At 34.0% G+C, this 123,688-nt stretch overlaps 21 protein-coding genes and 1 pseudogene across 33 annotated transcripts; 15 read left to right on the top strand and 7 right to left on the bottom strand.

Annotated features, from left to right (window-relative positions):
• The first annotated feature begins 4,279 nt into the window (after positions 1 to 4,279).
• On the top strand, positions 4,280 to 5,327 carry LOC107411012 (small polypeptide DEVIL 13). Its single transcript, XM_016018516.4, has one exon. It carries the CDS (start codon positions 4,648 to 4,650, stop codon positions 4,981 to 4,983), a length of 336 nt encoding a protein of 111 aa, XP_015874002.2. The 5' UTR covers positions 4,280 to 4,647; the 3' UTR covers positions 4,984 to 5,327.
• Positions 5,328 to 10,927: 5,600 nt separating this feature from the next.
• On the bottom strand, positions 10,928 to 13,865 carry LOC107410995 (laccase-2-like). The gene is made up of 6 exons (XM_016018501.4): positions 13,603 to 13,865; positions 13,310 to 13,461; positions 12,974 to 13,218; positions 12,703 to 12,834; positions 11,508 to 12,476; positions 10,928 to 11,294 (listed from the first exon to the last, which is right to left on the bottom strand). Exons 1-6 carry the CDS (start codon positions 13,741 to 13,743, stop codon positions 11,164 to 11,166), a joined length of 1,770 nt encoding a protein of 589 aa, XP_015873987.3. The 5' UTR covers positions 13,744 to 13,865; the 3' UTR covers positions 10,928 to 11,163.
• Positions 13,866 to 16,409: 2,544 nt separating this feature from the next.
• Positions 16,410 to 20,281, bottom strand: LOC107410994 (zinc transporter 2). Its single transcript, XM_016018500.4, has 2 exons — positions 18,897 to 20,281; positions 16,410 to 17,049 (listed from the first exon to the last, which is right to left on the bottom strand). The coding sequence occupies exons 1-2, from the start codon at positions 19,504 to 19,506 to the stop codon at positions 16,658 to 16,660; spliced, it is 1,002 nt and encodes a 333-aa protein (XP_015873986.3). The 5' UTR covers positions 19,507 to 20,281; the 3' UTR covers positions 16,410 to 16,657.
• Positions 20,282 to 20,420: 139 nt separating this feature from the next.
• Positions 20,421 to 26,500, bottom strand: LOC107410987 (E3 ubiquitin-protein ligase SDIR1). 7 transcript variants are annotated; one of them, XM_025070756.3, is made up of 9 exons: positions 26,239 to 26,488; positions 23,560 to 23,742; positions 23,339 to 23,393; positions 23,194 to 23,249; positions 22,854 to 23,082; positions 22,570 to 22,684; positions 22,114 to 22,162; positions 21,083 to 21,227; positions 20,421 to 20,735 (listed from the first exon to the last, which is right to left on the bottom strand). In XM_025070756.3, exons 2-9 carry the CDS (start codon positions 23,635 to 23,637, stop codon positions 20,725 to 20,727), a joined length of 738 nt encoding a protein of 245 aa, XP_024926524.1. In that variant the 5' UTR covers positions 23,638 to 23,742; positions 26,239 to 26,488; the 3' UTR covers positions 20,421 to 20,724. The 7 variants fall into 7 exon arrangements, with proteins under 7 accessions (XP_024926524.1, XP_015873976.1, XP_015873977.1 ...); XM_016018490.4 differs by having other exon boundaries at positions 21,111 to 21,227; positions 26,239 to 26,463; XM_016018491.4 differs by having other exon boundaries at positions 21,111 to 21,227; positions 23,194 to 23,246; positions 26,239 to 26,454.
• A 3,217-nt stretch (positions 26,501 to 29,717) lies between these two features.
• Positions 29,718 to 31,182, bottom strand: LOC107411035 (E3 ubiquitin-protein ligase RDUF2). Its single transcript, XM_016018542.4, has one exon. The coding sequence runs from the start codon at positions 31,075 to 31,077 to the stop codon at positions 29,938 to 29,940; it is 1,140 nt and encodes a 379-aa protein (XP_015874028.3). The 5' UTR covers positions 31,078 to 31,182; the 3' UTR covers positions 29,718 to 29,937.
• Positions 31,183 to 42,034: 10,852 nt separating this feature from the next.
• Positions 42,035 to 49,892, top strand: LOC107411014 (pumilio homolog 2). Its single transcript, XM_016018518.4, has 9 exons — positions 42,035 to 43,316; positions 44,440 to 46,013; positions 46,101 to 46,242; positions 46,331 to 46,438; positions 46,953 to 47,165; positions 47,255 to 47,365; positions 47,962 to 48,156; positions 48,595 to 48,769; positions 49,366 to 49,892. The coding sequence occupies exons 1-9, from the start codon at positions 42,660 to 42,662 to the stop codon at positions 49,401 to 49,403; spliced, it is 3,213 nt and encodes a 1,070-aa protein (XP_015874004.3). The 5' UTR covers positions 42,035 to 42,659; the 3' UTR covers positions 49,404 to 49,892.
• A 2,098-nt stretch (positions 49,893 to 51,990) lies between these two features.
• On the bottom strand, positions 51,991 to 52,860 carry LOC107411001 (uncharacterized). Its single transcript, XM_016018507.4, has 2 exons — positions 52,419 to 52,860; positions 51,991 to 52,323 (listed from the first exon to the last, which is right to left on the bottom strand). The coding sequence occupies exons 1-2, from the start codon at positions 52,767 to 52,769 to the stop codon at positions 52,153 to 52,155; spliced, it is 522 nt and encodes a 173-aa protein (XP_015873993.3). The 5' UTR covers positions 52,770 to 52,860; the 3' UTR covers positions 51,991 to 52,152.
• Positions 52,861 to 55,473: 2,613 nt separating this feature from the next.
• LOC107411020 (transcription factor PCL1) lies at positions 55,474 to 59,559 on the top strand. 5 transcript variants are annotated; one of them, XR_009634460.1, is made up of 4 exons: positions 55,475 to 56,785; positions 57,557 to 57,662; positions 57,923 to 58,023; positions 59,085 to 59,559. XR_009634460.1 is itself a non-coding variant. In XM_016018524.4 (2 exons), the coding sequence occupies exon 1, from the start codon at positions 55,760 to 55,762 to the stop codon at positions 56,744 to 56,746; it is 987 nt and encodes a 328-aa protein (XP_015874010.1). In that variant the 5' UTR covers positions 55,475 to 55,759; the 3' UTR covers positions 56,747 to 56,785; positions 59,085 to 59,559. The 5 variants fall into 5 exon arrangements, 2 of the variants coding, with proteins under 2 accessions (XP_015874010.1, XP_048324286.1); XR_001580845.4 differs by having other exon boundaries at positions 57,557 to 57,844; XR_001580846.4 differs by lacking the exon at positions 57,557 to 57,662 and having other exon boundaries at positions 55,474 to 56,785.
• Positions 59,082 to 62,502, bottom strand: LOC107411019 (pentatricopeptide repeat-containing protein At5g59600). The gene has a single exon (XM_016018523.4). It carries the CDS (start codon positions 62,333 to 62,335, stop codon positions 60,704 to 60,706), a length of 1,632 nt encoding a protein of 543 aa, XP_015874009.1. The 5' UTR covers positions 62,336 to 62,502; the 3' UTR covers positions 59,082 to 60,703.
• Positions 62,503 to 63,655: 1,153 nt separating this feature from the next.
• Positions 63,656 to 66,455, top strand: LOC107410983 (uncharacterized). 2 transcript variants are annotated; one of them, XM_016018484.4, is made up of 5 exons: positions 63,656 to 64,260; positions 64,988 to 65,156; positions 65,565 to 65,597; positions 65,702 to 65,796; positions 65,883 to 66,455. In XM_016018484.4, exons 1-5 carry the CDS (start codon positions 63,853 to 63,855, stop codon positions 66,114 to 66,116), a joined length of 939 nt encoding a protein of 312 aa, XP_015873970.3. In that variant the 5' UTR covers positions 63,656 to 63,852; the 3' UTR covers positions 66,117 to 66,455. The 2 variants fall into 2 exon arrangements, with proteins under 2 accessions (XP_015873970.3, XP_015873971.3); XM_016018485.4 differs by lacking the exon at positions 65,565 to 65,597 and having other exon boundaries at positions 63,657 to 64,260.
• A 368-nt stretch (positions 66,456 to 66,823) lies between these two features.
• Positions 66,824 to 68,296, bottom strand: LOC107411029 (protein TOC75, chloroplastic). Its single transcript, XM_060812085.1, has 3 exons — positions 68,210 to 68,296; positions 67,421 to 67,675; positions 66,824 to 67,235 (listed from the first exon to the last, which is right to left on the bottom strand). The coding sequence occupies exons 1-3, from the start codon at positions 68,291 to 68,293 to the stop codon at positions 66,996 to 66,998; spliced, it is 579 nt and encodes a 192-aa protein (XP_060668068.1). The 5' UTR covers positions 68,294 to 68,296; the 3' UTR covers positions 66,824 to 66,995.
• A 1,999-nt stretch (positions 68,297 to 70,295) lies between these two features.
• On the top strand, positions 70,296 to 72,502 carry LOC107411005 (pentatricopeptide repeat-containing protein At1g11290, chloroplastic-like). The gene has a single exon (XM_016018509.4). It carries the CDS (start codon positions 70,486 to 70,488, stop codon positions 72,352 to 72,354), a length of 1,869 nt encoding a protein of 622 aa, XP_015873995.3. The 5' UTR covers positions 70,296 to 70,485; the 3' UTR covers positions 72,355 to 72,502.
• Positions 72,503 to 73,225: 723 nt separating this feature from the next.
• On the top strand, positions 73,226 to 75,136 carry LOC107411013 (low-temperature-induced 65 kDa protein). Its single transcript, XM_016018517.4, has 4 exons — positions 73,226 to 73,436; positions 73,519 to 73,794; positions 73,916 to 74,668; positions 74,779 to 75,136. Exons 1-4 carry the CDS (start codon positions 73,364 to 73,366, stop codon positions 74,820 to 74,822), a joined length of 1,146 nt encoding a protein of 381 aa, XP_015874003.3. The 5' UTR covers positions 73,226 to 73,363; the 3' UTR covers positions 74,823 to 75,136.
• Positions 75,137 to 76,983: 1,847 nt separating this feature from the next.
• On the top strand, positions 76,984 to 79,238 carry LOC107411036 (L-type lectin-domain containing receptor kinase SIT2-like). Its single transcript, XM_016018543.4, has one exon. The coding sequence runs from the start codon at positions 76,984 to 76,986 to the stop codon at positions 79,015 to 79,017; it is 2,034 nt and encodes a 677-aa protein (XP_015874029.3). The 3' UTR covers positions 79,018 to 79,238.
• A 2,192-nt stretch (positions 79,239 to 81,430) lies between these two features.
• LOC125421166 (L-type lectin-domain containing receptor kinase IV.2-like) lies at positions 81,431 to 88,282 on the top strand (annotated as a pseudogene).
• A 1,603-nt stretch (positions 88,283 to 89,885) lies between these two features.
• Positions 89,886 to 92,178, top strand: LOC107410986 (L-type lectin-domain containing receptor kinase IV.2-like). The gene has a single exon (XM_048468666.2). The coding sequence runs from the start codon at positions 89,979 to 89,981 to the stop codon at positions 91,962 to 91,964; it is 1,986 nt and encodes a 661-aa protein (XP_048324623.2). The 5' UTR covers positions 89,886 to 89,978; the 3' UTR covers positions 91,965 to 92,178.
• Positions 92,179 to 93,410: 1,232 nt separating this feature from the next.
• Positions 93,411 to 96,105, top strand: LOC132799561 (L-type lectin-domain containing receptor kinase IV.1-like). Of its 2 annotated transcripts, XM_060811723.1 has the most exons (2): positions 93,966 to 94,103; positions 94,192 to 96,105. In XM_060811723.1, exon 2 carries the CDS (start codon positions 94,233 to 94,235, stop codon positions 95,919 to 95,921), a length of 1,689 nt encoding a protein of 562 aa, XP_060667706.1. In that variant the 5' UTR covers positions 93,966 to 94,103; positions 94,192 to 94,232; the 3' UTR covers positions 95,922 to 96,105. The 2 variants fall into 2 exon arrangements, with proteins under 2 accessions (XP_060667705.1, XP_060667706.1); XM_060811722.1 differs by having other exon boundaries at positions 93,411 to 96,105.
• Positions 96,106 to 97,541: 1,436 nt separating this feature from the next.
• On the top strand, positions 97,542 to 100,011 carry LOC107410985 (L-type lectin-domain containing receptor kinase IV.2-like). Its single transcript, XM_060811700.1, has one exon. The coding sequence runs from the start codon at positions 97,825 to 97,827 to the stop codon at positions 99,838 to 99,840; it is 2,016 nt and encodes a 671-aa protein (XP_060667683.1). The 5' UTR covers positions 97,542 to 97,824; the 3' UTR covers positions 99,841 to 100,011.
• A 4,535-nt stretch (positions 100,012 to 104,546) lies between these two features.
• Positions 104,547 to 107,738, top strand: LOC107411031 (L-type lectin-domain containing receptor kinase SIT1-like). Its single transcript, XM_048469108.2, has 2 exons — positions 104,547 to 104,749; positions 105,372 to 107,738. The coding sequence occupies exon 2, from the start codon at positions 105,514 to 105,516 to the stop codon at positions 107,542 to 107,544; it is 2,031 nt and encodes a 676-aa protein (XP_048325065.2). The 5' UTR covers positions 104,547 to 104,749; positions 105,372 to 105,513; the 3' UTR covers positions 107,545 to 107,738.
• Positions 107,739 to 109,318: 1,580 nt separating this feature from the next.
• On the top strand, positions 109,319 to 111,723 carry LOC107411040 (L-type lectin-domain containing receptor kinase SIT1-like). The gene has a single exon (XM_016018551.4). It carries the CDS (start codon positions 109,513 to 109,515, stop codon positions 111,526 to 111,528), a length of 2,016 nt encoding a protein of 671 aa, XP_015874037.2. The 5' UTR covers positions 109,319 to 109,512; the 3' UTR covers positions 111,529 to 111,723.
• Positions 111,724 to 116,945: 5,222 nt separating this feature from the next.
• On the top strand, positions 116,946 to 119,335 carry LOC125421160 (L-type lectin-domain containing receptor kinase SIT1-like). The gene has a single exon (XM_048469114.2). The coding sequence runs from the start codon at positions 117,126 to 117,128 to the stop codon at positions 119,148 to 119,150; it is 2,025 nt and encodes a 674-aa protein (XP_048325071.2). The 5' UTR covers positions 116,946 to 117,125; the 3' UTR covers positions 119,151 to 119,335.
• Positions 119,336 to 120,584: 1,249 nt separating this feature from the next.
• Positions 120,585 to 122,937, top strand: LOC107410996 (L-type lectin-domain containing receptor kinase IV.2-like). The gene has a single exon (XM_016018503.4). The coding sequence runs from the start codon at positions 120,655 to 120,657 to the stop codon at positions 122,698 to 122,700; it is 2,046 nt and encodes a 681-aa protein (XP_015873989.3). The 5' UTR covers positions 120,585 to 120,654; the 3' UTR covers positions 122,701 to 122,937.
• The last annotated feature ends 751 nt before the right edge of the window (positions 122,938 to 123,688 follow it).

Genomic DNA, 123,688 nt, shown 5'->3' with positions numbered 1-123,688 from the left:
GTTTTCCTTTACAATAATGCTCACCTATAATGACAATATATACAATCAAAAAATGTTTTTATCAATCAATTTATGAAATTGATTTTAATTAACAGCATTTTGATAACATAGTTGGATGAGAGTTAATGAAAAACACAGTGATCAGTTTTCCTTTACAATAATGCTCACCTATAATGACAATATATACAATCAAAATATGTTTTTATCAATCAATTATGAAATTAATTTTAACCTTATATAAAACCACATTATTCATCCACCATACAAGTGACAAATAAATTTCTTTCTTTGATCACATCACATCATCTGTGGTTGCATATACACTGGCATATGAATGCATGTGTGTACGGCCAGACCTTCCTGTTGAGTGTCTTAATTGGGTTGGGCCGAAACAGATTTCACGATAAAAGAAATTAAACCTCGTTCTATTAAAAGAGATAAAAGGGACTTCCAATCCTTATATCGATTTGTTTAAAGAGATTTTTCTTTTAAATAATAATAATTATTATTATAATAATGAAAAAGAAAAAAGAAATTTGGATTCTGTAAACATGAAATACATATATATATATATATATATATTTGGCTTCTCATGTATGTACGTTTATATGTATGTCTCTGCACATAATATACATATGATGTATACATGTATACATATATAACATATAGATGTGTGTATTATGGATGCGATAACCATGTATATAATATTTGGTGTGTTGATTAATAGTAGGTATAGTAGTCGGTGACATTTTTCTTTTTTATCCTTATTTGCAGTATGGTGACGTTTAATATGGGCAAGTGTGTACGTACACATTGAAACAGTAGACAAATCCATTTATTACTGGCTCACTGGTGCTTTTTTTTTTTTTTTTTAAATATATATATATATATATATATATTTTTTTTTTTTTTGCGTGCTCGTAGAATGTAAAAAAACCACCCCAGAATATTTTAGATCACATTAAAAATTTTATACTATAAGGTTCGATTTGGAACGTCACTCTGACAGTTCTGTCTGGAAAAACCAATATAAACTTTTGGGGTATATATGGCTCTAAAAATGTGAAACGCCCTCTGTGTCGCTCTCTCTCACTCTCTGAGTTTTATAGGTGGTTAAATTTTTTTTCAGAAAATTAATTAATTAATATTTGGAACAAAATTAAGACACAAAGATTATAAACGAAGGGTTTGACCTCTTTTGGTCTGAGTAGAGTATAAATCAGGGTCCACGATTTTATCAAGGGCCACACACCCCACAACCCCACCCTCTTCTCCTGCCCAACCCTTGTGCACCTCACATGTTTGCATGTGGGTCTTCCAATTGATCATATTCTCAACCCCACATGACTCACCCCCAATATATATAAATTTATCGAACTTTTGAAAAAACCCAAAATAAATAAATAAAATTTTAAGTGTCTGAAAAAAAGTTAAAAAGGTGCATTGTATACCTTTCCCTCAACATAACATACCATGTGACATTATTTTGACCCATCACCAATATCTCTTTGACCAATTAAATTTGTCTTCTTGACTTGGTGACCTTGAAATTTGATAAGGAATTAATGATAATTAATTAACATCAAACATATATATGTGATTGATTAGATGGGAAATTTTCAGAATCCCAAAATTGAGAAAATGCAAGAAAAAAAAAAGTGAGGTATATATAAGTTGGTCAAAAGAAAAAACAAAATTATCAAATATTGATTTTACTACATTAGACTTTAGCGCATATGTAGACCGTTTGATGCACATGTACTCTCTTTATTAATTTAGTTTATTATGAATTTGAAAGAATTTGGTAGGGTGAATCATTATGTAATTTAGTTACTATGTTTAATTATTTAACAATATTGATTCAAATATTCTTCTAGGTCAAATATTCTTTTAACAATGATTCCAATGTTTTCAATCGGGGTCACATGGAAATCGTAATTTCCCAAAGATGCTAATTAATTAGGAATTTGTTCACATTATATGAACTAGATTATATATGTTATTCGTATTATATATTTATGTGTATTTCTCATGAAGGTGGTATCTTTCTACATATATGTATATAGTGACCGGTTATTTTGACTAGTCAAATCGTTAACAAAAACAAAAAAAAAATTTCTTTGTTTTTTTTTGGCTTATATATATATATATATATATATATAGATGGAGTTTTTTCCTATACATCAGAAAAGGATATATTTTTTTATTAATGATTTTTGACAAATTATGTCGGCCATTAAAATGACATTGTTTAGTAATGTGTATAGAAAATGTTATTGATTTGAGATTTTCAACTTCTCATCTATCATACGTTGTTAGATTAAAATCATTTTAATGATGATAATGATTTATTAAATTTTTTTATTAAACACATTAATACATGAAACAACCTTCGTGTGAAATTATTCATTTAGTAGTTTTCTTCTTCATCTTTTAACTTAAACAATAAATATGATAGAAATTAAAATTTATTTCTTGAGGATATTAAAAAAAATAGTTAATATTAATTGAAAACAAATCATTAATGAGATGAGCAGCAATAATAATAAAATGTCCTGGTTATGAAGATTTTGGTCCTCAAGCATACCAGTCTTGAAGCTGGTTGTCCAACACCAGCCACAAGAAGCATATGAAAATTTGATCACATGCATTGCAGGGGTTCAGCATTGCACTCAAATTTTTTAACATAAAACTGTACCTTAATTCCAATAATATATTCCATTACATTTCAAACTCTAGCTGCTCATCCAAAAGCGTTGCATGTGCCTCAGAATCCAAACCTCCTGCAATTATATTAGCTCACACTTCAACTGGTTTTTAATTAATTATTTACCACATTGTGCATATATACATTTTTTTTAATGAAACATATACACATAGTTAAATGGTAATTACTGATGCTTATAACTATATATAAAATTTTCTCCATGAATTCAACTTCATCGTTATTTGTTTATTGTTTACAAAAGTGGCATTCCATGTCTCCTCCGTTATTACATGACGTAGATGATTTGATCTTTATGGATTAAAATAAATTATCAAATATACTGTTCTCGATTACATACATACATAGATAGTAACATTAGAGTTATAAATTTTGTTTTTCAAATTTTAAATACTAGCTAGGGTCCCATATATATAGATATATTAAATAGTAAGTAATGCATTATCATTTCAAGGATTTAGTATACTTTTGAGCCCTTTATATCTGCCTTCAATTTCATATTAGACTAAGCAATTTTAATATTTTATCACCTTAAAGGCTCTCTCAAGTTATAAGAAATTCATTTTAGTACAGAGCTAAGAAAAGTACAGAGGTGGGAATGTATTCACCACAATAGACATGTTTTGAGTTACCCCAGTAATCCAGATTAAAAAAATAAATAAATAAAAGTTACCCCAATAAGTACAATTCTACCATGATGGGCAATGTCACGCACATTATATTGATGAGTTGTCTGAATGTCTGTTATTATTAAAAGTTAGTTGTGCACCATAATGTGGATGAAATCGTTCATTATAGAAAAATTAACTTGAATGATCTAAAGTATTTAGTATGAAATACAAACATTAAAAAAAAAAAAAAACCTCATAATCATGAACTTGTGAGTCTTTTACATAATTTAAATCTTCTCTCAATTTAGTCCTAAATTATGTATAAAATAAGAAAACTCATATTATGATATATTTCCCATCAATTCCATTTTTATTTTTATTTTTTTGGTATACATTTCAGGTAAAAAATTATAAATTCAAATGTGACTATGATCTGGTTTCACCAAAAACGAAAAACAACAATTGAATTGAATTGAATTATTGTCCAATATTTCACTATATATTAAAGTAATTTGCAGCATGAGGGTACAACCATCCACATCACAACCAGCTAACCACTGTCTCTTCACTGCTGAGGCCCCCCCTACCCCCCATTCTTCTCCCACCTCTTTTATTTTTCCATTGCCCCCTCAGTCTCTGTGTTTTTTTGTGGATCCTAAAATTTTATGTCTATATTATTAATGCACATATATACCACCACCTCATTAATATGCTTTTTAATTCCAAAATCTAAAATGATGGGAAAATAAAAAAATAAAAAATAAAAAAAATTCAAAAAAATGGATCTGAGAAAGAGAGGTTGGAGAATCACGAATCACGATGGGAAAGACCATGATGTCCTCCTGGATAACATTGAGCAGCCAATCACATGGTGCCACGATGGCAATGAATAATAGACATTTGTATTATAGAGAAAAGAGACATATATATTTAGTGTAGTGTAAGCTCTCTGCCCAGTACACTGTCCATCATCACTAGACAAAATGCTCACTATCATCCACTTACAATTCTCACTGGATCCCCTTCTTCATTAACATGATCAATCTAAAAAAAAACCAAACCGACATCTCCTTCTACTCTATATATTAGCCAAATTAATACTCCACCTCTTACTTCCCACCCATTCTCAATCACATCTCTTTCTCTTTCTCTTTTCTTTCTTTTTCTTCTTTTGTTTTTTCAATCAAACAGAAAAGACAACATTGATCACATACAGATAACCAAACCAAGAATATATACCATACCTTACCATACCATAACTTCACTACATTGAGATCAATATTATTGATCTGTTTTGGTTTGAAAAAAAAAATGGATGAGAAATGGAAGATTTCAAAGAAGGAAGCAGCAGGAGGTTCTTCTTCTTCTTCATCCAAGAATGTGTTTGGAAGAAGTAGCTCAACAAGAAGCTGCTCATCATCTTGTTCAAAATCTCCATTGCTGAGGAGCTTCTCAACAAAGAGTAGTTCAGCATCTAATAATAATAATAATTCGAATAAGTGCCCTCTTCCAAGGAGTTTCTCACAGAAAGGATCTTCCATTAGCAGAAAGTGTAGTAGCTTAGCTAAGGAGCAAAAGGCCAGGTTTTACATCATGAGGCGCTGCGTTGCTATGCTTGTATGCTGGCACAAACATGGTGATTCTTGATTAAAAAAAAAAAAAAATGTTTCTTTCTTTCCCTTCCCCTCTTCTCTTTTGTTTCTTTTCTTCTTCCTGCAAGATGGGCCTTTTTGGGTTTGTTTCAAAAACTCATATAAATTTTCTTCCATCCCATCAAGAAGATCTTATTCATACCATAAACCTTTTTTTTTTTTTCTCCTTAGAATCATTTGTAATTAGGATTGAGATATGAGCTACAAGTTCTACACATTGTAAGAAGAATCGAAATATAAAACTAGATCCCCAATCAGATCTCAGAAATTTTTCTCTTTAAATTTTTTATATCTAGATCATTGAGAAGACATATTCTGACATCTGTTGTATACATCTTTCTTTTTTTTTTTTTTTTACCCCTTTAAAATTTCTATTTCAGAAGTGTTTGTTTGAAAAGTAGTATGTAGTACTCTGACTGTGTTTAATTGGTTTTTGTTGAGAACCTGTCTTTCTTGCTTTTTCTGTTTCGATGAAAGTAAGATTCCCTTCAGCTGTTAAAGAAGAGTCAGCATAAAATAAGAAATTGGATAGTAATTTGGATCTGCATTGGAAATGGAAGCCCACATTTTTCCCCTTTGAGAAAAAGAGTCGGAGAAGTAAAAATTCCCTTAAAAGTGACATCAGGAATTAATGTGGCTCTTCACTCCCATGTATCTATCTCCACTAATCTCTATGCATCCTTAAATTATGCCATGTCCACCGCTCGGAATTAATTAATTAACTAGAGAGATGAAGAAAAACAAATAAAGAACACAATTACATATGAAAATATACATACATGTGTATGACATTTTTTTGGTGAATTACATGAGTAAGATGCATGGTTAGTACTTAGCAGAGTTCTAAGTGTTAATATATATATATATATATATACATATATATAATTCTGCTATAGTACTTATCAGTCCTACATCATAAAGGATCCAGCAATTTATTGTCAACTATAGACTAAACATTCTAATCTATTATTGACAATAAACTGGTGACACACATTTTACAATATCGAATTTGAAGTGTTTATATGTATACACACACATATATATATTGTTATGCTACAATACTTATTAGTTCCACACCATAAAGGGTCCATGGATTTATTGTCAACAATAAATTATATATTCTAATCTATTGTTGACAATAAACTAGTGACGCATTTTTTACAATACAAAATTGATGCGTTATTTAGCAAAATTATATATATATATATATATATATATTATAAAATATTTGAATATGCTAAGAATCTAATCTCTACCTTATAATGAAAACATATTTCCACTAGGTCAAAACAATTTTACTTATAAACTGGGACAAACCAAATAACAATTACCATTGGTGTAAACCCCTACACTCTAGATTTGGTCAAGGATTCTATTGATTATTAGGATTTTGAGATTGAATGGAAGCTAGAGATTTCAACACAAATTACAAAACATACAGCACACATAGAACAAAAATTAAAAAAGATTAAGTTTGACGTGCTTCAACTATCAACATGATCCCTGTATTCACAGAACGCATGAAACATTCAATTTCCACTAACCAATATATTTGAAAGTTACATAATGGTAAAGTCTCTTCTCAATTCCGTTTGCTCTATTTAGTAAAGTCTCCTCTCAATTCCGTTTGCTCTATTTTTTTTTTCCTCTACAAAAGCACAAAAATATGAAGGGCTTAACTCGACACCTATACATCCTTTGTACAGAGCAGCAAAAGTAATTGAGGCTTCACAATCCAACAACATGGAGCCAAAAAATATATCTTTCCAATTTAATTTGTTTAAAAAAAAATTTAATTAAGTGCATTTGATATCTTGTAGTTTGGAAATGTCGCAAATCACATTGAGTCCTTAATTTTTTTTATTTATCGTAAATTGAACCGTGGTTGACTTTTAATTAATGGAAACTTAGGACCTTGAGTAGAATTGGATTGGATTGGATGGGTGGGACAATTTCATGAATACTCTAGACAATAATTAAAATAGTATCATCTAATCCAGTCCAATCCCATTCAACAAATGGACAAAATTAGACCAAAAAATAGGGATCATTTTATAATTTTTTCATTCACAATTATATAAAAAAAAAATTATTGAGTTCTGAATATAATTTTAAAAATATGTAATTTAGTACCCTCTATTTTTTTTTAAATTACATTTTTTATATTTCATGTGAAATTCATATGGATAAGGGTCAAAAATGAAAATATGCAATAAATCGAAAGTTTAGGACTCAATATGGTGAGTTTTAAACCGAATGTTAAAATCGCAATATTTTCAAACTAAAAGATACCAAAGTACTAAACATAAAAAAAAAAAATAATAATAATAATAATAAATACACTAAATTAATATGTTAAGAGTCTAAAAATATGTGCAGAGCAGGTAATAATATTGGAGCAAATATTAAAGCTTATAAAATGTTTATTTAATTTATGAAAAATATAATATCAAAAAAACAAAGCATAAGGGTTGTAATATCAAACCTGAACTATTGACGTAATAGTGGAAACCAAGGCTTAAATATTGAGAATTTCAATAATTTTTTGAAATTTTTATTTTCTTTAATAAGTCGATAGAAGATTTGGATTCCAAAAACAAAATGGATAAAATTTTCATACTTTCTTTTAAAATTTCTGCTATCTGCATAAATTTTTTTTTCCATATATTTCCATATCAATTTCTTCACAATTTGATCAAAATTTTCATAATATCTATTGTTATTTCCAAAATTTTTATTATAATTTTCATAAAACTTTAACAACATGCATTAAATTTTTAAAATATTATTAAAAACATATAAATATCTAAAATAAGTCTAAAGAAGCTAGATCTACATGTAAAAAGCAGTATCATGATGATTTTATGGTAATATCCATTAAATATATCATAATGCACCATTCTATGGTAGTGTTATGGTAAAATCCATCAAAAAAATTTCAATTTTTATAATTAAACCGATAACGTGTCAATTAAATAAGAATATCTTGAAATTTCAATAACAAATTTTATTTTTTTCTATAACTATCCATAATTTTTATAAGATTTTATTCATATTCAATAATTTCTAATATTTCTTCAATATTTTCATGTTTTAAAATGTTTGATATTTCAGTCCATACTAATAATTTGAACTTGATATATGTAAATGAAGTGGCGTTCTTGGCCCCCACTTCGACCCATCCCCGAGCAGGAAAATAAAAAATTGCCTCACCCTTCTATAAATTGGAGGATTCAAGGGGTTGGGATACCTATATGCCTCAAGAGCCACATGGGTAGTTCCGGTAAGGGTGATGAGACTAGTGGTGATGATGTTGGCATTGATGATGATGATGAGGAGAATAAGGAAGCAATTTACAAACCCAAAAAAAAAAAAAAAAAAAATGTGATGAGTAACAAAAAAAAAAAAAAAAAAGCACAAGGAAGAGAAAAGAAAATAAATAGACCATGCTGTAGTTTTAATAGGTTATGAAGTGGCACTGGACAAAAAATATAGGAAAATTAAGAATTCCTAGAGAAAAAAAATGGGGGTATAGAAGGCTATGATAGGATCATAAGGGATTCACATATTTTGCCCACATCAAGATGTCGATTCATTTTCCATCCCCAGGAGATATGGGGAATTTGTGACCTTTTTTTTTTTTTTTTTTTAACTTTTTGGTGAGATACCTCCCAGCTCGTGTTGTGCCAACAATCGGCGGGGAGTAACCATTGGTTAGGTAAAAAAAATTCTATTTTAGTTTTTATTTTGATTTTAGTTTGTAAATGATTTTATTTTAATAATCTTTATTATTAACAAGACAAAAAAGACAAGTTTAACCGTGTTTGAAGCCACAAAGTACATGTAGCAAAGAAGAAAAGAGATGAAATGGCCCTAGAAAGTTTTTGGTTATAGACGACAATTTGATTCAACATGGTTATATAAAGTTTTTTGTACACCATACTTTAGATGTTAAATTTTAAAAATATTATTGAACACATATAAACATCTAATTTAAGTCTAAAAATGTTCAATCTACATGTGAGCGAGAGTATTATGGTAGTTTTGTTGTAATATCCATTAAATTTATAATAATATTAATACTCCATTTTATGGTAATGTTATGGTATTTTTGTTAATATTTTTTTTTCAATTTTTATACTTAAATTGATAAAGTATTGATTAAATATAAATATATTAGAATTTTCTGAATAAAAATTTTTTATTTTTTCTATAAATTTTCATAATTTTTTATAACAATTTTATCGATATTTAATAATTTTTTAATATTTTCACGAATATTTATTTTTATATTTTAAAATATTCTATATTTTCATTAATATCAATATTTTAAATTATGATGAAAACAATATAGTTGTTGCCACTTGACTATATTTATGGTTATATAGTCTTACGGTTATATAGTCTTAGATCAATACACATATATTATTTTGTTAACTTTAATTTTTTATTTTTTATTTTAGTCATTTTACCAAACTATTCTATAAAACTCTCAACTTAATTAAAATATTATTATTATTATTGTTGTTGTTATTATTATTATTATAATAGTATGGCAGTTGCACCATTTATTAAAGTAAATAATAATACAACTTTCAACAGAAGAATTAAAATAAAAAAATTTTGAATTATTGAATTAATAAATGCCCCTCCTTGAATTAATCTCATATATATCAATTGAACGAGGAATTTGTAGCTTAGAAAGAATTAGCATTATAGTTCTCAATATTTTCGAAATTCAGTGAGGAATTACAAATTAGCTAGGAACTAGCAAGAACCAAAAAGTTGATGCACCTCAAAGCCTAATTGCTGTATATGATGAGCTTACTTAATCTCCTTTATTAACAAGACACAAACACTGGCTAAAGCGTTTCCCATACTGCATCTGAAAAGACTGAGATATAAACGAATGCTGCTGATTAATTAATCAATTAATAGTACCCCACGGAAACTACAGGAAAAATCAATTTGGCATCTGAAAGTCCACCACCTACAAGCTTTAGCTAACCTCACCGGCAAAAAGCTTGTCCTATGCATATTTGTAAATAATCCATAAAGAAAGTATAAAGATTCCACATAAGCCTTCTAGATGTACATCCTACCACAAATTTATTATCTTAACATATGAAAGCAGTTGCTATGGATGGAATTGAACTGAATTATTTTATATTATATTTATAAAATAGTTTAATCCAATTCAATACAATCTTAAAGCACGTTGAACAAATTTCATACTAAAGTTTTCCAATAAAGAAATAGTAATCTTCTATTAAAATATCTTAAATGGGAGTGGGGACAGGGTTTTACCCATATTTAATCTATTTTGTACATTTGAGTCCAAAATAACTTTCTTCATCAAAAATCCTAATTTTACTTAATCTCCATCTTTAAAATAAAAATAAACAATTGATGTTATGACTGCATAAAGATGGATAAAATACATGATTTTTAATTTTACAAAAGAAAATTGCTGCTGTATCTCTTCCCACTTTTTACTTATCAACTCCAAATTAGCTTTAAGTGTAGATGCAGCTATTTATTTCGGTAAGCATGGAGAGTTAGATAAGATGTTTGGGATTCAAGTCATTAATTTGTCAATTAAGATAAGATGTTTGGGATTCAAGTCATTAATTTGTCTATTAGACAAATTTAAAACCTTACCAAAACTAGACTTCATTTACCTAAGCTTCCTCCACTTAGAGTGGAATTAATTGACTTGTTATTAAAGCACCAGCTCCTTAAAAAATGACTCCTCAAGAAAAATACAAAGCTAATTAAATAATTATTTTTGGTCATACATAGTTTAGTAAAGATTAATCAATCTTGTTTGGTTCTTATGATTAATCAAATATTAACATGACTTTTTCCATATATGGGGCCCCAAAAAAAAAAAGAAAAAAAAGAAAAGAGAGAGGAGAGAAAGAAAAGGGAAAATGAAATTGTTTAATTTCTTGAATTTGTTATTATTTTATTATCCAACAAAGGACATTGATTTCCCGTCTAGTGCAAAATCTTCTCCGCAAACTTTCACCCAATGTTGGTATACAAAGGAACCCCCAAAAAAACAAAAAAAAAAAGGCAGGACAAAAACAATATAATTATAAGTTAAATTGTAAAAAGAGTAATGAAAATAAGACAATTAAGGCATGACGAGTGCTTCAGTCTCCATCCACGGTCAACATTTGGGAAGATCGGATGGTGGAGGAGGCAACTTCTGATTGGGAAGACTTCCATCTTGGACGATCCATGACATCCTCAATCCCCAACTCAAATGCACGTCAAAATGGCAGTGCATCAACCAAACACCTATTCATCATCACCCTCACTTTTAATTTCTATAAATATTTTCACATAATAAAAGTATATATAAGATAATTCTCTTATGCACGAAAATTTTTGTCCATGACAATGTCACAAATATGGTCTAACGAGATAGAACAATATATATATACATGCGTATATCTATATATATATATATATTTAGAGAAGAGAATTTTTATACGATCATTTATTGCTCACCTGGGTTATCGGCGAGGAATCGGATTGCAACCCAACTGCCGGTAGGTACACCGATGGTGTTCCTTTCTGGGGGGTCGACAAGATTGTAGTTTGCAGGGTCTTTCTTAGGATCGAAGTTACCGAAACCTTGGCCAACAACATAGAAATTATATCCATGCAAATGCAGAGGATGGCTCTCAGCTCCAAGAATGCTGGTGCCTTGGAGGACAATCTCCACACTGGTGTTAAATGGAAGAACCTCCACCTTGGTCGTCCCATTGATGACATTGGTATTGTTCGGTGGAGTTCCAGTGTAGTTGAATGGATGAAGAGGGAATTTAGGGAAATCAGTGGCATAAACCCCATTCGATTTTCTGAAAAAATAGGATTGGAGAAGAGCGGTGGATGGTAGAGCAAAAGAGATGTTGTTGATACTAGCTGCGAATTTGGTTCGGTTATTAGGGCCCTGGCAGGTTTGGTTCTTAGGACAAGGATTGCTTCCTAGACCTATGGTGAAGAAGAAGTTCTTTTGAACGGTCTGTGGGACTTTAGCAGGGAATTTTGCACTGTTCAAGGATCGGATTTTGGTGGTGAAATTTGTAACCGCTGAAGTGGCATTGATGGCTGGGAGAGTTGGTGTTATTGGTGTAGAGTTGGTGTTATTGGTGGAAGGGTTTGAAGGGTTTTGGTATTCGAGAATTCCGGCAATGGTGGTGTTGTCGAATGTTCCTTGTCCTGTGAAATATGGTCTGGCTAACATGTAGAATGAAGCGTTTGGAAAATGATCCTTGGTCTTGAGGAGAATATTTGTGGTTTGTCCTGGGGCTATGACTAGAAGATCAGTTTCAAATGGCTTAACGTAAATTGCATCGGCTTCGACCACGGTAAAGGTATGATTTGCAATCCTGAAGAATAGTTCGTCATTGAGTGCAGCATTGATCAAACGTAGTAGATAGGTCTTTCCAGGCTTCACCTTTAGCCTAAAAGTCTCTGCAGAAAACCCAAAAAAAAAAACAAAAAAAAGAAGAAAAAAACTATGAAAATTGTAATTTTGATGGGTCTCCACGCCCAATTACATATAATTTTTATATAACTGGGGATAATATATAAAATAAATCATATATAATCAGGTATTCAAACCACTCCTAAACTATACTAGGAGTGATGAAAATTGTTGGATCATATTTACTATGTGATGCAAAATATAAAATGTTACCATTTTTTTGTGTGCAATTGTATAATGGGCCAGGAAGTCCATTAAGGGTGTAGGCATCAGAGACATTTGGGCCAGCCCCAGTCTGAAGAGCTTGACTAATAACAGCCTCTGTGTTCGCGTTCCACCACTCTCCTGCAATTTAATCATGGTTAATTTGGCTGATTAGCATACAAAAAAAGTAACCAAAAACCACATAATTAAAATTGGGTTTCAAAAATTAATAATTGAGGTAAATAATAACAATAATAATAATGGTGCTTATGTATTTTACCAAACAGAATTGGAACTTCCTTGTAGGGTTTGACAAAAGGGTAAGATTCATTGCGCCTAGGGAGGATAATAAGAGGCCCATAGACACTGGCTCTTAGCCAGGAGAAGTGAGCATGCCAAAAGAGAGTTCCTCTCTGCCCAACAATGGTGAAGTTGTAAACGTAAGTTTGGCCTGTTTGAATTGGGCATTGGGTGATATAAGCAGGTCCATCTGCCCACCCACTTCGAAGTTGTCGAATACCATGCCTGTGTACCAAAACATATGATCATACAAACATTAAATTAACTAAGGAAAAACAGTAATGTAATGTAACAAAATTAAGAAACATAATCTTACCAATGAATGGTTATGTTGTACGGAACAAGGTTAACAACCTTAACCACAAGCCTGTCTCCTTCTCTGGCAACAACTCTTGGCCCTGGGAATTTCCCATTCACTGCCACGACGCTCTTAGTGTGACACAAACGTGTCACATTTTTCAACTTTATCTGCATTAAGATTCAACAAAATTTTCAGACCTGCTTGTAATATTTATATCTAGATATATATATATATATATATCAAAGTTACAAAAATTCTACAACTAAGCTCTCATATATATATGTATATATATATTATCAATGGCGTACTTCGAACTTGTAGTGCCTCGTAACGCCTGTATGCTTTGGAGTTGCATTTGCACCAGCAGCCTGAGGAAATGCACAAAGAGAGCTCACAACAATGAGACAAGCCGCGAGAACTGTTAGTGAAGAAGGAAGACGAGCACCCATTTTGTTTATCTCTTTCTTTTTCTTTTTTCTTTTTTTCTTTTCAGTGTCTGATTGTGTTTGGTTGGAGAGGAAAAAAAAAAAAAAAAAAGGAAGATAATTCCTTAACTTTTCCTTGATGATACTACTCTTGCTTTCAACTCTGTGTAGTGGACCAAAAAAATGTATGTTGAGTTTATATAGAAATTTCAAGGACGTGTTTGGTTGATTAGGTAATAAGATGATTCCGGTTTGAGAAAGAAGATAATCACCTAATATATACTTTGTTGGACCCCATTTATCTTTACTGTAGAGTGTCACCAAAGTTATTTTCTATATATGCATATTCTTTTTGCTTCATTTTCGACTCTTAAATCCTAATTCACAGATTTAACTGTTATAAAATATTATTTCCCTAACCCGAAGCCAATACTAATTCTTAATTTCAAATCTCTAGTCCTTTTCCAAAGTAGTTTTGGTGGGAAAAAAAAAAAAGTATATGTTACTAATTTTCAAACCTATGAACTATTGACCGATTGAGACAAATCAAAGTTAAGGCCACCACCTTCCTTTAATCACTATTAATCACTCAGAAATCTCTTTTTAATCAAGTCATTTTTACGTTCTTGGCAAATTAATGAAGATTATATCGTTTTCAAGTGAAAAAAATCTCTGGGGTATGCCTGGTTGGTGATGCTATTCGAATCTCTCTCTCTCTCCCAACCAAAGAGAGCCTTGAGAATATGAAAGTTCCCCTTGAAGAGGACTTTTGACCCAACAACAAACCTTTCAAGCAAGAAAAGAAATCATGATAACTACGTATAAATTAGGCCATTTCGTTTGGTATTTTTCTGTTTGTCTTTTTACTAATATTATATGTATGCTAAGCAGACTAATCACAGAAAAAAGCTTAGAGGAGAAGATTAAAAAATATATAAAAATAATACAAAATAATAATAAAAAAAGCAACTAAAGTGTATAAATATTATCAAGTAATTAAATGGGCTCCTCAATAATTAAGTTTTACTTCAAAGAAAAAGAAAAATACGTATACATATATTAATATAGTTTTATATCAATTCAATTACCTGTACTTAGCTAAAAAATAAAGTTGCTACACCAACTACAGCACTTGTAGGCTACTCTTAACACTTCTACATACATAGTCATTTACTATTTTTAACAACAATAACAACAACAATTACTGGATCATTTTAACCTGTTGAATGGGTATAAGATTAACACACACACACATATATATAGATAATATTATATTTTATAATATTTATGTGTATTTCTCTAAATGTGTACAGATATGTGCGTATCTGTTAGAGCTAGATGTGAAACAGGGAAATGATTGACCGACCAAGAAATCCCAATGTTAACCAAAATTAGTACAGATAACACTGAAGGTGTATGAAGTTGGAGCTTTCCTGACAAGGTTTTTATGGTTTACCAAAGGATACGAGCACGAAATGATCAAAAGGTCCACGGTACACCTGTTTGTATACTAGTTACTAAAATATGAAAATATTTTGTCTCAAATTTCACTTTACTTTAGAGGAGCCTTATCCATTATCCAATATCCTCCAAAATATAAATGCCACGTTAATTCCATAGATGAAAGATGGCAAAATTAATCGCTTTAGCTTGGCCTCATCCCATTAAATGTTCTATTCCAATGTTTTTTCATTTCACTTATAATTTTATTATGGGAGTGACAGCTCGTAGATCATGAATAAAAGGATATATTATATAAGATAATGCGTGTATATCCAAATTAATTGTCTTGTGACAAGGACACTTTTCTCTGATACTGAGTTCTAATCTCCATATTCCCACATTAATAAATAAATAAATAAAATTGTTCTAGCTAGATAATTCCAAAAAAAAAAAAAAAAAAGAATTATGTATTTTCTTTGATACAAATAACCAATTTATTTGACCATCTAAAATTACGCATAGAACTTTAAGGTACTACAATTAATTAGATTGACTAAATTCTACCTAATGGGGTTGGCAGTACTATTATTTCAGAAAACTAGAGAAAAAGCAAGATTGGTGGGTAGGAACTATGACTTGTGAGATTAATTAGAGTCCAATAACCCTAGTGTTTAGGGTTGTTTGCAAGTATTTGGTAGATCCTACCGGCAGCTTCGATCTTAATCATAACTGATATAATTAACAATCAAGAATTGCAAGGAGGCTTACCAAACTAGGATTAATATGCATGCATGTGGAAGTCCTTGTTTACATGGAGTGGAACAAAGATCTTCAATAATAACAACCTTCTTATAATGGGTTTTGAACATCCAATTTCAACTAAAACTTGCTTTTTTGGTAGTCAAATAATTCGTGGGACTGCTTAATCTAAAGTTATTGTTATAACCAGAGGTTGATTACCTATCGCAAATCAAAACCCTTCCATGTGACTCTTACATGGTACGTGCACCAATTTATAATGAATGCACCAGCTCTACTGAAAAAGCTCAATGTTGGTCTGTTGGGGTTAATTACTTAATTTAATTAAGACAAATTTGAGATATGGATAGATTTCATTAATAAAAACACAAGTCTAATATATACTTATGATTTGAGGAACAAGCAAAACAAAGTTCAATGATTGTGCACATAAAAAAAGAAATTAGATACATTAATAGTTAAGGAGATTTAAAACATCAAAACCAAGCTGATTGTCAAACCGGCTGGTCATATTTTATAATCCTCTTGGAAACAGTATAATAGCAATGTCATCAATTTTTCTGATTACAAAATTCAAATCCTCCTGGACAACATAAAAAAATAAAATTAAAATTAAAATTAAAAAAAAAGGCTGATTTAATCCGAAATTTCGAATACATCAACACATAATCTACTCTAACATAGTACATAATTAAACAAGGTAACTGAAATTTTGGAAATGTAGTTTTTTTATAAATTAATCCCAGATCATAACAACTGCTATAACTCCTACACCAAGAAGCACAGCAAGAAACTTGAAGAAGGGGGTATCAAAGTAAGAATTGGCTTGAGGTTTGAAGCCTTTGGCAATGAGATGGTTAATGGCAACGTAGATAAAAACCCCACAAGCAAGTCCCATTGAGATTGCATAGATCCAATCGGCTACACGACCCTGCGTTGTGGCATCGATAGCAATGCCTATGCCTACGCCAATTGGACTTGAAATTGCAAATGCAAAAGAATAAGCTGCTGTTATCAGAAATGGCCTCTTTGGTAGCATCCTCAGCAGTGCAATCCCCATTGCAATTGCTGCGAATATTTTGTGCAGTGATATTGTCCATAGATTCCTCCATGCATCTGACTTCTTGTCTACAAAAATTATACGACAAATTTAAAAAAATATATAATAATAATAATACTACGATAATGCATTTGGTTCTTGTATGCAATTAATGCCTGTAGTTTGAGATGGAAGTAGCATTTAGGTACTCATTTTTAAAACAATAATCTCCTCGTTTGATATCATTTATATTTTTCGTTTTCTTTTTTCCTTTCTTCTTTGCTTGAAAGATGGAACATGCATGAATGATAAATGATTACTATGAAAGTCATTAATTATAATAACATCCAAAAAAAAATAACATTATCAAAATTAATTAACTTTCTTTTATAAACAATTTGAAATGATTTTCAAGTTGATGCTTTTGTTTTTGTTTTTGCTTGTGCTTTTTTATTTAACCTTGTAGTTAGTTTCTTTAAGCTTTGTAGGTAGGTAAAAAAACTATCTTTTAAAGCACAAACCAATCACACACAAATAAAGTTAAACATTTAAAAAGAAAACTGAAAACCAACGACATAAATAATAACCAGCTCTCAATTTACAAATTATTACACATTAATCCAATTCTCAAACATCGTAAAAGCGACTAGTTAATCTCTATTAGCTCCTTCCTACCATATATTATTTAATTATTTCTAAGAACTTATGTAGCAAACCCAGGAAATTTTTCGAGAAGGGGCACCACTGTATAATACCATTTGGTTATTCTTTAATTCATAGTGAATAGAAATATAATTTATTATTACTTTAATTAATTATAATACATATTAAAATATTGTTAATTGAGAACCTAAATATAAACAAATGAACACTTAAATAAATAAATAATTAAAAAAATCAATTAAATATTATTGCATATTTTATTATATTATTTGGTAATTTTAGCATTATTAAAAAGAAAATTCCAGGCACAACTATGAACAAGGTAATCTTTGGATTTTGTTTCAAAAAATAAATAAATAAATAAATATTTATATTTATATATATATATATATATTTTTTTTTGTTTTTATTTTGTTTTTTTACAGAAAAAAGGACGAAGAAGAAGAATGGGCTTTTCTGAACAAGGCCTGAATTGGACTCATATCAATGAAGACTAGGCCCAAACATTTATGTGGATTGTGAATTTTGGATGTTTTGTTGACTTTTTATTATTATTATTATTATATTATTATATTATTATATTATTATATTATTATTTTGGAAGTGTAGGAAAATTCAGAGTAAGAATTAGTGGTGGCTTTTTCACTGGCTTATTTCGACAGGAACAATACTTCTTGGACCCTTAGAAATTAAGTTTGAAATACAAGGAGCTGCAATCACAACCATTAATGTAAGCGTGTGAGTGGGTGTGTTGGAGAGACTTGGAGGAGAACTAGTCAAGCATCAATAAATAAGCATACAATTTTATTAATTTTACAACCGAACGTGGAGAAAAATCAAGAAAACAACAAATTGGAAACGATATTCGTATTTTGATTGGTTGGAAGTGAAGACTTTATGGATCATGATCTCCAACATGCAACACTATTGCAATTGCAATTTGCAAATCAAAGCATTGGATTTGAAAGAATCAAAAGAACAGAAAAAGCAAACCAATAAATTAAAAAGAGTTTAGTGAGAGAATTTGCTAATAAATGTTACTCGTATTAATTTAACTAATATTAAGACTTTCATCAATACATGTGTGTGTATATATATATATATATATATAAAGCAAAGTGATAAGATCGTGCATGCAAAAGTTGTTGGACATTATGAAATTAAGAAAACTTCCTAATTAATTATATTTGCAAAATTAAACTTCCAGATTAGATATTTAAAAAATAATTTTAAAAAAAAGCATAATCTTGTTTAGAATTAATTAAATAATTACCTGCAACACCAACGGCGATGCCTTCAAAAACCGAATGAAAACAAAGAGCGAGAATAAGAAGTATGGTGTCGCCAAACGACGACGTTTTCAAGAAAACAGGGTTCGAATCTTCCCCACCACCATTTACATCTTTGCCACCACCAGCTGCTCTTCCATCTTCCTCCACCACCACACGAGCTTCTCTTTCACCTGAATTTGTAATATAGATGATTACGCAATCTCCAATCATCGTCAGAAGATATCCCGCGGATGCCAGCATGAAAGCGAAAGGGTACGATTTGTCAGTGAGATCGCCGAACGTCTCGTTGGAATCGCTCAAGAAATGCATCAAAGAAGTGCCCAGGAATACTCCCCCTGCAAACTGAGTACCGAGCAGAAGAAAGCTCTCGTTCCATCTGAAGAAGTACGGCGAAACTCCGCCCGCAAAAGTGCTCACTAGCAGGATTATCAAACACCATACCTTCACCAGAGTCAACCCTTTCGAGTGCAAATCTACGTGCTCTTCGTCTTCGTCGTCGCCATGACCTCCATGGCCGTTGACTAGGACGAAAACTTGGAGGATTAGCACAGTTAGATAGGTTAGAGAAGAGGAAATTGACTTAGAAGCCATAGTTTGTTAATTGGTTTTTTCGGTGAAGTTGCTTTTGGCTAGCTTCCAACCGTTTGGGGATTAGTTATGTCTATATGTATTATGATCATTATGTATTAAGTAGTTTGATAATAGTCAATTAATTTTGAGTATTTAACTGGAATATTATTTTCAAAATTAAAAAAATAAAATAAAAGAAAATCCCGTTTCTTTTATATAAATACGTATACATATATATGTAGTACAAGTTTGACTTTACAACATTGTAGTATAAATTTGTACTACACAACTTAAAAACAGAAGCATTAGTTTTTACTACAAGGATAACGACCCTGGAATTAGATTGGGGAAGGCTTTAGCTTCCAAACTTTTTATACTTAAATATAAATCAGTATTTTTTAAAAGGAAAAAAATATATATATCTGGATGGATATATAGACATAGATATAATATAATTTTGCTTTAGAAAAAAAAAATGATTAAATGAATTCCCAAAGTTCAAACCATTCATAAATCTATTTTGAAAATGAGAGAGAATAAATATATGGAAGTCAATCCAAAAGCTAAATCCGATGACAAAAGCAAACTTTAGTTGCCAGCTAAAGGATGAAGGCTCCAATGCACATAGTTGGTGGACACTACGAAATTGGATAATGATGGTTATATTAAATTATATAAAACAAAATAAAGAAATACTAAGCAATTACTTATAAAGTGCAAATAACGCACTGCAAATCGTTAAAATAATTTACTCTTCTAATTAGGGATTACTTTATCAATCGAAACAATAAAAACCAAGAAGATCTAGAGGTGCTTATCGGCCATGTGTCTCTCTCTCCAAAGAGAACAACAACAACAATAATAATTATAATAATATAATCAATCAGGAATAGCCATAAAATTTGTCAAAGTTGTATATCACATAAGCCCCGAGCTCATACAATGACATATTGATTTCCAATATCAGAAATATGAAGTGATAAAACAGGGTTTATACATTCTCACATCAAATCCAATTAGGCAGGGTAACACACAAATCTTGTAGTTATATATATATACATATACATATGTAGAATACTATATGTAACATATACATATTATACCATCACCTGAAAAAGTTAATATCAAACCATGTCCGAACCATCCGACTCGCTCTCCCTGCTTTCGTGCCATCCTGACCCCATCCTAAGTTTACATACTGGACAGGTGCCTTGTTGGCGAAGCCATGGATCAATGCAGCTAGCATGGAACTGAAAAAAAGAAAGATCATTCCCAATTACAACCTGAAGTAATGAGAATAAAACAGGCCACCTCTACAAAGGTCAGCTTGTCATTTATGTACAAGCAAAGATGTCTGACAAAGTTGGGAACCACAGAATCCAGAAGCTCGAGTAAGCCAAAGAAATTTGGCAAGATTTCGATATTCCTTTCCTAAATAATCTTCAGGAAGAATGATAGGGGAAGAGAGAGGTATGTTAGTCACCATTGGCCATTTACTGTACCGTACATAATATTTAAGGTTTCAGTTAAAATGAAGCACAAATAATACTGGCATATGCAATTTTCTAGACTGTTATAAGACACAATTGTGACACACCATCCATGAGAGTACACAGAGGAAGAACCTGATGCAAACATGGCAGGCTCCGAACAAGCTCTCCCCTGGTGACTTGCTCTAAGCAAATGCTGCATGTCAGTTCATCCTCTGAAGCCTTCATGTTACCATCTACCTTTTTCAAACCCTGCTTTATCAGTTATAACGACGAAGGTGAGAAATTACAACCCATCAACATAGAATGCATTTACACTCTCCAACCCCCAACAACAGGGAAGGGGGAAGAAAGAAAGAAATTAAAAAACACACACAGAACAGACACATGTTTCAACTCCATTTCTTAGATGAATGTAGAGGCACAGATTCTCAAAGAAAACAGGATTAGACTGAAGTACCATCTGAGAAGGCCTAGAAGATTTCGGATTACAGTATTAATCATGATGCAAAAGTGTTTTTCTTGGCGGAAGACATTTAGCAAATGGTATATCTGAAATACAGTTTCTGGCATGATCTGAGTTGTCCAGGGGAAAGGAAGAACATGAAAATTGTTTATGAGGTCTTGAAGACAAATCAATTCTCATCTCCAACTTATTATTAGTAGGAATAGTGGATTCTAACTGATGAGGTTAACTCAGTTTATTGTCACAGCATGCCTCAGATTAGAACCAGATATTTGTCTCCATAATGCCCCTAGAAAAGACACTGAATAAAGACAAGAAGGTTTCACAAATTATGGACCCATGATATGGATCCACAGGAATCCACTTGTCTATTTTTCAATCAAATCCTCAGGTTTAGACCAAATGCCGTCCACTGAAAGGTTGAACAAAATTGTACAAAGAGGAGTCTCAAATTAATGTGTGATATAAAGTTCTCAAAGATTGAAAAATAACATTGCTTCTGGTTTAATTGGCAAGAGACCACAACTTAGGTTTTGGATCCATCTAATTACAACTGAAATACCAGGAATGCACAAACTGACCAACTAAATGTCAAAAAGGTACTTGAAAGAAATTCATCGCTACTACATAATATATTATTAAAAAATCAAACTTCAGATTAGAAAACAGTACCTCAGATGCAGCCGAAGAAGATGGTGTCTGTTGAAACGATGAGCCATCTCTGTTAAAAGGGAAGTATACTCATAAGTTTCCTATTTCATTATCAGTTTATAGCAATTTTTTATATACATATGCAACATTAGAAAGTTAAATAACTTTTCATGTCGGTGGAGGAAGTTCAAGGAACTGAAGGGCACACAATAAAATGAAGACAATATGACAATTCATAAAATAATTTGAATAGCAGTGTGAAAATATGGTATTATTTATCCACAGTTTTCAAAAATATATAAAAGGGAATTTTGCGAATTTTGCGATTCAACCCAAAAATTCCAACACCGTCAAAGCAAAAAACCATTCATGAAAATGTGGGTTTGGATAAACATATAGGCTTCAAAAGTAGTTCATAAGAACAACAAGGAAAGCAAACCATTAAGTATAGATGTCAAAAAAGGCTTTCCAACTTACTTCACTGAACCAGCAACTTTATACTTATGAACAGGTAAGGCATTAATCTCTTCCTCACTCATTGATGGAGTTGTAGAGGCACTGTCAGAGTCCAGTGCTCTCAAAGTATCATAATCTGTTATATGAATGCAGAAGTATTATCCTCCCAAAAGTTCAGCAACTAAATTCCAACTAAAGAGGACTTATTGACTTGCTTAGCATGGAATATTTATGAAAGCACCTCAAATATAAGAGGTGACTAGTTCACACATTCCAACAGGTATAATCTAGCAAAAGGATACTACCTAGATCATCAAATTCACGATCAAGAAGAGCAAGCTGGAGTCTAAGTCCTTGTAACCGCCCTCTTGTTGCAAAAGCGATTGATGGTGGCATATGCAGCCGTAATTCTGTATGACCAAGCAAGCCACTGGCTGCTGCAGCATGGGCTCGGGCCTGTGCTTGAAGTTGCTGACAAGTTGCATACATCCTCAGGCTTGTTGCCATCAGAAAGACACCCACAACTAGCCAGAGCTGCATGCATTATACTGATGGTTAACTTTCTAGATGCTATATAAGTTTTGAGCTTGAAAACCACAATCAAAATAATTATCATGCATACAGTAAATGTACAGGACAACATACCAGAAAGTTTGGTGACATTTGGTGAGAGTTCAAAATCATGAATAGCAACAGAACTGCTGAACAAATAGATTAGTAGTGAATTAATAATGTGCTATACTAAAGCAGCATGAAGTGGAACAGAAAGTAACGGAATTGAAAACATTACCCGTGACAAGAAATGCCAGTGAATTAGTATTTACTGGCCGAGCTGTATGGATACGCTAAACAGAGAAAAACAAAAAGAATCGCATGATAACAGATTAAATTTTAAAACTGCATTAAGACACACAATAGTACGAAACAAATAAATGAAGATAACTAGAAGGTACAAAATATATACAGGGTAAGGATGTGCAGATGCATGCACCAAAAGGCATAAAGACATACCACTGCAGGTTGTTCAGGAATAAATCCTGGAAATCCACTTTCAATATCTCCTCTAGTACCTCGAAAAACAAAACTCATGGTTACAACAGGTTTGAAAAGTTTCCCTCACGTAGAACAGCTTAGGTGTTCTAAATTCACTCAGGAGTCAAGTATGAAAGTCCTTCCTTTTCAAAACTTTAATACCTGCAAGAGTTCCAAGAATACATATTTGATTACATATTTAATATACAATCCAACCAGGCACAGTTAAAACTTAGAAAATTAGTTATGGAGTAATACTCCAAAAGCCATCCACCATAGACCAAAGTTGCACAAAGTAAGGTGTTAGAAATTCCACTGGCGCAGGACTTTCACACTGTTTTACACGTCAAGAAGTTTCCAAAACTTGCAAGATCATAAATATCGTCTACTACAGACAGATAGAGATGCAGTAAAGTACTTGACCCTAATTCAATTGCAAGATAAAAAATAAAAAATAAAAAAAAAAATCAGTAAACTTTTTAGTTGTTTACAAATATTGTTCCAATCACCTGTACAGCTACCTCAAAGATGTAGATGAAAGCAGTGATATGTAAGTTTCCATCCAAATTATCAGCAAAAGGTAAGTAGCAAAAAAACTGCTGACAATTAGGATGTTGAAGCATCATATCCCAAGTCAAATAGTAATTAGTTGTCACATAATCCTTTTCCACTGGATCAAAATTCAGAAATCATAAAGCAGCAAAAATTTCTACAAAGCTAATTGCAATAATTTCTTCCTAACAGTGGAACTATTATCTAGGGATCAGAACAATCATCAAACATACGGATAACTCACCAGGTTTAGCTCCCAAGTATCAAAAACATTTCTAGGATTGTCAAAGATGAAAAAGAAAATCATTTCCAATCAACATGAAATTACAATGATCCCAGAAGATTCTTGTCAACATCATCAATGACCACCAGATTTCTTAATGAGAAAACTTTAATGAAACCAACAAAGTACTTTTAGGACTTGAAGCATTCATAAGAACATAAATGAAGTAAGAACTTGTATATGAGCTTAAAATAATCAAATTCAAGCATGATTTCAAACTCTGTAAACATAATATCATAAAATTGAACATTCAAGAAATTGTTGTTGCCACAAATTATCAAAGTACAATGATCCATCACATGATTAACAATTAAAAAGCTACAAGGAAAGCTGCTTATATTCATGAAAAAATCGCCTGGTCAAAATGCATTCAATATCTTGTAATTTATTATTTTACAAAATTCTACAGTGAGAACCATTTAGTTGTCAGTTCCAATAACAACGTGTACATGAGCTTAAAACAATCAAACACAAGCATGATTTCAAACTCTAAAAATAATAACATAAAATTGATCATTTGGGAAATTGTTGTTGCCAAACCCTAACTTTTAAAGTATAATGATCCATTACAAGATTAACAATTACATAGCTACAAGGGAATCTACTTTTATTCATGAAAAAATTTTGCCGGGTCAAAATGCATTCAATATTTTCCAATTTATTATTTTACAAAATTCTACAGTCAGAACCATTTAGTAGTCAGTTTCAATCTAGGTAACCCAGATCATGTCTAAAAAAATTGATGAAAAGGTTAAAGTGTTACATTTGAAAATATTCCTTTGAACCAATATTAAAATAATTTACAGTTTTACACCATCCCATGGTTTAAAATACAAAAACAAGAAGGGAAATAAATACGATAACAATAGGCAGATCTTCCAATTGGCATGAACAAATCCAATCTAGCAACAAATATTTACTCGACACAAACTTCGTCAAACCACACAGCTTGAATTCAACCATTAGAACGAGAAAACATTTCTAGACAGCTAAAAGGAACCTCACTAGGAAGTAGGAATATTATTACTAAATTGTAAACAAAAGATGACAGAGGACATAAATCCACTTTCTTTGTTTATTTAAAATAAATTGACCAATCATTTTTGGCATTCAATTGTTGTAAAGTAGCCATGGGCTTATAGACTACGATTAAAAACTGCCAGCAGAGTGCCACCCCACCTCTTACACTGACATATCTATTTTTTAATCCACATTTTTATATAATCAAAAACCAAGGTGACCACTAGTGTTTATCAGCATTGTTTATAGTATGGAACCTCCATTTTCCACTGAAGAAATCATCAAACCTATTCGGCTCTTTAGTTAAAATACTTGGCTGACCATTCCACATTGGAATTTTGGTCAGCATAAACACAGATCTAATACATAAATGATACTAATCATCCACCCAAATTCCCCAAAAAAAATAAATAAATAACAACAAATACAAAATTCATGCCAATAAAAAATTGAAAATAAAATAAATAAAGCAAAGCCCTTATATCTTGACCTCAGAGTTTCATCACTTAGAAACCAAATTAATCACGAGAAAAAGAAACAAATAATTCGACTTCGACAACAATAATAATAATAATTAAAAAATGAAAACACAAAAAGTCGGCCAAAAAAAAAAAAAAAAAAAACCAGCATTAGTCAACTAAGCAAACTAATCCTCAGCTCGGCTGCTAATAAGATGCATAGTACATTGAAGACAGACTGTAAATGGTAACAAAGTAACTGCGCCGTGAAAAAACCACAGAGTGCAAATTTTCTCGGCAGCCAAACAGAAACAAAGACAAAAAAAAAAAAAAAAGGGGACTTACATATGCCAATTGAATTGGAGCATAGACATGGATCTCCGAATGTGCAACTACTCGACTGAAGACGAAGACGAAAAGCCTTAGGATCGACAACCAACGATAGGCCTGTCCAAACAGTTTTCAAAAATTTTTTAAAATTAAATGGTAATATAAATTAAAAAAAGAAAATAAATAAATAAATATTTAGTTGAAGAAGCTCAAGAAGAGTCTAGAGGACGACACGTGGGCAAACTTGGATTTGAAAAGCTGCCACGATTTCTCATAGCATGCAATCGCAGAAGCTTCGCACCGACGCCGTTTCGTAATAATATGATTGGTTGCTGTGCTGACCTACATACTTCAGATCTGGCCACATCCCCTTACCAACAAAATCGCATTTTTCCAAAGTATACGATAATAATAATAATAACATGTACATTTTTTGTTTTTTTTTTGATAAAATAGTTTTTTTTTTAAATATTATATAAGGATAATTATATTTTTTTACTTCTGACATTAAAATATGGTTAGATTTTTTCCATACTAGTTCAATTATGCATTTTTAACTAAAACATTTAATAAAATTAGATATACACGCATTTCAAAATAATAAAATAGAATATAATAGTTTTTTAATGAAGAATTGCATAATTTATGTATGATTAATTTCATAAAATTTATTTGTTGAAATAAATTTGGTTTAATGATAAAACTATGAAAAATATGAATCCAAATTTCGAACTGTTGAAATTCTCACTTCTCCCAATTGTAAAAAAGTTAAAAAGGTGTAGATGAAATTCTTCCTCCACTAGTTCAGGAAGTGTTAAGTGTATTTGACTTATATAGTATTTATATCTAGCAATTTTTGGTAGAAATATTTATATTTAGAATGCTAATGTAATTTGATTAGAAAATTAATGCCAAATAATAAATATTCAAGCAATGATCATTCGTAAATTTAATTTTTCCGATTTATAAAGAAAAATTAATTTAAAAAAAAAGTGATACAAATAGCTTACAAAAAGTATTGTTGAAAATACTCAAAAATTTAAAAATAAAAATAAAGCTTTTATATGATGAACATTCTCATTCCATGTGGTGGTTTGTTTTAATCATACAGGGAAAAGAATCCATGATAATTAACATAGACAGCATACACAAATATTTCTCATTTTTCTTTAGAAAAAAAAAAAATATATATATATATATATATATAATTTAGGGCATCACTATTATTAGTCCCTCCTTTTGTTTGATTGTAGCAACCATTTTCAAACGTCATAAAAAAATTATATATAATTTTGGTTTTAGGTTCACTGGATTTGGAAAGGCAGATAGCTAATTGGGAAGTTTAACATTAACAATCCCACCTAATCCAATATATTAATCTCTCTTCATTCAAAAGGAAAAGAAAACTAATCATATCCATGGTTGTAATGTCCTTATGTGAAGAATTGTGATGTTATATACCATTTAGAAGCTGTTTTCTCTTCAATAATATAAATAAATTGCAGCATTAACAGCATAATTTTTGGATTTTGTTTTATTATAAGGAATAAATATAGCAACCATCCATATAGACATGGAGCTTGGGATTGCTATTTGGATGCCAACATTTTATGTGAAAACTATATAAATATAAATGGAAGTTTTTTTATTTAAAAAAGAAAAGAAAAGAAAAGAAATTGAGTTGCAACCAACTTAGGAAAAAGTGTGAGGCACTAAGGCAGCCAAGTATGAGTTGGCCACTTGGCCATGGACAAGCTAATTGCGTGACACAAACCCCACAATTCCCCATTCAATTTTTTCCTATATATTTATTTTTTTCCATGGCGATTTTTTTTTTTTTTTTTATGGAGAAAAATTTATTCCATAATCGAATCTCCGGACACGTAGGCACAAACAGAAATTGGAATAGTCCATTCATTTCTCTCAAGTAAATAAAAACAAAAGCACAAAAAAAAAAAAAAAAAAAAGAAGGAAAAGCACTTTACCCAAAATCATGGGCAAGTCCTCTTGCCACCTAATACGAACAACAACGAAATCAAAATTTATGCATTAAAGACCATGATAAAAGGAACCACTTCCCAAGAAGATATGAATTCAGTTCCTCATCATGCACAACCCAATACATTTTATAGCAATGCCACATGCACAAAATTATTTACATCGAGGTGATGTATTATAATTTTATAAGTTGAAAAATTAATAAAATTTAAGTGAATTTTTTATTTTTAAATAATGAATAAGTGAAATTTTTAAAAAATAAATTATGTTAATTATAAACCAATAAAATTATAATATTTTTATTTTGCTATATGATGTGATAAACTAAACAATTTAGTATCTTAACATTATTGATATACCAAAAAAATACAAAAACAAAAAGCTAATACCAGTTCTGTAAAAATCAAGTTGTTTGCCAACTTAGTTACATGTAATGTAATAGGATAAGATGATTTGTTTTTATTTTACTAATTGATATTAATATAAACTAAATATGAATAAATGAACCTAAAATTTGGATTACAAGCCAATAAAAAATCACATGTTATTGATGTCACTAAAATCAAACCTCCCTAATTATATAAACCAACAGCTATGTGCCATTAGCAGATTCAGATGAAGCTAAATCTTAAAGATAAAAATCCGTTTAGAAAAATCATAGACAAAGTTAGCTGAGCTACCTACATTTTTAGATTGTATTGTGTGTGTGTGTATATATATATATATATATATATTTGGCTATTTAGCTTGTAAGCTGGAGTAAAAGACATAAAGAATGCCTTCTAGTTCTAGAGACAAGCAGGAAGCCAAGAACATTTGCTATTTTCTACCTGTCTCTGCTTGAGCTCTAAAATATAGCCCACAAAAGAAAAAAGGCAGAAAATTTTCCCAACCATTTTGAGGACCAGGCACTTAGGCACATGCTTTAAAGCTGTGGCTTTCGAGTCAACGAGGCAACAAATACGGATCAGTCATCATTTTGCCGGCAAAATGGACATAAAATTCAAGGCAATGAAGCAACCCAAAATTATTTCACCCATAAGCTACAATTGTCACTGTTCTCATCCCCATAAGTTTTGTAAATAGACATACGCACAATGAAAAGAATCATTTTTTAATAAAGACCAAAGAGAATAAGCTAAAGCACTTTTTTTCCAGTCATTCAGCCCAGGCTCCTAACACTATTCAATGACAGAAACATAAGAGCTTTTTGCTCAGGCTCCCAACACTATTGAACCACAGTTATAAATTGGCAGCATTGCAAATTCCATGACAGAAAGTAAAGAGCTTTTTGCAAAAATAGATGGGGGAGAGCATATGATTCTAATTACAAGCAAAAGCTCCAAAGCAGATAGTACCATTCTAGGATTGATAGCACTTTGGCAGAGCTAATACTTGTCTAATCTTTTCAGGGCCAGAAAAATTATTAACTTTGTTCTTCAATTTTGAAAGGCAAAGAAAATAAATAAATAAATAAAAAAGAGTAAGGTTTCAGATTCATGTAATTCTAAGCTAGAACTCAGTTATGGAGAAATCGAAGTAAACGTACAAAATTCAATGCTTATATACAGTGATGAACTTGGCACTGCCTTAACAAATATTAATTTTTTTTGGCTTTTTCATTTTCCTCTTCTTTTTTTTTTGGCATATAACCATATTGGGTAAGGAAAAAAAAATTAAAGAAAAAATAAAATCGTCTGTGTTTTTTCCCAAAATTCACCATCTATCATTCCCCTCATGATCGTCCAAGACCCAAGTCCTGCTATGTCTACGTGCGTGTCTACTAAACACCGAACTCGAATGACTATGGCTTCGACTAAGAGACCCAGATTCAGAACCAGAACGCGATGATAGCGATGATGAAGACGATGAAGAATTTGACCTCATCCTCCCCAAGAACGAAAATAAATTACGGAAAACCCTGCCAATTCCACGGCTTTCTCTTCCTCCTCTGCTTCTTCTCGATGCCCACGAAACCCTTCTCGGAGTTCCACCACCATTGAACCCACCATCCATTTCCGTATACACGACGGGCAGTTCCCTCTCACCGCCTCTTCTTCCCTGAGAGAACCTACCCACGGCGAACCCGCCTCCGGGTAGCCTCCAGATGGTCAACCCCACTGTCTCTTCGTCAACACCGTTAGGCGATTGATCGGGATTCGAAGAATTTCTGTCCGTTGGAAGTTCGTGCCGGCACACAGGGCATGAATTTCTCAGAGAAAGCCAAGGAAGAATACAATCCGAATGGTATATGTGTTTGCAGGGCATTTCGCGAGCCTCAGAGCCCAGCTCGAACGCTTCCTTGCAAACCGCACAGTGCGATTCCAAACCCACATGGCTTTCAACAATCTCAATCGTCGGCATTGACTCTATTGCCGCTTTCGAAGCGGGCGGGTTTTCGGACCGCCCGAACCCGGTTATTTCGATCTGGGCCAGCTGCTCTAGCAACCGATCGAAACCCGAACCCATCAAAAACTCCGACATACTCGCGGGAAGTGGCCGGAGACCAGAACCAGCGCCGTCGTCGTAGTACAACTCGAAGCTATTCCTCTCGCCGCCGTCGATCCCACCTTCTTCCCCCGTGCCACGCAAGACGATGACCGGGTTGAAAGGGGACCGATCTCCGGATCCCCGTCGGATCCGGCGAGAACCGAGAGCCGTAGTTTGACCGGACTCTTGGCCGTACATGTAAGAGGACGGGAAAGGACGGCGTGTGCTCTCCGATGGCGGAGACGCATCGATCTCTTCGACGAAGCCGGTGTGACAGTACGGGCATGTAATGTTGTCCTGGACCCAAACACGGACGAAACGGGTGCATCTGTAGCACCAATACGACGCCGTAGTGGTCGTCGACATCTCTTTACGCAGATCTGAACCTAAAAGCTGTAGAGAGAGAAAGAGAATAAGAGAGCGAGAGAGAGAGAGAGAGAAATTGTGAGAGGAATGAGAAATGAAGAAGTGAGTAAAGAAGATTGGGGGGTTTTTAAGGCACGCGTGGAGTTACTGCAAAAGAGAGAAAGAGAGAGAGAGAGGTCGGGGGGGAGAGAGTGACTTCACGCGTTTAGACGTACTAAAACGGTGGGAATGGAAATATGGAATGGGGATTATTTCGGCACGTGATGAACAAACGGAGGGGTTAAAAACCTAAAAATAGAAGATGGAAAATGCCGTGAAATTAGGGATGGCGCGTGTACCACATAGATGTTGACTTGGACGCGGAGTTGTAAAATAGTTATACGAAGCGTTCACAATGTGGACGCCGAGTTTGAATTTCAAACTAGACGCCGAAGATTCTCAACCGAGGCAAACGCAAAGCGTGTATGTATTGTTTTCATGTTTTGTCTTTTTTGGCGTATCACTCCTCTTTGATCTACGGCTTGAAGACCCCCTCAAGATGTTGGGTCCCACTCCTCTAGATCATGGCTGGCCTTTTCCTTTTAACGCTTGAGATTGGATTTCTCGATGGGTTTCACCGTGGTTTTGGTATCACTGGATCGTTGAGTTTGGTTGAAGTGGGTGATCGACTTGGACTGGGCATCACATATAATTCGCTGCGATTGTTAGGAATGTTGGACCATCGGGTTCACTTTATTTGACCATTTTATTTTAAATATAAACTAGTGGTTTACTTCTTTTTTGTTTTCTTTGCTATGACTAACAAAATAATTCTTTTAGAATTTAGATTAAATCTCTGTTTCAATGTATACTTTCTATTTTGAGATTCTCCAAATTATAAAATATTATTGTGCTCATTTTTCTTGTTGAATTTTTCCTACTAATCAATGAAGAGAGTTTTACTTTTTCAAAAAGGTAAATTTAAACTCTCATTTATAACTTTGAACTGCATATAAGTAGAAAAATATATAATACTCACAAATGGACTCTCATTTACTTATTAGTCACCACACATTGGTATAAATTGGGTTAAAATGATGAGCCACTACATTGGTTTTTTTTTTTTTTTTTATGTGCAAAAAAGAACAGAATCATCATTAGAGATTCCAATTGCTAGCAGTATTTTTGCTTCTTCCATCAAAATCCCATAATTTGGATTAACGGAATATTTTCAGGATCACAATTTTTTGAGAATTCTAACTTTTAACCCAAAAATCAACCTCAAGACTCATGTGTCAGAAGAATTTGGATATCCACTATTTATTTTTAGTTTTCTACTATAACATAGTATTAATTGCACCAAGTTATTGACCACTTTTTTTTTCTTTTTTCTTTTTTAAATCAAGTTTTGCAGTAAAACAAAATGGTATTATTATATGCATTTAAAAATCAGTATAAATAATTATAATTTAATGAAATTCAATAAGAACCAAAAAAATAATGTCTTTTTATCATATCACATGGTAAATAATTTGTTAAACACTTTCGCGCTCATTGCACTGGTAACAATGACCGCTATTACTATTGTTACGATATCACTGTAAACACCAGCTTTTTCTATTTTTCTCTTTTAGTTGTTCTAACAACAGTAACTTTAATTATCAAATTTTGTACATAAAATTCCATCGCAAAATTTTATTGAATAAGAATAAAACTAGACGGCATATTTGATAATAAATTATTGAGTTCACACGCAAAGGTATGTGAAATCCAATGCAAGATAATGAAATGGTGTAATAGAAATGAGTATCCAAAATTTAGTAAACATATTTTGACTTTGGTATTATTGATATTTATGTATTTTCTTTTGAAAAAATCATTTTACAAACTTGATTAATTTAGATGAATAGTGATGACCCCTTTATTTCAACACCAGATCATACAATAACTAAATGTCTTTACAATTAAAATACATCATGAAACAATTTTTCTAATAAAATATTGAATTCAACAATGGCAAAATAAAAGAGTACACTGAATAAAAGATGGTATGCTTAATAATAGTTTAGAGCGATCTAATTGGGTTAACTTATTTTTCATATAATTAATTTTGACATGGAACTAAAAAAATATACAAAAATAAATTTCCAACAATTTTTTTTAAATATATACATATAAAAAAAAGTATATATATATATGCATTAACATTTTGAACTACATGTGGTGTACATTATGCAATTTATCGAATAAAATATAGATACCACCATATGTTATCAAGCTTCAGATTGTCGGTGGATGAACTATTAGCATGCTATATCATAAACAAATTTTTACTGATAGACAAATATTATCATAATTTGGTGTGGCTAATGGCTATGATCTAACACAGTACCTAACTTTTCCTCCAATTCAAGTAAATTAGCTTCTAAGAATATCTAGCTATACTTTGTTATTAGAAAATAACAAATGTCTAGCTATATATTTTATGATGTGACTGCAAAGTAAATAAATAAAATGTAGACAAAAATAAGAAGTGAAGCCGAGTGTTTTCTTTTTTTTTTTTTTTTTTGGTTTTGCATATATTTTTTGATTATAAAGTTGCCTAATTGTTTTAGGCTCCATAAGTTATGCTAAAATTTTGTTCCCATTGAAAAACCAAGCGTCCCTACTACCACGCGAGGTATTATAAATAAAACAAAGCTGAAAAATATAGAAACAAAGACAACAAGAGCAATTTTTTTCTTTTCTTTGTTATTTTGATAAATAAAAAAGTTTAAAAGGGTAGAGATCGATAAATTTTTGCAATCCTGAGCAATTAAACTATCACGATTTATATACATCTATATTTATAGTTTGGAAAGTGTAAACTAATCTCTAGTCAAAACATTAATAGTATTTCAGCCTCTACCTCTTAATTGTAATCTAAAGACTTTACCTATACATATATTAATCACAAATTAAAATATAAAAATTGGAAAAAAAAAAAAAGAGAAAAGGTTTTGTGACAAAATCTTTAAAAAGTAGTGATGGAATTGGTATATGGTTTGATACCATTTCTGTGTATCTCTATGCTTGCCTTTTGATCGTGCTAGCTTTGCATTCTTTTGTGGTTCAGCTGCACGCCCGAAAAGTATCAAAAATTGATTGCAATTTTCAGCTTCTTACATGTATGAGAAGGGCATTTTTTGGATGGAATAGAGCCCCTAATCATTATGCTGCTTTCTTGTCAGTCCAAGACTCCAAGGATTAGTAATAAAGTAATACTTAAAAAAAAAAAATGAAAATTCCATTCACTTACATCAAAAAAACATAAAATTTGTCTTCAACTCCATCTAACTTATATGAAGTTGTTATCAATTTTAAAAAGTTTGAAATTGAAACCTTAACCGAACTTTGATATCATCGATTTAAAAAAAAAAAACAATTTGTAAAAATTATACCAGCATAAATAAATAAGTTCCTCCATAGATGTCATATTCTTAAAATTATTGATGATTTTACTTTGATTTATTAAATTTTATTTTTTGGTCAATGGGTTTACTCTCAAACCTTGCTCATACCACGATGCTATCCCGTGGAGATACATTTATTAATTTGATAAGAAATTCTATTCAGTGATCGGATTTTTATTTTTATTTATTTTTTTAATTTTTGGACATCTATTCGGCCTTGGCATAATATATATCTGATTTGAAAGAATTCTGTAAACCACTGACAGCGTCATCAAAGGGTCACATTAAATTTTCTAAAAAGCAATTAGCTTTCCGAACAACCAAAATATTACCTTTTATATATATATGTATATATATATGCAAAGTAATTATTTCGAATCTCTGGCCTTCTTCTTAATTTGAGGGAGCGTCTTGTCGGATTTTTGACCAAGCCTGCCTAAAATGCAAAACGATAAGTAATCAAAAAAAAAAAAAAAAAAAAAAAAAAAACGTTGTGAAAGAAAAGGCAAATTATGCTTTCTATATGTATTTTTGTGGTAAATAATAATGCTTTCCATTTATATGCATAAACTCTCAAATCTCTAAAATAAAAATTTGATGCCATTGGGTGGGATATAGAATTTATACCACTTTTGAGTCCGCTCCCCCATCAATTAATTCTCCAAAGAGAAAACACAAGTTGCTTCTTAAACATGGACTTGTTTTTTTCATCTAATTTTGTGACATTGACTTTTAACACAAACAGTTATCAAGCCGACATACAGACCCAAAAGATTGTTGCGGTTTGGGGAAAAACTCTCAGCTACTCTTTCTTGTGTTTTGTTTTTGTTGTCTTTTTCTTTTTAATCTAAGTATCTAACATAAATAATTTAAATTATGATGTGATGCATTTTTTTATATGTAAAAATATTTTTTATTTAAATTTAAATATATAATAAAACTTATAATATTAAAAAATTTTAGGCTTTCATCTTATAAAGAATCTGGATGAATTAAACTTGAGTCTTCTTATGAATGTATCAATCAAATTTTAAGCAAAAAATCCAAAATATTATAAGTTTAAACAGAACTTAATCATTTAAAAATTATGCTATCTAAGTTTTAAGAATTTTAATATACGATTTAGATCGACTCGACTTATTGAAGCTTGGTTTACTTCATGTCAAACTTAGAAAATGTGGACTTTCGAGGGATTAATTTTTCAATCGCCGCCAAAATTGGATGGAAAGTGGCTCTCTGAAAATGAGGTCATTCTTATATTCAATGGGAACTGATATTCCATTGTTTTTTTCAAAGACATTTTATATTTAATTTTAATAAATTATTTAATTTTAATTACATTGAAGTTGATATTTTCATTATTAACCAAAAGCAAAGAAATGTTTCTTGAAAATTGAATCCTAGGAAAAAAAAAAAAAAAAAAAAACAGGTTCCATATAAATTTTACCACGAAACAAACGGAGTATTTTATCTGATTAGTCCCACGAAATACATGTTTCTCTAATTCTCTGCATGGTCTTCTCACGCTGGGTCCAACTTCTTGTGAATTTCAGACCTAACTCAGTTGCTGTGAAGGGCCCAGTATTTATATACTCATGTTTCGTATTGGGCTGTTCTTTGAACACACTACAAGAATGCATCTACGCTTCATCATGAAGGCAAAATAAATAAATAAATAAATGAAGAATTAAAAATTGTTTTTTGAAATTTTTTTTTTTTTTTGGAGTTTTTAGATTTACTCCATTCTTTGGATATTTCTGGATATCCATGTACATTCTTCCCAGCTTATGCTCTCACTTCATAGCTTATGGAGCTGTCCCTGGGAAAACCCAAGTATACGTTTACATATTAAGAAGGAAAATAAAGAAAAAAAGAAGATATAAATTGTTCACTGTCTTCTTTTTCCATTTTTTCTTTTTCGGATGTTAGAGTAAGAGAATTTGAATTTATAAATTGTTATCCGAGAAAATAATAAATTTAATATTGGAGTATTTAAAAAAAAAAATTTGTTCACAATTATATAAATAGGAAAATATAATTTCCACATGTCCAAACGAATAGAAATAATAAAATAATATTTTTAGCCAAAAAAAGAAAAAAGAAAAGAAGTAATAAGATAATATATGTAGCCTCATATTTGTCTTAAGTGGCCAAATGTTTCAATAACAGCCTCTACAGAAATCAAAAAACGTAACAGCTTACTTTTTGTTAAGAAAAAAACTTTCTCGAAGACAGTGCAATAATAAAATTTATTTTTTTATCATGATTTTTTTCAAAATGATATTTATATTAAATATTAACGTACTTTTTGGTTTTGATGTGGAATATCATGTCAATTAATTATAGTATCCTAGTTAAAAATAAAAATAAAAAATTCTATGGTTTTGGTTAGGCTTTTTTTGTTTTTTTGGTAAGTATGGTTTTGGTTAGGTTTACACATTATAACGTCCAACTTCTTGGGGCATTCGCTTTTATAGGCATGATGTCAACCCAAGCTCATAAGAACCGACATTCAAAAGCGTGCTAAATGTAGCATCTATGATGTTCTTTTATCTTTTTGGATATGCCACCGCTTAAACATACTGCAAATATAAAACATGTATCTTTAAAATATTTACTTAAATAAATAAAATTTGAAAAGTTAAATCACATTTTGTATCTTGAACTACTATTGCATGTTTTGCCATTTATTTCCTTAATGTAAAAGCCCATCATACTAACCTCTTAATTAACTAATGCTTTTTTTTTTCACTTCAATTTAATGTTAACATTTTGAATGATAAATGTAATTAAGTTATTCATACAAATCTCTTGTAATGAAAAAAAAAAAAAATCATTTTTATGTTGTATGTTTGGTTAGATAAAATTGCATGGTTAATGGGATTGCAGTGGCAAAAATGTGTTTGCAGACATGGATTCTGAAGTTCAGTTTGTGGCTGAAAAAAATTCCCTCTAAATAAATGAGAATAAGATACTAGGAATTTAATTTTACATCCAAGATGTGCGGGAATTTAACTTGTCTGAGACTCAATAAATTTTATTATTTTGTTGTACTTATAGGGATAATAATATGCTAAATATTTAGTTAATTTTCAACATTTTTTATATTAAACAACTTAAAAAAAAAAAAAAAAAAAGATATGGCATTCGCATAGAAAGTAAAGGCACTAAATACAACCAAATTAAGGCTGTCAATGGATTTGATATTAAAAACTGGATTTAAATAAATATAATAACTTTGATAGTTTATTTTATTAAATACAAATAATATATATTTATAAGGAAAACAAGTTCGCAAAAAAGTTTGTGTATATACCACAAACAGAGAATGCCTTAAATTTTTTAGGTACAATACGCATCTTAATTCTCATGTTTCACCCAACAGCTGCTACCTTGTATAGTGTGTGTGTGTGTGCATGTATGATCACTAAGGAATAATATCTTTTCAACACTAAGTGAAAACATCGTAAAGTGACATGTATGTTATAGATGATACATGGTCATAATTTAATATTAAAAATTTTCAATTGAGTAAATGACAATTTTTAACATTTATCACATCGAGTTATTATTTAAGAATTATGTTGGAAGCATATAAAACTAATACACAGAGAGAAAGAGTGAGAGGAGAGAGAGAGAGAGAGAGTGGCGGGGGGAGAGATAAGGGGGTTGCTTGAAGGGATTAGGCAGATCTTAGCAGAAAATAGAAAATATGTAATGAAAAGCATTGAAGGTGCTTGACCATTCACAGAAAAGCAAAGCATTAATACAATGTTGGAGGGTGCATTTCCACATGAAATCTTTCCACTTTGTCCTCAATTACATAAATAAACAATACCCATCTTGTTCTCCACAATTAAAATTTCCCCAAACCTCAATATTTCTCTTATCATTCATCAAATCTATACAAGCCTAGGTGCAGGTTGGTCAGTATTTGTGACCCCCGAATTACTCTTTGTTGCTAAAAGTAAAGCTTGAAGCTTTTTCTAATTTTTATAAGTTTAGTTTCCCCTCTACAAGATGTCGACTGTTATATACACACACAACTTTTAATTATTTTGGACCGTTTGAGATTTATTATTTAGGAATCATTTCTTCTTCAGGAAATGGTTTTTGAGAAATCACCTAATTGGTGATTCTGTAATTTATTTTAAGAAAAATCAATAAAAAAGTATTTTTAGATTCTTTTTTAATCAAACATTATAATTTATATATAGAAAGCGTTTTTATATCTTCTTTCCAGCTTTTTTAGAAGAATAACTCTTAATTGCACTTTTAATTGGGCTAAGACTAGCTGGAATGCATTCAACTTCTGCCAACTCCCAAAAGCTATATGTATAGTTTAGCATCCACTTACAGGAAATGTTGTGTGCCTGTTTCTTTCCAATAACTACAACTAAATATAATGCATATATAAACGTTGCCCTTTTTGTCAATTTATTTGTATACATACATTCATTTTCTGATTCTAAGTATCTGGAGATTCCTATAACAGAGTAATTTAAAAGAAAGAGAAATAAAGAAAAATATAAATATTGTGGTTTTCTTTTTGATGCATTAGGTTAGAGTATGATGTAAATTTGCAATTATTAATTTTGGACAAATATTGTTTTCATATATCTAACATGTTGCCATTTTAATGCTATCTATGGGGAGATGATCCTTAAATGAGAAGTGATCTTTAACACGAATTATGTTTATAAATTTTACCTTACAATATTAAGATTTACAATAGGTTTCCAAAATAGAAAATGGTACCTAGTTTAAGTAATGATGCATTTATCCTTGTTATGCATATCCTATATCTTTAAGTTTCAAAAGTTTACTCTTAAATGACACTTTTTTAATCTAAAACCTGTATTTCAAAAAAAAAAGGAAAAATTCTAAAACATGAATAAACCTTTTTTTTTTTTTTTAAAAGATGGATATTTATCTTCTTAACACCTTAATGTGTAAGTAATTTAATTAAGCTTGTTTCTTAGCTTTATGCCTACCAAAACCATATAGATTTATACTTTGCTAGAATAATTCTCTTTCAAGCAAAACTTTTTATCTTTATCACTCCCATTTTCTTTTTTGGTAAAATTTTTGTCACTACGACTTTTAGCCAACCATCACTACTACTTTGGCCAATTGATAATTTGTATCACGTCAATCGGTTACTTATTTCTTCCCTTTCTTCTGGCCGACCCCAAACAAGAATCTTTGGCGTGATGTCCTTTAAATAAAGACTTGTAGTTTTTCCTCCACATCCAAACAGATTTTCATACACGTATGGTAGCATTAATTTCCTTAAAAAAGAAAAGAAAAAAAAAGTATATAATTTTTATGTTTTTTTGAAATAAGAAAATGTAAATAATTTAGGGGGGCCCAAATTGATGAATGGAAACTTTATTCCATCGTGGTCCTCATATACTTGAATATTTGTCAACATGCATATTATTGAATAATATATATATATATTTAGTTTTCTTTTCCTTTTTCTTTTCAATATGTTTTGTTAAATTGCAAGGATCATTTAATATTATGATGTTATCAATTGGCTTCTGGGTCTTCAAGTTGTCAAGTTGTATATATGTATTATATGTTAAACATTAACAACTATTATCCAAATACATTTGTTTTAGTGATTGTACGAAGCATATATATATATATATATACACATTTGTTTTAGTGATTGTACGAAGCATAATACATATATATATATATATAGAGAGAGAGAGAGAGAGTTAGTCATTTTAGTTCTCCTAGAAAAGCAATATAATATAAGAGTGGCACAACTGATGCTGCAGTATATAAATAATTGATTTTATTAAAAAAACATAAAAAAGTGTACAAATGGTTGATAAGTTAATATAATCTAAATATGTACTTTTGTTTATCCAAAACAGTAAATATATAAATATAGTATTATCGGAAAAAATATTATAAAGGAGTACAAAAGAGAAGGAAGGCAAAGCTCATACTGCTCAACATGTATTGTTTATGGCATGACAAAACTGTTGAATTCGATTAATAAAATTATATTTAAATTACTACTACTACTTCAATTCTTAAGTTGATACTACATAGAATACTTCTTATCATCTCCCCACCTTAATGTTATGACTTAAAAAAAAATAAAGGATTTTATTTTTTTCACAACAACTTTGTCTAAATATATCCCCCCCCCCCCAAAAAAAAAAAAAAACAACAACTTTGTCTACTATAATATTAGTGACTTAAATATTGTTTAAACTATAACAAACTTTAAATTACTAAAAATATAAAATTTTAAATTAAAAAATATTATTTATCACTGTTAATGAATGATAATTAATGTAATTTATATATTAAATGATAATTTAAATAATTATCATTAAAAATTTTATTTTTAAATTTTAGAAAAAAACTAAAAAAATTATATACTCAAATTAAATTTTATTATATAAAATGGTAATTGTTATTTATAATAATAAATAATAAGATTTTTTTTCAAATTATATCCCATCCCAATTGCGTTGCTTCAAACTGTAGAGAACAAAAATAATAATAATAATAAAAGAAAGAAAAGGAAAGATAAAAATACTTCTAATTTTTGAGTGCTGATCATGGTCAAAATCTTGCAGCTAGGAAAGGAGAGTATGCAGTGGACCCAACTCATAGATTCACTAATAGTAAAATAAAGAAAAGGAAACGAAAACCCTAAATAAATATAAAAAATGCAATTATATTAAAATCAATGGAAAAAATTAATATTGAACAATACATATTTTATAATTTTGTTTGAGAAGATAAATTTTTCATTTTCAAGGAAATAAATTGTTCAAAAATACTCAAAGGTAATTATTTTTCAACAAGAAACTCAAATTTATAACTTGTTTGTCATTACCTAAAGGATTGAAAAAGGCAAACAAACTGTCCTTTATATCAGGGATAAAAAAGGAAGGAGCTTAAAAGAAGAAACAATCTAAGTTGAACTAAAACACCATGAAAAAAAAAAAATTTAAAATAGAAATTAGAAAAAAAAAAAAAGATAGAAAAAGAAAAATATCCAAAGAAGTTTTACAAGTTACAACCAACCCAAAAAGTGGCAGTTGAGAGATTTTTACTAAAAATATTTAACCTGGACTTGGCCTGCCTGTTTTACTCAGTATTTATTTTATTTTATTATTATTATTATTTTTTTTTCTTTTTGCTCCTTTTATATGAATAGCAGCGAATCTTTGGAGCTGACGTGTCACTTGGAAATTGTTTCTTTTGGAACACGAGGAAAACCGAAAACATCATTATCGTTTTTTAACTTTTATTTTTTATTTTTAAAAAAATTTATTTTTCAATTTTAATTTTAATTTTTTGTGTAAATAGAATTTAATTTCTCTAACATCAGTCGGTTATCACTTGGTCAATAAACCCTGTTTTGTAGGATAGTTAATTAAAATATATAAATTCAGATATTTTAGCAAAAGGGGAAAAAAAAAAATTTACAAAAATATATTTATGTTTAACTTTTTTGTTTTTTTAAAAAAATTATTTTACTTTCCTTCTTTCTAACTATATCACTGTATTTAATCGTCTCTCCTTAGAAATCTAACAAAACCCTAAGGGTTCTTGTAAGAAAAAAAATCGCCGCCGGATTGATCCCAGCAGTTAGTGCCGTCTCTTAAATCTCTCATTTTTTGCAACTCTTTGATCTTAGTCTGCAACTTTTCTTCAAGCTCTAAACCATATATGTTTGGGTTTTCTGGTAACAGTTTTTAACTGCTGGTATTTATTTATCTTTTTCTGGTTGTTGCTGTTACGTGACAAACATGTTGCACAAAAATTGCTGTCAATAAATTTATGATATGAATTTGGGGCAAAGATAATAACTTTATTGTGCTTTTTTTGGTGATAGTTTCTGGGGTTGATTTTTCGGTGTATGTGGGTTTTTATTTTTGGGGTGTGGTATGAAGTGGGTGTTTGAAAAGTTTGGGTTTTGATCAGGTTAAAGGAAGCAATTTTAGGTTTGTAAATATGGGGTTTAGGTTAAAGTTTCAAACTTTGGGATTGTTTTAAGGTTTCAGGGTTTGATTCTTGCATGTGGGTAGTGATAACTTATAGCTAATAGAAGAGGTTTTGATGGTAGAATAGAGTTTATCTTTCCTTTTTTTTTTTTTTCCGTTTTTGAGAATGTTGTCTGAATTGGGAAGAAGACCAATGGTTGGAGGTAACGACGGATCATTTGGGGATGAGCTGGAGAAGGAGATTGGGCTGTTGCTTCGCGAGCAGCGTCGGCAAGAGGCCGACGATCGTGAACACGAGCTCAATTTGTATAGTAGAAGTGGATCAGCACCTCCAACTGTTGAGGGTTCTCTAAGTGCCGTTGGAGGATTGTTTGGAGGTGGCAGTGTTCCCGGTGTTGGCAGTGGTGGTGGTGGTGCTGCTGCCTTTCCTGACTTCCCTGGAGCTAAGAATGGAAATGGGTTTGTGTCTGAGGAGGAGCTGAGGTCTGATCCAGCTTATCTTTCTTACTATTATTCGAATGTGAATCTGAATCCCCGGCTCCCACCTCCTTTGCTGTCAAAAGAGGATTGGAGGTTTACACAAAGGCTGAAAGGAGGGAATCCTGTGTTGGGTGGGATTGGAGACAGGAGAGGAAGTAGGGCTGATGATGGCTGTGGTATATCATTGTTTTCGATGCCACCAGGGTTTAACTCCAGGAAACAAGAGGGTGAGATTGAATCCGACAAGCTACGTGGCTCTGCAGAATGGGGTGGTGATGGATTGATTGGATTACCTGGCTTAGGACTTGGGAACAAACAAAAAAGCCTTGCTGAAATCTTTCAGGTGATTTGCATTGGCTTATACAGTTGTGCTTAATGTTACTTCTATTCCACGTGTATTGATGTTCTTGCTTTCGTGCAGTACTTGCTTTTATTTCCTGATAATAATTTGGTCGTTAATGGTTGTTGCTATTTGAATTGTTGTTTTGAGTAGTTTTATCAATTTCCATTGTCCTTTGACATTAACAATATGCATAATTGTAGAAAATACTCACTTATGAGATATTTAATGTATCCATTGACGCGTGGCATAAGGCATATGGAAATGGACACGCATTGCCGTGGTTGGCTACTAAAAAGAATTTGCATTAAATGCTATATTGCATTTTTAAATGCGGTTAGAGTATTTGGGAATATTCGATATATATATATATATACACACACACACACAGAGGATTGAAGGATTGACATTTCCGCCTTAAACAGTTTAGGTAGATGTAATTATGGGAACAAATCAATTTTCGAAGCCTTGTAATCTATTTAAACTGGATTTGTAACCTGTATGAAAGATATCTGTTCTCTGAAGTGGCATGTCTCGGATACTTTATATTATATATATATATATATAATATTTTTCTGACGCTGTTAGCCATGTGGAGGTTTATCTGTGTCAGCAAGTGCCTATGGGTTGAAATTGTTGATGAGAGAAACCCTGTGATTGAAGTTCACTGGGGAAAGTAAAACTGCCAGGGTGGTTTTTATTCTTTCAAATGCAGCAACTAGATGAGGACAATTTAAAATGGCTATGCCAAGAAGAAAAGTTGTGTGTTTTAACGTATAATGAGGTGTATTTAATGCATGACCATTATGGTATAAATATGTTAAGTTAGATATGATCATAAAAGGTTTCATCTGCCGAAGTAGAGTTCATTTTGGTGGTCTCTTATGTTATAGAGCTAGTTTTGTTTCAAATTCACTTTGGTAAACTATTTAATCTGGGAATTGCAATTTCTGCTTATCAATATGTCAAGGTACAACTTTTATTGCTGCAATATGCTATTTTGCCACATGCTTATCCTTCTTCCTCAGTTTTGGCTGATATTCATGTTGCTGAGGCATTTTTCATGTCTCCTTTGGTTTGTTTTCTCTATTTATTCTTGGATGATTAGTGGTTGGTATCTGTACAGGATGACTTGGGTCGTGCAGCTCCTGTTAGTGGGCTTCCTTCTCGTCCAGCCAGTCGAAATGCTTTTGATGAAAATGTAGACACTGTAGCTTCTGCAGAAGCTGACATGGTGCATTTGCACCGTGAACTGTTGACCTCTGATGCCTTAAGATCTGGTGCGAATGGTCAAGGTTCATCTGCAATGCAAAGTATGGGCCCACCTTCTTCATACACTTATGCTGCAGCGCTTGGTGCTTCCCTGTCAAGAAGCACAACCCCTGATCCCCAACTTGTTGCTAGAGCTCCTAGTCCTTGTATTACACCTATTGGAGGAGGGAGAGTTGGTGCATCAGAAAAGAGAGGAATTACTAGTCCAAACTCCTTCAATGGTGTCTCATCCAACATGAATGAGTCTGCAGATCTGGTTGCTGCATTGTCTGGCATGAACTTGTCAACAAATGGTATGGTAGATGATGACAACCATTTACCATCACAAATTGGACAGGATGTTGACAATCACCAGAATTTTCTCTTTGGTCTGCAAGGTGGTGAGAGTCAAAATAAGAAACATCCGTACTTAAAGAAGTCTGAATCTGGGCATGTGCATATGCCTTCTGTTCCACATCCAGCAAAAGGTTCATACTCTGATTTGGGTAAGAACAATGGGGGTGGATCAGCAGATTTGAGCAACTCATCGTCCAATAGGTCAGTTGAACTTCAAAAATCAGCTGTTCCTTCTAACAACCCATACTTGAAAGGATCGCCTACATCCACCCTCAATGGTGGAGGTGGCTTACCTGTTCAATACCAGCAATTAGATGGTACAAATTCATCCTTTTCCAACTACAATTTGGGTGGGTACTCCATGAATCCGGCATTAGCATCCATGATGGCAAACCAGCTTGGCACTGGTAATCTGCCACCCTTGTTTGAAAATATTGCTGCAGCAGCCCCTGGAATAGACTCAAGAGTTCTTGGAGGTTTGGCTTCTGGACAAAATGCAGCAGCTGCTGCATCTGAATCACATAATCTTCGTAGAATAGGAAGTCAGATGACAGGAAATGCTCTTCAGTCACCTTTTATAGATCCTATGTATCTCCAATATATGAGGACATCTGAGTATGCTGCAGCACAGCTTGCTGCTCTTAATGATCCGTCTTCTGATAGGAACTACTTAGGTAATTCATACATGAATTTACTTGAACTCCAGAAAGCTTACCTTGGAACTCTTTTGTCCCCCCAGAAGTCACAATATGGTGTCCCGTTAGGTGGCAAGTCTAGTGGTTCGAACCATCATAGTTATTATGGAAATCCTGCATTTGGTGTTGGCATGTCTTATCCTGGAAGTCCCATGGCAAGTCCTGTGATTCCAAACTCACCAGTTGGCTCTGGTAGTCCAATGAGGCACAATGATCTTAATTTACGCTTTCCTTCTGGAATGAGGAACTTAGCTGGAGGTGTCATGGGAGCGTGGCACCTTGATGCTGGATGTAACATGGATGAAAGCTTTGCGTCCTCACTGCTGGAAGAATTTAAGAGTAATAAAACCAAGTCTTTTGAACTTTTAGAAATTGCAGGACATGTTGTTGAGTTCAGGTATGTACTGATCATCGATTTTCTTTTCATTATCCTTTATGTTATCATCCTTAAGGTGATTTCATGATTTGGCTTTCTTGTGAGCAGTGCGGATCAATATGGTAGTCGGTTTATTCAACAAAAACTTGAAACAGCCACAACAGAAGAGAAGAACATGGTTTATCAGGAAATCATGCCCCAAGCTCTTGCTTTGATGACTGATGTGTTTGGTAATTATGTGATTCAGAAGGTGACTCAAGACTCTTCACTGTGCATGCGTTTATTTATGCTTTTCTAATATTTAGGTCTATTTTACAAGTGATGGTTTTTGTACACAGTTTTTTGAGCATGGACTTGCACCCCAGAGAAGGGAGTTGGGCAACAAGCTTTTTGGTCATGTTCTGACACTTAGCCTTCAAATGTATGGTTGTCGGGTGATCCAAAAGGTACCAATAGCTTTCTAGCTGACTGCATTTTTGTGTTACCATGTCATGTCTTGCTATTATTCAGATATGGCTTGTATTACCTAGTATTCTGAATTACTACTTCAGTACTCCTGACTTTTTAATTATTTTTGCCAATAGTAATGATATAAAAAATGTTTAGCTCTTGGTGAGAATTTGTATTTTATTGGTCGACGCACTTAATGCTAAACATCAAGGGCTTTACTATCAAAGTTATGTAATTCAAAGTCACATTTAGGAATGGAAGTATGGTTGTCATGAGGATTGATGCTTCAGCATTCTGAAAGTATGCTTTGCTTTTGAGTCTCTTTATTTAGTCATCATTTCCATTATCATGCTGCATTTTGTGTAAAAGACAGTCTAAATTTATAATAAATATTTGCCAATGCTTGACCCAGTTTTATCACTGTTCTATGTTGATGAACTGATATTGATGTGATTATTAAGTTTCACGTGGCATGTTCTCATAGTAGATTGCTCTATCTTTAACATTCAGGCAATAGAAGTTGTTGATCTTGACCAGAAGATCAAAATGGTGGAAGAGCTTGATGGTCATGTGATGCGCTGTGTACGTGATCAGAATGGAAACCATGTCATCCAGAAGTGTATTGAATGTGTCCCTGAAGATGCAATTCACTTTATTGTCTCAACATTTTTTGACCAAGTTGTTTCACTTTCTACCCACCCATATGGGTGTCGCGTGATACAGGTATCTAAACTTCTTTGCTCTTATTATTAGTTTCAGATGACCTTTTCCGTGTGGGCAAGGAATTGATGTTCTTTGTATTTATGTGACAGCGAGTACTGGAGCATTGCAAGGATCCAAATACACAGAGTAAGGTTATGGATGAGATTTTGGGAGCTGTTAGCATGTTGGCTCAAGATCAGTATGGCAATTATGTTGTTCAGGTTAATTATCTTTTCAGAAATGATTGTACCAAGGACCCATGTTTTGTAGTAATCACTGTGCAATAGCATAACATTATGTTTTTACTCATGTTTTAAGGTATATAAACTTTCACTGTGCAATAGTATAAATTATGTTTTTACTCATGTTTTTAGGTCTATAAACTTTCATGTTATGCATCTTATAGGATAGTGCTCCCTCTTTTTTTTTTTTTTTTCTTTTAATGTGGTTTTTATTATAGGAATGTCTTCATTGAACATCTTTTAAACAACTCAGTCTTTTAGTATTAGAATATCTGCCTACACTGCCTTCCATGTGTGTGTCTGTGCATGCATATGAAACTTTTAGATGTTTGCTTGTCCAGCTAGTCAAGAACACCAAGTGAAAATTGTCTATACCTGGTTTGACCGTCATGAACTAAATTGGCTTTCTAAGCTGTGGGGATTTTGTCATTTTCAAGAAAATATGTAGTAGTTTTACTTTATGATTTCTGTTTGGGTCCCTGCTGTGAAATATATGTTTACGTATCACCTATTTTGGACATGCTGTAGATCGTCATTTAATGCGTTACATTAATTGCTTGCACTTTTGGAAACAGCATGTGCTGGAGCATGGAAAACCTCATGAGCGCTCAGCTATCATCAAGGAATTAGCTGGGAAGATAGTTCAAATGAGTCAGCAGAAATTTGCTTCTAATGTTGTAGAGAAGTGTTTAACATTTGGTGGCCCTGCCGAGCGCGAGTTACTAGTGAATGAAATGCTTGGCTCTACCGATGAAAATGAACCTCTTCAGGTTGTTAATTTTAATTTGGCTTTCTTTTTTATACATTGAGCATAATTGTGTGGGGAAACAAAACCATGCCATCCATTTTAACTTATGTATGAAATGGGAAAAATTTCTGTAGGACCATTTAGACATTTTTTTTGACCTTGCTGTAAAGCCTTAAGTGTATGTATTTGTGTCGTCACTGTCTGGACCATCCAGATAAGTGCAACTTTTAGTGCTTTCCGTCAATTTGTTCAAAATTTCCTTTTGGTGATAACAGTTTATTTTTGTAAGCATCATTTTAAATGCTTTGACTGTAAATTGCTAAAGAACTTGCATAGATTGAGGGAATCTGGTCAGAATGGGATATCATTTTCTCAAAAGCAACTTAAATTTCCACAATTTCTTGAAAATTGTGATTTCAAATTCATGGCAAATACTTGGACTGACTTTGGTTGCAAACAGGCAATGATGAAGGATCAATTTGCTAACTACGTTGTACAAAAGGTGTTGGAGACTTGTGATGACCAACAACGTGAGCTGATCCTTTCGCGTATCAAAGTTCATTTGAACGCACTGAAGAAATATACTTATGGAAAGCATATTGTTGCACGTGTAGAGAAACTTGTTGCTGCTGGGGGTATGCATTCTTCCTTTGCAATTTTAATTTGCCTTATCTGTAATTGAGGGGTCTCCTATTATGCCCTATGGATGTCATTGGTCATCTGTTTATGGCGTGCGGTTATATTTCTTCATATATGTGATGTACTGAGGAAACAATTTCTTGCTTTCTAAATTTCGTGCTTCTGTTTCTATTTATTTTTCCTTTGCCTGAAAGGTTGTATGGTCGCAACCTTCTAACAAGCTTTTGGTAATGAATCTGTGAAGCTGGTAAACCAGCATAATAGGGATGTTTAAATGCTGTATACGACTCACGGTAGCTTCTTATATCCAGTTGATATTTGGTCATCCATTAATATATTTTGCTAAGATGTAGGATTTGAAGAGTTTGAACATGTGTGATTCATTGGGTAGTCTGACTAGTCAGCCTGTCTTCCTTTGGCCTGAAAAATGATGTTGAAAACCTTATTATAATGCTTTTTGTATTTTCACTAATTCTGTTGTCTTTTTCGATTTTCATCATTTAGTATGTTCGTGTTATTATGTTGCGTGACAATGTATAAAATAATTTTTGTTAAGAATTGCTTTCTAACCATCTGCCTAATTCATTTGCAGAAAGGAGAATTGCTGCTCAGTCTCCACACCCTGCATAGGTGGTGTAGGAAAAGCAAAGTTGTTTGTACAGCTAACTGAGGCTAGTGTGAGCTTCCTCTATTCCTCTCTCTCTCTCTCTCTTGGTATCTAGAGCAACGGCTCGGTCTATCTTTTAAGACTGGTATGAGCCAGGTTGGAATAAAGATGTTGCTTGTACTGAAAACTTGTACATTGTGTAGTTTTAAATTTTATACGTAGAATCGAGAAAGCCGAGGTTCAGATGTTGAGCACACCTGATGCCCCTGTGGAGGAGATTAAGTGACTATACAAGTGTTTTAAGGGTGTAAAAATGATTAAAAAAAAAAGAAAAAAAAGAACAAAGCAGAAAAAAAAAGGTTGAGGTAGTCTATTATGTTAACGCGACTGTACAAATGTTGCCATCTGGAGAGCTGTTCATGTTTAGGATGAGGCCATAGTTTTTTTACCTTCTTAGTGTATGGTTATCGACATCTTTCTTTCATAAGAACACAAATTTTCTTTGCTGTTAAGTTTCAAGGCTTTTTTTCTATTTGTATCATTTAAGCTTTCTATATTTGTTGTTATGTTTCTGCTTTACATGCTTTCTTTTTGGGTCCAATGAGTAAAATGAGCCTCAATTGGTATATTGGACACAACCTGAATCATCTTAATTTAACTTTAAATTATATATGTATATATATTATTTATTTATTTATTTTATTTTTAACTATGAATTGGATAGTGACAATATCATTTGATATTCAACTTTAGATAAATTAAATTTGTCATTTTATTTACCTATTAAAAATGAGATTTAAAGCATTTTCCTGACGTTTCCCTTTTGCTTTCCATCCAATGTTTTTCATGACTCGTTCTCTTTTTCCTTCACTCTTTTTATTAACTGCATTATGTACTGGTGATTCTAATTTGCTACATGAATAGGTGATTTATAAGTTTTTTAAGACCACATAAAGAAAAAGAGGAAACAAACATGCATATGAAGAAATGGTTTGTTTAAGGTAGGCTCAGTATGAAGAACCTGCTTGCTAAAAATGGCCAAGTTTGCATAGATGCAGTGTGCTGCTGAGGCTTTAATTGGACTTTTTCGGTCAAGTTAGTGATATTTTAAATGGTTTTCATTTTACAGCTCCAAAGATTTGTTCATGGTATGAAAGCAATTGGAAGAGTTTTGAAAAACTTCTTTTTCTTTTTAGTTATCCTAATGATGATGTAATGCCTAGCAGTTTTATGGACTTAGCTCGTTTTGATGCTCTAGGCAGCACGGTTTCTTTGTAATCCTCTGTTTGAGGAGGCGTGCTGTTCGTTATAATGCAAACCATTTCACCCCAAAAAAAAATAAAAACAAAAAAATAAATTTTTTTTTTTCCCTTGCAATCACAACGATTATTTTTATTATTTTTGTAAGTTGCTATTACAGGGGAAAATCGTGAACTATGCTTACCATCTATCGATTGGATGGGGAATTTTTCATGTCCATTTCCAGACAAATTGTGTATGCTAAGAAAGTAGCTATTGCCTGGTCAAGTCTATTTTTGTTGCCCTTGCAACTTGCTACTCTTTTTTCAGTTAATGATCAAGAATTTGAATCCTCTATTAATACATATGATCATGAATTTGAATTCTTTAGTTTTTGAATATTTCCAAATTAAAAAAAAAGATTTAATATTTTTAAACTACTTTTGTAAATGATCTCTTATGATACTCACAAAAACTGGTTAAATAATAGACATAAAAGGTGTCAACTTAATAAAAAAAATGTTGAATTAACCTTCACACTTATAAGTTTGAAAGTTAAGAGACGAATATGGTAGCTCAGTTGGTATAAGCACCACCGCCTATACTTTCTACGCTGGGTTCGAGTCTACAGGGGTGGTGCTATACTTTCTACGCTGGGTTCGAGTCTACAGGGGACAAGGGGTGCCTAGGGGCAAATATAAAAAAAAAAATTTGAAAGTTGAGATTTGAGTATTGATAAATCCGACTATTGCCTTAAATGATCCCATGCTAAGTTCGTGTGTGGTGTAGAATTTTGGCATGATGCCTATGACACTAATTTTTTTTTTTTTTTTAAATTATTTACCCAAAAAAGAAAAATACTGGTTAAATAACAGCAACATCTTCGGGCTGGCTTTGCACGAACTGAAGCTTTCTTGAGCTAATTGTTTATGTCTCGTTCATTTTTGAGTATCCCACCTCATAAAGCCCTTGAAAAGACATTAGACTTGCTGAGTTTAACTCTCCAACTTCCTTTTAGCCACAGAAGACCAGAAAGAAACCTCACCTTCTCTTATTAATTCCAACCAACCTTTTTCCCCACCATCCAAATCCAAACCTTTGAAAAGGCATAAAAATGGATACTACTAGGTTTCAAAATTAATTTCCTTTTCTTCGTTTTTCTCTTTTTGTCTTTTGGTATTCATCCTAACAACAAATAGTTCAAAACGACCACCCTTGATTATATTCCAAGGATAAAGAGTTTTCAAGAACTAGGGTCAGATTCTACACTTTGTTGGTGCACAAGTACCAAATGACATCAAATTTTAGCCACAAATTTTGACATCAAGAATCTTATAGTAGAATATTTAATCCAGCTTGGTTTTCAAACTGTGAATTGAACTCTCTGAATTTTATATGCCAAACCATATTTAACAAAATCTGACGGTTGCAACAATGTCATAGAATTTTGAAGCTCCTTAAATACAATAAATATGTGAATAATTCAACTGGAGTTGCAAACATACTGAAAGACTTCATGGAACATTTTCGTCTTCAATCATCAACTTCTTCTTCTGCTTCAATCTTCTGCCCAAATCCCCTAGGCCCAGCTCTTGCTCTTACTTTCTTCTTTTTGCCACCACTTTTCTTTTGAGCTGCTGCTTCTTTCTCAAACTTCTCCTTCTCTCTCTTCTGCAAGAAATCTGTCACAGCAATGTAGATAATCTGGAACCAAAAACACCCAAAGTTTAGCAACAACAAACTTTCGAAAAGCACAGATTTAGACTTGGGTTTACGTTGGAAAAATTCATTGACTTTACCCCAACAGTGAGAATAGACAGACCGATAAAGGCAATGAAGAGAAGTATAGAAATGAAGTAATTAACACCATCATCACCACTACTGGAAACTATCTTCTGGGAATTCTCAAGTGGGTTTGCTTCTGAAGGTAGAGCTGCTTCATCTGGGATTGCATAAATTCTCCAAATTTGGATGTTTTTTCTTCTGCTTCTCTGAAGTGGGTACTGTAAAATAATGGTCCTTTTGGATGAGATGGTGGTTGGTGAGGCAAGTGGCAGATATGAGTTATTGCGTCTTAGAAATAAGCAAGATTTTGGTTTGGGAACGGAGAGGAAATCTGGTGGGGATAGAGATATGGATGTGGTAGCCATGGCTCATCTGCTACAACTTCTCTCTCTTGTCTTTGCTGCAGTGGCAAAAGTAGCCCCAGTTGATGATGCAAGTGGGTGTGACCAAGTGGATTGAGCTCCTTAGAACTTGAGACTATTGAATTGGGTTATTGTTTGCTTTTCAATAGGTCCACTTTCTGAACTAGTAATTAAACCAGGCTGGACTAAATAGATTTGAAATATCAGAGAAGCCCAAATAGCATGAAGAAGAAATTAAGACTAAACCTACTTTGAAATTACATATTTCTATTCCAATTCCTAGAACAGTAATGCTAGAGTTATATCAAAATATAATTAATATGCTGAATGAAATTGTAATATTTACTTATTTTTAAAATATATTTATCTATTTAAAATTTTATTTATTTATATTTCACCAAAAACATAATGATACATGTGATTTGATTTGATAAGTATTTTTGATTAAAAAAAAAATTAACACTTATAGCATTACAGTTGATAGAATGTTCACTTTTTCAATTTTTGATCCCAACTCACTCTTGCTTCTTGCCCCGGTTTCGTCATGGTTGCATGAACTAGGGATGTTTAAGTAACAACCAAATCCATCCAACCTTGGTTGGTTTTTTAAATTTACTACCCAATCCAAATTGAACAATAAATTCAATCCAGCTTACTATCAATTAGTTTGGATGGGATTGGACAATTTGTTTATGCTATTAATTAAATTGGATTGGATATTATATTGGATTAATTAACTGAACTGGTCTTATTCCATTTTTTGTGCTTTCTCATTTTGGATTTTTTTTTTTGGTTGTAAATGTCCCAATTTTAAATAGTATTAACAGTATTCTTCTTAAAAAACAATAATATAATTAAAATATACCCACCAATGCAAAATAGCAAAAAATATTTATTTTTAAATATTTTATATACATAAGTCAATTTGATTTGATTTTGTTGGTTTTTAAAAATTTATAAACCGATCTAAATCGTTTTTCTAAAATATCAACTAAGTCAATTCAATTAAATATAGTTAACTATCTAATCATATTGAATTGTATTAAATTAGTCTATTTGGATTGGATTTTGTGCAAATTGCATAAACCTGACATCTCTTATCTACTTATAAAATATTACTTACTTGCTGTACCGTTTGGAACAAGGTATTTATACCCATTAAGATTGCTTCTAAACAATGAGTATAAAAAACAGAATTTATTTAATTTTTTAAAAGTTCTACGGAGTTTCAATGAGAGTTTTTTTACAATAAACAAGTGCTTGCAACTTATTTTGAAATGTACATAAAATAACCCAAAAACAAAAAGTTTCAAATCCGTATGAAACTTCGATTCCAATTGTCCGGACTTGTTATGTACTAGATTCTTATGCTAGATTCATTATAAAAAAAAAAAAAGAATATTTTTATGTTAATGATCTATATAGTTTTGTGCTTTAATTGAATATATAGAGATATAGAAATATTATACGGTATGAATCATCCATATACGAACGGTTCGCACTACTCATATATATATATATATATCATTAATTTGTAATGTTATTTGTATACGGATTATAAGTCATTATTAATAATGTCAATTTTGTTTATATAACAATCAACCCGGTACATTACTCCTTATAAGATCCTTTCAAAATTCTAATCCTATCAAATTTCTCTAAATATATATATATATATATATATAATATTTTTACAGAGATGAAAATAAATGAGAACCTAAATCCATAGTTGTGAGAGTGACAAGGAGACCAAATTGATATTTGTTTAGGTTTTTGTTTAATAAATTGACAAAGCCTAGGAAATGGATGTGAGAACTTCCCCAAACAAGGCAGGCCCAATTAAAAAAAAAAAAGAAAAAAGAAAAAAAGAAAAAAAGAAAAAAAGAAAAAAAGAAAAAAAGAAAAAAAGAAAAAAAGAAAGCCACTTGGGCTAACTTTTGATTTCACAAAACTCCACGTGAAAAATAATCCCTGCCAATCATTCTCTTCTTAAATCGTGCTCCACATTACGTCTTGGTATTTTTCTACCGTAGGATTCAATCGGAAATTTTGAAATTCCATCGCCCACCATCCATCAATTTTCAATAATCACACGGCTAAGTAATGCGTGTGTACATAAACAAAATCGTCCTGCGCCGCCACTAGATTCCCCATTTTTTCGCTCGCCAGCTGTCCACCAACATCCTGTTTTCCTATTGGTCCACCCACTTTATGAAATTACCAAATAAGACGACCCCAAAGAAGCAAAGTCGGTGATTAATAATTCGAAACCTTAAATTACCAAAAGTAACCTCGAAAAAGCGCAAGCTCTTTGCTTACCTGGCCGATTTCCATGGCCTTTAATTAGCTCAAAATGAACTTTTATGTAAACTAATCTCCAGGCTATTAGTGTAAAAACTCGCTTAAATGGAGCACGTCCTGAGCAATTGGTAGGTGTAGGCGTTTATATTACGTGGCAGATATGATTGGCTGTAAATTAGTATATGGACACGTGTCGAATAAGTACAGCGAGTAGTTGATCAAATAATTGGGGGTAGCGAGTGGGTAAAGTGGATAAAAGGGGCGAGATATTTAGAGGATCAAAAATATCTAACTAAGTCGTCCACGTTGGCACGGGCTGAAGACCGATCTGGAATCAGATATTGCACTTTTTAATGGTCTTTTTTGGGTCCCAAAGCGAATATAGAAATTTTTTTTTTTTTTTTTTGAAATTTTCATTTTTCTTTTTCCCTTTTCCCAAACAAACCCACTCAGCCCCGAATCTCACGAAATATCTTCCAACAGATGGTTTCGCATTCTCTTTCTCGCTCTCTCTCTCTCTCTTTCTCTCTCCATTTCCTTTACTTGTTCTTCTTCTTTCTCCTGATTTTTCTCTGACTTGGATCCGATAACCCAATCCGGTTTTGGATTATGACTTTCGAACCCTAAACTCTGTATTGAAGGTCAAGCTTTCTTAGATTCTTTTTTTTTTTTTTTTTTTTCGGGGGGTAGGAATGGGTGAGGAGGTGAAGATGAGCGCGTATGAAGGCGGTGTTGATTATGATGGTGGTAGTGGTGGTGGTGGTGATGACGACCGAGTTTTTGAGTGGGAGGCTGGGTTACCGAACACCAACGATCTGACTCCTTTATCTCAGCTGTTGATCCCGCCGGAGCTGGCTTCGGCGTTTAGCATATCGCCGGAACCATGCCGGACTCTCCTCGACGTTAATCGTGCGTCGAAGAATACGCTTTCTACACTACGCGGTGGGAACTCGCAAGCTTTCTCGTCCAACAATTTCAAGTCTTTCAACGAAAACCGCGACCCTATGGTTGTCGAAGGCGAAGAGACTGATCGAGATGGGTCCGGATCCGATTCCAGGAAGTCTCGGAAGATTGACTCTGCGGAAGAAGCCGATTCCGCTTTCCGCACAGAGAATTCGACCGACGACCCATCGGCTCGAACCCTCAAGCGTCCTCGGCTCGTTTGGACTCCTCAGCTCCATAAACGGTTCGTCGACGTCGTGGCTCATCTCGGAATCAAGAACGCGGTGCCGAAGACGATTATGCAGTTGATGAACGTCGAGGGTCTGACCCGAGAGAACGTGGCTAGCCATTTGCAGAAGTACAGACTGTACCTGAAGAGGATGCAGGGGTTGTCGACCGAAGGTCCATCGTCGTCGGACCCGCTCTTCGCGTCGACGCCTGTGCCGCAGAGCTTGCACGAGTCCGGTGGAAGCGGCCACTCGAATGGACATGGAAATGGGCACATGGCGGGTCCGATTACAATGCCGTACCCGCCGCCGATGATGTCCATGCCGGTTCTTGGTATGGCTAATGGTCACGGACACATGGGAATGCCGGTCGGGAACCCGAATGGTGCGACGGGTTATCATGGGTTTGAGTCGCACCATCCTTATAATATGTTGCAGCAGCGAGATTGGTCGGGAAATAAGTATGGTTCGGTGGTGCCGTACCCGCATGTGGCTCCCAACGATAAATGAAATCTTTGTTTTAAGATATTATTGACACCATAAGCAGGGGTGAGTGGGTTTCTTAGTTTTTGTCGTGCTTCTACTTTCCTACTTTACTATTTTTTATTTATTATGATTTTCATTCTCAATGGATTCTAGTACATAATTCATTATGGAGTCGATGAATTGAATCGGAACTCTATATAGCCAAAATAGGATTGTGGATTAGTTGTTTTAGTATCAATAGGCCTATTAAATGTTACAGACAAATTATGCTAATAAATTTTGATTGTTTGAAATTGTATAGTTGCTGCCCTGAAATTTGTTGATCTTCATGTACAGTGCTGTCTCTGTTGTTTCTATGACATGTTTTTTCCCGCTTTTTTCCAGTTTTGTGTGATTGTGGAGCCTTTTTCTTTTGGATGTCCATTTGGTCTTGAATTTTATTGTATTTTTATTAGCTTTGGTCTGTATTATTTTGGTTGGAGAGGAGTTGAGTTTATGCCTTTCAGAAGAAAATTCAATACTATATCGTTGGGTTGTGGCAGCTTCTCTTGCTGTCATGTTCATGGTGTGGTAGCTTTTCTTCTCTCTTCCCTTATGTAGCAAAAAAGTTTCACCAAGCATATTTTTGTGTAGACAGATTTACACCATCATATTGGTGGAGTTTTTATACTTTCTTACCTCAAAATATCCCCATGATAGTATATTAGCAAAAAGTTACAGATTTGAATTATGACTATTTTCAGCATTGTCATTCTTGGAGGTTTTTGTATTTGCAGTTTGTGTAATATGATACAGTTTTCTGTTGATGGCTGCTTATTAAATGTTTTTGTGTAGATTGAAAAGTTGAGCAAGTTGGTTGAAGCTAACTGTTGAATGTCAACCTGTAAGGTTGCTTGGTTGGTAATCCTGAACCTGACCGGCATGGGAAAAAGGTTCTTAGGTATTATGTGGAGATGCTTTATGCGCATATTCCAATATGATTTGGGAATTGGGGTTTTGTATAAACCAGGCAATGTGACAAAATTCTCTCAACATATATTAGACATATATATTCCAGTTACCTAGTAGCTGCAGGAGGTTTTTGGTGTATTCTGGTCTACCTAGTTCAAAGCAAGTCATCAAGTATATTTTTAACCCGTTCTTCAATTGATATTTGTACTCTCTTTTTTATTGATGAATGTGTTGAACCTTCTTTTTCAGCGGAAAAGCAAAAAGCCAGTAATAAAACTAAGCAAGAGTCTTTCAGCTGTTCTTCCTTGCTGGGCTGAATGCCTTTTTCACCTTATCGCCTCTTTTGTCATGTATGAAGATTCTTTCTGTTTCCATGTATTCTTATATTGATTTTTTTTTTTTTTGATTTTTTGATTTTTTGATTTTTTGATTTTTTGATTTTTTGGTGTTCCATTCTCTTCTGCTAATCCTCTAAATGTTTCTGCTTCCTCTGTTGCTCTTTTGGACTCTTGAGGTTGATGACAACAAGCGTATTACATGAATAATATTCCATACCATACGCCCTCTTTTTGTTATTTTAAGGAGTCTTTTAGATTGATACTATATCTATGCTTCTATAGTCCATATTCATGGAGCCATTTTAGTGCTCATTTGCTGTAAATCTGGACCCTCAGGCAAATTTCAAGAAAAGATTTTACTCGTTATAGTTGCTTCTAGTCTAATGTGTATGTTGCAAGCAGAACTTCTGACGGTTTTACAATGTTCAAGAAAAGATCTTGCTGAAATTTATTTAACCCAAAATAACTTTGGTGAAGAACTCATTGAACTTCTAACATCTTCATCTAGATGTGAACTTCACTGTGCTTCAGTCACAGTGTGTTGGTGTCTCTGTTCATATAGTGTTTCACCTTCTTATTTTTTTTTTCTTTTGGGGGGATTGTGAATGGAAATAGACAACTGAAATATCACTCTTGGTTGATAGAAGTTTTAAAATTTCAATAATCAGGTATTTTTTGTATTCTATTATTTTCATTTGTGTATGATCGTTCTCCCTTTAGTTTTACTAGGACACTCATGCTCTTTTTGGTGTCTAAAATTTGGTGAGGAAATAAATATAAGAGCATCTCCATTTTTATAATGTGGTTACTCTCGGAGTTTTCTAAAATATTAATGATTATCAGAATATTTTCTCTTAAAAGCTGGAGAAGGGGAGGAACTGCAAGCTGCCTCATGTTACTGAAAAATGTTCTGGGTGCTGAACCATCCTCTGCTTTATAGTTTTTGCTTTCATACCATGATGTGTACAGTTTCTGTATTTCCTATTTGTTTTTGATTTTTTTTCAAGTTGAAGATTAGTCTGAAAATACAAAACCTAAAGCCTTTGTGACAATATAGCTAGTATCATGTACAGGTGAGAAATGCTTTCCAACTTTTCAAAATATAGAAGGCTCAATATTTAGGACTGGTTATTAGCGGATTCACCATATCTGTGTTGTGACAAGACATGGAAGGACAAGAGAGGCTGATTGGGTCTACCCGGCTGGATATAGAGGAATTACAGAAAATAAATGAATTGAAGAACTTGGATAAAAGGCTTCTATACCCAAGTCCTAATGTATTTAACAGTTTGCCTGGACTCTTCTGCCTGAGGCTTTTGTTATAATGGTTTCAGAAAAGTAGTTTGTAATGGTCGATACCTGATTGTTTAACCTAAATAAAGGCAGCATTACTTCGTGGTTCTGTTTAAGTGTTTCAGGACCGTAAGGTTATGCACTTTCCTTTAGAATTCTTCACAGAAAAGGACATACATGTAACATATTCATTGAAGTGTGTAAGGTGCGAGTCCTCAATGATGGAAATCCTGTAATATATGTTCTGTTCTGACATGCTTTAAGGTTTAGGACAAACTTTTACATTGGTTAATGCTTTGTTTCAAAACAGGAGTGAGCAAAGCTTGGGACAATGGTAAGTTATATGAGGTTGTATTCTGGCTAGGTTTTAAATTTGCATGTTGCGTAGCTAATCGTTTTCTGGGAAGCAGTGATGTGGCATGACAATATGATGGTCTTCAGTTAGCATTCTCTATATTTTTATTTATTTAATTTAATTTTTAATTTTTGGATATTGGGGCTGGGCAATTTGGTCTTTAGACATTGCCACTGTTGCCAATAGCTTCTTCAATCTAGATGAAAGAGATAAAATGGCGATGAACTCATATGGGATATTAAGCAAGAAGTGAAAGTATAAGATTTTAAGCAAGGAGCGAAAGCAACCAAACAACTTCTAAATGCGTTATTAGTTATTAATAGGAAACCATCAGAATAATCCTAATCCTCTTTTATTTGTAGTTAACCAGCAAACTGACTTTACACCAAAATGGACTGTACTTCTTGTGTATGAGAATTGCATGTCTTCCATAATACACACCATTGTTAGGATTGAGACTTCCAATGGACTACCTTGTTAAGAGGTCATATGATCTAAATAGCCAGTTCAGTATACCATCCAACTAGTGCTGCTTTTCTTTGAAAGCTCTTCACATTCTCTTGTAAGCCGTTTTATCCTGCTTCTAACAGCTTCTCATCGTTAACACTAAAGGCAATCTTCTGCTACATATTTATTCTGTTCCATACTTTCTATTTCTTGTTTTTCATGAAATACAGCTTACACAAGGAAGTATTTCATCTGTTGTAAATCTGTTTAAACATAAAAAATTTACCCCTCCAGTTTCACATTCTTTGTTTCTTACTTTGTCAGCCTAACTCCAACTATAACAGTCATAGTCCAAATATTGTCCTGCTAGGATTGGGTAGACAAAACGTTGCAGCTTGAGGTTGTGCTATTATCTTTGAAGGTTCTATTATGAAAACTCAAAACGGCAAGGGACAGCACATATTACAAAGGGATATTCAAGAAACTTCAAAGGGATAATATTCAAGAACAAAAGCTACGAGTAGCAGAACACATCTGGAATTCTTCCTGCACTTTGATAAGCACCATTGAAATCTTTTTTGTGCCCATTCTAATGTATCAGATGACTTCTATCCAACTGCAGCCTGGAAATTTCTTTAGTTTTCTTCTCTTCATCATCTTTTTCAGCCTTGCAACATTACCCCAGCTGCCAGCATCAGCATATAAATTTGACAACAACAAATTGTTTCCTGCACTTCCCGGCTCTAGTTCTAACAAATGCTTAGTTGCAACTTCAGCAAGATCTATATTCCCATGATTCCTACATGCTCCGAGTAATGCTCCCCAAACAAACAGATCTGGCTCAATTGGCATTGCCTTGATCATATCATATGCCTCTATAAGTTTCCCTGCTCGACCAAGAAGATCTACCATGCATGCATAATGCTCTAGTCTCGGTATGATCCTGTATGTTTCCTGCATCAATTGGAACAGACTTTGTCCAAGTTCAATCATTCCGGCGTGGCTACAAGCAGTGAGAACTGCTGTAAAAGTTAGGTGGTCAAGTTTCTTTTCATCTTCCTTTCTCATCAGGTTGAAAAGCTCGATTGCTTCATTACAATACCCATGATTGGCATAACCAAAAATCATTGAATTCCAAGTGACTGTGTTCTTTTCAGACATCCTGCAAAACAATGTCTTCCCTTCATATATGAATCCACATTTCGTGTACATGTCAACCAGAGCACTCCTCACAAATACATCATCTTCAACTCCAATCACCAAGGCATACCCATGAATCTCCTTCCCACGCCTTACATTTGCCGCTGCTGCACAAGCAGGCAAGAGACTACTTATCGTTGCTGAAGTTGGACGGAAACCATGATTCAACATTTTCTTAAATGTATCGAAAGCTTCATGGTTTCGAAAATTTTTCACAAACCCAGATATGACTGAAGTCCAAGAAATAACATCAGGCTCAACTCCATTAACTTGCATCCGGTTGAAAAGTTCACAGACTATTTCTTCATTACCCTTCTGAGAAAACCCAGCAACCAAAGTGTTCCAAGTTATTAAATTAGGCTTAATTACTCCCATTGATTGCATTTTTTGGGCCAAGGCTAAAGCTTTTTCAGGCAATCCATGTTGAGCGTAACCCGAAACCATTGCATTCAGCGCAACCAAATCTTTCTCCACCATCATATCAAAGACCCGGCGTGCCTTTTCTACCTGTCCACTCTTTGCATACATATCAATCAGTGCGCTACTGACAAAAGCATCGAATTCAAACGAATACTTGAGGACCACATTATGTAGTTTCTCGCCAGTTCGTATGTCAGAAAGGTGACCGCAAGCTTTGAGAATGCTGGGAATAACGAAAATATTTGGCCTCAGACCCTCACTCTGCATCTCTGAGAACAGAACCAGCGCCTGCTGGTAAAACCCACGTCGAGCATAGGCCCCAGTGAGGACAATCCATCGGCGGATATTCGTTTGGGGAATTTTGTCGAACACTTTTCGAGCGTCGGCTGTTCTGCCACAATCAATGTAGAAAGCAATGAGCTTGGTGGCAAAGTGGGTGAGACGGGCCAAGCCGTTGATCATCAGGTGAGCATGGAGGACTCTTCCCAAATGCAACTCTCTATCACGACCGCACGTCTCAACGACTTTAGCATAGACGTCAGGTGAACTTTGAAGTTGACGGTGGATGATGGGGATGTGGAATGCTGGTTTGATAATACGACGACGCATTGCATGATAGCATTAGTTCCGTAGTTGAAGACGCGTGAAAGAACCCAACTTGGTTCTTTTGTTTGTTTTTTGTTTTAGGAACTCATTCAGGAAAGCTTTGTATAACACTCAAATCCTTCATGCTATTCTTCACCTAAAGGCGGGACCCATTTTCAAGACCAATGCTAGCCATTGGATCATTGGTTTTGTTATGATCTATTTTATTTTATTTTAAAGGGATTATAATATATATATATATATATATATATTATAAATTTGAAAAAAGGATTACAATATAGTATAATTCCAACCCACACTTACCATCACTCCCATTTCCCTTGTACAAAATGTAAATAATACCATTTTATTACTCAGCAAATAATAATAATAATAATTATAATACCATTGTATTACCGTATGTGACATTTTATATGTAAACAACTTTATCCAGCATTTATAAAAAAAAAGGGTTTTTTTTTTTTTTTTAATATATAGTATACGAAATATTATATTTATATATCTTATAAATGATACTTAAAAAAAAAATGGTGATAGCCTTGCCAAATAAGAAAAAAAAACAGGTGATAAATGATATCTTTCTTTTTCTATTAAGAAATTACTTTTATTAGTGGGTGCTCCTTGTAAGTCAACATTTCTTGGAGCATTTTTAAAAGTGTTTTTCAAACTAAAAAACATTTTATTTATGGTGAAAAGTGTCAGTAAACATAAAGAATGATATTTTTAAAATGTTTTCCAACTATATTCGCTATATTATACTTTTTATTTTTATTTTTTCTCTACATATTTATTGTTATATTAATTTTTTTAGTTTAAACTTGAATTATCTCTTAATTATTAACAATTAAAAATATGTTAATATGTAGAAACAATAAAAATTAATAATTTAAATATTATATTGACATGGAAATTTATTTAACTTATAATATATAATATTCAAAACAATGAGTAGATTTGAGTCTATCAAATTCATTTTTTATTTTAAGAAGTTCAAATGAAAGGTGTATTAGAATATATATATATATATATATATTTTTTTTTTTGATAAATAAAGTGGGTTAGAGCAATTTTTTTTGGTTAACAAAATATCTTAGAACATATTTTTAATATTTTAGTTCTTTAAAATAAAGCACATGATGTTTGAAGATGGTCTTAGTTGTTTAGTAACTTAATACCAAACAATCAAAAAGTATTTTACCAGAAAAAAAAAAAAACTAAAATATCTCTCACTATCTAAATAAAAAATTTTAATAATGAAAAAAATCAATTATTTAAATATAAATTTTCAAATTACCAAAAATATAAAAACCATCATACTGACTCAAACGAATCCTGGCCATTTCCAGCATGAGGTCCACATCCATATTTTATCAGATACCACATAGCAGTTGAAGGCTCAAAGTCTTGGTTGAGGCTTCCAAGAGCTCAAACACTGAAACTTACAGACCCAGCAGCAGCTCAAAAAGTCCAAAGACCGAAGCCAAATCCGACATGCTTCAACCAAAATCACCACCACTCACATGATTTTCTTGATGAACATGCATGGATTGGCTCCGCCTCTATCACAACAACCACCACACAATAACCTTGTTTCTTTCTTCAACCTTTTCTCAACATCTCCTCCTCCTGCTCGCTCTTCCCTTTTCCACCTGCAAATCCAACCCAAATCTTGGATACCCATTTGCAGATATAGCTCGGCGGCTGCCCCTCACAGGTGCCTCTTCTTGTTCTCTCCTTTTCCCTCCTCCACACCCAGTTTCTGGGATTCCAAGAGGAAAAGAAGAAGAGGCTTTCTTACCCTTTTGAGGGCGAGTCGCAGAGAGTCTCCGTATGATGTCTTAGGTGTCTCCCCTTCTGCCACTAGTGATGAAATCAAGAGGGCTTATAGGAAATTAGCTCTCAAGTATCACCCTGATGTCAATAAGGAGGTAATTCTTCTACTCTTCCGCTCCATACCCAATATTATAATTGCTTGTGCTTTCCATTTTTGCATTTCTTTTCTAGTAATTTGTATAGATTTTATGACTTCTTTGGCTGAAATTAGATTTTGTGATTACTTGTAGCTTTAGCCAATTGAATAAAAGAATAAGCTTTACTCCAAAAAATAGAAAAAAAAATAAAAAATGAAAGAAGGTAAAAAGAAGGATAGAGAATAAGGGCATATTGTATTTGAATTTATCAAATTGGTAAGAATGGTATATTTTGGTTGCATATCATGTTTGTTGTTTCATTTTGGTCCCTGCTTAACATGTTTTGAGAGTGAAGGCGAATTCAATGGAGGGAGCTGTTGTATTCTGCTAAAGTTGGCGTGTAAAAAAAATCCTAATAAGGTTCTAGATTTTGTTTATCCAATTCAAAAATTGAATGGTCTTGTATAAGAGTGTCTGTCGAGGGAAAAATGACAAGCGTAATAATCTTCCAGCCGTGCCTGTAGGTTGCACCGTTGCACTATGTTGGATGCTGCTTTTTAATCTAATCTTCTGATTTTTTGAGACACTTACCTATTCATACATCACTTTGTGACTGTATTGTCCATATGTTTTATTCTCTTATCATCTCCACTTTACTTATTGTGTTTTAAAGAATTGTCATCGTTTTGATTGTTTTGCTTTGCCCTTAATGGTATTTCATAGTCCCAAATCTCTTGTTGCACAGGCAAATGCACAGGAGAAATTTATGAGAATCAAACATGCATATAATACTTTGCTGAATTCAGAATCTCGTAGGAAATATGATTATGGAAAACAAGGGTCTGATTTTTCGTATTCTTCTCAAAGAAGTAAAAGTACGGCGACACAAGATGAAGAAGAGTTTTATGGATTTGGTAAGATCAATATTCTCATAAAACCCAATTGATGTTTACCAAACTACAAAAACATAAGCTAGTTAACTGGATTGAAGAATTTTTCTTTAAAGATTAAAATGCCAGATCAACAACTAACAACTTAGTCAGATCCATAGTAAAGGAAGTTCTCTAATGCAACTTAGTTTAATTGGTCTAATTGCCTTGTTACTTACATCCTCGTCTATGACATTAGTTCATGTCAGTATATATATATATATATATATATTTTTTTTTTTTTTTTGTTTTGTCTGCCATATTGATCTTTTGCCCTGGTGGTTAGTCCTGAAACAGTCAACGAGTTTTCTGATTTACTGCTGTTGAACACCGCCTATTTCATACTTAGGATTGCTTTTCCATGTTCTTATAAGTAATGCCTTCATGCTGCAGGTAATTTTTTGAGAGATGTTCAAATAACACTAGGTAGAATTTGACAATGAAGTTTACTTGCATCTTTTAGAATTACACTGGATGAAATATTTCTTTACCTGAAAGTATAGTCATTTAAAAATGCTTTGTTGTTACAGAGGACTTTTTCAAAGATCTCCAAGAAGAATTTCGGAACTGGGAAACAACTGCTGCTTCGCAAGGAAAGCCAAAGAGTCTGTGGGAGGAACTGGCGGTGAGATTTAAGTTGACTTTGGGAATTCAAATTTATAATCTTGAACATTATACCCATGGACACCTCTCTTTATTTGAACTTTGTAGGAAATTGGAGAAGAATTTGTGGAATTTCTTGAGAAGGAACTCAACATATCAGATTCAGAGCTAGAAACAGATGACAACAATGAAGGGTCTCAGAAAGGAAGCGCTTTTAAAAGTTCAGGGGCTCAGAATACAACAAGTGGCAATCAAAATATAAGTAAAGAGAGCAGCATCGAGGATAACATTGATGAGATAGAAGCTACTCTTGCTCAGTTAAAAAGGGAACTGGGTTTGTAGCAGTAACATGCAGTTTCACATAGAGGGTGGAGTAAAATTGTCATCATCATCTTAAACATTTAGGCAAAAATGATGATTTTAGAATCTCAGGCTTTATATTTCAGGAAGTGAGTGTTCAACAAGTGCCTTGTCTGCACCCACTACAGAAGAATTTTGCCTCCACTTATTTGTTTCGGAGTGCTCGATGTATTATTGTTTCTATAGCTTATTATTTGTTGCAGTTGCAGAAATAATGGTTAGCAATCTCCTCAAATGAGGGTATTATAAGATTTGGCTTCATTAAATCTGCTTCTGCGTTGATGAATAATATCCACATAATTGCTGTAATTTTTTGCTCAATGATCTTATTATTTTACAATACGAATATTATATATATGCACAAACCGATGCAGAGAAACACACGCAAAACATATCAAATACAAAACACATATTAGAGGCTTCCTTTATTTATTTTATTTATTTAATTTTTTGCTTCCAATAAATGGGGATGTGTATGAGGAGATACTGTCCTTCCAAAACCCTCGAAAACTGTCTCACTCCAATCTAAATGCAAAGAAATATCACATTCCTCAACACCGTTGGGTTACATAGACATGGAATAAAAGCTTAACCACAAAGTACTAGAGTAACTCCAGGAGGTGGATCAAGATACTATCAACACGATAGAATATTTAAAACAGAAGAAAAGAAGTCACGCATATTCAAAAGACAAAAAAAATATATATATATAGATTCCCACTCCATTAGAACCATATGTCTACTTCAAATTCAACTCGTCAGAAGTTTAACCAATAACATCTTCCACTACTTTCTTTTCTTTTCTTCTTCAAAATATAAAACGCCCAATTTAAACAAAAATCTTAAGAATCTAATCACATCTCAAAATCTCTCTCCAAATCGGAAGAATAAGGCACCAGTGCCGGAGTTATGATCAACAGCATACTCTGCTCGTACAAGACCTAATTTGATACCAGCTCCGTAAGATGAACCGTGACCCATTCGCCTATACACCTCTGTTGGGTTCCCCTTGACATCCTTTGAACTTCCTAGATCATTGCCATGTTCTGCAAATGCATACACATGTGTTCCTCTGACTGGTATACGTAGCTCAGCTGCAAGCTGTATTTTAGCATTTGGATGCAGAAAAGATAAATTAGAATTGTTTTGCCTCTCTCAGTGCAAATTTTAGAGGCGTAACCATAATCTACAATATTTTCATTTATAATTGTAACTGATTAATTATTTATCTTTTTCCCACTAAAATAATGAAGACTGTTCACATGATTTTCTTCACTAATTCTTACCTCAAGGATATTTCTTGCTGCGCCTATCTCACCCATGTTGTAGCCTCTGACAGAATATGGCCCCCCAAGGGTAAAAGCATCATAACTTGGAAGGTCGCCCACACAGCCACCATAGTGGCCATGAAGCACAAGCACTGGTGGGGGTGGTTTACCAGCACCTTCCTCCACTTGCTTCAACTGGAAGAATTGTGTCAATGTTAACTGGTGGCGGTTAAAGAATGGAAACTTGCTGCCAATGCCGAGACCTTGGTCTACCTGCAGCATTGTACAAAGAGCTCATAAGCTAGCTTGAGAACAAAAATATTGAAACAGATAGGTCAGTAGAACTGGAAGACAACATACACTGCTGTATTTAAAAACATGCACACTAGTTGCAGACTAAGAAAACATCTCAAATTTCAATACATAACATCTACTACACAGAACAAAAATAGCTTTAAGGACAAAAGAAGCTTTTTCGATTAATCAAAGACCATATAGAGCTGTTCCCAATGTTAGCAACTACAATATGAACATCTTTTATAAATTATTGAGCCTGAAATCCTACATCCTTTGGATAAACCAACCATACAGAGAAGCTTGAATCCAAGTTCCTGGACCTTCAGGGCTTCCAGAAAAAAGGTAATTTCTTATAGAAGCACAGAATTCTAAAAAAGGCTTTGTTTCTAAAGAATTTTTATTGCTCTCTCATTTTCAGGAATATATAAGAACAAAGGCACAGAAGAAAGATAAGGCTTCCTAGTCCAAGTTATCAAAAGCAGGATAAAAGTCACAAGAAAATGTTCTCACCTGGAAAACATTTCTCTGACCAACTATTGCCCCATTTACAAACTTAGTATTATCACGTGTGATATTTGCCTGCAAAAAGGCCATACGATCATATTTTTATTATTATATGTACAAGTAGGTTTATTTTCCCACTTTTTATGTTCGGACTGCACTACATTATGCGGATGGCTTGCAGATATACTACCCTTTTCTAAATTATTTTTGGGTTAATAAATCTTTGTGTTTTTGAACTATATTCTCTAACATATTTTGCACTTTGCAAACTAAACTGCAAACGAACTCATAGTATCTTATAAACCATTATTTCTTTGTCATTGGAGTTTAGATGAATTTGACATAGATAATCATTCAAATCTTAAATAATGACATTTATTCTATTTCATTTCATTATTAATAATTAATTTTATTAAATATATTAGGCAAAATTATATGATTGGACTAAAATGGTAAAGAAATAATAGTAAGGCAAAGTGATGAATTTTGTCTTTGGAGAATAAAAGAGCAAAATGTGTCATGTTTTAGAAAAGCAAAGTGTTATGATGCTGCAGTGAGAAGCAGTGGAAGCTATTTGGCGATGATAGCTCGAGTTAAGGAAGGAAAAGTGCTGTACATTCATACCATTAAATCAATTATATATACATATATATATTTATGAAGTGGCTGAGTTGGAAGCGGTAGAGAAGGCCTCGAAGGTGGCTTACGCACAAGGGTGGTCTAGGATGATAGTGGAAGCAAACGCACTTACAGTGGTGAATGCCTTGAATAGGAAAGAATGTAGTTCTTTGCCTTGAATGGGAAAGAATGTAGTGCATTCACCTTTTCATCAAAAAAAGAAAAAAAGAAAAAAATGTAGTTCATTCACCCAAAAAAGGGAAAGAATGTAGTTCTTTGCATTGGACTTCCGAAGGCCTTTTTAATGATATTTTGTTGCTGTCTCAAAACTTTAATTGCTGTAATTTTTTGCTTGGACCCCTAGATTGATTAGCTAATAAAAGGGCTATAGTGTGTGTAAATGGGCGGCATCCCAACTTTTGTTTGGTCCAATGGATCTAAGTTGGTTGCCGATCTTTTATGTCAATTGTATGATCTAGGAGAATGTTTCTAAAAAAGCTTTATTAGTTTAGATTTTGTTGTGTAACTATTTTTTGTTTGTTTCAATGAATTTTAATTTCAAACGGATAAAAAAAAAAGAAAAAAAAAATAAAAAAGAGTAAAGTGTTATTTACCATATAATATGTATGCGTGAAATTTGCAAAGATTAGTCATTCCGTCCAAAAGTCTACTTTTTATTATTATTATTATTATTTTTTTTTTTGGTAATAAAAATAAATCTTCCTTTTACTATAGTAGAAAATTACCTACATAATTCACATTATATGTACATATATATTTTCTGGGGGCGCATAAACCGTTGGAAAAGAATGATCATATGGTATTTTATCTCTAGTTGAACATCACCACAATAGCTTATTACCATTTAAAGAATTTAACTTATGAGATTTTTTTTTTTTTTAACTAATAAGACCTTTTTTTTAAAGTTAAATTTTACTCAGTAATAAAAATTCATAATCAAGTAAATATCAAGAGACCATAATCTATTCAATGTGATATGAGAGATTAAAAATATATTTGCTAGGAGATAGATGAACTTAAAAAAAAAAAAAAAAGTTTAAAAGAGAGAAAGGATGAGGATGAAATACAAACTGTGTTTTATTATTATTTTTTTAATGAGAGATACAAAATTTGTTGTTTTGTACAAAACGTGGAAGATGATAAAACAAATGATACGTAAACTTTATAAATTGGAGAACATTTACCAAATAAATTTATCAAATAATACGTATTAATATTTTATTGATTTTTATTTTTTTTTAAAAATTCATTTTTATAACTACATTATAATAATATATTAACAAACATATTATTAATGCATATAATTTAATATATACTTTGATAAACATCTCAAGCATTACTCTTTTAAATGTCACCAAAATATAATTTTATCCAAAAGTGAAAATAAAGTAAAAGAAGAAGAAAATAAAAATCTTTAAAATAAATTTGATTACATTGGTTCTTTTGGACTTGGATTCCAGTTTGCCATGCAGTGCACCGTCGGCTCTGTTTGGCTCCTCGAAAAATTTTTAATTTCCATTTTCAGTATTTGATAAAATATATATATATATATATATATATATATAAATATAATTAAAAAAAAAAAATGTATGATGATGAACAACAATTTGAATATGAAATTTCATGAGAAAGATTGATTTCCCATGACACGAACCCAACTGTCATTAGAGAAAGCCGTTAGGATTTTCAACCGTATATTTTCCCGCTCTCTGACATTTCAATATCTCCGCCGTCACAATGACTCAGATGACGATTTGGAGTCCTGTAATGCTAAGATCTTTGGCCTCGTTGAGAGGCGACGAGACCCAGTTGGTTTGGAGCTCTTCGCTCAGTGCCTACAACAACATGGGTCTTCACCCACACCTCAAGCTCTCAACAAAATTTTGTCTTTTGGAGCAAAATCGGCTTCTCTTGATCTGGGTTTTCAGATTCACGCTCTCATTATTAAGTTGGGTTTTTGTACAAATGTACATATTTGCAGTGCTTTGGTTGATTTGTATGCAAAATGCGGGACAATGCCCAATGCCCAGAAACTTTTCGATGAAATGCCTCAGAAAAATGTAGTAACTTGGAATACATTGACTTCTGGTTATTTGCATGCCGAGTGTCCGAAGATGGCGATTGGGATTTTCTTCAAGATGTTGAAAGTGGGAACAGCACCAACGCCTTTCAGTATGTCTGGTGTTTTGGTTGGATGCTCACAACTAGAAGCTGGAGCGCTAGGAACTCAGGTGCATGGTTTGAGCCTTAAAATGGGGTATTGCTGTAACATTTTTGTGGGGACAGGGTTGATAGATATGTACTCAAGGTGTTATAGTCTTGATGATTCAAGGCGGGTTTTTGATCAAATGCCAGATAAGAATGTTATTACTTGGACTTCCATGGTTACCAGATATGCACAGAATGAACAGCCTGATGAGGCCATGATCTTGGTAAGAGAAATGCTGCGTCTTGAAGTTAAGCCAAATGATGTAACTTATAACAGTTTGTTGAGTTCATTTTCTAGTCCCAATCTTCTGGATAAATGTGGGCAAATCCATAGCCGGATTGTTAAAGAAGGTTTTGAGTTCAACACATATATAGCAGTTACCCTGGCTACTATATATTCAGAATGCACTAATAGCTTGGAAGACTTTGAGAAACTTTGCTCTTGTATCTCAAAATGGGATCAAGCATCATGGAATGCGGTTATTGCTGGTTATTCTAATTTAAGAGTTGGTGATCTTGCGCTGAAATGTTTCTCTGAAATGAGGCAAACAGGCCTGAGTACAGACGTTTTTACGCTTACAAGTGTTTTAAGAGCAGTAGGAACTATTTCAGGCCTTGAAGAAGGAAAGCAAATACATGGTCTAGTTTTCAAGAGCGGGCATGGCTCAACTTTACATGTTCAGAACGGGCTTGTTTCCATGTATGCAAGATGTGGGGCTATCCATGAATCGAAATGGGTTTTTACATTGATGGATGAACACGATATCATCTCCTGGAATTCACTGTTATCAGGATGTGCCCATCATGGATTCGGTCAGGAGGCTGTTGAATTGTTTGAACACATGAGAAGAAGCAGCGTCAAACCAGATGACACCACCTTCCTCATTGTGCTCACTGCTTGTAGCCATGTTGGTATGTTGGACAAAGGACTGGAGCTATTCAATTTGATGAGAAATGATAATTCACTTTACCTCCCAAAAATGAAGCATTATGCTACAATAGTTGATCTTTTTGGTCGAGCAGGGGATCTCCAAGAAGCTGAAGCCTTTATAGATAGCATGCCAATAGAGCCGGGGCCCTCGGTTTATAAAGCTCTGCTTAGTGCTTGCCGGGTTCATGGAAATAAGGAAATAGCACTTCGCTCAGCAAAAAAACTTCTGAAATTGTGCCCAGATGATCCTGCAACTTACATACTGCTGTCATATGTCTTGATAACAGATGGTTACTGGGATGATGTACAAGGACTGCGGAAGCTCATGTATGGTAGAGGAGTTAGGAAAAATCCAGGTTATAGTTGGATATAAGTAAAAAAACCAAGTACAAATATTCGACCCCTTTTTTTTTCTTCTTCTATTTTTTAACTTGTTTTTTTGAAAGATTAATTTGTCTTTGTTTGAAAGCCTAAAATTTTCGCTTTTTCCACAAAACAAAAACCTCAAGGTAGAAGAAAATATTTTGTATAACAGTTACACCATGTCATAATCATCATAAAATTCTGCGCCAGTTATTTTTCGACATGTCAGCATATAGATAAAAAAGCATTTATTAATTGGTTTTTATTTAATAATTATTAATTGGTAAATGTCAATAAATAATTGGTGCTGTAATACCAAATAATTTGGGCCCGTAACATATTTTTACAAACCGTGACAAAGAGCATTTTCCTGAGTGGTACCACAATGCATCTCTTTCCAAATTTCTTGACAGACGAAACATTTCCTTTAGATTACATATTTATATGAAGCAGTTATCATCCAAAATGTCGTTCCATTTGATCACATATTCATATTTGACTCAAAACTGTGAGAATTGTTGTTTCTTTATCAGAAACCTATAGATTGTGTTGACATGCAACAAGTTATATATGGTGCTGAAAACCAAGCTAGGGAACCCAACAATCTAAATTTGTCAGATAAGGCGGTTAGTTACATGTTCCAATTACAAAAAACTAATGATTGTACTGCTCCAAGGCATGAGGCTGAGGAAAAGGAAGAGATGATTGTTCCTGGTGTGGTCAATTTGCTATTTCAGGAAATGGGCATTACTGTTCATCCTTTCCAAGTGAAAAATCCAAAGCTTGCAAAATTCTTCTACCACGTGTAAAAATGGAGCCCACAAGACAAAACTGAAAAGGTTGACATGTGGCTCTTGTTTATTTTCCAAGCAACCACTCCGGAAATGTCTGAGCATCATCCATAATGTTTGTGAGCATGATAAGTAAGAGAGGTCAGAGAGAATGCAAATAATTTGAGTCTCAAAACTCAAGAAAGCGAAAAACTGGATTCCAAATTGGAGCAAAAGTTTCATTTTCATATGGATCGCATGCATAGATATGGAGATGGTCTTTCAACTCCTACCAACCTAACAATTGAACAATTCCTTCGAGGTAAAATCAATTAATAAATTGTTTTTTAGATTCTTGAAAGCACCTAACAAAATTGTTACAAAGTTGAGAATGGATGTTGCAGATGGTGAATCATCTGGTTCAAGGCGATCACCGACATCCTTGTCTTTATCGCCTACACTTGGGAGGGAACATGATTTAAATGAAGAGCACATTCATGGACACAACCAGAAGAAATCAGTTCTAATGAAGGTGAAAGAGAAGGCCAAGAAACTGCGCCACACTCTCAGCAGCAAGAAGAAACAAAACGAAGACGGTAGTAGCACGCCCACATGGGGTGTTACATTGGAGGATGATGATGAATTGGAAGTAGAAGATGCTGAGTATCTTGGAGCCCCAAGTAATACAACCCTTCATTACTGATAAGCACTCTATTCCATGCATGCCTTATGTTTCATATTTTGGAATTTTTGGTCTTCTGGTGAGTTTGATTCTATAAAGATGTCTCATTTTATTTCCAGTGTACGAATCGGAGCTGGCACCGGAGGGATACAAGGAGAATGCAAGGCAGCATCCAAGAGCAGTTCCAGTGATCTCCGAGAAGCATGTTTTGCCTTCTTCTGTCAAACAAGGCTCTGAGAGTCCTCTTAGTCCCAACCAGGCAGGTGTAAATTCTACTAGTAGTCCTAATAATAAGACAATCACTGACACTGTGACCGAGAAGTTGGCACCAGCCTATGCCACTGTATCAGATGCAACTCATGCAATTGCCTCAAAGATTCAAAACCTTGCTGTGTCTGCAACCGCGGCAGCTACTTCACAGCAGCAGCGGCAGCAGCCTGGTTCTGCCCCCGCAGCACCACAAATGAATCCAATGCAGGCAGCTTCGGGAAGCGTTTTAGCTCCCGTGGAGACGCAATCCTCTTCGGCCCCTAGTTCTACCCGTTCGATGGGTACACAAGCAGGAAAGAATGCCAGTAGTGTTGATCAGCAAATATGGGATAAGGGTGTTTCAGTGAAGCAGTATTTGATGCATAAATTTGAGCCAGGGGAAGATGAGAGAGCACTTTCACAGGTGATATCCGAGGCAATGAGTCCGAGGAAAACTGGTGGTGGTGATCATGTTGGTGTGGTGGAGAAGGTGAGAGAAGCTGTTACTTCTTTGCTAAGGCATGATCATCAAGAGCCGTCCATTTCCAAATCTACCTATGCTCGCTCTGCCACAATGCCTCCCACTACTTCCCGCATTCCCATCTCTACCAATGCTCATGAAGGTCCATTTACTACTTGCTTTTACTTTGATTTCCTTCATTTTTATGTCTATGGACTTCATGGTTCTTTTTTGATGCATTTTCATGAAGTTCTTTCTTTCTCTGTATTGCAGTTGGTGAAGAAGAAACTCATGGAAGAATACTCCAAGCCAATTAGTTGAAAAAAGGATTATTCTGCATATATATTAACTTTTTTTTTTGGTAATATTCTACATATATATATTAACTAAACCACAAATTGATCTCATAATATATAATATATGGCTCCTCAAGATCATATTTGTTGAATTTTTTTTTAATATATATTTATCTTCTTGATTTGTAATTAATAGTCCATATAATGGGCACTGATAAAAAAAAAAAAAAACACTTTTGAAGCTGTAGAAGATTAAATATATATATATATATATATATATCCAAACCAATGTAATTATTTTGCAAAGTTCCTGTTTTGGAATTTTGTTGTATTTTTACCTCAAATATTTGAATCAACATCATATGTATGATGTACTTATTTCTGATGTGACGAATACAAAATCAGTTAGACTACCCCCAAAAAAAAAAAAATAATAATAATGATACAAAATCAGCTGTCACTAATATAGTGGCTATGCAAGAAAAAATAAAAGGCATTGTCTATTTATTAATTTTAATAATATATAGTTTAAATCATAATTTTTTTTAAATAATTTATCTAGTTTACAAACTATTTATTTTTTTTTCATAATTCAAATTTATATTTTTATAAACACAATAAAAAATATCCTACCGATCTATCTCCTTCGTCAATTTAAATCATACTTAATTATATGTCATTGGATAGCCGAAAAGTAAGGAAAAGAGAAATATACATAGGCAATACCCAATACCCATCAGATTCCTTAGAAATTACAAAAAGTGGAGATTTGAAAGCTTGTTTTTTCTGCACCACAGCTTTAAGTTCAAAATTACCGAAAAAGAGAATATTCTGTTACAATAATGACAAGCAAATTCTTATAACGAATTCTTATAGCTTTATTTATTTATTTATTTTTAATGATAGAAAATTCCAATAGCTTGAAAAGCATGTTTTATAGTAGTAATAATTTGAATCAAAATTTTCAGGCTCCTTTTTCATATCTGTCACCAGCAGTGTAAACGCTACAATTTTAATTATCATATAAAATGACCACATTATCATCATCATCATTTTATATCACTTTTACTTTCAAAAAGTAAAAAGAAATTAATATTGCTTCTAATATCAACAATTGCAGACCACATTTAACTTTGTTCTTTCTGTTTCTTACTTCAAATCATGTTTGATTTTCCACTCTCCGACCCACAGGAACATGGATTTTGCGCCCACAGAAACATGAATTTCTTTTTTTTTTTTTTTGGCACACAAAAACCTGTTGCGAGATTTAGAATATATATTTAACTTCACATTACCCTTATTAAGTCATTGTCATACTATAAGGGAAGAAAGAAATCCGGTCTTGTGCATGTTAAACAATTTAAATAACAATTCAACACAAACGTAAATTCTAATAGGGTGACAAAAATCAAATATAAGATTTCTCAATTAACAAAGTTTTGATACCATGTTAAATCATTATTAATCTTAAAAACTATACTTAATAAAAAAACAGAGCCAGCCACATATATCATACATATTTGTCAATAATCCTAAAGGTGCACAAAGCAGATTTACATAAAAATTTGCTATTAATTCACCAAAAATAAAATATAAAATCTTGCGATTAACAAAATTTTAATACCTTGTTAAATCACCATTAATCTTAAAAACTATATTTAATTAAAAAATAGATCTAATAACGTATATCATACAATTTTTCAATAATCCTAAAAAGTGCACAACGCAGGCTTACATAAAAATCTTATTTAATTCACAAAAAACGAAATAAAAAGAATCTGCTATTTATATATCAGGCAAAGCGCCTAAAATTAGCCGCCCATGTGTGAGCCAATAATTTCAGTTTTCCATCAAAACTCTTTTTGTTGATTACAAATTGAGAATCACGTTTTATTGACAAAATTCCACAGGACAGATACTATCAAATTATTCCTCTCTTGACCTTGACCCTCTATAAACAACTTGGTACAAGTGTAACAACTTTGTTTTCATTCAAAGATTTGTTACATATACTATATATATATATATATATATTACCATAAAGTCAAGGCAAAAGTAAAATTTTTATTTTTTTCACTTTCCAAAAGTGAAAACTCAGAAAGCAAAATTTACTTTCACCCACTGCTAAGACAAAATTATATATTACCGTCACATCGATCACTCGCTCAGCTAAATTTTTCTAATGGGTGCACTTTTCTTTCTGACCATTCTCTATGTGTCCATCATCCTCAATTTCTCCTTAGCACAGGATGAAAACCAGTTCATTTTCAATGGCTTCCATGGATCCAATCTGCTGCAACTTGATGGAGTTGCAAAAATCCATTCCAATGGTTTCTTGCAGCTCACCAACACATCAAAGCAGCAGATAGGTCATGCTTTCTACAAAATTCCCATAAGTTTCAACTCAAGTAACTCCTCTGCTTCGATTCCTTTCCCATCATTTTCAACAAATTTTGTGTTTGCCATAGTCCCAGAGCTTCCAAATCTCAGTGGGCATGGCATGGCCTTTACCATCTCACCTTCTATGGGTTTCAACCAGGCTGTTGCAAGTCAGTATTTGGGTTTATTCAATATCTCAAACAATGGGATCACTTCAAACCATGTGCTGGCTATCGAGCTCGACACGATTCAGAATCCTGAATTCAACGATATTGATAACAACCATGTGGGAATTGACGTGAATGCCTTGAGTTCATTAGATTCAGCTCCTGCAACTTACTTTTCCTCTGAAGAAGGGAAGAATATAAGCTTGAAGCTCATCAATGGAGTTCCCATGCAGCTTTGGATCGATTATGATGCACCACATAAGAAACTCAATGTAACTTTAGCACCAGCAACAAGCAAGAAAACAAAGCAGCCTCTCTTGTCAACAGCCATAGATCTTTCCCAAGTTCTTTTGGAGAATATGTATGTTGGTTTCTCTGCAGCCACAGGGTCAATCGCAAGTGAGCATTATGTGCTCGGTTGGAGTTTCAACAGAAGTGGGCAAGCACAACATCTTGAAATTTCAAAGCTTCCAAAACTTCCTCGACAGAGGAAAAGAAGCCAGCTGCAAAGCAAGATGACTGTAATATTACCTCTAGCTGCAACTGTTGTCGTTGTTCTGATCATGGTGATTGGAGCTGTTTGGTTTATAAGGAGGAAGAAATACGAAGAAGTACGGGAAGATTGGGAAAAAGAATATGGTCCTCACAGATTCTCCTATAAGAATCTATATAAAGCAACAAATGGTTTCAAAGAAGTGGAGCTTCTTGGAGCAGGAGGTTTTGGAAAGGTTTATAGAGGAAAGCTTCCTAATTCTCATGTGGAGATAGCTGTGAAGAGAGTTTCCCATGATTCAAAACAAGGTATGAGACAATTTGTGGCTGAGATATCAAGTATGGGAAGGGTTAGGCACAGAAATTTGGTGCAGCTTCTCGGTTATTGCAGACGAAAAGGAGAACTACTCTTGGTGTATGATTATATGCCAAATGGAAGCCTTGACAAGTTCTTATTCAGCAATGAAAAGCCAAATCTTAATTGGTCTGAAAGATTTAGAATTCTAAGAGGCGTAGCATCTGCTCTTCTTTACCTCCATGAAGAATGGGATCAAGTCATTTTGCATAGAGATATAAAAGCTAGCAATGTTCTATTAGATGCTGATTTAAATGGAAGGCTTGGAGATTTTGGACTTGCTAGATTATATGACCATGGTACCAATCCTCAAACCACTCATGTGGTTGGGACTTTGGGTTATCTAGCTCCAGAGCTGACTAAAACTGGAAAGGCAACCACTAGCACCGACGTGTTTGCTTTTGGGGCTTTTCTGCTTGAGGTGGCTTGTGGAAGGAGGCCTATAGATCTGAAAGGACAGCATGAGGAGTTAATTCTGGTGGATTGGGTAATGGAATTGTGGAGAAGAGGAGCAATCCTTGATGCCAGTGATCCTAAATTGGAAGGTGATATTTTGGCAGAGGAGATGGAATTGGTTTTGAAACTCGGCCTGCTTTGTTCGCACTCCATGCCAGAAATGAGGCCTAACATGAGGCAAGTGGTGCAGTATTTGGATGGCTATGATAGTTTTTCAGAAATGCAAGCTGATAGCAGTGTTTTCATGAGTACATATACAGCAAGTCGTCAAGCATCTGATTTGGTCATGTCATCTTCCTCTTCGCTTGAAAAGTTTTCTGTTCATTCATTGTCAACCAATGAATCAATCCTCCACAGAGGCCGCTGAATTACAAATTTTATTGCCCTCAATACAGACACAAAGATCCTGATCTATGTTGTGAGGGTGACTTTAAATTTACCGGTGAAACAAAAGGAGCTAATCCATTTCTTCTCAAGAATAGAATATATGTATATGCTTGTGTATTTTTAGGCATGTTCAAAAGTGCTACAAACTCCAAAATGTTTATCAAATGTCATGTTTTAATATTTTTTCGGTTGATATATTCATATAACCTAAATATGAACGAGTGAACTTTTAAATAGATTAGTAAATAAAAAAAAAAATCAATTAAATATTATCATATTATTTATTAAATAAATTTGGTACATATTTTGATAAGTACAACATTATTCTTATGTATTCTCATATTTATGTGCTACAGATCAACATAAACAACTTTTTATAAGTTAACTTTCTTAATATCTTTCAGGCTTGTTTATATCCAACTAAAAAAGTAAAAGATTTCTATACTTGGGGTTAGGAATATCAGAATCTATTTTAAATTTCAGGGTCAAATTTATTTATAAAATTTTGTTTGAGGATATAAAGTTTTGAACCTAATGGATTCATTTGTTTACCCTTATCATTGTTAGCAAATTTGGTTTGTAAATTTATGGCTTTTTCAGTGCTTGACAATTTGAAACCAGAAGGATATTTGCAGATTCATTCATAATTTATAGTACTTCTGCCAACAATTCTATGTGTTAATGCCTGAGACTTTTCGTAATAATTAATAAGTTTGACCATTGTAATCGGGGAAAGCAGATAACCTTCTCCAAGTGATACTATTCATAAGAAAGTGACTAATTATCGAGAGAGATAACATGAATGAGTCTTGAAAAGAAGGGTCTGTTGAAACAAATGGCCTAGGTCCTTTTTAAGCAACAAAAGTTGAATATTAACATCCTATTTGAAGGTTTTGTAAATGTGATTGGAAAGAAAATAATAACACTAATAAAAGCAATAATTGCTCTAGTTGTTGAGAAATTAGACACTCTTCCTAACTCTTCAGAATGTTGAGATTAACGGATCGAATTAGAGATTTAAACAGTAATATCAAAACACACTGCATACACAAAGGAAAGAAATTAAAAGAGACAAAAAATTTAACATGGTTTGGCGACCAATTTGATCCCTACCAGCACCCCAAACACCACTATCAAATATGTTTGTAGGCATAGAATGGTGAAATCTCTCCTCCCTCTCAATTCTGGTTTTTATTTTTATCACACAAGCACAGAAGAATAAAAGGATCATAGACTAAACCTAGTGGTTTATTTATTTATTTATTTTTTATTTTTATTAAGTCTTCGCCCAGGCACTGAATCACCATATGAGAAACTTCAATGAAAATGACAAAGTTGAAAATCCTGCACATTTGGCTGAAAATATTTCTAAGTCATTATCTATGAAACATTGGTAAAAAATAAATTGTCGCAAGTTGATCTTTTTGGCACTGCTGTGGCATCTAAATCATTCATTTCTTTCACCCACTCTATCGGTTAAAATAGAAATGAAGATTAGTATTCAAAATTTTCCAATAAAAAGTCCCCATCTAGGCAAGTTTTGGTTGCCGATTGTACATATATGCACACACACACGTTTACTTTTCCGTTGAAAATGTGAAAGAGCGAAGTCAAATCAGCCAAATAGAAAAGAGTGACGGATTCATGATGTTTCCAAAGTACCTGCAGCACATTGGATAGAGGTGCTTGATTTCTACCCCAACAAATGATATCATAAATTATAAAAGATAAATTTATATATCATATGCTCTAAGATGCATAGAGTTCCTGCAGGACATTTTTAGAGCAATAAATTTGATTTCAATATATTTTACATCTCTATATCTTTTCTCACTCTGCATTATATTAGTGTCAAAGACAGTACATATAAGAAGACTGTGGACCTACACTGCTCACCAAAAATTTGTTGTCGATCAAAATTTTCATTTTTCTTTCAAAAAGAGAAAAAAAAAAAAAATCACGAGTAATAATTTATGGTGGAAATTGAGAAGCATGTTTAGACCACTAAATGGAAAACTTAGAAAAAAAAAAAAACAAAAATCCCTAGTCGAAACCCCTATTGATTTTCTATCCTACTGTAATGACTTGGTTTCCCATGACTCAAGGAACCTTTTTATTTTCATTTTATTTTATTTTTTGTGGTATCAAATTGATCTTTCCACGGGAGCACTTAATTTTCTAATAGTTATTTGTGTTTGTGATAACTGGAATGGTTAAAAACTATCAATTTCTTACTTGGCCCTTTTTATCCTAGATTTGGAACTTGGTTTCCCCATGACTTGGGAAAGGGAAACATAGTCAGCCTAAAGGAGAACCTGAGAAGTAAAATTTGCTTAGACATTTATATATACTATTACCACCAAACTGAGCTCTCTCCGTGCTTAACTTTCTCAATGGATGCAAGTACTAGATCACTTTTGCTTCTGACAATTCTCTTCAACATCCATTTCTCTCTGGCTCAAGATGAAAACCAGTTCATTTACAATGGCTTCCATGGAGCCAATCTACATCTTGATGGAATTGCAAAAATCCACCCCAACGGTTTATTGGAGCTCACCAACATTTCAAGGTAGCAAATAGGTCATGCTTTCTGCAAAATCCCCATAAGTTTCAGCAAATCTTCCTCTTCTTCTATTCCTTTCCCTTCGTTTTCAACAAACTTTGTATTTGCCATGGTTCCTGAACTCCCACATATCAGTGGTCATGGCATAGCTTTTACCATCTCACCATCTATGAGCTTTGAACATGCTGTTGCAACTCAGTACTTGGGATTATTCAATATTTCAAACAATGGCCGTCCTACAAACCATGTGTTGGCAATCGAGCTGGATACAATTGTGAACCCTGAATTTGAAGATATAGATGACAAGCATGTTGGAATTGATGTGAACAGCTTGAAATCAGTTGAATCAGCTTCTGCAACTTACTTTTCTAGTGAAGAAGGGAAGAATAAAAGGTTGAAGCTCATCAATGTGGAGAGTGTTGGAATAATAAACCAAATTTAATATTTCACTTTTCTCTAGGATATATAATAAATACGAATGGGTAATGTAAGAACTTCTTAAATATGGTTCATGAACTATGAAAATAGTGCATGTTTATATATCTCTGATTTCGTCTATTGAAATAGAGTGTGTTGAAAAAAAAAATACATTTTATATATTTGCTCATGTTTTGGCTCTCATTCTTGAACATGTAATGCACTTCATTTTAAAATATATATTAAAAATAAATCAACAATTGTTAAATATAAACAATTTGGCTTCCCTTATTCTCCGCTTCAATAGAGAAGATTATGATTATTGGAGCCATCAGATGAAGATACTGCCAAAATCATTTAAGTTATGGAGTACTGTTGAAGATGGATATGAAGCCAGAAGATGAAGAGAGTTTAACTACAGCAGAAATCATTTTGTTGAAAGAAAAAAGAGAAAAAAACAACAAGGCTCTTTTTCAAATTTATCAAACCATTGAAAGATCAGTATTTGAAAGGATTGCAAAAGCAAAAACATCCAAGCAAGCCTGGGAGATGATTCTATTAGCATATAAAGGAGAAGAAAAGGTGAAAAAGGTACGTCTGCAAACTTTAAGAGCAGAATTTGAAAAATTAGAAATGAAGGAGAGTGAAAGCATTTCAGATTATTTCAATAAGGTTACTTCTATTGTGAATCAAATGGCTTCTAATGGAAAAAATTTTAGAAGATCAAAAGGGTGTTGAAAAGGTTCTTTGAAGCCTTCCAAAAAAATTTGATTTTATTGTCGTTGCAATAGAAGAATCAAAGGATTTATCTGCTGTTTCAATAGAGGAGTTGTTTGGAATTTTAAAGTCTCATGAATTTCGAGTAAATAAAAGAACTCTTGCTTCAACCAGTTAGACTTCTATTGATCAAGCTCTTAAATCACAAGTTAAAAATACAAAAGCGCAAAATTTCTCACCAGCTAATTTTCGAGGATGTGGAAAAGGAGATAATAATAGAAGAGGAGGTTCAATTTCATGAAAGAGGGAGAGGAAGTCCAAGTAGAGAAGATTCTTTAGTAGAAAATATAAATCAGCCAGAGAACACACCACAAAGGGGACGAGGTGGCAGATTCAGAGTAGGAAGAGGAAAAGGCTCTACTTTGCATGGACATGGCTATTTTGAATGTTATTATTGTCACAAGCTTGGACACAAAGCGAGTGAATGTTGGAATAATCCAGCTAATCAAAGAAAGAATGCTAGGTTCATTCATGATAAGGAGGAAGGTAATTCTGAAACTTTGTTTCTTGCTTGCTATAGTGATAGAAATAATGTTTTGTATTTAGATAGTGGAGCAAGTAAGCATATGACAGGAAATAAGCAATTTTCATCATTAGAAGAATTTGAACATGATCAAGTGACAATAAGAGATGCAAAATCCTATAAAATACAAGGTATGGGAGAAATTATTTTTAAAACTAAATCTAGAACTTTGGAGAAAATGATAGAAGTTTATTATGTCCCTGGATTGCAATGTAATTTGCTAAGCACTGGGCAACTTTTGAAAAAGGGATTTGATATTCACTTCCATGATAATATGTGCATTCTAAGGAGGAAAAGTCAGCTTGTTGCTAAAATTCCAGTGGCTTCGAATAATTTATTTCCTTTTACACTGGAAATCTCTAATATTAATTGTTTTAGATGTGTTGAAGAAGAAAATTCTGAAATATGGTATAATAGATTTGGGCATTTAAATATTGGAAGTCTAAGGTTGCTATAAAAAAAAAAAAAAAGATGGTTAAAGGCCTACTTGAAATTGATCAAATCATTGGAGTATGTGAAGCTTGCCAGCTTGGAAAGCAGCATCGTGAGTCTTTTTCTTCAAAATCTTTTCATCAAGCTAGAAGACCTCTTGAGCTTGTCCATTTAGATTTATGTGGTCCAATGTCAGAACCATCTATGGGAGGTAACAAGTTTTTTATTTCCTTTATCGATGATTTTCAAGAAAAGTTTGGACATTCTTTCTTAAAGCAAAATCAAAAGCATTTCAAGCTTTCAAGGATTTTAAAGCTCAAATTGAAAAGTTTTCAAGATATGAGATTAAAACTTTGAGAACTGATTGTGGTGAAGAATATCTTTCAAATGAGTTTGAATTATTTTGTAAAGAGGCTGGTATAAAACATGAACTAATAGTTCGTTATTCGCCACAGCAAAATGGTGTTTGTGAAAGAAAAAATAGAACAATCAAGGAAATGGCATGGTGTATGCTTAAAAGAAGAGGGTTGTCTTTAGATTTTTGGGCTAAAGCTGTATGTTGTGCTACCTATTTAATCAACAGGTCACCAATAAAAGCTTTGCAAAATTGCACTCCTTATGAAGCCTGGTACCGGTCAAAACCAAGTATTCATCATTTGAGAAATTTTGGAAGTCTTGCATATGCACATATTCCTGATGCTATGAGAAGCAAATTGGATGACAAGGGCTGAAAAATGTATTTTTGTGGAGCTTATAAATTATATAATCCACTTACAAAGAAGATTGTAGTAAGTAAAGATGTGAAATTTGATGAAGCATCATCTTTCTATGACTTTGAAGCAGATGGTTCACTCAAGACACCATGTGTTGTAGTTGAAGATGAAAGCAATTATCAAGATTTAGAAAATGAAGATTCTTCCCAATGGAGAAAGACAAGGACTATGCAGGAGATATATGGTGCAACTCAGCCAATAAATCAAGAGTATTTTCTTTGTCTTTTTGGCAGGAGAAGATTCTATTTCTTTTGAAGAAGCTGTCAAGGAAGAAAAATGGAAAATAGCTATGAAGGAAGAAATTGATGCAATTGAAAGAAATAGCACATGGGACCTCAGTTCTCTTCCAGCAAAGAAAAATGCTATTGGAGTTAAGTGGGTGTTCAAGACAAAGATCAATCTTGATGGTTCAATCAACGAATACAAGGCAGATTAGTTGCCAAGGGATACAAGCAAAAGGAAGGTGAAGATTTCAAAGAAGTTTTTGCACCAGTTTCAAGACTTGAAACTGTTCAACTGATCATCTCTCTTGCAGCTCAAAATAATTGGGAAATTTATCAAATGGATGTTAAGTCTGGCTTCTTGAATGGATATCTTGATGAAGAAATTTTCATTGCGCAACCATCTGATTTTGTGAAGAAAGGTGGAGAGCACAAAGTTTATAAATTGAGAAAGACCTTATATGGTCTTAGACAATTACCTAGAGCTTGGTGTAGCCGAATTAATTCTTATTTTGAAAAGAATGGCTTTCAGAAGTGTCCATATGAGCATACTCCATTTGTCAAAAATCATGGCAAAGAAGGTTTCATCATTGTGAGTCTTTATATTGATGATCTCATATTCACTGGCAACAATATGGAGTTATTAAATAATTTTAGAGCATCAATGAAAAGGGAGTTTGAAATGACAGATTTGGGAAAACTACATCATTTTGGGGAATTGAAGTTCATCAAGGCAGAGAAGGAATTTTTATTTCTCAAGAGAAATATGCAAATGATATTTTGAAGAAGTTTAAAATGGAGCAAGCAAATCCGGTTTCAACTCCATGTGTTGCTGGATTAAAGTTAAGCAAAAATGGTGAAGGAAAACTTGTCATCAAAGTGTTTTTGGAAGTCTAGTTGGAAATTTGATGTATCTAAGGGCAACGAGGCTTGATATCATGTTTGCTGTTAGTTTGGTGAGCAGATTTATGGAGAAGCCATATTAAAATCATTTAGAAGCTGCTAAAAGAATTTTGAGATATGTTAAAGGGACCATTGATTATGGTATATTTTATCAAGCAAATCTTCCAATTAATCTTGTTGGTTACACTGATAGTGATCTTGCTGGAAGTGTTGATGATGGTAAAAGTGTGCTGGTTATGTGTTCAATATTGATTGTGGAGCAATTTCTTGGATCTCAAAGAAACAACCGGTGGTAGCACTTTCAACCACTGAAGCAGAGCACATAGCTACTTGTGCTGCAGGCTGTCTGATTATCTGGTTACAAGGAGTCTTGAAGAGTCTCAAGTTTAAGCCAGAAAAGCCAACTATTTTGTTTTGTAATAATAGTTCAACCATATTAGTTGCTAAAGATCCTGTTATACATGGGAAGACTAAACATATTCAGACTCGATTTCATTTTCTCAAGGATCTTACCAAAGATGACACAATTCAAATTGAATACTGCAGAAACAGAGACCAGTTGGCAGATATTTTGACAAAATCTCTCAGTCAACAGCTTTTCAAAGAGATAAATTCTAAGCTTGGAGTTAAAAGAAAATTTGGTTTACATGGGATTGTTGGAATAATAAACCAAATTTAATATTTTACTTTCTCTAGGATATATAATAAATACGTATGGGAAATGTAAAAACTTCTTAAATATGGTTCATGAACTATGAAAATAGTGTATGTTTATATATCTTTATTTTTGTCTATTGAAATAGGGCGTGGTGAAAAAAAAAAAAAAAAAAAAAGGTTCTATATATTTGCTCCTGTTTTGGCTCTCCTTGAAAGTGTAATGCACTTCATTTCAAAATACATATATATATAAAATAAACCAACAAGACCCCATGCAGCTTTGGATCGACTATGATGCAGCAGAAAAAACACTCAACGTGACAATAGCCCCTGTGAGGAGGACAAAACCAAACAGGCCGCTCTTGTCAACACCAATTGATCTTTCCTAATTTCTTTTAGAAAATATGTATATTGGTTTCTCTGCCTCCACAGGGGCAGTTGCAAGTGAGCATTATGTGCTTGGATGGAGCTTCAACAAAACTGGACCAGCACAAAGTCTTGAAATATCAAAGCTTCCTCGGCTTCCTCCACACAAGAAAAGTAGCCAGAAGCCAAGTAATATCATTATAATATCACCTATAGCTGCAACTGTTGTTCTGGTCATGGTTATTGGAGCTGTTTACATTATAAGGAGGAAGAAATATGAAGAATTACGGGAAGATTGGGAAACAGAATATGGTCCTCAAAGATTCTCCTATAAGAATCTTTACATAACAACAAAAGGTTTCAAACGAAACGGAGCTTCTTGGAGAAGGAGGTTGTGATGATTCAATCCTCAAAATTCACCTTGTAATGCTGCTGTGATGTGCAGCAGAACTGTTCACCTCGTAATGCTGCTATGATGTGCTGCAGAACTAGTGCAGAACCTGTTTTGCGTGTTTTCAAACTTTTGGAGGTCAAAACGGTGCACTTCATTATCTTGGAAGTAAAAAATGGCAAAACGGTTATTTTGCCTCACATCTTAAGTAGAGTGACGTCGTTTTGAGGCAACACTTGTTTTATATATGGTTTCCTTCCTTCACAAAGAAAAGACAGAGAAAAACAAATTTCCAGAAAGTTGCAGAAAGCGGGTAAAGCTCCAAGAAACCTGTTTTCATTACCTCGTGTTCTTCTTTGTGTGTAATTGATGTTCTTTGTGAGTTATTTGTGAGTTTTGTATAGAACACTGAGTGAAAAGGGTGTTTGGGTTGTGAATATCTGAGTGATTCCATAGTTAAAGTTCTGTAGTTGTTTCCTGTAACAGCAGCTATTCAATGAGATACCAGAAGCTCTCACTGGAGCAACGAGGACGTAGGCAATCTTGGCCGAACCTCGATAAATCTTGTTGCTGTTTGTGTTAGTTATCTTTCAGTTTTTTTCTCTCTGATTTTCCAACAGAGGTTTTGGGAAGGTTTATAGAGGAACACTTCCTAATTCTGATGTCCAAGTAGCCGTGAAGAGAGTTTCCCATGATTCAAAACAAAGGATGAAAGCATTTGTGGCTGAGATAGCCAGCATGAGAAGGCTGAGGCACGGAAACTTGGTACAGCCTCTTGGGTATTGCCGGCGAAAGGGAGAACTACTCTTGGTTTATGGTAATATGCCCAATGGAAGTCTTGACAAGTTCTTGTTCAGCAATGGGAAACCAATCCTCCGCTGGTTTCATAGATTTCAAGTTCTCAAAGGTGTTGCTTCTGCTCTTCTTTACCTCCTTGAAGAGTGGGAACAAGTAGTTTTGCATAGAGATGTAAAGGCTAGCAATATTCTGTTAGATGCTGATTTAAATGGAAGGCTTGGAGATTTTGGTCTTTCTAGATTATATGACCATGGTACGTATCTTCAAAGCACTCATGTGGTTGGGAGTGTGGGCTATGCAATGAGAAATACAAGGCATTGTATATTTGTTAATTTTAATAATATATAGTTTCAGTCACAATTAATACTTGATTATATGTCAAAAAGTAAGGAAAAGAGAAATATACATAGGCATGTTGCGACAATTGATAGAATACCCATCAGATTCCTTAGAAATTACAAAAAGTGGAGATGTAACAGCTCGTTTTTTCTGCACCACAGCTTTAAGTTCAAAATTATCGAAAACAAAGAATATACTGTTACAATAATAACAAGCAAACTGTTATAATGAATTCCATTAGCTTTTTTCTTTTTGATAGAAAATTCCAATAGCTTGAAAAGCATGTTTTATAGTAGTAATAATTTGACTCAAAATTTTCAGGGTCCTTTTTCATATTGTCACTAACAGCGTAAACGCTAAACTTTGATTATCATATAAAATGACTTAACATTATCATCATCATCATCATATATCACTTTTATTTTCAAAAGTAAAAAAATTAATATTGCTTCTAATATCAACAACTGCAGACCACATTTAACTTTGTTCTTTCTGTTTCTTACTTCAAAACATGTTTAATTTTCCACTCTCCGACCCACAGGAACATGAATTTTCCGACCAGAGAAACATGACTTTTTTTTTTTTTTCACACACAAAAACCTGTTGCCAGATTTTAGAATATATCTTTAACTTCACATTACCCCTATAAGTCTTTGTCATACTATAACGGAAGAAAGAAATCGGGTCTTATGCATGCTAAATAACTCAAATAACAATTCAACACAAATGTAAATTCTAATAGGTATACAAAAAAATTAATATAAGATTTCTTGGTTAATAAAGTTTTGATATCATATTAAATAACCATTAATTTTAAAAACTATAGTTAATAAGATTTGGATCTAACAACATATGTTGTACATATTTTTTAATAATCCTGTTAAAGTTGGTAATCCGAATTCTATTTGGTCTGATATGAAAAGCTCATGGTACAATCTGTTTGATAAAATTTATTTTGTGAAATTTTTTGGAGCTTTGTGATGGTAGCGGAGGTTGAGGGCCGATAGGCTAGAGACTAAAGCCCACCATTGAGCTCCACGCGGAGCCCCCTCAGTACTTAGATTCAGTTTTAAGATTTATTCCATACTATATGTTTAAGCTTTTGGAGTTTTTTTTGTTGTATTGAGTTTTATAGCCGCTTTATTCGTTCACTTCTTATACCAATTTTTTCAATAAAAAATTTTGTCGCTCTTTTTCCATAATTTTTTTCTCTCAAAGATTTTCCATGTAAATCTGTTCGTGTTTTGTTTTTATTCTTGTTCTTCTATTACTATTGTTCTTGTCATATTTTCGTAACAAATCCTAAAAGTGCACAATCGCAGGATTACATAAGAATATGCTATTTAATTCACCAAAAAAAAAAAAGAAAAATCTTCTATTTATATATATCAGGCGAAGCTTCAAAAATTAGCCGCCCATGTTGAGCCAATAATTTCAGTGTTCATCAAAACTCTTTTGTTAATTACAAATTGAGAATCACGTTTTATTGACAAAATTCCACAGGACAAATACTATCAACTTATTCCCCTCTTGACCTTGACCCTCTCTAAACAACTTGGTACAAGTGTAACAACTTTATTTTCATTCCAGGACTTGTTACGTATATATATATATATATATATATAAGCATAAAGTCAGTCCAGAAGTGAATTTTTTATTTTATTTTTTTTTTTTCACTTTCCAAAAGTGAAAATTCAGAAAGCAAAATTTGCTTCCACCACTGCTAAGACAAAAGCATATATTACCGTCTCATCGATCACTCTCTCAGCTAAATTTTTCTAATGGGTGCACTTTTCTTTCTGACCATTCTCTATGTGTCCATCATCCTCAATTTCTCCTTAGCACAGGATGAAAACCAGTTCATTTTCAATGGCTTCCATGGATCCAATCTGCTGCAACTTGATGGAGTTGCAAAAATCCATTCCAATGGTTTATTGCAGCTCACCAACACATCAAAGCAACAGATGGGTCATGCTTTCTACAAAATTCCCATAAGTTTCAACTCAAGTAACTCCTCTGCTTCGATTACTTTCCCATCATTTTCAATAAATTTTGTGTTTGCCATAGTTCCAGAGCTTCCAAATCTCAGCGGGGGTGGCATGGCCTTTACCATCTCACCTTCTATGGGTTTCAACCAGGCTGTTGCAAGTCAGTATTTGGGTTTATTCAATATCTCAAACAATGGGATCAATGCAAACCATGTGTTAGCAATCGAGCTCGACACGATTCAGAATCCTGAATTCAAAGATATTGATGACAACCATGTGGGAATTGATGTGAATGGCTTGAGTTCATTAGAGTCAGCTCCTGCAACTTACTTTTCCAGTGAAGAAGGAAAGAATATTAGATTGAAGCTCATCAATGGAGTTCCCATGCAGCTTTGGATCGATTATGATGCACCACATAAAAAGCTCAATGTAACTTTAGCACCAGCAACAAGCAAGAAACCAAAGCAGCCTCTCTTGTCAACGGCCATAGATCTTTCCCAAGTTCTTTTGGAGAATATGTATGTTGGTTTCTCTGCATCCACCGGCCCAACCGCAAGTGAGCATTATGTGCTCGGTTGGAGTTTCAACAGAAGTGGACAAGCACAAGATCTTGAAATTTCAAAGCTTCCAAAACTTCCTCGACAGAGGAAAAGAAGCGAGCTGCAAAGCAAGATGATTGTAATATTACCTCTAGCTGCCACTGTTGTCGTTGTTCTGATCATGGTGATTGCAGCTTTTTGCTTTATAAGGAGGAAGAAATACAAAGAAGTACGGGAAGATTGGGAAAAAGAATATGGTCCTATCAGATTCTCCTATAAGAATCTATATAAAGCGACAAACGGTTTCAAAGAAGTGGAGCTTCTTGGAGCAGGAGGTTTTGGAAAGGTTTATAGAGGAAAGCTTCCTAATTCTCATGTGGAGATAGCTGTGAAGAGAGTTTCCCATGATTCAAAACAAGGTATGAGACAATTTGTGGCTGAGATATCAAGTATGGGAAGGGTTAGGCACAGAAATTTGGTGCAGCTCCTCGGTTATTGCAGACGAAGAGGAGAACTACTCTTGGTGTATGATTATATGCCAAATGGAAGCCTTGACAAATTCTTATTCAGCAATGAAAAGCCAAATCTTAATTGGTCTCAAAGATTTAGAATTCTCAGAGGTGTAGCATCTGCTCTTCTTTACCTCCATGAAGAATGGGAACAAGTCATTTTGCATAGAGATATAAAAGCTAGCAATGTTCTATTAGATGCTGATTTAAACGGAAGGCTTGGAGATTTCGGGCTTGCTAGATTATATGACCATGGTACCAATCCTCAAACCACCCATGTGGTTGGAACTTTGGGTTATCTAGCTCCAGAGCTTACTAAAACTGGAAAGGCAACCACTAGCACTGATGTGTTTGCTTTTGGGGCTTTTCTGCTTGAGGTGGCTTGTGGAAGGAGGCCTATAGATCTGAAAGGACAGCCTGAAGAGTTAATTCTGGTGGATTGGGTAATGGAATTGTGGAGAAGAGGAGCAATCCTTGATGCCAGTGATCCTAAATTGGAAGGTGATTTTTTGGCAGAGGAGATGGAATTGGTTTTGAAACTCGGCCTGCTTTGTTCGCACTCTATGCCAGAAATGAGGCCTAACATGAGGCAAGTGGTGCAGTATTTGGATGGCTATGATAGTTTCCCAGAAATGCAAGCTGATTTGGTCATGTCATCTTCCTCTTCACTTGGAAAGTTTTCTGTTGATTCATTGTCAACCAATGAATCAATCCTTCCCAGTGGGCGCTGAATTGCAAGTTTTATTGCCCTGAATACAAACACAAAGATCCTGATCTATGATGCAAGGGTGACTTGACCGGTGAAGGAAAAGGAGCTAATCCATTGCTTCTCAAGAATGAAATATATGTATGTGCTTGTGTATTTTTAGGTATTCTTGTATCAAAAGTGCTACAGATATCAAAGTATTTACCAAATGATATATTTTAATATTTTATTGGTTGATATATTTATATATTGTAAATATGAATAAGTGAACTTTTAAATAGATTAGTAAATAAAAAAAAAAAATGTTACCACATCATTTGCCAAATAAACTTGGTGAATATTTTGATAAGTTTAGCGTTATTCTTATGTATTCTCATTTTTATGTGTCTACCCATTACAAATAACATATTGTAGTACATATCAACATAAATAACTCTTTACAAGTTAACTTTCTTAATGTCTTTCAGGCTTGTTTATATCCAACTAAAAAGTAAAAGATTTCTATACTTGGAGTCAGGAATATCAGAATCTAGTTTAAGTTTCAGGGTCAAATTTGTTTATGAATTTTTATTTGAGGATATAAAGTTTTGAACCTAATGGATTCATTTGTTTACCCTTATCGTTGTCAGCAAGTTTTGCTTTGTAAATTTATGGCTTTTTCAGTGCTGGACAATTTGAACGTAGAAGGATATTTGCAGATTCATTTGTTTTCCCACACTCATTTACAAAACCTTCAAGTAGGATGTTAATATTCAATTTTTTTTGCTTAAAAGGAATTAGTTATTGAGAAATTAGACACTTTTCCTAACTCTTCATAACGTTGAGATTAACAGAATTAGAGATTTAAACAGGAATATCAAAACACATCGCACATACAAAGAACAGAAATTAAAAGAGACAAAAAAAATTTAAGATGGCTTAGCGATCAATATGATCCTACCAGCACCCAAAACACCACTATCAAATATGTTTAAAGGTATAGAATGGTGAAATTTCTCCTCCCTCTCTATTCTTATTTTTTATTTATTTATATTTATATTTATATTTTTATCACACAAACACAGAAGAATAAAAGGAACATATACTGAACCATTTTTTTTTTTTTTTTTAAATCTTCACCCACAGCACTGGTACTAGTCTTATCACCATTTGAGAAACTTATTCATAGTGTGTCTTGCAATTCAGAAAATCAATGGAAATGACAAAGTTGAAAATCCTGCAATGGTGTGACATTTAAATCATTCATTTCTTCACGAACTCTATCTGTTAAAAATAGAAATGAAGAGTAGTACTAAAACTTTCCAATAAAAAATCCCCATCCAGGCAATTTTTGATTGACGATTTTTTATATATGAGCAAGGTCCAGTGTCAGAAATCAGCCGAATATAAAAGAGTGATGGATTCATGATGTTTCCAAAGTACCTGCAGCACATGGGCTAAAGGTGGTTGAATTCTATCCCAACAAATGATATCATAAATTATAAAAGATAAATTTTGTATACATGATCAAATGCTCTAAGATGCATATAGTTCCTGCAGGATATTTTTAGAGGAATAAATTGATTTCTACATATTGCATCTTTATTTTCTTTCACTCTGCATTATATTAGTGCAAAGACAGTATATATAAGAAGACGGTGGACCTACACTGCTCCTCGATCGTTGAGAAATAGTTTCACTTTTCTCACCAAAAACTTCTTGTGGATCAAAAGTTTCATTTTCTTTCAACCCAAAAAAAAAAAAAAAAAAAAAAAAAAAAAAAAAAAAAAAACTCTAGTCTAAACCCCTGTTGCTTTTCTATTCTACAGTGATGACTCAGTTTCCCATTACTCCGGGAAACTTTTTATTTTTATTTTTATTTTTTGTAGTATCATATTGATCTTTCTTACTGAAATTGCTCACAAGAACAGTCTTAAAGCACTTGATCTCTCTCTGTGCTTGCTTAACTTTCTCGATGGATGCAGGTACTAGAGCACTTTTGCTTCTGACAATTCTCTTCAACATCCATTTCTCCCTGGCTCAAGATGAAAACCAGTTCACTTACAATGGCTTCCATGGAGCCAACTTGCATCTTGATGGAGTTGCCAAAATCCACCCAAATGGTTTGTTGCAGCTCACCAACATTTCAAGGCAGCAAATGGGTCATGCTTTTTACAAAATTCCCGTAAGTTTCAACACATCTTCCCCTTCTTCTATTCCTTTCCCATCGTTTTCAACAAACTTTGTATTCGCCATGGTTCCTGAACTCCCAGATATCGGTGGTAATGGCATAGCCTTCACCATCTCACCATTTATGGCCTTTGAACATGCTGTCCCAAGTCAGTACTTGGGGTTATTCAATATATCAACCAATGGCCTTCCTACGAACCATGTGTTGGCAATCGAGCTGGATACAATTCAGAACCCTGAATTTGAAGATATAGATAACAACCATGTTGGAATTGACGTGAACAGCTTGAAATCAGTTCAATCGGCTCCTGCAACGTACTTTCCAACAGAAGGGAAGAATATACGCTTGAAGCTCTTAAATGGAGATCCGATGCAGCTTTGGATCGATTATGATGCAGCACATAAAATACTCAATGTAACAATAGCCCCAGTAAGGAGCACGAAACCAAACCGGCCTCTCTTGTCAACACCAATTGATCTTTCCCAAGTTCTCTTAGAAAATATGTATATTGGTTTCTCTGCAGCCACAGGGGCATTTTCAAGTGACCATTATGTGCTTGGATGGAGCTTCAACAGGACTGGACCAGCGCAAAGTCTTGAAACATCAAAGCTTCCTCTGCTTCCTCCACACAAGAAAAGTAGCCAGAAGCCAAGTAATATCATTATAATATCACCTATAACTGCAATTGTTGTTCTGATAATGGTTATTGGAGCTGTTTACTTTATAAGGAGGAAGAAATATGAAGAATTACGGGAAGATTGGGAAACAGAATCTGGTCCTCAAAGGTTCTCCTATAAGAATCTTTACATAGCAACAAAAGGTTTCAAAGGAACGGAGCTTCTCGGAGCAGGAGGTTTTGGAAAGGTTTATAGAGGAACACTTCCTACTTCTGATGTCCAAGTAGCTGTCAAGAGAGTTTCCCATGATTCAAAACAAGGGATGAAAGAATTTGTGGCTGAGATAGCCAGCATGAGAAGGCTGAGGCACAGAAACCTGGTACAGCTCTTTGGGTATTGCCGGCGAAAGGGAGAACTACTCTTGGTTTATGATTATATGCCCAGTGGAAGTCTTGACAAGTTCTTGTTCAGCAATGAGAAACCAACCCTCAGCTGGTTTCATAGATTTCAAGTTCTCAAAGGTGTTGCTTCAGCTCTTCTTTACCTCCATGAAGAGTGGGAACAAGTAGTTTTGCATAGAGATGTAAAGGCTAGCAACGTTCTTTTAGATGCTGATTTAAATGGAAGGCTCGGAGATTTTGGGCTTGCTAGACTATATGACCATGTTACCTGTCTTCAAACCACTCATGTGGTTGGGACTGTGGGTTATCTGGCTCCAGAGCTGACTAAAACTGGAAAAGCAACTACTCGCACTGATGTGTTTGCTTTCGGGGCATTTATGCTTGAAGTGGCTTGTGGAAAGAGGCCTATTGTACTACAAGGACACACTGAAGAGTTAATTCTGGTGGATTTGGTCATGGAGTGCTGGAGGAGTGGTGCAATCCTTGATGCCAGTGATCCAAAATTGGAAGATAATTACTCGGCAGAGGAGATGGAGTTGGTTTTGAAACTTGGCCTGCTTTGTTCACAGTCTATTCCAGCAATGAGACCCAACATGAGGCAAGTGATGCAGTATTTGGATGGCAGTGCTAGTTTGCCAGAAATTCAAGCTGATAGAATTGTTTGTTCAAGTACATTTAGAGCAAGTAATGATTATAAAGCATCTGATTTGGTAATATCATTTTCCTCTTCATTTGGAAAATATTCTGCTCCTTCCTTGTCAAGCAATGAATCAATCCTCCACAAAGGACGTTGAATTAGAATTTTTTTTCTTTTTTTCTCTGAATCTGTTATTAGGGTGACTTAACCCGTGAAATCCAAGGTGCTTATCAATTGTTTATGGGAGAGATGGAAGAATCTTATGAAGAACACAATGTATATATGTGTGCTTGTCAATTGTCAATGATATTTGCAGATATTTTTCCCTCGTTGAATAACAAGCATTCATTAGTCACATTACTTCATGATATGCTCAATAGCTTCATAGGTAAATAACAAATACTTTTTGAAACAAACAAATTTGACTGCACTTATTACTAATCTAGACAATCTTCTCAAAGGGATACCGTTCATAATTAAGAACGTTACTAATTAGTGAGGGAGAAAATGCTTGAGTCTTGTAAAAAGGTAAAAGTTACAATAAGTGAAGCAAGACTAGAGTGATATTTTTTTTCCCTCTACTCTCTCTTTCATATTTTCTGTAGGTAATTTTTGAGAGGACTGAGGCTAATAATGTAGTTTGGACAGCAAGCCAAGAAGACAGCAATATTCCTATATCATTGCTGTATTGCTTGCATCAGATAAAAAATATTACCACAGTATACACTGGGTCTCAGTTTCATTGCCAACATTTGGTTCTTTTGAAGCATACAAAATAGCATGCATAACATCCAGCTAGAAGGTACTTGCAAGAATTCAATAGGTGTCTCTGATCACCGGCTTAGGTCTAGTACCGTGCCGTGCAATGCAGGAAACCAAGAAAGTGACAAGTTTGAAAATTCTACATTTGGCTTCAAAATATCAAAAGTAACTATGAAAGTTTGGTCATAAGGAAACCAGTGCAGGTTCACGCATTTTTCCCTTTTACTGTAGCATTCAAAGCATTAATTTATTTCATACAGCCTATCCCTGTGGGTCCTGCTTGGTACAATAATTTGATTTCTAAGACTAGGGGAATTTGGTTACAACCTAATGTTCAAACTTGATAAGATACCATTATGTTTAATCTACCAAACTCATCTCAATTTACTGATAAAAGTATTTTATTTTCATATAATTGGAAAGGTCAAGGGCGGCGATCTGGTATGCAATGGCGTAAGGTCCCCTTTAGTCAGGCCTCCAATATTTTAAATTAATGTTATTTTTTTTATATATTTAAAATAATTTTAAAAATTGAAAAATTAGATAGCCTAACATAAAAATAAGGTACCCCTTTAATTATTCTAGTTTTTTTTTTTTTTTTTTTTTAATGGCAACGAATATTTTTAAATGCTATTATATTTTTTCAGAAAAAAATAAATATTGAAACTTTAATTCTCTTTTGCAACCTTTACCTCTTGCATAAATCTCTTTTAGACTTTCAACCTTCTAATCTTTTATCATTTAAATTTTTCTATGTTTCATATCTTTCCATTTGAATCCAACTTGGCTTTTATCTCTATTTTTTTTATTGTATATTATAATCTCCATTTAAGTGTGGTGACAAATTACTCTTTTTAAAATATATATATATATATATATATATATATATATTATTGAACACTAATTATTTTAGGGATTTTTTTTATATTTTTGCATTTCAAAGAACATTTCATTTGATCAGAAAGCTCTTCATAAAACTCATCAGGTTCTGTAGCTCATCAACTGCCTAATATGTAAACCTTTATTGGTTTTTAATTATTTTTATTATGTCTATAAAAAGGGAAAGTATATATTTGGACATGAAAGAATAAAAAATTGAAAAAAAAATTGAAAAACTAACCTATAGAATTGGCCTAAGGACACCAAAATCCCATGGCCGGCCATGGAGTTAAAAACTGTCAATTTCTCTAATGACCCTTTGCCCCCTTGTTTAGCAACTCAGTGTAAGGAGGATCTGAGAAAGTAAATTTCTATATCAATACTGCTAAGTCGATCCATCTTTGTTCCTAATTTTCTCAATGGGTTCAAGTACTAGAATACTATTCTGTTTGACCATGCTCTCCAACATTCATTTCTCTTTGGCTCAAGATGAAAACCAGTTCATTTACAATGGCTTCAATGGAGCCAATCTGCATCTTGATGGAGTTGCAAAAATCCACCCCAATGGTTTGTTGCAGCTTACCAACACTTCAATATTACAAAAGGGCTATGCTTTCTACAAAATTCCCATAAGTTTCAACACATCCTCCTCTGCTTTGATTCCATTTCCTTCATTTTCCACAAACTTTGTGTTTGCAATAGTTTCCGAGACCCCAGATATGGGTGGCAAGGGCCTTGCCTTCGCCATCTCACCGTCTATGGACTTCAGCCAAGCTCTTGCAAGTCAGTACATGGGATTATTCAATATTTCAAACAACGGCCTTCCTACAAACCATGTGTTGGCAATCGAGCTTGACACAGTTAGGAACCCTGAATTTGAAGATATAAATGACAACCATGTGGGAATTGATGTGAACGGCTTGAAATCAGTTGAGTCAGCTCCTGCAGCTTACTTTTCTAGTGAAGAAGGGAAGAATATAAGCTTGATGCTCTCAAATGGCGACCCAATGCAGCTTTGGATGGACTATGATGCAGCAAAAAATATACTCAATGTAACACTTGCTCCAATAAGGAGCTTGAAACCAAACCGGCCTCTCTTGTCAACACCAATTGATCTTTCACAAGTTCTTCTAGAAAATATGTATGTTGGTTTCTCTTCAGCTACAGGGCCAACTGCAAGTGAGCATTATGTGCTTGGATGGAGCTTCAACAGGACCGGACCAGCACAGAATCTTGAAACATCAAAGCTTCCTCAGCTTCCTCCAAAGAGAAAGAGTAGCCAGAAGCGTAGTATAAATATAGTATTACCTATAGCAGCAACTGTTGTTTTGGTCATATTTATTGGAGCTGTTTACTTTATAAGGAAGAAAAAATATGAAGAAGTACGAGAAGATTGGGAAACAGAATATGGTCCTCAAAGGTTCTCCTATAAGAATCTCTATATAGCAACAAAAGATTTTAAAGAAACGGAGCTTCTTGGAGCAGGAGGTTTTGGAAAGGTTTATAGAGGAACACTTCCTAATTCCAACTTACAGATAGCCGTGAAGAGAGTTTCCCATGATTCAAAACAAGGTATGAAAGAGTTTATTGCTGAGATAGCCAGCATGAGAAGGCTTAGTCATAGAAACTTGGTGCAGCTCCTTGGGTATTGCCGGCGAAAGGGTGAACTACTCTTGGTCTACGATTATATGCCCAATGGAAGTCTTGACAAGTTCTTGTTCAGCAGAATAAAACAAAGCCTCAGTTGGTTCCACAGATTTAGAGTTCTCAAAGGCGTAGCATCTGCACTTCTCTACCTCCATGAAGAGGGGGAACAGGTTGTCTTGCATAGAGATATAAAATCTAGCAATGTTCTACTAGATGCTGATTTTAATGGAAGGCTTGGAGATTTTGGGCTTGCTAGATTATATGACCATGGTACCAACCCTCAAACCACTCATGTGGTTGGGACTGTGGGTTATTTGGCTCCTGAACTTTCTAGGAATGGAAAGGCAACTATTGGCACTGATGTGTTTGCTTTTGGTGTTTTTATGCTTGAAGTAGCTTGTGGAAGGAGGCCTACAGACCTACAAGGTCTACCTGAAGAACAAAGTTTGGCGGATTGGGTGCGTAGTTGCATGAAGAGAGGAGCAATCCTTGATATAATTGATCCTAAGTTGGAAGGTAAATACTTGATAGAAGAGATGGAATTGGTTTTGAAAGTTGGCCTGCTTTGTTCGCATCCTTTTCCGGCAATGAGGCCCAACATGAGGCAAGTGATGCAGTACTTGGATGGAAACGCTAATTTGCCAGAAACTGATAGTAGCATATCTACAAGTTCATTTACTCCAAGTAATGAAGCATCTGAACCAGTTTTTTCATTTTCCTCTTCATACGGAAAGCGTTCTGCTCATTCCGTGTCAAGCAATGAATCAATTCTCCACAAAGGGCGTTGAATTGTAAAATCAACCCGTGAAACTCAAGGAACTTATCAATTTCCAGAGGGAGGAGAGATGGGAGAATCTTGTGAAGAGCACAATACATATAGTAATATTGAATATAATCTATGTATGTAAGTAACTAGGCATATGTGTATTCTTTTATTTGCATATGCTCATTCATACTAATTACATTGCACTACTAACCATCAAATTTTACTTTTGAAAAAGAAACTTACAAGCTGAATCTTTTTCAGGCTTCTTAGCTCCCACTAAAAGTTTAAATAATCTCTAAAAGTCGTTGCATGCCTTGCAATTTGGGAAAACAATGAAAATGATAAGGTTGACAATACTGCACTTGGCTCCAAAAATTTCTAAAATCATTGACTTTGAAACTTCTGCTAAAAAAAAAATGAAGCAACTTAATCTTTTTGCAAAGCGGTTGGGTCCAAAAAACACATTTATAAGGTACCATTGTTCCAAAAAGCCCTTTCCGGTCACAGGATCTGTTAGCATGTTAATTTACCAATATTTTTAAAAGCTTAAGTCCTTAGGTAGTGAATCCGGCTATATGTAGCAAACTAGAACATTACACATCAAAAATTTCATCTGCTCTATCTATTTAGGTAGAAACAAAGATGGGTAGTAGATATCTTCCAGATCAAAATTCTAGTTCAAACAAATTTTGGCTGCTGAAAGATTCTTTTTGTACAACTAAGTCGAACTTGTGTGAGTGGATATGTGATACGATTCACTTTAGGGATCGATGGTCCCGTTTAGAAAAGTCACATTGGGCATTCCTTGTGCAAAGTTTGATGAAACCTCGCCTAGACTGTCGACAACTAACCACATACAATATAAAATAATACCTTAATGTACAGAGCTAACAGCATGCAAGTTCTCCACTATAGTCCACTACTATAACCCATTACGTTATAAGCCATTAATAAACATATATATTAGAGCCACAACCATGTTTATAATTTAAATGAGAGCATTCTAATAGTATTTGTAAACTTAAATTATATACTTGATATGAATAAATTTGAAAAAATAAAGATAAATATTGTTATTGCTGTAAAAAATATAGATTGATAAGTGATGTGCAAAGTTGACTGTCCGCTAATTATCTGAATCTAGAAGAATAAATTTAGAAACAAATAAAACATAAGATAAAGATATATCAGTAAGTGGTATATTACAGTAAAAAAATAATATTTCACTTTTGAAAACCTTTCTTTCAAAGCTTCTCATTTCACTTTTTTGAAAAACTTTCCTTTTAAAAAATCATTTCACCAAAATCCATATTTGTTATCCCAAAAGTCTAGTTAAATGAAATACATTATTCACCAAATAAATCAACATCTATTTAATTATAATGATTAACACAAATACCATACATTTAATCAAACATCCAGACCACATACCAAAACATTTAATTCATCACCTTAAATTTCAAGCCACAAATAAGTATATATGATCCTGTGTACCATATTATATATCAAGTTTTGCCATATATTCCTTAGCATCCTAAGGCAACATAGATTAGTGGGGGAGGGAAAAAAAACTCATCATGACCTTTGGCATCCCAAGACGTCAATGGCGGATTTCAGCATCACTGTCTACAGTAAAGGATGACAATAAATATGTACTGGCTATAAATTGATATCAACTATATTCATTGGTACGGTGTAACATACCAATCTCATTGTACCCAATACCACTATTATCTTGGTCATAATCTATATCGACTATACTCACTACTACCGTATGGTGCACCAATCTCATCATTTCTAATACCACAATTATCTTGACCATAGTCTATATCAATTGTAGTTATTGGTACTATATAATACAATAATTTCATCATGTCCAATACTACCAATTGTTCATTAGATCCAAAAGCGTATAATTATATCAATCACAATTCAAATCTCAATCTTGTCAACAACTTCAAATAAATCCCCATATTTCATGCCATAAAATCAGATAATCAACAACTGGGCTAGAACATCAACTTAGGAATTAGGACATTCAAATACCAAGTTCCATAGGTTGATCATGAATAGATTTGTTTTGCAAAATTTTTTGTCAAAGATCACATAAATGATGATACATATATAAATAACCATACAGGCATAATAAACATTCAAAATTTTCAAACCATACAAATTATACTGCTATGCACCATTGATTTAAAAAGTGAATCACTAGTAGATACCGCTGGTGATCACTTTTGCTTCTCCATAGGGCCATTTTCGGATGTACTTTAGTGCCTATAATATAATAAAATAACGTTTAGACTTCAATAATTAAACCAAAAAATTGATGCGTATCAAATATGTTAAAATTATTTATACAATCATAAAATTATGTAAATCAAATATCAAGAAGTTCAATTATACTGCGAACATTTGGGATCCGGAATCCAAAATTGAGGTTTTTTACTCTAAAACAAATTTGTTAGAACTAAACTTTCTATCAGATCCTATTAACACCTAGGAACACAATTCAAATACCAAATTGGTCCTAAATTATCCAAATACAGTCCAATTTTATCCGATATTAAACTCATTATCAAACAACATCCAAAATTAGCAAATAATATACCAATTGAAAGCCCATGAGATGACTAACAAATTGATACACTTGTATTAGTCCAAAAGTGTCACTGATGATTTGAAAAATGCAAGGAAAATTTGGCCAAACTTAAGATTGATGAATCTTCCTAACCTTGAGGAATTTTGACAAATGAAGGCCGAAAATGAGTTTAAAGGGTCCAAATTAAGGGAGAAAGGTATTTGGATTAGCCTAGAATGGTCGGAAGATTCAAGATTTAGAAGAGCCAATTTAGGACCACAGTTGCCAAATTCGCTAGCCCAATTCAATCGTGTCCAATAGTGGATCGGTCTAAGATTTGAGGGTTAGAGTCACAAAAGGATGTGTAACAAGGCTGGTTAGAGATGGTTCAAATCGATATAACCCAATTGGAGTGTTTGTTGGATACGAGTCGACTCGGTTCAGGTTCCCGGGTTTGGGAAGGGTTTTCAGGGTTCTCGAAGATAAAATGGGTATTTTACAATTTTTTCACTATTTGGCATACTTTTCAACATATTTATAAGGCCTTGGGTCACTAACATACAATACTTTAGGACTGATTTGGACATTAATATAATAATGAACTTATCAAGAAGGACATTTGCAAATGTGTGCCCACCATTCAATAACTAATATTAATGATGGTAGTGTCTGGTTTATTAAAACTCTTATAGGTCGATAAAATAGACCACACTTGTTTATGGGTATAGATAACATACTCCAAGGGGTACCTTAATAGGACAGTGACTATAAAAGTGAGGGAGAACATGTTTGATTCTGGGAGAGGAGGCTAGCTAGCTCTCTCTCTCTCTCTCTCTCTCTCTCTCTCTCTCTTTCTCTCTCTCTCTCTCGCTGTGTTTTAGGAGTTGTTAGATTTTATATTTTTATACTTAAAAAGAAAAAGGAATTCAGATTTAGTCACTCTCTCTCTCTCTCTCTCTCTCTCTCTCTGTGTGTTTTAGGAGTTGTTAGATTTTATATTTTTATACTTAAAAAGAAAAAGGAATTCAGATTTAGTCAACTTAAATATATTTAGAGGACCACCAGCCATATCGTAGAATATGGTTTTTTGTTCAGACTTTGTAAGAGGTCATTCACTTTAAGATTGTGCTAATTGGAAAATGCTTAATTTCATAGTTCTTTTAAATCCTAAAGCCAACCACTCTGAAAAAAACTTTTGTTCTTTAGAGAGTGATTACTTTACATTTGAACTATCACCGTTTTACACTCAGGGTAATATAGGATTAGACACCAGTTAGCCTTGTCAATAAGGTATTCTGCCGGTGGTGCCTTGCTCCTATCCATACTTATTCTAGCATATCTTGCCTCTTCATGCCTTGCATCATTCAACTAAGCGTCATCATTGGCACATTTTCAACCCCGTACAGGCTTTGATACTATGGTACGGAGTATTTTATTCAGCCTTCCTAGAAGGTCACTATCTGTATAATTGCTCCTACTTGAGTACATTTAACTCTAAAGTTATTTCAAATCGCTCTAAAAAGACTTTGGTTATTAAGAGAGTAACTATTTTACACTTGAATCATCATCATTCCATATTCAAACGATGTAGATACTAATTAGCTTTGCTAGTAAGATAGCATGCAAATACCTTGCATGTGCCCATACTTATCCTGGCAGCTCATTAGACATTACAATCCATCCTAGTGTATTGTTCACATCCTACCCACTCTTGCCTTGCATCCTTAGTTCTTACGGGTCTTACATAGTGGGTCCCAAATTCATTGTCATCAAATGGTCCCCTTAAGCATCTCAAAATTGAATGTTAAAAAATGATAATAATAAAATGAAAAACCTCTTGCTTGATGTTTCTTGTAAAATTTTAATGTTTTGGTACCATATAAACCAAGGAAACAATGAAAGTGACAATGTTGAATATTAGCCCCAAAAAAACAAAAAAACAAAAGTGACAATGTTGAAAGTTCTGCCTATGGCTCCAAAAATATCTACCATCATCTTTGAAAGCTTAGTCACCAGGATATTTCTAAAGTCGCTATCTTTGAAACATCGGTAAAAAAACCATTATTGCAAGTTGATCTTTTTGGCAATGCTGTAGCATCTAAATAATTCATTTCTTTCAACCACTTTATCTGGTAAAATAGAAATGAAGATTAGTATAAAATTTTCCAATAAAAAATCCCCATCTGGGCAAGTTTTGGTTTCCGATTTTATATATATGCGCGCACACACATGTTTACTTTTCTTATGAAATGTGAAAGAGCAAAGTCCCGTGTCAGAAATCAGCCAAAGAGAAAAGAGTGATGGGTTCATGATGCTTCCCAAAGTACCTGCAGCACATGGGCTAGAGGTGCTTGAATTCTACCCCAACAAATGATATCACAAAATTGTAAACGATAAATTTATATACACGTCATATGCTGTAAGATGCATAGAGTTCCTGCAGGATATTTTTTGAGCAATAAATTGATTTCAACATTTTACATCTTTATTTTCTTTCTCACTCTGCATTATATTACTGTCAAAAGCAGTATATATAAGGAGCAGTGAACCTACGCTGCTCCTCAATTGTCGAGAAATAGTATCATTTCTCAACAAAAACTTCTTGTGGATGAAAGGTTTCATTTTCTTCCCCCCCCAAAAAAAAAAAGGAAAAAAAAAAGAAAAAAAGAGAAAATTATGGTGGAAATTCAGAATAATGTTTAGACTACCAATTGGAAAATTTAAAAAAAAAAATTCCACAGTCAAAACCCCTGTTGCTTTTCCATTCTACTGTAATGACTCGGTCTCCCATCACTCTAGGAACCTTTTTATTTTCATTTTTATTTTTTGTAGTATCATATTGATCTTTCATACTGAAGTTCCTCACGAGAACAGTCTTAAGGCACTTAATTTTGTAATGGTTATTTGTGTTTGTGATAACTGGAATGGTTAAAAGCTATGAACTTCTCACTTGGCCCTTTTTATCCTAGATTTACAACTTGGTTTCTCCTTGACTTGGGAAGGGAAAATATAGTCAGTCTAGAGGAGAACCTGAGAAGGAAAATTTGCTCAGACATTTGCATATACTACTACTAACAAATCGAACTCTCTGTGCCTTGCTTAACTTTCTCGATGGATGCAAGTACTAGAGCACTTTTGCTTCTGACAATTCTCTTCAGCATCCATTTCTGCCTGGCTCAAGATGAAAACCAGTTCATTTACAATGGCTTCCATGGAGCCAACCTGCACCTTGATGGAGTTGCCAAAATCCACCCAAATGGTTTGTTGCAGCTCACCAACATTTCAAGGCAGCAAATGGGTCATGCTTTCTACAAAATTCCCGTAAGTTTCAACACATCTTCCTCTTCTTCCATTCCTTTCCCATCGTTTTCAACAAACTTTGTATTCGCCATGGTTCCTGAACTTCCAGATACGGGTGGTAATGGCATAGCCTTCACCATCTCACCATTTATGGCCTTTGAACATGCTGTCCCAAGTCAGTACTTGGGATTATTCAATATTTCAACCAATGGCCTTCCTACGAACCATGTATTGGCAATCGAGCTGGATACAATTCAGAACCCCGAATTTGAAGACATAGATAACAACCATGTTGGAATTGACGTGAACAGCTTGAAATCAGTTCAATCGGCTACTGCAACGTACTTTCCTACCGAAGAAGGGAAGAATATACGCTTGAAGCTCTTAAATGGAGATCCGATGCAGCTTTGGATCGACTATGATGCAGCACATAAAATACTCAATGTAACAATAGCCCCAGTAAGGAGCACGAAACCAAACCGGCCTCTCTTGTCAACACCAATTGATCTTTCCCAAGTTCTCTTAGAAAATATGTATATTGGTCTCTCTGCAGCCACAGGGGCATTTTCAAGTGACCATTATGTGCTTGGATGGAGCTTCAACAGGACTGGACCAGCGCAAAGTCTTGAAACATCAAAGCTTCCTCTGCTTCCTCCACACAAGAAAAGTAGCCAGAAGCCAAGTAATATCATTATAATATCACCTATAGCTGCAATTTTTGTTCTGATAATGGTTATTGGAGCTGTTTACTTTAGAAGGAGGAAGAAATATGAAGAATTACGGGAAGATTGGGAAACAGAATATGGTCCTCAAAGGTTCTCCTATAAGAATCTTTACATAGCAACAAAAGGTTTCAAAGGAACGGAGCTTCTTGGAGCAGGAGGTTTTGGAAAGGTTTATAGAGGAACACTTCCTACTTCTGATGTCCAAGTAGCTGTCAAGAGAGTTTCCCACGATTCAAAACAAGGGATGAAAGAATTTGTGGCTGAGATAGCCAGCATGAGAAGGCTGAGGCACAGAAACCTGGTACAGCTCCTTGGATATTGCAGGCGAAAGGGAGAACTACTCTTGGTTTATGATTATATGCCCAGTGGAAGTCTTGACAAGTTCTTGTTCAGCAATGAGAAACCAACCCTCAGCTGGTTTCATAGATTTCAAGTTCTCAAAGGTGTTGCTTCTGCACTTCTTTACCTCCATGAAGAGTGGGAACAAGTAGTTTTGCATAGAGATGTAAAGGCTAGCAACGTTCTTTTAGATGCTGATTTAAATGGAAGGCTCGGAGATTTTGGGCTTGCTAGATTATATGACCATGGTACCTGTCTCCAAACCACTCATGTGGTTGGGACTGTGGGTTATCTGGCTCCAGAGCTGACTAAAACTGGAAAAGCAACTACTCGCACTGATGTGTTTGCTTTCGGAGCATTTATGCTTGAAGTGGCTTGTGGAAAGAGGCCTATTGTACTACAAGGACTCCCTGAAGATTTAATTCTGGTGGATATGGTCATGGAGTGCTGGAGGAGTGGTGCAATCCTTGATGCCAGTGATCCAAAATTGGAAGGTAATTACTCGGCAGAGGAGATGGAGTTGGTTTTGAAACTTGGCCTGCTTTGTTCACAGTCTATTCCAGCAATGAGGCCCAACATGAGGCAAGTGATGCAGTATTTGGATGGCAGTGCTAGTTTGCCAGAAATTCAAGCTGATAGAATTGTTTGTACAAGTGCATTTACAGGAAGTAATGATTATGAAGCATCTGATTTGGTAATATCATTTTCCTCTTCATTTGGAAAATGTTCTGCTCCTTCCTTGTCAAGCAATGAATCAATCCTCCACAAAGGACGTTGAATTAGATTTTTTTTTTTTTTTCCCCTCTGAATCGGTTATTAGGGTGACTTAACGCGTGAAATTCAAGGTGCTTATCAATTGTTTATGGGAGAGATGGAAGAATCTTATGAAGAACACAATGTATGTATGTATTGTCAATGATATTTGCAGATATTTTTGCCTCGTTGAATAAAAAGTAATCATTATTCACATTACTTCATGATATGCTCAATAGCTCCATAGGTAAATAACAAATACTTTTTGAAACAAACAAATTTGACCGCACTTATTACTGATCTAGACAATCTTCTCAAAGGAATACCGTTCATAAGAAAGTTACTAATCAGTGAGGGAGAAAATGCTTGAGTCTTGGAAAGAAGGTAAAAGTTACAATAAATGACACAAGACTAAAGTGATATTTTTTTTTCCCTCTACTCTCTCTTTCATATTTTCTGTAGATAATTTTTGAGAGGACTGAGGCTTAAATGGCTGAGCTAACAATGTAGTTTGGACAGCAAGCCAAGGAGCCAGCAATATTCCCATATCATTGCTGTATTGCTTGCATCAGATTAAAAATATTACCACAGTATACACTGGGTCTCAGTTTCATTGCCAACATTTGGTTCTTTTGAAGCATAAAAAATAGCATATGTAACATCCTGCTAGAGTTCTTTTGAAGCATAAAAAATAGCATATATAAAATGCTGCTAGAAGGTACTTGCAAGAATTCAATAGCTCTAGTACCGTGCCGCGCAATTCGGGAAAACAAGAAAGTGACAAGTTTGAAAATTCTACATTTGGCTTCAAAATATCCGAAGTAACTAGTGCAGGTTCAAGCATTTTTCCCTTTAGTAGCATCTAAAGCATTAATTTATTTCATACACCCTATCCCTGTGGGCCCTACTTAGTGCAATAAAGTTTGTTTCTAGGACTAGGGGAATTTGATTGTAACGTAAAGTTCAAACTTGATAAGACAAGACACCATTATGTTTATTCCACCAAACTGATCTCACTTTACTGATATAAGTATTTTATTGTCTTATAATTGGAAAGGTCAAGGCCGCCCGGGACCGGGTCTGGTATGCAATGGCATAAGATCCCTTTCAGTGAGGCCTCCAATATTTTAAATTAATGTTAATTTTTTTTAAATATTTAAAATAATTTTAAAAATTGAAATATTAGATAACCTAACATAAAAAATAAGGTACCCCTTTACTTATTTTATTATTATTATTATTTTTAAAATGGCAATGAATATTTTAAATGCTATTATAAAAAAAAAAAATTACAATTTCAATTTTCTTTTGCAATCTTTACATCTTACATAAATCTCTTTTAGACTTTCATTCTTCTAATCTTTTATCATTTAAATCTTTCTATCTTTCAAATCTTTCCATTTGAATCCAACTTTGCTCTTCATCTCTTTTTTTTTTTTTTCTTTATCTTTTTTATGTATACTAAAATCTCCATTTAAGTATGGTCTATATGAACAAGTTACTCCTTTTTTCCCCAAAAAAATTTTTTTTTTTAAATTATTTTATTGAACACTAATTATTTTAGGGATTCTTCATATTTTTGCAATTCAAAGGACATTTCTCTATTTAATCAGAAAGCTTTTCCTAAAACTTATGAGGTTTTATTGTTCATCAACTGCTTAGCATTTAAACCTTTATTGGTTTTTAATTGATTTTATTATGCCTATATAAAGGATGCCTATATAAAGGAAAAGTATATATTGGGACATGAAAGAATAAAAAAAGAAAAAAAGATTAAAAAACTAACCTATAGAATTGGCCTAAAGACTCCAAAATCCCATGGCCGGCCCTTCGAGTTAAAAACAGTGAATTTCTCTAAAGACCCTTTGCCCCCTTTTAGCAACTCAGTAGAAGGAGGATCTGAGAAAGTAAATTTCTATATCAATACTGCTAAGACATTTAAATATACTAGTACTACGACCAAGTCGATCAGTCTTTGTTCCTAATTTTCTCAATGGGTTCAAGTACTAGAATACTATTCTGTTTGACCATGCTCTCCAACATTCATTTCTCTTTGGCTCAAGATGAAAACCAGTTCATTTACAATGGCTTCAATGGAGCCAATCTGCATCTTGATGGAATTGCAAAAATCCTCCCCAATGGTTTGTTGCAGCTTACCAACACTTCTTTACAACAAAAGGGCCATGCTTTCTACAAAATTCCCATAAGTTTCAACACATCCTCCTCTGCTTTGACTCCATTTCCTTCATTTTCCACAAACTTCGTGTTTGCAATAGTTTCTGAGACACCAGATATTAGTTGCCACGGCCTTGCCTTCACCATCTCACCATCTATGGACTTCAGCCAAGCCCTTGCAGGTCAGTACTTGGGATTATTCAATATTTCAAACGTTGGCCATTCTACAAACCATGTGTTGGCAATCGAGCTTGACACAATTAGGAACCCCGAATTTGAAGATATAAATAACAACCATGTGGGAATTGATGTGAACAACTTGAACTCAGTTGAGTCAGCTCCTGCAGCTTACTTTTCTGCTGAAGGGAAAAATATAGGCTTGATGCTCCCAAATGGCGAACCAATGCAGCTTTGGATAGACTATGATGCAGCAAAAAGAATACTCAATGTAACGATAGCCCCAATAAGGAGCTCGAAACCAAACCGGCCTCTCTTGTCTACACAAATTGATCTTTCCCAAGTTCTTTTAGAAAAAATGCATGTGGGTTTCTCTTCAGCTACAGGGCCACTTGCAAGTGAGCATTATGTGCTTGGATGGAGCTTCAACAGGACTGGACCAGCATGGGATCTTGAAACATCAAAGCTTCCTCCACTTCCTCCAAAGAAAAAGAAGACCCAGAAGCCAAGTAATATAATTATAATATTACCTGTAGCAGCAACTGTTGCTCTGGTCATATTTATTGGAGCTGCTTACTTTATAAGGAAGAAGAAATATGAAGAAGTACGTGAAGATTGGGAAACAGAATATGGTCCTCAAAGGTTCTCCTATAAGAATCTTTACATAGCAACAAATGGTTTCAAAGAAACAGAGCTTCTTGGAGCAGGAGGTTTTGGAAAGGTTTATAGAGGAACACTTCCAACTTCCAACTTGCAGATAGCTGTGAAGAGAGTTTCCCATGATTCAACACAAGGGATGAAAGAATTTATTGCTGAGATATCCAGTATGAGAAGGCTTAGGCATAGAAACTTGGTGCAGCTCCTTGGCTATTGCCGCCGAAAGGGAGAACTACTCTTGGTTTATGATTATATGCCCAATGGAAGTCTTGACAAGTTCTTGTTCAGCAATGAGAAACCAATCCTTAGCTGGTTTCATAGATTTCAAGTCCTTAAAGGTGTTGCTTCTGCTCTTCTTTACCTCCATGAAGAGTGGGAACAAGTAGTTTTGCATAGAGATGTAAAGGCTAGCAATGTTCTTTTAGATGCTGATTTTAATGGAAGGCTTGGAGATTTTGGGCTTGCTAGATTATATGACCATGGTACCAATCCTCAAACCACTCATGTGGTTGGGACTGTGGGTTATTTGGCTCCTGAGCTTTCTAGGACTGGAAAGGCAACTACTGGCACTGATGTGTTTGCTTTTGGTGTTTTTATGCTTGAAGTTGCTTGTGGAAGGAAGCCTGCAGACCTACAAGGTCTACCTGAAGACGAAAGTTTGGTGGATTGGGTCCTTAGTTGCTGGAGGAGAGGAGCAATCCTTGATGTAATTGATCCTAAGTTGGAAGGTAAATACTTGATAGAAGAGATGGAGTTGGTTTTGAAAGTTGGCCTGCTTTGTTCGCATCCTTTTCCGGCAATGAGGCCCAACATGAGGCAAGTGATGCAGTATTTAGATGGAAACGCTGATTTGCCAGAAATTGATAGTAGCATATCTACAAGTCCATTTACTCCAAGTAATAAAGCATCTGAACCGCTACTTTCATTTTCCACTTCATATGGAAAGTGTTCTGCTCGTTCCATGTCAAGCAATGAATCGATGCTCCATATAGGGCATTGAATTGTAAATTCAAATTTTCCTATGAAAGTCATGGTACTTATCAATTTCCAGTGGGAGGAGAGATGGGAGAATCTTGTGAAGAGCACAATACATGTAGTAATGTAGAATATGATCTATGTACGTAAGTAACTAGGTGTATGTCTATTCATTTATTTGCATATCTTATTCATACTAATATCACTGCATTTATTTGCATATGATTATTCTTACTAATATCACTGCACTACTAATCATCAAAGTTTACTTTAGAAAAAGAAAGTATACGAGCTGAATCTTTCTCAGGCTTTTTCGGTCATACTAAAAAATTATTTAATCTCTAAAAGTCATTGTGTGCCTTGCAATTTGGGAAAACAATGAACGTGATAAGGTTGAAAATACTGTAGTTGGCTCCATAAATTTCTAAATCGCTGACTTTCAAACTTCTGAATCAATTTGACCTTTTTGCAATGCTGTAGGGTCCAAAAAATATACCATTGTTCCAAAAGGCCCTCCCAGGTCACATGATCTGTTAGCATGTTGATTTACCATTATTTTTAAAATTTTAAGCTCTTAGGTAGTGAATCCGACTATATATATCAAACTAAACCATAACAGATCAACAATTTCATTTGCTCTGTCTATTAGGTAGAAACAAGGATGAGTAGTAGATTTTTTCCAGATTAAAATTCCCATTTGGACAAGTTTTGGCTGCTGAAAGATTCTTTTTTGTATTATTAAGTTGAACTTGTGTAAGAGGATATTCAAGGATCAGAAATCTACTAAAAAGAAAGAGAAATGAATTTAAGGGCCAGTTCAAGAGCAACGTTCAATAAACTTAAGCTTTTTTGTTCAGGTGCCCAACTAAAACACAAAACAAATAAACTTATACTTTGTAGCTGTCATAGTCCCTGACCTCCCAAAACTCAGCCAAGCTTTTTTAATCTGAGAAAACGGTACTTGAAAACTGCGTGTGTTGGTTTGTTTGCTGCCGCACTGTTAATTTGCAAGTCACAATAATGTGCTTGGATGGAGATTCAACAGGAGCAGAAAAGCACAAAGTTTTGAAATTTCAAATCCAACTCTGTTTCTTCTACACAGTAGAAAAAAGAAAAAAGGCTGAATCCATAAAGGGAAAGATACTATGTATTACCTGTAGCAGCTACTCTTGCTATGATAATGGATACTGTAGCTTTTTACAATGTAAGGATGAAGAAACATGATAATTGTATCTTTCTTTTTCACATATTATCGCACCTCAAAAAAATTCCTTGCCAAATGAATTAACATGTTTTTAGCCTTATCATATATAATAGCCTTTTTCATGGATTCAGCATCTTTTGCTTAATTTTGCAGTTGATTAAGCTTAAGTTATTTAATATAACACAATTTAAAATGCTCATCAAGAAGGAGATTTGCAGATATTTGTCCATCATTCAATAACTAACATTCATGAATTTTAGTGTCTGGTTTACTAAAACTCTTATAGGGTGATAAAATAGACCACACTTTATCAATATGTGTAGATAACCTTCTCCAAAGGATACCTTCATAAAAGAGTGACTATAAAAGTGAGGGAGAACATGCTTTTTTTTCTTTTTTTTTTCTTTTGGGATGAAATGGGAGTACATGCTTGTGTTTTTGGAGAAGAAGGCCTAGTTATTATAAAAAAAAAAAAAAAGACATAAAACTAAGCCATGACTGCTGTTTTGAGACCTTTAACATCAAAGGTTGGACCATATGGGACAACTAGCTCACATGGAGATAAAAGATATCTTTATTAATATTTAAAACTAATAAAATAAAAACAAAGTTGTAATTCTGAATCTTTTTCAGGCTACTTAGGTCCATGCTTCAAAAGTAAGTTTGAAAGTTAGAATATTGGTATACATGAGAAAGGCTAGGAATCTGTCTTAGTTTATGGGTTAAATTTGTTCATAAAATTTTTATATAATTATAGATTGGGCTTGAAAGCTAGTTACCATTATCAAGTTATCACACGTGGTAACATATAATTTTTCTATTTCTTTTTTTTCCTTTTTTTTTTATTTATCATTACATGGTAACCTGTCATGGTTAACACCTTTTGCCTTATAGATTATCGCTTAATAAATGTTAACAATTTAAATAGAGAGGGAGAACATGCATGAGTTTTTTTTTTTCCTTTTTCTCTCTCTCTTTTAGGAGCTATTAGATTTTATATTTTTATACTTAGAAAGAAAAAGGAATTCAGATTTAATCACTTAAATATATTTAGATTTACTAGTTACTTAATTCAATAGATTTATCAAACAGAGGACCACCTGCCATATTGTATTATAGCAACGCTGCATTGCTTGCCATCGCATTAGAGGAAACACTAAAGCAATTGTATAGTGGGTCCCAGATCCATAGTCATCATGTAGTCCTCTTTAATTGAATGGTAAACAAAATATAATAATAAGAAAAAAACACAAATTCCTGCTTCATGTAAAAACAAAAATTCCTGCTTCATGTTACCTGTAAAAATTTAATGTTCTTGTACCACATAACTGAAATAAAGGAAAACAATGAAAGTGACAATGTTGAATATTAGCCATAGAAAACGAAAAAAAGAAAGTAGCAATGTTGAAAGTTCTGCATTTGGGTCCAAAAATATGTAACATCATCTTTGAAAGTTCAGTTACCAGGATATTAATGTATGCTGACGTTTATGCAAATTGCTGTAGCATCCAAATTATTTTGCTTTTTCTTTTTTTTTTTTTTACTTTATTTAAATTTTACCAGAATATTAGCCATACACAATATCCTGGTCTATGCTGAGGGTGATTTAACCATTGAAACTCAAGGAACTTATCCATTCTGTGTGTAAGAAGAGATGGGAGAATATTGCGAAGAACACAATAATATGTATGTTTATACGTAGGTACTTAATGAATGTATGTATTATTTCTATTTGTACTGGTTCACTCAGGCCCTTCTTCCAACCATACAAGATAGTCTTCAAATTTTCAATGAACGATTGGATAGTGACTCCCCAAGGCACATCCATTAAACTCCAGCTCAGGATATAACTTCGAACCTTCTCTAAGGCAACCAATTGGATAGCTGGAAGCAGCTTACATTTATTACCTCTAACCAACCACTGCACCCACCCCAACCATTCCCTTCCCAGCAACAATTGCTTCATCTTTATCAACCTTAACAAGGACATCCATTGGGGCAGAGCATGAACGGGTGCAAATAAACATTGTATCATTCACAAAGAAGGTGATTGATTAGTGAGGGAGATCTTTCTTAGTTTTTGTAGGTTCCTTGAGAGGACTGGCACCTGAATGGCTGGACTAGTCTCAAGTACCTTCCAACAGAATACTAAACAAGTTTGGAACACAGGTCGTGAAGACAGCAACATTCCCTTGCTTGCACCATACAGAACAAAAACAAATTAAATATCTAAAACTGACAAGGCTGAAAATTCTGCATTTGGCTACAACATATCTAAAGTCAATTCGCTTGGAAACTTCCGTCGCAAGGAAACAAACGCAAGTCAATGGTTTTTTTATTGATGAGGTTTATTTCTTTCATCCACTCTATCTGTTCAATTAGAAATCAGGATTATTAGTAAGATTTTCAAATCAAATTTCCAATCTAACCAAGTTTTGGATGATGAGAATATGCGTTTCTTTTGTGTTATCTAACCGAGAAAGCTATATATGTTGGAACTTTTGTAAGAGTATAGATCTATGTCAGGCACATGTCAAGTATTTCATTTACTGACAATTGTAAAGGTTAAAAGCGATAAAATATCTCCTGTGACCCTTTATCCTAGGGAAAACATATAGTCAGTTCATGACCATGGTACCAATCCTCAAACCACTCAAATGGTTGGGACTGTGGGTTATCTTGCTCCTGAGCTTATTAGGACTGGAAGGGCAACTACTAGCACTGATGTGGTTGTTTTTGGGTTCTTTGTTGTTGAGGTGGCTTGTGGAAGGAGGCGAATACACCTACAAGCCTTTCTGAAGAAGTAAGTTTGGTGGATGGGGTCATTGGGTGCTAGAGAAGAGGAGCAATTCTTGATGCCAGTGATCCCAAATTGGAAGGTAAATACTTGGTAGAAGAGATGGAGTTGGCTTTGAAACTTGGGCTGCAAACTTGGGCTGCTTTGTTCACACCCTTTGCCTGCAACGAGGCCCAATATGAGGCAAGTGTTAAAGTATTTGGATGGTAATGCTAGTTTGCTCCAAGTTCTTGATGACAAAAGCGCATGTACAAGCATGTTTACTCCAAGCAATGGATTATCTGAGGTGGGAATGTCATTTTCCCAATCATATGGACAGCTTTCTGCTTATTCCATGCTAAGCAATGAATCAATACTCCCCATACGAATGTGAATGATCCAGATCTTTTTTGCTGAAGGGTCACCTTAATTACCAGTTAAAACTCAAGGAGCTTTATCAGTTGTTTTAGAGGATAAGAATAGAATACTTGTATGATTTATTAGGATTTTAATATTATGAGATTTTACTATGGTTTTGATTCATTTTCCTAATTTTAGTTTTTTTTTTTATTATTATTATTATTAAACCTAGTGGTTTAGCTTTTTTTTATTTTTTTATTAAGTCTTCTCCCACGCACTGACTCACCATACGAGAAACTTCAATGAAAATGATAAAGTTGAAAATCCTGCACATTTGGCTGAAAATATTTCTAAGGTCATCATTATCTTTGAAACATCGGTCAAAAATAAATTCTCACAAGCTGGATCTTTTTGCACTGCGGTGGCAGCTACATCATTCATTTTTTCCACCCACTCTATCGGTTAAAATAGCAATGAAGATTAGTATTAAAAATTTTCCAATTCAAAGTCCCGATCTAGGCAAGTTTTGGTTGCCGATTTTACATCTATGCTGACACACACGTTTACTTTTCCGTTGAAACTGTGAAAGAGCCAAGTCAAATCAGCCAAATAGAAAAGAGTGACGGATTCATGATGTTTCCAAAGTACCTGCAGCACATTGGCTACTGGTGGTTGAATTCTACCCCAACAAATGATATCATAAATTATAAAAGATACCCTTCTCACTCTGCATAATATTAGTGTCAAAGACAGCACATATAAGAAGACTGTGGACCTACACTGCTCACCAACAACTTGTTGTCGATCAAAATTTTCATTTTCTTTCCCAAAAAAAAAAAAAATTCATAAATAATAATTTATGGTGGAAATTGAGATGCATGTTTAGACCACTTAATGGGAAAAAAAAAAAATTCCCTAGTCAAAACCCCTGTTGATTTTCTATCCAACTGTAATTACTTGGTCTCCCATGACTCAAGGAACCTATTTATTTTTATTTTTTATGGTATCAAATTGATCTTTCTTATTAAGTTGCTCATTAGAACAGTCTTAAAGCACTTAATTTTCTAATAATTATTTATGTTTGTGATAACTGGAATGGTTAAAAACTATCAATTTCTCAGTTGGCCCTTTTTATCCTAGATTTACAACTTGGTTTCCCCATGATGACTTGGGAAAGGGAAACATAGTCAGTCCAAAGGAGAACCTGAGAAGTAAAATTTGCTTAGACATTTATACATACTAGTGCCACCAAATTGAACTCTCTCTGTGCTAAACTTTCTCAATGGATGCAAGTACTAGATCACTTTTGCTTCTGACAATTCTCTTCAACATCCATTTCTCCCTGGCTCAAGATGAAAACCAGTTCATTTACAATGGCTTCCATGGAGCCAATCTACATCTTGATGGAATTGCAAAAATCCACCCCAACGGTTTATTGCAGCTCACCAACATTTCAAAGCAGCAAATAGGTCATGCTTTCTACAAAATTCCCATAAGTTTCAACAAATCTTCCTCTTCTTCGATTCCTTTCCCTTCGTTTTCAACAAACTTTGTATTTGCCATGGTTCCTGAACTCCCAGATATCAGTGGTCATGGCATAGCTTTCACCATCTCACCATCTATGAGCTTTGAGCATGCTGTTGCAACTCAGTACTTGGGATTATTCAATATTACAAACAACGGCCGTCCTACAAACCATATGTTGGCAATCGAGCTGGATACAGTTGTAAACCCTGAATTTGAAGATATAGATGACAACCATGTTGGAATGGATGTGAACAGCTTGCAATCAGTTCAATCAGCTTCTGCAACTTACTTTTCTGCTGAAGAAGGGAAGAATATAAGCTTGAAGCTCATCAGTGGAGACCCCATGCAGCTTTGGATCGACTATGATGCAGCACAAAAAATACTCAACGTGACAATAGCCCCTGTAAGGAGAACAAAACCAAACAGGCCCCTCTTGTCAACACCAATTGATCTTTCCCAAATTCTTTTAGAAAATATGTATATTGGTTTCTCTGCCTCCACAGGGGCAATTGCAAGTGAGCATTATGTGCTTGGATGGAGCTTCAACAAAACTGGACCAGCACAAAGTCTTGAAATATCAAAACTTCCTCGGCTTCCTCCACACAAGAAAAGTAGACAGAAGCCAAGTAATATCATTATAATATCACCTATAGCTGCAACTGTTGTTCTGGTCATGGTTATTGGAGCTGTTTACACTATAAGGAGGAAGAAATACGAAGAATTACGTGAAGATTGGGAAACAGAATATGGTCCTCAACGGTTCTCCTATAAGAATCTTTACATAGCAACAAAAGGTTTCAAAGAAACGGAGCTTCTTGGAGCAGGAGGTTTTGGAAAGGTTTATAGAGGAACACTTCCTACGTCTGATGTCCAAGTAGCTGTCAAGAGAGTTTCCCATGATTCAAAACAAGGGATGAAGGAATTTGTGGCTGAGATAGCCAGCATGAGAAGGCTGAGGCACAGAAACCTGGTACAGCTCCTTGGATATTGCAGGCGAAAGGGAGAACTACTCTTGGTTTATGATTATATGCCCAGTGGAAGTCTTGACAAGTTCTTGTTCAGCAATGAGAAACCAGCCCTCAGCTGGTTTCATAGATTTCAAGTTCTCAAAGGTGTTGCTTCTGCTCTTCTTTACCTCCATGAAGAGTGGGAACAAGTAGTTTTGCATAGAGATGTAAAGGCTAGCAATGTTCTGTTAGATGCTGATTTCAATGGAAGGCTTGGAGATTTTGGCCTTGCTAGACTATATGACCATGGTACCCATCTTCAAACCACTCATGTGGTTGGGACTGTGGGTTATCTGGCTCCAGAGCTGACTAAAACCGGAAAGGCATCTACTCGCACCGATGTTTTTGCTTTTGGGGCATTAATGCTTGAAGTGGCTTGTGGAAAGAGGCCCATTGTACTACAAGGACTCCTTGAAGAGGTGATTCTGGTGGATTTGGTCATGGATTGCTGGAAGAGGGGTGCAATCCTTGATGCCAGTGATCCGAAATTGGATGGTAATTACTCGGCAGAGGAGATGGAGTTGGTTTTGAAACTTGGCCTGTTTTGTTCACAGTCTATGCCAGCAATGAGGCCCAGTATGCGGCAAGTGATGCAGTATTTGGATGGAAGTGCTAGTTTGCCGGAAATTCAAACTGATAAAATTGTTTGTACAAGTACGTTTACAGCAAGTAATGAAGCATCTGATTTGGTAATACCATTTTCCTCTTCATCTGGAAAATGTTCTGCTCATTCCTTCTCAAGCAATGAATCAATCCTCCACAAAGGACGTTGAATTGTAACTTTTTTTCTGAATCTACCGTTAGGGTGACTTAACCCATGAAGTTCAGGGTGCTTATCAATTGTTTATGGGAGAGATGGAAGAATCTTATTAAGCATACAATATATGTACGTGCGTGCATGTACCACAACTCATCAAATTTAATTGCAACTTTTAGAGAAGAAATTTTGTTAAGTTAATTTTGAGTCTTTTTCAAGCTGCACTGTCCACATTGAAGTAAAAGATTAATGTACATGAGTCAAGCTCCGTATGCATCATAAGATTTTGTGCTAAATTCGTTTATAGCATTTATATGAAGATGAAGCTGTAAACCTTATTTGTCACATTTCTTGCTAAATAAAGTCATTGTTCTACTTTCATTTAGATAATAACCTTTATCTGGGTTAGTAGATCATGGTTTAGTTACTTAATATAACAGAATTGTAAAGTCAATGATATGATCGATAGCTTGCCGCATAACAAGTATTCATTATAATAAACCATGTAGAGTCCATCATTGAATAACAAGTATTCATTATTCATATACGTCATGATATGATCGATAGCTTCACAGGTCAATAACAAATATTTTCTGAAACAAACAAATTTGACCGCACTTATCACTGATCTAGACGACCTTCTCAAAGGGACCATTCATAAGACCGTTACTAATTAGTGAGGGAAAAAATGCTTCAGTGTTTGAAAAAAGGGTAAAAGTACAATAAATGACAAGACTAAAGTGATATTTTCTTCCCTCTACTCTCTCTTTCACATTTTTTGTAGGTAAGTTTCGAAGGGGATGAGGACTACATGGCTGAGTTAATAACGTAGATTGGACAGCAAGCCAAGAAGACAGCAATATTCCTATATCATTGCTGTATTGCTTACATCAGATAAAAAATATCACCACAGTATATACTGGGTCTCAGTTTCATTGCCAACATTTGGTTCTTTTGAAGCATAAAAAATAGCATACATAACCTCCTTCTAGAAGGTAGTTATAAGAATTTAATAGGTGTCTCTGATCACCTAACCAAATTAGAAAATAGTTATTAGTTCTAATAACGTGCCGTGCAAGTCAGGAGAACAAGAAAGTGACAGGTTTGAAAATTCTGCATTTGACTTCAAAATATCCAAAATAACCATCTATGAAATTCTGCATTTGACTTCAAAATATCCAAAATAAATGTCTATTAAACTTTGGTCACAAGTATACTAGTGCAGGCTCATGTTTTTCCCATAACTGTAGCATCCAAAGCATTAATTTCTTTCATCCACTCAACAAGTTGGTTTCCTAAGACTGGAGATTTTGATTGTAACGTGAAAGGATACTATTATGTTTATCCTACCAAACTCATCTCACTTTACTGAAGGTCTAGAAGGATTTTATTTTTTGATAATTGCAAAGGTTAAAACTGTCAATTTTTATATTGACCCTTATACCCTTGTTTAGCAACTCAGTCTAAAGGAGAATCTGAGAAAGTAAATTTCCGTTTCACTACTGCTAAGACATATTTATATGTACTATTGCTACCAATTCGATCAATCTTTGTTCCTAATTTTCTCAATGGGTACTAGAATGCTATTCTGTTTGACCATGCTTTCCAATATTCATTTCTTTTTGGCTCAAGATGAAAACCAGTTCATTTACAATGGCTTCAATGGGGCCAATCTGCATCTTGATGGAGTTGCAAAAATCCACCCAAATGGTTTGTTGCATCTTACCAACACCTCAATATTACAAAAGGGATATGCTTTCTACAAAATTCCCATAAGTTTCAACACGTCCTCCTCTGCTTCGATTCCATTTCCTTCATTTTCCACAAACTTTGTGTTTGCAATAGTTTCCCAGATCCCAAGTATTAGTGGCCAGGGCCTTGCTTTCGCCATCTCACCATCGATGGGCTTCAGCCAAGCTCTTGCAAGTCAGTACATGGGATTATTCAATTTGTCAAACAATGGCCTTCCTACAAACCATGTGTTGGCAATCGAGCTTGACACAGTTAAGAACCCCGAATTCGAAGATATAAATAGCAACCATGTGGGAATTGATGTGAACGGCATGATATCAGTTGAGTCAGCTCCTGCAACTTACTTTTCTACTGAAGAAGGGAAGAATATAAGCTTGATGATCTCAAATAGTGATCCAACGCAGCTTTGGATAGACTATGATGCAGCAAAAAAATTACTCAATGTAACTGTAGCGCCAATAAGGAGCTCGAAACCAAACCGGCCTCTCTTGTCAACATCAATTGATCTTTCCCTAGTTCTTTTAGAAAATATGTATGTTGGTTTCTCTTCAGCTACAGGGCCAGCTGCAAGTGAGCATTATGTGCTTGGATGGAGCTTCAACAGGACTGGACCAGCACAGAATCTTGATATATCAAAGCTTCCTCTGCTTCCTCCGAAGAGAAAGAGTAACCAGAAGCCAAGTAGTATAAATATAGTATTACCTATAGTAGCAACTGTTGTTCTGGTCATATTTATTGGAGCTGTTTACTTCGTAAGGAAGAAAAAATATGAAGAAGTACGGGAAGATTGGGAAACAGAATATGGTCCTCAAAGGTTCTCCTACAAGAATCTCTATATAGCAACAAAAGGTTTCAAAGAAAAGGAGCTTCTTGGAGCAGGAGGTTTTGGAAAGGTTTATAGAGGAACACTTCCTAATTCCAACTTGCAGATAGCCGTGAAGAGAGTTTCCCATGATTCAAAACAAGGGATGAAAGAATTTATTGCTGAGATAGCCAGCATGAAAAGGCTTAGGCATAGAAATTTGGTGCAGCTCCTTGGCTATTGCCGACGAAAGGGTGAACTACTCTTGGTCTATGATTATATGCCCAATGGAAGCCTTGACAGGTTCTTGTTCAGCAGAATAAAACAAAACCTCAGTTGGTTCCACAGATTTACAGTTCTCAAAGATGTAGCATCTGCACTTCTTTACCTCCATGAAGAGTGGGAACAGGTTGTCTTGCATAGAGATATAAAATCTAGCAATGTTCTACTAGATGCTGATTTTAATGGAAGGCTTGGAGATTTTGGGCTTGCTAGATTATATGACCATGGTACCAATCCTCAAACCACTCATGTAGTTGGGACTGTGGGTTATTTGGCTCCTGAGCTTTCTAGGACTGGAAAGGCAACTTCTGGCACTGACGTCTTTGCTTTTGGTGTTTTTATTCTTGAAGTGGCCTGTGGAAGGAGGCCTACAGACCTACATGGTGTACCTGAAGACGAAAGTTTGGTGGATTGGGTCCTTAGTTGCTGGAGGAGAGGAGCAATCCTTGATGTAGTTGATCCTAAGTTGGAAGGTAAATATTTAATAGAAGAGATGGAGTTGGTTTTAAAAGTTGCCCTGCTTTGTTCGCATCCTTTTCCGGCAATGAGGCCCAACATGAGGCAAGTGATGCAGTATTTGGAGGGAAATGCTAGTTTGCCAGAAATTCAAGCTGATAGTAGCATATGTACAAGTCCATTTACTCCAACCAATGAAGAATCTGAACTGGTATTTTCAATTTCATCTTCATATGGAAAGTGGTCTGTTCATTCCATGTCAAGCAATGAATAAAATCCTCCACAAAGGGCATTGAATTGTAAATTCAAATTTTCCTGTGAAACTCGAGGAACTTATCAATTTCCAGTGGGAGGAGAGATTGGAGAATCTTGTCAAGAGCATAGTACATGTGGTAATGTAGAATATAGTCTGTAGAATATAGTCTATGTACTTAAGTAACTAGGTGTATGTGTATTCTTTTATTTGCATTTGCTCATTAATACTAATATCATTGCACTACTAATCATCAAATTTTGCTTATTACTTTATAAAAAGAAACTTTACAAGCTGAATCTTTTTCAGGCTTCTTAGGTCCAACTTAAAAATTAATTAATCTCTAAAGGTTGTTTTGTGTCTTGCAATTTGAGAAAACAATGTAAATGACAAGGTTGAAGATACTGTAGTTGGCTCCAAAAATTTCTAAAATCATTGACTTTGAAACTTCTGATACAAGAAACTAAAGCAACTTGATCTTTTTGCCATGCAGTTGGGTCCAAAAATATATACCATTGTTCCAAAAGGCCCTCCCAGGTCACGGGATCTCTTAGCATGTTGATTTACGGTAGTTGGCTCCAAAAATTTCTAAAATCATTGACTTTGAAACTTCTGATACAAGAAACTAAGGCAACTTGATCTTTTTGCAATGCAGTTGGGTCCAAAAATATATACCATTGTTCCAAAAGGCCCTCCCAGGTCACAGGATCTCTTAGCATGTTGATTTACTGTAGTTGGCTCCAAAAATTTCTAGAATCATTGACTTTGAAACTTCCCTGATACAAGAAACTAAAGCAACTTGATCTTTTTGCAATGCAGTTGGGTACAAAAATATATACCATTGTTCCAAAAGGCCCTCCCAGGTCACAGGATCTCTTAGCATGTTGATTTACTGTAGTTGGCTCCAAAAATTTCTAGAATCATTGACTTTGAAACTTCCCTGATACAAGAAACTAAAGCAACTTGATCTTTTTGCAATGCAGTTGGGTACAAAAATATATACCATTGT

This window comes from Ziziphus jujuba, chromosome 10, assembly GCF_031755915.1.
Source record: "Ziziphus jujuba cultivar Dongzao chromosome 10, ASM3175591v1".
Taxonomy (NCBI): Eukaryota; Viridiplantae; Streptophyta; class Magnoliopsida; order Rosales; family Rhamnaceae; genus Ziziphus; species Ziziphus jujuba.
Note: the sequence above shows the minus strand (reverse complement) of the source record. Positions and strands in the feature narration are given on the sequence as shown.

Coding starts and splice junctions, on each gene's coding strand:
- LOC107410983 (XM_016018484.4), top strand. CDS start 63,853: ATGATTTTCTTGATGAACATGCATGGATTGGCTCCGCCTCTATCACAA. Junction 64,261..64,987: donor ACCCTGATGTCAATAAGGAG/GTAATTCTTCTA, acceptor CTTGTTGCACAG/GCAAATGCACAGGAGAAATT. Junction 65,797..65,882: donor GTCTGTGGGAGGAACTGGCG/GTGAGATTTAAG, acceptor TGAACTTTGTAG/GAAATTGGAGAAGAATTTGT.
- LOC107410987 (XM_025070754.3), bottom strand. CDS start 23,637: ATGAGTTTTGTTTTTCGAGGTACTAGAGGAGATATTGAAAGTGGATTT. Junction 23,250..23,338: donor ACTGGCATTTCTTGTCACGG/GTAATGTTTTCA, acceptor CTATTTGTTCAG/CAGTTCTGTTGCTATTCATG. Junction 22,685..22,853: donor TCGTGAATTTGATGATCTAG/GTAGTATCCTTT, acceptor TTCATATAACAG/ATTATGATACTTTGAGAGCA.
- LOC107411031 (XM_048469108.2), top strand. CDS start 105,514: ATGGATGCAAGTACTAGAGCACTTTTGCTTCTGACAATTCTCTTCAGC.
- LOC107411036 (XM_016018543.4), top strand. CDS start 76,984: ATGGGTGCACTTTTCTTTCTGACCATTCTCTATGTGTCCATCATCCTC.
- LOC107411035 (XM_016018542.4), bottom strand. CDS start 31,077: ATGTCGACGACCACTACGGCGTCGTATTGGTGCTACAGATGCACCCGT.
- LOC107410986 (XM_048468666.2), top strand. CDS start 89,979: ATGGGTGCACTTTTCTTTCTGACCATTCTCTATGTGTCCATCATCCTC.
- LOC107411005 (XM_016018509.4), top strand. CDS start 70,486: ATGACACGAACCCAACTGTCATTAGAGAAAGCCGTTAGGATTTTCAAC.
- LOC132799561 (XM_060811722.1), top strand. CDS start 93,894: ATGGATGCAGGTACTAGAGCACTTTTGCTTCTGACAATTCTCTTCAAC.
- LOC107410995 (XM_016018501.4), bottom strand. CDS start 13,743: ATGGGTGCTCGTCTTCCTTCTTCACTAACAGTTCTCGCGGCTTGTCTC. Junction 12,835..12,973: donor GGAAGTTCCAATTCTGTTTG/GTAAAATACATA, acceptor ATTAAATTGCAG/GAGAGTGGTGGAACGCGAAC. Junction 12,477..12,702: donor CAATTGCACACAAAAAAATG/GTAACATTTTAT, acceptor GGTTTTCTGCAG/AGACTTTTAGGCTAAAGGTG.
- LOC107411014 (XM_016018518.4), top strand. CDS start 42,660: ATGTTGTCTGAATTGGGAAGAAGACCAATGGTTGGAGGTAACGACGGA. Junction 46,243..46,330: donor GTAATTATGTGATTCAGAAG/GTGACTCAAGAC, acceptor TTTTGTACACAG/TTTTTTGAGCATGGACTTGC. Junction 48,157..48,594: donor ATGAAAATGAACCTCTTCAG/GTTGTTAATTTT, acceptor GGTTGCAAACAG/GCAATGATGAAGGATCAATT.
- LOC107411013 (XM_016018517.4), top strand. CDS start 73,364: ATGGATCGCATGCATAGATATGGAGATGGTCTTTCAACTCCTACCAAC. Junction 73,437..73,518: donor AATTGAACAATTCCTTCGAG/GTAAAATCAATT, acceptor TGGATGTTGCAG/ATGGTGAATCATCTGGTTCA. Junction 73,795..73,915: donor TGAGTATCTTGGAGCCCCAA/GTAATACAACCC, acceptor TTTTATTTCCAG/TGTACGAATCGGAGCTGGCA.
- LOC125421160 (XM_048469114.2), top strand. CDS start 117,126: ATGGATGCAAGTACTAGATCACTTTTGCTTCTGACAATTCTCTTCAAC.
- LOC107411001 (XM_016018507.4), bottom strand. CDS start 52,769: ATGGCTACCACATCCATATCTCTATCCCCACCAGATTTCCTCTCCGTT. Junction 52,324..52,418: donor TGTCTATTCTCACTGTTGGG/GTAAAGTCAATG, acceptor TTTTGGTTCCAG/ATTATCTACATTGCTGTGAC.
- LOC107410994 (XM_016018500.4), bottom strand. CDS start 19,506: ATGGCTTCTAAGTCAATTTCCTCTTCTCTAACCTATCTAACTGTGCTA. Junction 17,050..18,896: donor CATCGCCGTTGGTGTTGCAG/GTAATTATTTAA, acceptor TAATTTTTGTAG/ACAAGAAGTCAGATGCATGG.
- LOC107411020 (XM_016018524.4), top strand. CDS start 55,760: ATGGGTGAGGAGGTGAAGATGAGCGCGTATGAAGGCGGTGTTGATTAT.
- LOC107411019 (XM_016018523.4), bottom strand. CDS start 62,335: ATGCGTCGTCGTATTATCAAACCAGCATTCCACATCCCCATCATCCAC.
- LOC107411012 (XM_016018516.4), top strand. CDS start 4,648: ATGGATGAGAAATGGAAGATTTCAAAGAAGGAAGCAGCAGGAGGTTCT.
- LOC107411029 (XM_060812085.1), bottom strand. CDS start 68,293: ATGGCCTTTTTGCAGGCAAATATCACACGTGATAATACTAAGTTTGTA. Junction 67,676..68,209: donor GTCAGAGAAATGTTTTCCAG/GTGAGAACATTT, acceptor ACAATGCTGCAG/GTAGACCAAGGTCTCGGCAT. Junction 67,236..67,420: donor CAGCAAGAAATATCCTTGAG/GTAAGAATTAGT, acceptor GCTAAAATACAG/CTTGCAGCTGAGCTACGTAT.
- LOC107410985 (XM_060811700.1), top strand. CDS start 97,825: ATGGGTTCAAGTACTAGAATACTATTCTGTTTGACCATGCTCTCCAAC.
- LOC107411040 (XM_016018551.4), top strand. CDS start 109,513: ATGGGTTCAAGTACTAGAATACTATTCTGTTTGACCATGCTCTCCAAC.
- LOC107410996 (XM_016018503.4), top strand. CDS start 120,655: ATGTACTATTGCTACCAATTCGATCAATCTTTGTTCCTAATTTTCTCA.